The 143,962-nt window shown below is 43.1% G+C and overlaps 2 protein-coding genes across 3 annotated transcripts; one reads left to right on the top strand and one right to left on the bottom strand.

Annotated features, from left to right (window-relative positions):
• Positions 1-76,611: 76,611 nt before the first annotated feature.
• LOC121285886 (neuropeptide Y receptor type 5-like) lies at positions 76,612-89,695 on the bottom strand. The gene is made up of 2 exons (XM_041202847.1): positions 89,117-89,695; positions 76,612-80,143 (listed from the first exon to the last, which is right to left on the bottom strand). The coding sequence occupies exon 2, from the start codon at positions 79,504-79,506 to the stop codon at positions 78,163-78,165; it is 1,344 nt and encodes a 447-aa protein (XP_041058781.1). The 5' UTR covers positions 79,507-80,143; positions 89,117-89,695; the 3' UTR covers positions 76,612-78,162.
• A 392-nt stretch (positions 89,696-90,087) lies between these two features.
• Positions 90,088-143,364, top strand: npy1r (neuropeptide Y receptor Y1). Of its 2 annotated transcripts, none has more exons than XM_041191713.1 (3): positions 90,088-90,181; positions 109,390-110,284; positions 142,155-143,364. In XM_041191713.1, the coding sequence occupies exons 2-3, from the start codon at positions 109,586-109,588 to the stop codon at positions 142,569-142,571; spliced, it is 1,116 nt and encodes a 371-aa protein (XP_041047647.1). In that variant the 5' UTR covers positions 90,088-90,181; positions 109,390-109,585; the 3' UTR covers positions 142,572-143,364. The 2 variants fall into 2 exon arrangements, with proteins under 2 accessions (XP_041047647.1, XP_041047654.1); XM_041191720.1 differs by lacking the exon at positions 90,088-90,181 and adding an exon at positions 90,476-90,590.
• The last annotated feature ends 598 nt before the right edge of the window (positions 143,365-143,962 follow it).

Genomic DNA, 143,962 nt, shown 5'->3' with positions numbered 1-143,962 from the left:
GGCAGTGCATTCTGCTCTGTGGGGAGGGGCTGCTGTCTGTTGCATGTCACTCATTGGCTTCACAGTTCATAATTATGGGAGCAGGTGCTGGTGGGCTAATTAGCCTCACTTTTGACATATCACTGGTAATATAAGGATGTGTTTCAGCACTGTGCTATTGTTAATAGCTGTTTGTACCTTCACATGCTAATACCCAAATAAATTCCCTCAGCCTAACCCTAAACTGTAGATCACACACCCAACAGTAACACTGGGTTTGCTGCCTTGTCTACAGTCAGTAACTTAGGTGGGATGTCAGGGCTTTGGAAAGAGTGTAAAGGAAATATACTAGAAAGGTACCAGCAATAATCAAGATATTCCAGTGATGCGAATAGGAAAACGCCATTGTTCTCCTTAAAACAGAGAAAGTTAAAGGAAGATTTAATAGAGATATTCAAAATCATGAAGGCTTTCAAAAGAATAGATGAGAAAGAATATAATAGATAGAAACAATTTCCATCACCAGAAGGCTTTGCAACCAGAGTTCATAGAATTAACTAAGTGGTATCTCCATGCAGAGATGAGAAGTTATTTCACACCGTTAGCTGTTGTGACCTGGAACGCGCTGGTTGAAATAGTGGAAACAGATTTAATAGTAATTTTCAAAAGGATAAAGCTGAATAGTGTAGATGCTGAAAACCTGAAATAAAATAGAAAATATTTGAAACACTTAACAGGTACACCCAATGTTAAATTAATCCAAATCCAGATGGTGAAGTAGGAAACCACATGCAAATCTCTTTTATTTAATACTGGATGTATTTACAGACTGCAATATTAAATATGTCTGCCCACTCCCTCACCAACTCCCAGTGTCCCAACAGTCTTTTGTTTTTGTGCTCGTGGGAATTAATGTCATTCACCTGTGTATGACTAATGGGAAATAAAGCTGCAGGTTGGGGGGGGGGGGGGGGGGGGGGGCGGCGGTGGATTCAACTTCATGGAAAATTATGAAAAAACTGAAAAGAAAAAAGAGCCCAGGAGAGGCTATTAAAGTCTCCAGAACACAAAATAGGACAGAGTGTTTGGAAAGGGCTAGGAATCTAACTTCAAGCACATCAGATAAAGGAAAGACAATGAGAAGGGGATGGGAAATACAGGACTGAAGGTGTTGTATCTGAATGCACGCAGTACACGAAATAAGGTAAATGAGCTTGTGGCACAGATTGAAATTGGCAGGTATGATGGGTGGGCATCACGGAGACAAGGCTGCAAGGGGATCAGGACTGGGAGCTAAATATCCAAGGGTATATATCCTACCGAAAAGATAGGCAGGTTGGCACAGGGGGTGGGGTTGCTTTCTTAGTAAGAAATGAAATTGAATCGATAGCAAGAAATGACGTAGGGTCAGATGATGTAGAATCTGTGTGGGTAGAGTTGAGGAACCGCAAAGGTAAAAAAAAGACATAATGGGAATTATGTACAGGCCTCCAAACAGTGGTCAGGATGTGGGGCACAAGATACACCAGGAGATAGGAAAGGCATGGAAAGGCAAGGTTACAGTGATCATGGGGGATTTCAATATGCAGGTAGACTGGGAAAATCAGGTTGGTAGTGGATCCCAAGAAAAGGAATTTGTGGAATGTCTGCAAGATGGCATTTTGGAGCAGCTTGTGGTGGAGCCCACTAGGGAACAGGCAATTCTAGATTTAGTGATGTGTAATGAGGCAGATTTGATAAGGGAGCTTAAGGTGAAGGAACCCTTAGGAGGAAGTGACTATAATATGATGGAACTTACCCTGCAATTTGAAAGGAAAAAGCTGGAATCAGATGTAATGGTATTACAGTTGAATAAAGGCAACTACAGAGGCATAAGGGAGGAGCTGGCCAGAATTGACTGGGAGATGAGCCTAGCAGGAAAGACAGTGGAACAGCAATGGCAGGAGTTTTTGGGAGTAATTTGAGAGATACAGCAAAAATTCATCCCTAGGAAGAAGGAGCATACTAAAGGGAGGAAGAGGCAACCATGACTGACAAGGGAAGTCAGGGATAGCATAAAAGCTAAAGAGAAAGCATACAATGCGGCGCAAAGCAGTGGGAAACCAGGGGATTGGGAAGCCTACAAAGACTAACAGAGGACAACTAAAAAAGAAATAAGGAGGGAGAAGAGTAAATATGAGGGTAAACTAGCCAGTAATATAAAAGAAGATTGCAAGAGATTTTTCAGATATATAAAGGGTAAGAGAGAGGCAAAAGTGGACATTGGGCCGCTGGAAAATGATGCTGGAGAAGTAGTAGTGGGGAACAAAGAAATGGCAGAGGAACTGAATAGGTACTTTGCGTCAGTCTTCACAGTGGAAGACATGAGTAACATCCCCAAAGTTCAAGAGAGTCGGGGGTCAGAGGTGAGTATGGTGGCCATTACCAAGGAGAAGGTGCTAGGAAAACTGAAAGGTCTGAAGGTGGATAAATCACCTGGACCAGATGGATTACACCCCAGAGTTCTGAAGGGGATAGCTGAAGAGATAGTGGAGGTGTTAGTGGCGATCTTTCAGGAATCACTGGAGTCAGGGAGGGTCCCAGAGGACTGGAAAATTGCTAATGTAACCCCACTGTTTAAGAAGGGAGTGAGGCAAAAGACGGGAAATTACAGGCTGATTAGCCTGACCTTGGTCGTTGGTAAGATTTTAGAGTCCATTATTAAGGATGAGATTTCAGAATACTTGGAAGTGCATGGTAAAATAGGATAAAGTCAGCATGGTTCCATCAAGGGGAGGTCATGCCTGACAAATCTGTTAGATTTCTTTGAGGAGGTAACGAGTAGGTTAGACAAAGGAGAGCCAATGGATGTTATCTACTTGGACTTCCAGAAGGCCTTTGACAAGGTGCAGCACAGGAGGCTGCTCAGTAAGATAAGAGCCCATGGTGTTAGAGGCAAGGTACTAGCATGGATAAATATTGGCTGTCTGGCAGGAGGCAGAGAGTGGGGATAAGGGGGTCCTTCTCAGGATGGCGGCTGGTGACTAGTGGAGTTCCGCAGGGGTCAGTGTTGGGCCCACAACTTTTCACTTTATACATTAATGATCTAGATGAAGGAACTGAGGGCATCCTGGCTAAGTTTGCAGATGATACATAAGATAGGTGGAAGGAGAGGTAGTATTGAGGAGGCGGGGAGGCTGTAGAAGGATTTGGACAGGTTAGGAGAATGGGCAAAGAAGTGGCAGAAGGAATACAATGTGGGCAAGTGTGAGGTCATGCACTTTGGCAGGAAGAATAGAGGCATAGACTATTTTCTAAATGGGGAGAGAATTCAGAAATCTGGAGTGCAAAGGGACTTGGGAGTCCTAGTCCAGGATTCTCTTAAGGTTAACTTGCAGGTTGAGTCAGTAGTTAGAAAGGCAAATGCAATGTTGGCATCTATTTTGAGAGGACTAGAATATAAAAACAGGGATGTGCTGCTGAGGCTTTATAAGGCTCTGGTCAGACCACATTTAGAATATTGTGAACAATTTTGGGCCCTGTATCTCAGGAAGGATGTTCTGGCCCTGGAGAGGGTCCAGAGGAGGTTTCCGAGAACGATGCCAGGAATGAAAGCCTTAACATATGAGGAACGTTTGAGGACTCTGGATCTATACTCGATGGAGTTTAAAAGGATGAGGGGGGATCTGATTGAAACTTACAGAATACTGCAAGGCCTGGATAGAGTGGATGTGGGGAAGATGTTTCCATTAGTAGGAGAGACTAGGACCCGAGGGCACAGTCTCAGAGTAAAGGGAAGACCTTTTAGAACAGAGATGAGGAGAAACTTCTTTAGCCAGAGAGTAGTGAATCTATGAAATTCATTGCCACAGAAGGCTGTGGAGGCCAGGTCATTGAGTGTATTTAAGACCGAGATAGATAGGTTCTTGATTGGTAAGGGGATCAAAGGTTACGAGGAAAAGGCGGGAGAATGGGGTTGAGAAACTTATCAGCCATGATTGAATGGTGGAACAGACTCGATGGGCCGAATGGCCTAATTTCTGCTCTTATGTTTTATGGTCTTATAATCCTTAACCTTGATAATACAATTAACATACCATTAATTCCCAAATCTAGGTCATTGACAAATATCAAGAAAAGCAATGGTCATCGTACTGACTCCTGAAGAACCCCACTGTGTACCTTTCTGCAATCCAAAAAACAACCATTCACCACTATTCTGTCTTTCCTGACACATAGCCAACTTTGTATCCATGCTGCCACTGTTCCCTTTATTCCAAGGGTTTCAACTTTGTTGAAAAGCCTATCATGTGACATTTTATAAAAATGCTTTTTGGAAGTCCATGTACACCACATCAACCATATTACTCTCAACAAGCCTCTCTGTTACCTCATCAAAAAACTTAATCAAATTACATAAATACATTTTGATTTTGACAAATTCATGCTGGCTTTCCTTAATAATTCCACAACTGTCCAAGTGACTGTTAATTTTATCCCATATTACCATTTCTAGAAGCTTTCTCATGAAAGAAGTTAAACTGACTGGCCGGTAGCTGTATTTATCCTTATACCCTGTCGTTCATGATTCTGCCATTAACACCTCTAAATATATGTTTTGTTTCTTTGTCCCATTATGACATCTTTTGGCCTTGTACCAGATATCCTTTTGTCATTTAATCTCTCCTGCCTTCTACCCTATCACAGATCTTCCATTTTGCTCTTTTTCCCACTTGCCCCCATTTAATTTGCTTAAAACCTATTGCATCTCTAATTTTTCCCAATTCTGATGAAAGATTATTGACCTAAAACATTGGGTAGAATTTTTGGGCAAACAGGCCCCACTGGCTTGGCAGCGGGCGGACAGCCGACACCTGCCACCAAAACAGGGCCTTCCGCCATTTTGAGTAGGCGGGCCAATTAAGGCCCGCCCAGCAGCCTGCCCGACAGGAAGTGCTATGCGCTGCCTGTACAGGGAGTGGGGGGGGTGGGGGGAGGGGGGTGGTGGGGGCAGGGAATCCCCAGCTGTCAAAGTGTGCTCTTTCGCTCATGCGTGTGAAAGAGTGCACTGCTCCCTGAGACTAAGTGCTGTCTCAGGGAGATTACTGACAGTCCAAAAAAACTTTAAAAAAAGAAAAATTAAAAAAATTATTAACATGTCCCCCTCATGCGACAATGTCACACGAGATGGGACATGTTAATAAATATTACATAAAATGTATTAAACTTTTTAAAAACGGACATGAAACCTCATCCCACCAGTGGATGAAATTTCATGAGTAATCAGAAGCCCACTGGGGCTCCTGGCCTGCCCGCCAGCCTTAATGTTGGGCGGGCAGGTCTTTAATTATCTTAATTATTCTGTCAATGGCCTCAATTGGCCATTGATAGGTCAGCAGGTGGACAGCTGATTTCGCTGTCCTCCCACCTTCCTAAAAATTTAAAGGGACCAGGATGACGTTGGGGGTTCCTCCCGATGTCATCCCGCGTCATTTTCCCGTCGGTGAGCAGGCCCCACCCCCAAAATGCCAATGGGTAAATTCAGACCATTAACTCTGTTTCTCTCTCCACAGGTGTGGTCAGACCTGCTCAGTATTTCCAGCACCCACTGTTTCTATTTCCGATTTCCAGCATCTGCAGTATTTTACTTTTATTACAACAGGATATGATAGTCAAGGTTGTGGCTTTTCATATCTGTCCGTGACCCGATCCAGTCAGAAAGATTAATAATATTCTATTCTTGAATCAAGTGATAAAGTACCTTTATAAAGGATTTGGAAAAGGAATGTGAAGTTTTGTTCCTTTTCTTTTTTTTCCCAAACTTTCTGTTTTAATCATTAAGCACTCATCTATTATAATTATCCAAATGCCAATTAGTTTTCCCCCAGATTGTTGTTTTTAAAAGTTTCCCCACCACCAATATAGACACTGGGCAGAGTTTTCAGTCCTGAGTCAGGAGCACTGGGTCAGGAAAATGCCCAAATTCGCAAACCCGACTCAGGAAAGTGCCCTGAACATTTGGATTTTCATCCTGGGTTGGGAGTGAGGGAGGGGTGGTGGGGGTGGTGGTGTTAACAGGTGCTGAGCCCACCGCTCCAGAAAAGAGAGCAGAGGCAGCCAGAAGGGCTGCCAGGTGCCGAGGCAGACTGGTTAAAAGCCCAGCCTTGGTGCTCTTGGACTTGATCCCAGCTATAAAGAAAAACAATAAAACCAAAAACGGCCCTCTAGTCCTCACCACACACAAACCCTCATGGTCCACAGGCCCCCATACACCATCCATGCCAACTCATGCGACCCCACCCATCCCCATGGCCCCCCATATGCTCCATGCCACTATATGCCCCCAAGGCCTTTTATAACACCTATGGCAACTTAGTGCCAATTCATGCCAACCCTTGACATCAAACTCATCCTCATGGCCCTTTATAGCCCTGATACCAACTTTGTGCCAATGCATTCCTCCTCCAACCTACCACCCTCTGTTCTTACACCGTCCATGCTAACTCACCTAGTATGCATCATGGGTAGATCTCAGGACCCATTCTGAGATGAAATAAAATAAAGTTCTAAGAGTTGATTGCAGACTTTTTTTAAAAAGGCACTGTCATTGATAAAAATCCATTCAAAGCATGTAAATTCCTTTAAATACTTATTTCATTATGAAAACAAATATTTCATTCAAGTACCTAATCCTGTTTGAAAACATGCATTTGTCTTCATAGCCCCACATCAAAGACTTGGAGCTGTCAATCAAAATGTAACCTTACAGCAGCCCCCCCTCACCCCGCCCAACCATTGTGATAATAAAGGTTGTGGAATCAGTCATGCAATACTAATCCTATAATGATAACCTTCAACCTTATGTCTACAGATAGCTAGACAAAGTGTAAGTGATTTTGTTTTCAAAAACTTAAAGAAACTGGATATACAAATGCCTTGGCAGTTCCACTGAACCCATTTTTATGCACATTCATGTCGAAGGGCACCTGACACCTCTTAAAGGGCACTTTCTCTCTCCCAATGGGCTTCCTGGATCTCTGCAAAAAGGTACCCTCTCTCTTCAAATAACTTTGGCAGCTTTAAAATGACTGCTCAGATGTCTAAAAGTAAACAAGAAATGATTTTTAAAAAAAATTTCACGGGACATTGGTGCTCTTGGACTTGGTCCCAGCTATAAAGAAAAACAATAAAACCAAAAACGGCCCTCTAGTCCTCAGCACACACAACCCCTCATGGCCCACAGGCCCCCATACACCGTCCATGCCAACTCATGCGACCCCACCCATCCCCATGGCCCCCCATATGCTCCATGCCACTATATGCCCCCAAGGCTAGGCCAGCATTTTTATTGCCTATCCCCAATTGCACTTGAGATGGTGGTGGTGAGCCACCTTCTTGAACTATTGCAGTCCATGTGGTTTAGGTACACCCACAGTGCTGTTAGGGAGGGAGTTTCAGGATCTTGATTCAGCGACAGTGAATAATGGCAATATAGTTCCAAGTCAGGATGGTGTGTGGCATGGAGGGGATCTTGCAGATGATGGTGTTTCATGCATTTGCTGCCCTTGTCCTTCAAGGTGCTAGAGGTTGTGGGTTTTGAAGGTGCTGTTGAAGGAGCTTTGGTGAATTGCTGCAATGCATCTTGTAGATGGTGCACACTGCTGCAACTGTGTGTTGGTGGTGGTGAGAGTGAATGTTTGCGGATGTGGTGTCAATCAAGTGGGCTGCTTTGTCCTGGACAGAGCTAATAAGTGCCGAGTAATATTTGCACTACACAAGCGCCAGGCAATAACCATTGCCCCAGGACATTCAATGGTATTACCATCGCTGAATCCCCCAGTATCAACATTCCGGAGATCACATTGACCAGAAACTTGACTGGATGTAACATATAAATGACTGGCTACAAAAGCAGGTCAGAAGCAGGGAATTCTGCAGCAAGAAACCTACCTTTTCACTCACTGAGGACTGTCCACCATCTACAAAGCACAAGTGAGGAGTCTGATGGAATGCTTTCCACTTGCCTGGATGAGTACAGCTCCAACAATGCTCAAGAAACTTAACATCATCCAGGACAAAGCAGCCACTTGATCCACATCCATAACCTTACACATTCCCTCCACCAATGGTGCACTGTGGGAGCAATATGTATAATCTACAAGATTCACTGCAGCAACTTGTCAAGGCTCCTTTACCAGCGCCTTCCAGCCCAGTGACTCCTATCACCTAAAGTGACCAAGACCAATAGATGCAAAGGGAAAACCACCACCTGCAAGTTCCTATCTAAGTCATTCACCATCCTGACTTAGAACTGTATTGCTGTTTCTTCACTGTCGCTGAGTCAAAATTCTGGAACTCCTTCCCTAACAGCACTGTGGATGTACCTACACCACATGGACTGAAGCAGTTCAAGAAGGCAGCTCACTACCATCTTTTCAAGGACAATAAATGCTGGCCTAGTCAACGACACCCACATCCCAAGAATAAAAAAAACATACTTGTTTGATGAATATTGGCAGAACACTCCATGAAGCCTGAAAAGAAAATATCCTCGAAAAAGTAAATAGAAGAGAAACAATATTGCTTAACACCAACATATTATGCCATAGTGTAGTGAGATATTAATTCATACTTTAGACTTATCACCACTCTCTTCAAACTGCTAAGGTCTGAGTTTGAGTTGCCTCACTGTAGGGGCATTCTAAGATGAAGAATTGAATTGCGCATGCAACTTGCTGGAAGGTGAAATTAATTGTGATTAATTGTAATTAAGCCCCACCAATTATACTTTCCAGATTAGCTGGTGATAAGTCCAACTTGTATAATTAATGTTGATATTAATCAACTTGTGCCTCCTATTTTGGCTACAACAACTTAGTTGAAGGAATTAGTGATTTACTATCTAAAATCAACTGTCCTATTACAGTAAAGCTCTGAATAGTTAGTTGCCAAATTACATTTGTACACCGAGAGAGAGACTGCATTATTTAAAAGTGTAAGGTGCAAAACACTAATTCCATTAGACATTGCCCTTCTGAGAAAGAATGATTGATAGAACGGATTAAAGCTTCCTGGCTCTTCATGGGCTCTTATATCGATCACAGTAATTCCTCTCCATGCATGTCCATCAGTCACTATCCAATTTAATGCTATCTCTATCCATCTTATCCAGTCTAACTGAACTTAATCCTTTTTTATTTGGTCTGGATGTGACTGCCTTAAGTTATTAAACATAAAATATTTCTAAAAATCAAAAGTAAGTCATCCCTTCAGCTTGATTGTAACTCAAGGTGAGAGTTCAGCGTGGGGACAAGGAGGAGGCTTGATCTGACTCACCGATATGAGGCCTAAGTCATTATGCTTCCCTGACCTCATTACTATTGTCCAAATCCAATTCTTAGCCAAACTAGGTAGGCCACCAGGGGGAAGCGGGAATCACATTGCAGCTGCCACCATAATTATTCTAAGCCAACGTTCCCCAGGATAAAGTTAGTGAACTGGGCTTTGTTTACTTACTCGTTTTCTTGGGTGTTACACACATAGCATATCCTTCTTTAACCGCAGAAGTAAGGTGAGCACAATAAACAAAAGCAACTGGCATTTATGTAGCATCAAAACATCCCACGTCGATTCATTAGCAAAAAAGTTTGACACCGAGCCAATTGAGATATTAAGGCAGGTGCTCAAAAACTTGGAGCTAGGTTTTAAGGAGCATCTTAAAGCAGGAGAGGGAAGTAGAGAAAAATGGGGAAGATTTAAGGACTGAATTCCAGAGCTTGGTATCAAGGCAGCTGAGTAGCGCAATCACCTGTGGTACAGCAATTAAAATTTGGCATGCTCAAGACGCCAGAATTGGAGAAATGCAGAGATCTTAGAAAGTTTTTAAAAATTCTTTCACAGGATGTGGACACTACTGGCTAGGCCAACATTTATTGCTCATCCCTAATTGCCCTGGGGAAGGTGGCAGTGATTCGCCTTCTTTAACCACTACAGTCCATGTGGTGTAGGTACACACACACTGCTGTTAGGAAGGGAGTTCCAGGATTTTGACCCAGCAACAGTGAAGCAACAGCAATATATTTTCAAGTCAGGATGGTGTGTGACTTGTAGGGAAACTTGCAGGTGTTCCAATGCACCTGCTGCCTTTATCCTTCTGGGTGATGGAGACCGCTGGTTTGGAGGTGCTGGTAAAGAAGCCTTGGTGAGTTCCTCCGGTGCATCTTGTAGATTGTATACACTGCTGCCACTATGCATCAATGGTGGAGGGAGTGAATGTTTAAGATGGCGGAGGGGGTGCTGATAAAGAGGGCTGATTTTCCCTGGATGGTGTCAAGCTTCTTGAGTGTTGCTGAAGCCGCACTCATCCAGGCAATTGGGGAGTATTCCATCACATGCCTGACTTGTGCCTTGTAGATGGTGGACAGGCTTTGGGGAGTCAGGAGGTGAGTTACTTGCTGCAGAATTCCTAGCCGCTGACCTGTTTTTTTAGGACTAGTTGGACTAAAGGAGGTTACAGTGATAGGTAGGGGTGAAACTATGCACGGATTTGAAAAGAAGGATGAGATTTCTTTCAACAACAAGAAGTTGTTGTTGGATCAGGAGCCAATGTAGGTCAGCGAGCACAGGGATAATGGGTGAACAGGCCCTGTAATGAGTTAAGGTACAGGATATAGACTTCCAGAGTGAAATCAGGAAGCACTTTTCACACAAGGGCATTAGACACTTTTCCTCTAAAATCTGTAAATGCTGGGTCAGTTGATATTTTCAAAAATCGTATATTTCACCCATTCAGCCTGTGCCAGCTCTCTGAAAGAGCTATCCAATTAGTCACACAGACCAGCTGTTTCCCCATAACTTGCCAAATTTCTCCTTTTTAAGTATATATTCAAATGTTATCATTGTTTCTACATCTACCACCCTTACAGGCAATGCATTCCAGATCATAATCACTTGCTGAGTTAAAAAAAAAGTTCTCCCCATCTAACCACCAAAACACCATCTCGATTGTTTCACCAATGATCTTAAATCTGAATTTTCTAGTTATCCATACACCGTCTCCCAGTTTAATAATGTAAAAACATAAATAGCAGCGCAGTAGGGAGCTTGCTGTGCCATTCAGTAAAAGTGGGTGGGATTTTCTAGTCACACTCGCCACAGGACTGGAAATTACTACCCAAAGTCAATGAATCTTTTGCTGGTCCATCAAATTTCCCATCCTGCCCGCAATGATTCCCGTGGCAGACGGGACTGGAAAATCCTGTCTAGTATGGCTGATGTCCTTAGTCAAACCCACTTTCCTACCCTATCCTGATATCCTTTGGATTCCCTTTGAGCCCAAAAATATATTAATCTTAGCCTCGAAGATACTCAACAGTTGAACATCCACAGACCTCTGTGGTAGAGAATTCGAAATATTCACAAGCTGCTGGAAAAATTAATGGGATTGAAAGCCAATAAATCCCCAGGGCCTGACAACCCAGGGTACTAAAGGTGGCAGCCATGGAAATAGTGGATGTGTTGGTTGTCATCTTCCAAAATTCTCCAGATTCTGGAACAGTCCTGGCAGATTGAAGGGTGGAAAATGTAACCCCACTATTTAAAAGAGGAGGTAGGGAGAAAACAGGGAATTACAGATTGGTTAGCCTAACATCAGTAGCAGGGAAAATGCTAGAGTCAATTATAACAGACATGATAAAAGGACACTTAGAAAATAACAACAGGATTTGACAAAGAGAACATGGATTTATGAAAGGGAAATCACGTTTGACAAACTTATGTTTGGAGTTTTCTGAGGACGTAACTAGCAGAATAGATAAGGGAGAACCAGTGGATATGGTGTATTTGGATTTTCAGAAAGCTATTGATAAAGCCCTACATAAGTTAGTGTGCAAAATTAAAATATTGGCATGGATTGAGAATTGGTAACAGACGGGAAACAGAGGTCAGGAATAATTGGGTCTTTTTCGGAGTGGCAGGCGGTGACTAGTGGGGTACCACAGGTATCAATGTTTGGGCCCCAGCTATTCAGAATATATATCAATGATTTGGATGAGGGAATCAAATGTAATATTTTCGAGTTTGTTGACAACATAAAACTTGGTGGAAATGTGAGTGGTGAGGAGGATGTTAAGCGGTTTCAAGGCGATTTAGACAGGGTGAGTGAGTGGGCAAATACGTGGCAGATACAGTATAATGTAGATAAGTGTGAAGTTATCCACTTTGGTAGAAAAAACAGAATGGCAGAGTATTATTTAAATGTTGATAGGTTGGGAAATGTTGATGTACAAAGGGACCTGGGTGCAGCAAGCAGTTAAGAAGGCAAATGGTATGTTGGCCTTCATTGCGAGAGGACTCGAGTACAGGAGCAAATATGTCTTACTGCAGCAGTACAGGGCCTTGGTGAGACCATACCTGAAGTATTGTGTGCAGTGTTGGTCTCCTTACCTAAGAAAGGATATACTTGCCATAGAGGGAGTGCAATGAAGGTTCATCAGAATGATTCCTGGGATAGCAGGATTATTGTATGAGGAGAGATTGGATCAACAAGGCCTGTATTCACTGGAGGTTAGAAGAATGAGAGGGGATCTCATTGAAACATATAAAATTCTGACAGGGCTGGACAGATTGGATGTAGGGAGGATCTGGCTGGGGGGTCACAGTCTTAGGACATGGGGCAGACATTTAGAACCATAGAACACTACAGCACAGAAAACAGGCCATTCAGCCCTTCTAGTCTGTGCCAAAATATTATTCCACTAATCCCATTGATCTGCACCCAGTCCATAACCCTCCAGACCTCTCCCATCCATGTATCTATCCAATTTATTCTTAAAACTTAAGAGTGAGCCCACATTTACCACGTCAGATGGCAGCTCGTTTCACACTCTCACCACTCTCTGAGTGAAGAAGTTCCCCCTAATGCTCCCCCTAAACCTTTCCCCTTTCACCCTAAAGCCATGTCCTCTAGTGTTTATCTCTCCTAATCTAAGTGGAAAAAGCCTACTTGCATTTACTCTGTCCATACCCCTCATAATTTTGTAAACTTCTATCAAATCTCCCCTCATCCTTCTACGCTCCAAGGAGTAAAGTCCTAACCTGTTTAATCTTTCCCTGTAACTCAACTCCTTAGGACCCGGGCAGCATCCTAGTAAATCTTCTCTGCACTCTTTCAATCTTACTGATATCCTTCCTGTAGTTAGGCAACCAGAACTGCACACAATACTCCAAAGTTGGCCTCACCAATGTCTTATACAACCTCACCATAACATCCCAGCTCCTATACTCAATACTTTGATTTATATGCCTAGGTCTAAGAGAAAAATACTGCAACCTTGAGAAACAATACCATCTTGTCTGACCACAGTTGTAGGTGGAACCCTGAGACATTCCATTTTGTTCTTTCTCAGGCCAAATGTAATCAGGATTGTGATAAGTATTTGCGTAAGCACAACATTTGTTGTGCTGGGAATGAAAATTTACTGAAATATGGATTGGTCAGTTAACTTACGCAAATAAGCGGATAGGTTTGTGCAAAATTTACTGATTGGCTGTAAAAATACTTTTAACAGGTCTGCGTGTATTCTGCTACGAGACGGTACAGTAGCTCTCATTGTATTGTCTTCCTTGTTCACAAGTAATAAATGGGGTTTCTAAGTACTAAGTGATGCCTTGGTGTGATTAATTTCCGACAGCAGCACTCCACAAGTTACAACCTGTCATCCTGAAAATTACCTGTTTAATCTTCCTCTTCCCCCCATTAATCAACAGTCAATCCATGTGAACAGATTACTCCCAATCTCATGAGCGCTAATTTTGTGCAACAACCTTTTGTGTGGCACCTTATTGAAGGGCTTCTGAAAACCCAAATATACTACAACCCCCAGTTCCCTCATCTACCCTGCTCATTACACCCTCAAATAACTATAATAGATTTGTCAAATATGATGTCCCTTCCATAAAACCATGTTGACTCTGCCAAATTGTAGTGTGATTTTCCATATGCTCATTGAGACTGAGACTGATAGGTTTTTGTTAGGGCAGGGTATCAAGTGATATGGCTCAAAAGTGGGTAAATGTAATAGATCAACCACGAGTTAATTGAACAGAGGAACAGACCTGCTCATGTTTCAAAATGTTCTATATTCCTGCAGCAGCACAGGGACTGTGATCAAGACTTATGACATTTTCAGTGAAGACTAAGCTACTGCTTGCATTGCTCTTCTTTCCATCTTTCAGAATCTCCACCCTGCTAGGCTAAGGAATGTCCATATTGCTGCTGAAAATCTTGCTTATTTTCCACACAAAATAAATGAGCTGACCCAGTGATTTTAGATGGAGTCATTGTCTATCCGTACTGGTGGGCGGAAGCACCAGCTCGTAGCACTCCCACCATCAAAGCAAGAGACTAGGAGTTTCAGTGCCAAGAATTTATTACCGCAATAAATATCATATGATATGAATTAAAAATAGCCTTCTTTTACCTCCACAACATCGGGCTTGGTTAGCTCAGTTGGCTAGTGTGTGATGCAGAATGACGCCAATGGCAGGGATTCAATCCTCACACTGGCTGTGGTAGCTCATGAAGGCCTACTTCATGATCGCAGCATGGCGTCCCTTAAGCTATATATAAAACCAATCGCCTCTTTCTAATGGAGAGAGATGCCTATGATCCTTTGTGGACTATAGCTAATTATCTTGGTCGGCACTGGAGTGCTGCTTTGTGTGCATTAGAGTGCTTAAGTTGGCGCTTGGTGAGTGAGGGAGTTTTACTGGCTAATCTAATTTAAAGATTTGTTTCTATCTAAAGTCTATTGTCTTTAATTTAACAATTAGCTAAAAGTGGCTCTTTGAGTTGGGAGAAGTTGAGTTTTAGTCCAGCTTTAAATCGGAGGTTTACAGGTTCTGCTTGGTGCTGCAGATGGTTAATTAAGTGACTGGCTTAAACTGGTTTTCAGGACCTTGAATCAGGGAGCTTAAAAACAGGCCTTCTTCAGTGCTGCTTGTCTGCATTAGAGTGCTGCTTTGTGTGCATTAGAGTGCTTAAGTTGGAACTGGTGATTGAGGGAGTTCGGTGAAGAGGGAAGGAGGTAATCTTTTCATTTCCAACTTCCTTCAGCCTCTAGTAGCTGGCTCTTACTTTGCTACAGCAGAAGTCTATGAAGCAGTGGGAGTTTGAAGAGAGAAAGCCCATAAAGCAGCAAAGAGAGAGAGCAAGGAGTTTACAGATAAAATCTAAAAGTGATATCACAGGAGTCTTGAAAGTTGATTGCTTGGTAAGTATAGGCTTTCTGGACTTGGCACAGAAGAGATGATTGGTGAATGACAGGTCAGTTATGAAATTATATCATTCTGTAGTAAACATTTTATATAAAATTTAAGGTATGTCAGCACAGCTCAGCCATGTGGAATGTGCATCCTGCACAATGTGGGAAGTTGTGAAGGCACCACATGCCCTCGATGACTACATCTGCAGGAAGTGTCAGCAGCTGCAGAAACTTGCGTTCCGGGTTATGGAGCTCGAGCGATGGCTGGAATCACTGTGATGCATCCACAAGGCTAAGGATTTTGTGAATAGCACATCTAAAGAGGTGGTCACACCACAGCAAAGAAGTACACAGGCAGACAGGGAATGGGTGACTACCAAAGTATCTAACAGAAACAGGCAGATAACGCAGAAATTCCCCCCCAAGGCTTTCTAATCGCTTTTCCATTTTGGATGTTGGTGAGCAAGATGGTTCATCAGAGGGCTGTAGCAAGAGCCAAGTTTGTCGCACCACAGGTAGCTCAGCTGCACAGGAAGGGAGGTGAAAGAGTTACAATGGTAAGTGATTCCACAGTTAGGGGACCAAACAGGCATTTCTGCGGCCAGAGACGTGACCCCAGGATGGCATGTTGCCTCCCTGGTGCCAGGGTCAAGGTTGTCACAGAGTGGCTGCAGGACATTCTTTGGGTGGGCAGGGGAAGGATGAACAGCCAGAGGTCATGGCCCACATTGGGACCAATGACATAAGTAGGAAAAGAGATGAGGTCCTGGAAGCAGATTTTAGGGAGTTAGGAAGGTAATTAAAAAGCAGGGCTTCAAGAGCACTAATGTCAAGTTTATTCCCAGTGCCACGTGCTAGTGAGCATAAGAATAAGAAGATTGAGCAGTTCAACACGTGCCTGGAGAAATGAAGTAGGAGGGAGGGCTTCAGATTTCTGAGGCTTTGGGACTGGTTCTACGGCAAGTGGGCCCTATATAAGAAGAACCCAATACACCTTAACAGGACTGGGACTAGTGTCCTCGCAGCAATGTTTGCTAGTGCTGTTGGGGAGGGTTTAAACTAGATTGGCAGGGGGATGGGAATCTGAGGGGAAATTCAGAGTGCAGAGGAGAAAAACTGGCAGTGGGAAGTAGAGAAGTATCATCTGATAACAAGGATATATCAGAGAGTAGCATCAAGGTAGATAGAATACTTGGAGAGTTTGATAGAATTAGAGTAGGTAATAATAGATGGGATCAGAGTAAGGGTAAAAGTAAATAAAGCATAAATCAGGGCTAATGTGCATGTATATGAAAGCACGGAATGTGGTTAATAGGATTAGTGAACTACAGGCACAGGTTGACACATGGAAAGATGATATTAATGCTATAACAGAGACCTGGTTCAAAGAAGGGCAGGACTGGGTGTTAAATATTCCTGGGTACAAGATGTTTAGGAGAGACCGGAAATGAAGTAAAGTGTGTGGGTTGGGGGGAGGGGGAAGGTGTGGAGCGGCAATATTGATTAAAGCTGGCATTATAGTACTGGAGAGAGAGAATGTTTCAGAGGGTGCAAGGACGGAATCTCTCTGGCTAGAGGTAAGCAATGAAAAAGGTGCAATAACATTGATCGATGTAATATATAGTCCAACACATAGTGGAAAGGATGTAGAGAAACAAATTTGCAAAGAAATTACAGAGGGGTGCAAAAATTATAGAGGAATTATAATGGGGGATTTCAATTATCGAAATATAGGCTGGGATAGCAATAATGCAAAGGGACAAGAGGGACGAGAGTCCCTGGAATGTGTTCAAGATAATTTTTTGCAGCAATGTTTCTGGTCCATTGAGAAGACAGGCAAAGTTGGACCTGGTTCTGGGAAATGAGTTGGTCCAAGTGGATCAAATAACAGTGGGAGAGCATTTAGGGGAGAGTGACCATTGCATCATAAGGTTTAGGTTGGCCATGGAAAAGGACAAGGAACAATCCAGAGCTGGGAAAATTAAATGGTGGGAAGCCAGTTTCAAGGGGATGACAATGCATCTGAGTCAAATGTTGGCAGAAAAGATGGTGGCTGAACAATGGGCCACCTTCAAAGAAAAGGTATTGCAGGCAATGTCAATGTATATTCCCTTGAAGGGGAAAGGCAGGACAAATAAATCCAGAGTGCTCTGGGTGACAAGAGAGATAGAGGTGAAGATGAAAAGAAAGCAGTTCAGGTTAGACAGATGTCAGGTAGAAAATACATGGAGAATCAGGCTGAATATAGAAGGACCAGAAGGGAAATGAAAAACTAATAAGAAATGCAAGACGAGAACATGAAAAGAGGCTGGCAGCTAACTTAAAAGGGAATACTAAGGTCTTCTACAAGCGTGTAAATAATAAAAAGGTGGTAAAAGAAAGAGTAGGGCCGATTAGGGACAAAAACAGGGGACTTTCACATGGAGGCAGGAGAAATAGCAGAGGTATTAAACAAGTACTTTGCATCTGTCTTTACAAAGGAAGAAGATGCTACTGAGGCTGACATGAGAGAGGAGGTAACTGTACACTCAAATAATTAACAATTGAGAAGGAGGAACTGTTAGAAAAGCTATTTTTACTTAAAATAGATAAGGTACCAGGACCAGATAAGGTGCATCTAAGGGCACTGAGGGAAGTGAGAGTGGAAATTGCAGAGGCATTCATGATAATCTTCCAGTCTTCCTTAGATACAGGGGAGGTGCCAGAGGACTGGAGAATTGTGAATGTTACATTCTTGTTCAAAAATGGATGCAAGGATAATGCGGGCAACCAAAGACCACTCAGTTTGACTTCAGTGGTAGGGAAACTTCTGCAAACAAGTGTTTGGGACAAAATCAATAGTCCCTTAGACAATTGCAGGATAATTGAAGAAAGCCAGCATGGCTTCATTAAGGGAAAATCATGTTTAACTAACTTTTTGGAGTTATTTTGAGGAGGTAACAGAGAAGGTTGATAAGGGCAATGCTGTTGATGTGGTGTATATGGATTTTTAAAAGGCATTTGATATAGTGCCACACAACAGACTTGTGAGCAAAATTCTAGTTCATGGAATAATAGGGAAAGCAGGCACTTGGATAAGACATTAGCTGCTTGACAGGAAACAGAGAGTAGTAATAAATGGTTGTTTTTTTCAGATTGGAGGAAGGTTTGTAGTAGAGCTCCTCAGGGACCAGTGTTGGGACCCTTGCTCTTCCTGATACATATTAATGACTTAGACTGTGGTGTTCTGGGCATGATTTCAAAATTGCACATGATAGGAAGATTGGAAATGTTGTCAACTGTGATGAGGACAGTCTTGAACTTCAAAAGGACAAAGACATGTTGATGGTTTGGGCAGACAGGCGGCAGATGAAATTCAGTGCGGAGAAGTGTGAGGTGATTCATTTTGGCAGGAAGAATATGGAGAGACAGTTTAAATAAAAGGAGGCAGATGTGTCCCAGGGCTTTGTACTGGGCTTCAGCTTTTCACCATACATATCAATGACTTGGATAAAGAATAGAGAGTTGTCAAAGTTTGCAGGTCATACTAAGTTAGGAGACACAATAGTTGGAATTTGAATGGATGGGAGCAGAAAGTTAGAAAGAGATATTAGCAGATTAATTGAGTGGGCAAAACCATGGCAGACAGATTTGAATATGGAGAAGTGTGAGGTCAACTATTTTGGATAAATTATATATATATTATCTGCCAGTATAGAGCCCTGGGAAACATCGCGTCACATCCTGCCAACTAGAATGCATTGCCTTTATACCTACTCTGTCTAATCTCCCAAATGATTGCAGAAGTGTGCTATCGAATTATCCCCAGTCCTGTGCTTTTGTTCTGTTAATAACCTCTTCCATAGAATCATAGAAATTTACAACACAGAAGGAAGCCATTCAGTCCATTGTTATCTGTACTGGTCGAAAAAGAGCCACCCAGCCTAATCCCACTTTCGAGCTCTTCATCTATAACCTTAGCAGTTGCATCACTTCAAGTGCATGTCCAAGTACTTTTTTAAATACAATGAGGGTTTCTGCCTCTAGCATCCTTTTAGACAGTGAGTTCCAGAACCCCAACACCCTCAGGGTGATAAGATTTCTCCATAACTCGCCTCTAATCCTTCTATCAATTACTTTAAATCTATCCCCTTGACATTGATCTCTCCTGCTAAAGGAAGGAAGTCCTTCCTATCCATGAGGCATCCCTTCCCCATAATTTTATAAACTTCAGTTAAATATCCCCTCAGCTTCCTCTGTTCCAAAGAAAACAACCCCAGCTTATCCAAACTTCCCTTCTAGCCAAAATTCTTCATTTCTGACAACATACTCATAAATCTCCTTTGTACCTATCTTTTTCAGATCACATCCTCCTTGTAATGTGGTAACCAGAACTGTATGCAGCAATCTAGCTTGGCCCAACTAGTGTTTTACGCAGCTCTTGCATAAGTTCCTTGCTGCTATATACTATGCCTCGGATAATTAAAGAAGATATCCCCTATCCTTTTTTAAACATCTTACCTACCTGTCCTATTACCTTCAGGGATCTGTACACACAAACACCAAGGTCCCTCTGCTCTTCTACACTTCTCTGTATCCTAACATTTATTGTGTAAGCCCTTGCCTTGTTTGCCCTCCTCAAATGCATTACCTCACACTTCTCCAGATTGAATTACATTTACACTTTTATGGCTACCTGGCCAATCCCTTGATATCTTCCTGCAGTGTACAGCTTTCTTCCTCACTATCAGGTTGGCATGGTGGGGGGCGTTGGCGTTGGGGCTGGAGTAGGGGTGACGAGGTTGGGGGTGGGGTCAGGGGGAGGTTGGAAGTACAGGAGAGTTTGGGGGTGGGGTGGGGCATGGCTGGTGGGAGGTTGGGGGTGGGGGGTTTTAGGGGTCTTGTTGAGGGAGTTTGGGGATTGGTGGGGGAGGTTGGGGTGGTGAGGGGGTTGTGGCATTGGGTGGGGGAGGGTGTGGTGGGGATGTCACTTTTTAGGTTTAATTTCACAGAATTAAATACTGTACACTTCTTAAAATTCTGTTTGAATTTAAACCAGCATATAAATAGCAGTCTAAATTTTCATTATGCCCTAGACACAATTCTAATGACATTCTCTGTCAATGTACCAGAAGCTTGAGAATCTTGCGCCTCATCAAAATAAATGTTAGGAACTAAAAAACCAGAGTGATGCAAAACAGGGTCTTGACTCACTATCACCCATTTCACTACTCTTGCAAAGTCTGGGAATGAAATCCCTATTTGTCACTAAAAGGTTGCTCAAAGAAAGGTTTCACAAATCTCGACTCTTAGGTTCACACCACCCTGCAACATCCTGTTTAGAATCTAGCAGAGGGCTACATTGTGAGAATACAATTTTTCTGGGGGGGGAGGATTCCCGATCATCCATTGTATCTTTGGCAAAAAAGCCCATTGAAATTCCCGAGAAACAGCATAATGGGCTTTTACCTTAAAGGGCTTTTATAGAAACCTAACCCTGTGACTTAAGTGCTCCTTGAAATGATTTCTCTCGGGATTTTGCTGACACATTTTTTTGCTGTTGGAGTTTCTTATTTATCAATTACATTTTTTCAATTAATTTGTCTGTTTCTCTCATATCAAAAACAACAATTAGAATTTAAAATAACACTATTTGCATATTTATTTAGTACAAATGTAATGCAACATCATAGGGAACCTGTTATAAATTCAGTTTATAGGTTATAAATTCAGTGTACAACACAATTTGTATGACAGTTCTGGAGGAAGGGGAAACAATCCAGTTCTTGAGTTAAGGCCATACTGAATTTTTGTACCATGTATCATTCTTCTCAGAAAAATTTGGATGAACAGTTCAATCTACATTTTCCCAGAGCTGCTGGTAGATGTCTGATTGATAAATCCGGGGGATAATGTCATTAACGTAAAAGGGACAGGTACCATTTATGTTATATTATGGATTGGCGCCAAAGAAGTCAGAAAGGTAAGGTTGTATTGTTTTGTAAATGTAGTGATTTCTTTGAGCAACTTTCCTAACATCAGTTGATTGCCCTGTGATTAATTGCCCTTAGGGAATCAGCATTAGCCCTCCAAATTCACCTTTGCTACAGTTACTCTACCTACTGCATGCAGGTGTAATGAAAGAAAGACAAAACCTACACTCGTACAGAACATTTCACAATGTCTCAAATTTCTCTACAGTTAATTAAATACTTTTGAGATGTAGTCACTGGTATAATGTAGGCAATGTTATCAAATGGAAGAGCAGGCTTGAGGAGCCGAACGGCTTATCCTTGCTCCTAATACATATGCTTGTATGTCATTCTGAATGGGTGAGATGACCTAGGTTAGATGGCCTTTGTCATCCATAATTATCTTATGAACAGAGGCTGGAAAAATGGCTGAAGTTCAGTTTATTTTGTTGCTCATGGAAGTTTACTGTGAGCAGGCTTTGTGGGGTGAAATTGCCAGGACAGGAATGTGTGATAGTGTCATAGTGAATCAGTAACCTTTTTGACACTGCACACGATTCTCAGGAGTCTTTTCCATCGACTTCAATCTTGTCCTTTTGTCTACTTACCTATTATCCTACTCTATCTTGGTGCTTTTCTGAGTTTTTTGAGCAATGAAATATCAAAATAAAGTTGTGCTGCTTGGTAAATATTGAAACTATATTGTATTGAGAAACAGCAATCAGCAGAGTCTTCAGACTTGCTGATCAAGAAAATGGAGGCAATTGTGAACCATTCAGTCTTTGTCCTCTGACCTCTTTAAAGTTGTATCACACAGAGACACCTGAGGGCTCCAATACTTCTCACTGACCATGACTACCTATGTTTTCCAATCATTCCACTTTGTTGCAAAGCCATCATTTGATCTTTCTACCCTGTAAGATTACTGATAAAATAGAATCAATTACACCCTCATATGAAATAATTAGATTGAATAATATCATGTACCCTGGCAGGAGAAAATCTGCTAATTCTTCTACAGAATGGAAAAGATCTTGTGCAGTTTATCTGGATTGCAAGAATTGAATCTTTCCCCAAATATGAACTTGTTGTCACTGTGTTCATATGGTGTGATGTGCAGAACATATTAATGAGGGCTGAGGCAGTCACCAAAATCAATATTATCGTGTGCATAAATGGGATATTTTCCTGTCAAGTTTACAATATTTCAAGATGCTGTTAAAAGTAAAATTTGTACTGTCTGGTTTGCTTAATAGTCGCAGTGGGATCACCTATAGGATGCAAGCAAACTAACACTGCATTAATTTGTTTGCTGCTCTTAATATTAATGGCCTATGTCATATATAAATATTGGACAATATTTGTATTCAGATGCCAACAATGGGCATTATCATTTTACTAAGATCTTTCTGTGATTTTTTGGTGAATTGATTGGTGAACCTTGAAAGGGGAAAAAATATCATGCTTGATTGAGAAGGAGGGTTAAGGCGGTAGGGGTGCAGAGCGGGATAGGGGCCAGGAAACAGGAGAAGCACCAGGGTCCATGATTTCTCTCCTTGACCCAGCTGTGGCCAGAGGGGATTGGAAAATGAGCCTCTACTCTTCCCTCCCTGTTTCTCTTAGAGAGCCAGCGTACATCTCATGCAGGCCTGGTGATTTATCAACTTTGAAAGGTGATAAATCCCTTAATATTTCCTCTCTCACTATGTTTATCCCATCCAATATTTCACACTCTTCCTGTTTAGTTGCAAAGTCTGCATCGTACCACTCATTTTGTGAAGACAGGCACAAAATGTTCATTAAGAACCATACATATGCCTTCTGCCTCCAGAAAGGTTATCTTTTTGGTCTCTAATAGATCTTACTCTTTCCTTAGTTATCCTCCTGCCCTTAATAAAACATCTTTGGGTTTTTCTTGCTTTTATTTTCCAAATCTTTTTCATGCTAGCTCTTTGTTTACCTTGATTCCTTTTAAATTTTACTCCTGCACTTTCTATACTCCTCGAGACTTTCTGCAATATTGGCCTCTTGATATCTAATATTAACTTTCCTTCTTTTTACTTATTTTACACTGTGTGTTCAGTGATACCCAAGGGGCTGGCATTGGAAGTCCCACCCTTTTTCTTTGTAGGAACATATTTGTTCAAAACTCTCACGATCCTCCTCCTTGAATGCGGCCCACTGCTCTGATACTGATTGGCTTTCAAGTAGCTTTTTTTCCAGTTCACACTTGCTAAATTGTATCTCAGTTTAGTAAAATTAACCTCTCTCTTGTTTGGAACTTTAACTCTGAGACTACCTTTGTCCTTTTCCATGACAATGTTAAATCTAACTGAATTGTGATCAGCACTGTACCATCAAAATGCTCTCTCAAAGATACTTGTCTGGTAGCAATTCTTAAACTGCCAGACTGGAGAACAGCCCTTTCCTTTGTTGGGCTTGCCATATTAGCAAAAAAAAGTTCATGCTATTTAAGAATGTTATGTCCTCTAAATCATTTACACTGATTTTACCTCAGTTAATAGTTTTCTTCTTGATTCTCTTCCTGCGCCTAGAGAGACAGACGAAGCACATGCTTATGTGTGTTTCTATAGCTATTGTTTCCTGGAACAAGTTGCCAGCCTGTTACCAGAGTATAGATAGAGGCGCACCACTCCCTATCAAGCATGGTTGACCAGGAGACTCTCACCCTCTTACTTCCTGCCATAAGCATATTGGAAGGATTTACAGGTTGATAATCAACCTGCTCGGCTACGTTACGAATATACTTTCCATGGCCATTATGTCCTGAATTGGGACTCGAACCCAGAGCTCTGACTCAGAGACAGGGATGCTGCCCTCTGCGCTACAACAGCTCCCCCCACCCCCATTAATAATAGTTGAAATCCTCTGCAATTACTGCCCAGGAACATTGAGCTGTCATTGCTGCCCTTCTTTAAGCCATGTTTCAGCAATTATGATGTCATGCTTCCAAGTGACTACCCATGGAAGTCAACTCATCTGCCCTAGTCACTAGACTCCTTGCATTGAAGAATACATGATTAAGAACTGCCCACCATCATTGTTGTCTACTTTTTAAGTCTTTGTTTCCTCTACCTTTTGCCTATTAATTTTCTGCTTTCTGTTTTTAGCTTTGCTTCTCTCCCTTTGAATCTACGTTATGTTTCCCATCCCCCTACCATTTTGGTTTAAACCCTCCATAATTTACGAGCACACTCCGCCTCCATGATATGGATCACAGACTTGTTGAGATGCAAAGCTTCATGTCCCACCTCCCCCAGAACTTGTCAAATGCACCAGGAATCTAGAGTCCTTTCTCATGAACGAGCTCTCTAGCCATGCATTCAGTTGCACTATCCTTCTATTTCTGTACTTGCACTTGTTTATGGCACTAAGTGTAATCCTGAAATCCTTTGAGGACCTGATTTTTATTTTCTTTCCTAGTTCCATAAAATCTGCCCGCAGGACTTCATCTCTATTTCTATCTATATCATTGGTATTGATATGAATCACAACCTCTGGCTATTTGCCCTTTCCCCCCAAGGATATAAGTGGACGGTCACTTAATGACATCCTTTACCATGGCACCAAGGAGGCAACATACCATCCTGGATTCACTCTGAAGCCCCAGACTGTTGAACTTTCTATCGCTCTTATTTATCTGACCTTCCTCCTCTCCCGCTCTTTACATTGGAGGCAGCAATAGATCTGGCTCTGGCTGTACTCTCCATGCTAGCACTCCAATTTCCTGCAGAAGACAGTTATCAGTATTCATCAAGCTTTGTATAATGACATTTATTGGGAGATTGCGCTGATAGATTTTAACCCATCAGTTGTAACTGCCCGAGGCCAATGGAATTCAACAAACATTGTTATTCTGTCATGATCCAGAAATTTGTGCATATTTTAATCAGAGAAGTGCAAGTAATCATTTCGTTGAATCACATCCTTTGATTTTGAATGCAAAACCACAGAGATTAGGATAAGTGGTGATATATGGAAGCTGTAGCAGGAACTGCAGCATGAAACCAAGCAGAGATTGAATCATTATGGGAACTTGATGAGGCAGTGTGCAACGTGCAGAAAGGGCTGCCACAGGGACTGAACACTCAAACTGGTGACCTTATGTGAAGGACTAAGAACAGTGTCTTCAGTGAGGGAATTAATCAATGCTTTGTCCCAGCTAAAGAATAAAATCAATGATATTATCAAATTGACTAGTGCGGAGTATCCGGACCAGAAGATGTCGAAGACAATTACATGCGCATCAATAGAGACTGTCATGAATCAGATCAATAAAGGGTTAAGTGAGTTACAAAGCAATAGGATGCCTAGTTTTGTGAAAGAAAGCCATTCAATCAGTTGGCATCAGGACAGTCATATTCAGGACTGGTATAAAATAAGCACCAGTAAACCATGAAACCAATCCTGAAATACATGGAGGATGGTGGGATGTGTTGTGGTAATACTGTTTGTGATGGCCAAACTGTGGTTAGAGAAACCTAGATCTATGGAAGTTTTCAATGTTGAGGCTCTGAAAGTGATTGAGTCCAGTTACCAATCCAACATATTGAAGGAATATGTGAGTTATCCAAGAGCTCAGAAGAGGAGTAAAGGAAGTTTAGGAAGCCACAGGTATCTCTGGCTGACCAGAAAAGGTGGAGCCTGGCTATCCCACTGTGATGTGTTGCAAAACACATAACTAGCTTGTGGTTTCACCCTAGATGAAGACTTTCTCACTAAGATAAAAGCAAAATACTACTGTTTCCATGCTCCTGCTGCCCTTGTCTTCCTAGGTAGTAGAGGTCACAGGTTTGAAAGGTACTGACGAAGGAGTCTTGGTGAGTTGCTGCAGTACAACTTGTAGATGGTATACACTGCTATCACTGTGCACCACTGGAGGAGGGAGTAAATGTTTAGTTTGATAGAAGGAGCATGAATCAAGTGGGCAGCTTTGTCTTGAATGGTGTCAAGATTCTTGAGTGTCTGTGGAGTTGCTCTCATCCAGGCAAGTTGAATGTATTCCATCACACACTTGACTTGTGCCTTATAGATGGTGGACTAACTTTGGGAAATCAGGAGGTGAGTTACTTGCCGCAGAGCCCTATCCTTTTTCTTTGTGGGAACATATTTGTTTTAAACTATCACCATCTCTTCCTCAGATGCCTCCTGATTGACCTCACGTAGCTTTTTCCAGCACACTTTTGCTGAATCACATTTCAGCTTAGTAAAATTGGTTTTTCTCCAGTTTAAAATTTTTACTCCTGGTTATCTTTGTCCCTTTCCATGATGACACTAAATCTAATTGATTTGTGATCACTACCATCAAATGAATTCCCCAAAGATAGCCCTTCAGTGGCACAATGTCATTTCCTAAAACTAGAGCCAAACTGCTTCTCCTCTATTTGGGCTTGTTATGTACTGGCTAAAAATGTTGCATTGAGTGCATTTTGAGAGTGTTTCAGCCTCTATTCGCTTTACATTAATTTTCCAGTTAATATTATGGTAGTTTCAATCCCCTGTTATTATTGCCTTCAGCAATTTGCCTACATATTTACTATTCCATCTCTCTCTGATTCTACAGTCTAATTCTTCATTTCAACACACCTAGCTTCATCTGGTGATCCTTCGAGCATATCTTCTCCCTCCTCACAGCTGCAATTGTTTCTTTAACCAATATTGCAACCACCATTCCTTTTTATCACCCTCTCCATCCCTTCAGAAAACCCTGCATCCAGAAAGGTTGAGCTACCATTGCTACCCTTTCAGCCATGTTTCAGTAATGACTACCCTTCAGTGACTACCCTTAGAAGTCAGCTTGTCTGCCTTTTTCACTAGATTCCTTGCATTGAAGAATTTACCAAGAAGCACTGCCAAGCACCTTTGTTGTCTATTTCTAGTCTTTGTTTCCTCTGCCACCCTCACTCACTAATTTTCTGCCTTTGATTTCCAGCTTTGCTTCTCTTCCTTCTGAATATGTATTCAGGTTCCCATCCCCCTTCTAAACCAGTTTAAGCCCTCTCTAACAGCACAAGCACATCTTCCTAGTTGTGGCAATCTACTTGACCACCTTTGTTCTTGTATAATGTGAAGCAGAGGAGGACGAGATTGTGGAGATATGGCAACAGGTATGGCTTTCCATACTTGAGTAGCTCAGCTGATATTTTGTCTCTTCCAGGTGTTTTCCTTGGGAGTCAATGACCTTCTCAAACTCAAGCAATGAGGGTTCTGCACCAAGCTCATACATGACAGTTAGCTGTAGAAGATTGTCAAGCACAGGCAAAGAGACGTTTACCTCACGTAAGTATAATTTGGAGTAGCACTCTATCCATCAGGCTATTTGCTTGTTCCCCTCAGTGAGTACTTGCCCATCTGCGGATTTCAAAGAAGCAAATTTGGTGATGGTAGGTCCAAGTGTTCATTTGATACTGTCATGCATAGCAGAGAGGTTATCATTGTCACGGGTGGTTTGTGGCCAAGATCTTCCAGTCAATAACAACCTGAGTGCATTGCCACTGCCCATGAAGTTTTCTGCACCCCAACAGAACTGCCCATTTTCAGCTGGGACTTCCAAACCTGGCTGAATCATAAATGGGTCAACACAGCCTCTCCAAGGTAAGTCCAGCGAGCGCTGGAGAGTCGAGGGAAGGAGAAGATGCGCCCCTTCTTTACAGCACTAGCTGCTGTATTCAGATAAGTTTATAAAGGCCTCAGGTCTTTTAGTGAATGGGTATGGGCTAGTGAATGGATGAGTGAGCGGCTAAGTTGAGTGGGTGAGTGGGCTGTCGTGTCTTAGGGTGGTTGGGTTGGATGGGCAGTCAGGTCAGGTTGGGGTGGTCGGATAGGGTGAGTATATGGGCCAGGGGGTGGTCAGGTCGTGTGGCTAATTGGGTCAGGTCGGGGGGTACAGTCTGATCAGGTGGGTAGTGGAGTCTGGGTGTTTATTCAGGTTGGTTCGGGTTGCGGGGGGTGTTATCTCAGATTAGTGGGATGTGCAGTTGGGTCTGGGTGGTGTTGGGAAAGAGAGTTGGGTCAGGTCAGGGGGGAGTAATTGCAGCGGGGGGGGGGGGGTGTGAGGGGCAAGTCGGTTGTGGTGCTGAGTTCAATTACACAGGCTAATTGCTGAGTTAGACCAGGTATTAACCAGCATTATGTTTCCACGGTAAGTATCCAGGTAAGTCATGCACATCTGGTCCAAGTCGCCAAACCTGAGCTGAGTGTCAGGAGAGTCCTGGGCTGCTCAGTCAGCCCATTGGAAGTTTAAACTCCCCAGGCGATTACAGTGCATGTGCGAATGCCTGAATTTTCGTAGGGTCCTGACAACAACGCAGATTTAAATCCAGATTTTGCTGTTCTGGATATTGGAAGATTTAGACCTGCATTTTTTTCATATAGATTGATCCAATTCTTGTTTGCACAGTACCTTGCTGTCTTCTGCACAACTGCCTTGGGCTAGCATGAGAATGTCAAGTGCTTTAGGGTTAGTAGGCAGATTGTAAGCCAGGTGAGCTTCAAAGACAGGAGTCATTTCTGCATGATGGATCTCAAACCAATCTCTGTTCCTTTTTCTTCCTCTGCCAAATGTGATTACTGCAGCTTTGTGGATGATTGAGTGCAGAATCCTCTGTGCTTCATCAATGTTATCTGGTAAGCCCTCAGGTGGAAGGGATTTCCTGAAAGCTTCTGAGAACTTCGATATTTGTCTTCATCCCTTGTACATGGAATGCTGATGTGCACATGCCATTGTATTTAGACTTGTGTATTTTCTGTGATTGCACCTTCACCCTGCTACTGCCAAGCAAGTGATAAGTTTTGCAATCTGCACTGTGATAGGTGCTGATGTGAAGAACACTGGATTGAGGTATTCAAAAGGGAATTGGATTTATACTTGAAAAGGGGAGAATGTGCAAGGTTTTGGGGATAAGGCAGGGGAGTAGGATTAGGTGGAATGCTCTTTCAGAGAGCCAGTGCAGACTCAATGGGCTGAATGGCCCCCTTCTGCACTGTAAAGATGCTGTGATACCGTGGACAGATCTGGTGATTAACTGGTCAAATTGCTAGTTCCCAGATGATGACATTTCACCTTGCACCGATGTATGGCCTGGAAGAACGTGTTGGTAATGCAAAGTCCATGCTGTGCACAAAATTCTAGTAGCAGCTGTCCATTTTCATTCCTCTTGCCAACTCCATGATCATTGAGGCACGTTTGCTATGAAATTTTTCTCCATGTGGCAAATGTTCCAGAAGTGATTTTTTTTCAGCATTGGCATGCAAGGTTAGTGCATAAGATTAGATAATGGTGACAAAACCTCTAACACAAAAACAGAATTACCTGGAAAAACTCAGCAGGTCTGGCAACATCGACGGAGAAGAAAAGAGTTGACGTTTCGAGTCCTCATGACCCTTCGACAGAACTTGAGTTTGAGTCCAAGAAAGAGTTGAAATACGTTGAAAGAGTTGATGCTGCCAGACCTGCTGAGTTTTTCCAGGTAATTCTGTTTTTGTTTTGGATTTCCAGCATCCGCAGTTTTTTTGTTTTTATCTCTGTGACAAAACCTCTATCTGACGGGAGACAAAGAGATATGAAGTTCAGCTGTCGCAACAGGCATCTCAATTATCTGTGCCAATCTTTTGTTGAGAGTGAAGCTTACTCCATGTTCATAGTGGTCATCTGCACTTTTGCCATGCTAGTAGAAGATATAATTGGTCTCATGTATTGATCCAGCGCCGGCAAATCTAGGTTCTTGGTAAGCAGCACTATCAATGTTGAACATTTGTAGCTCATGGAGCAGGACAGGCCTCTATGGATTCCAGAGAAAATCGGCTGTCTTTCCAAGCTTTGCAGTCTCATATGATCCTTCCATGATAACATGTACAGCACCATTCAGTTCGACAACTCCACTTCTTTTAGTTTTGAGATCAAGAATGGAGTGAAATACCACTGTGTCTTAGCCCCCACTCTTTTTTGTACATTTTTCTCTATCCTCCTAAACCATACTTCCCAGCAAACATGAAAGGAGTGTATGTCCACACACAGTCAGACAGGAAACTGCTCAACAATCTATTAAGGCTGAAGCCAAGACAAAAATGCAGCATGCCCTGATCGGAGGATTCCTATATGCTGATGATGCTGCGTTAGTTGCCCAGACAGAAGGCTAGCTCTAAAGGCTCATGGATCATTTGTCCCATGCCTGTGTCATGTTCTCATTCATCACCGGTGTCAAGAAAATTGTAGGCTTGGGACAGGGTTTTGTGTCTCTGCCTGTGAACAGACTCAACAACACACCACTGGAAGCAGTCAGAAAATTTTGCTACTTTGGATCTACGGTGACAGACAACCTGTCTGTTAATGAAGGGCTCAACACACACATTGGAAAGGTAGCTAACAACTTTGGCCAACTAACAAGATGGGCATGGAAGAACAACAAACTGATTCACACAACCAAGATGCTTTTATCTACAAGGCCTGTAGCCTCAGTATATTATTGTACAACAACAAAGCCTGGGCAATTTACCCCATCAAGAAAAAAGGTTCAATAGTTTCCATCTCTGGTATCTATGAAACATCTTTGGCATCAGATGGAAAGAGCAAGTCACTAACGAGGCACTCCTTCTAGGGCAAATATGCCAAGCATGTTAATCCTAATCAAGCAAAGAAGGCTTTGCTGGCTTGGACATGTGCACAAGATGGAAGATGGCCACATTCCCAAGGGTATGCTATATGGGGAGTAACCCATGCCAAGAGACCAGCAGGTGCATAAAGCTCTGATTCAAGGATGCTGTCAAAAGAGATGTGAAAGGCCCTCAACATCAACCACAACAAGTAGGAAGCTGTAACTGACAATTGATGGAAATAGTGACACCAGCTGTGGGCAGGAATGCGCCACATGGGCAACATGTGGTTTCAGAAGCTCCAAAGCAGATGCCAGCCCTGCAAACCAGGGATCAGGAGAGATCACCCTGCACCACCATCAAGGGAAAACTTCATCTGTGGCACTTGTGACAGACTTTTCCTTTCCAGAATCAACTTGTTCAGCCATCGAAAGAAGTGCAATATATGACCTCATTGGAGTTCTGAGGCTGCATTCCCATCATCTCTCATAACTGGAAGGATGCCACCTTTGAGGTCTTACTTTTTATTTCTTAGCTCACTAAAATCTACCTGCAGGACCACATCCCTCTTTCCACATGTCATTGTAACAGTATAGATCAAACCTCTGGCTGTTCACCCTTTCCCCTCAGAGTACGCTGCAGCTGCTCAGTGACATCCTTGACTGTGGCACCAGGAACGCAACATCCTATCCTGGAAATAGGTCTGCAGCCAGTGAAAAACCTGTCTGTTCTCCTAAACTATTGAATTTCCTGTTGCATATCTGGCTTTCCTCTTCTCCTTCTGTATACCTTGGAGGCACTTGTGGTGCCAAGGAACTACCTCTAGCTGTACCCTCCATGCTAGCACTCCAATTTTCTGCAGAAGACTGTTATCAGATCGCATCAAGCTTTGTATATGATGCTTGTTAGGAGATTGCACTGTTAGTTACAGTTGATAGATTAAAATCTATGCCCGAGGCCTATGGAACCCAGTATATGAACATTGTTATTTTGTTATGATCCAGGAAATTGTGCATATTTTAATCAGAGAAGCGCAGGTAGTCATTTAGCTGACTCATGATCTCTGATTTTGAATGCAAAACCACAGAGATTAGGATAAGTGGTGAGATATGGAAGCTGTAGCAGGAACTGCAGCATGAAACCAAGCAGAGATTAAATCATTAAGGGAACTTAATGAGGTAGTGTGCAACGTGCAGAAAGGGCTGCCACAGGGACTGAACACTCAAACTGGTGACCTTATGTGAAGGACTAAGAACAGTGTCATCAGTGAGGGAATTAATCAATGCTTTGTCCCAACTAAAGAATAAAATCAATGATATTATCAATTTGACTATTGCAAAGTATCCGGATCAGAAGATGTCGAAGACAATTACATGCGCATCAATAGGGACTGTCATGAATCAGATCAAAAAAGGATTAAGTGATTTAGAAAGCAATAGTTTACCCAAATTTGGTATAAAAAAAGCTATTCAGTCAGTTGGCATGAGGACAGTCATATTCAGGATTGGTATAAAATAAGCACCAGTAAACCATGAAACCAATCCTGAAGTACATGGAGGATGGTGGGATGTGGAGTGGTAATACTGTTTGTGATGGCCAAACTGTGGTTAGAGGAACCTAGATCTATGGAAGTTTTCAATGTTGAGTCTCTGGAAGTGATTGACTCTGGTTACCAATCGAACATATTGAAGGAATATATGAGTTGTCCAAGAACTCAGAAGAGGAGTAAAGGAAGCTTGGAAAGTCACGGGTATCTCTGGCTGACCTAGAAAAGGTGGAGCCTGGCTATCCCAATGTGATGTGTTGCAAAACATATTGCCAGCTTGTGGTTACACTCTGGATGAAGAATTCCCTAATTGCCAATTTAACTAATCCAAATGATCGACTGGTGAGTCTAACCTAATCGAAACTAAAAAAAGGCAGAGACCTTTTTTATTCATTCTTGGAAAGTGAACATTGCTGGCTTGCCCAGCATTTATTGCCCATCGCTAATTGCCCTTGAGAAGGTGGTGGCGAGCTGCCCTCTTGAACCGCCGCAGACCATGTGGTGTAGGTATACGCACAGTGCTGTTAGGAAGGGAGTTCCAGGATTTTGACCCAGTGACGGTGAAGGAGTGGTGATATAGTCCCAAGCCAGGATGGTATGTGGCTTGGAGGGGACTTGCAGGTCATGGTGTTCCCATGCACCTACTACCCTTGTTTTTCTAGGCGGTAAAGGTTGCAGGTTTGAAAGGTGCTGTCGATGGAGCCTTGGTGAGTTGCTGCATTGCATTGTGCATATGGCATGCACTGCCACCACTGTACACCAGTAGTGAAGTAAATGAATGTTTAACCTGATCGATGGGGTGCTGATCAAGCAGGTTTCTTTGTCCTGAATGCTGTTGAATTCCTTGGTCGTTGTTGGAGCTGTGCTCATCCAGGCAAGTGGAGAGCATTCCATCACACTCCTGGCTTGTGCCTTAAAGGTGGACAGGCTTTGCAGATTCAAGAGGTGAGTTACTTGCCGTAGGTTCCCTGCTTTTTCTTTGTGGGAATGTATTTGTTCTAAACTCTCCTTTGCTAAATCACATTTCAGCTTTCTCCAGTTTAAAACTGTTATCTTTTTATTTTTATCTTTGTCCTTTTTCAATGCAATGTTAAATCTAACTGAATTGTGATCATTATCATCCAAATGCTTTTGCACAGATAGCTCTTCTAGCAGCTCTGTATCATTTTCTAAAACTAAGTCCAGAATCATCTCTTTGTTTGTTGGCTTGCTATGTATCAGCTATAAATATTCTCCTGAATGCTTTTTAAAGAATTTTGCAGCCTTTGTATTGTTTACACTAATTTGATCTTGTTAATAATAGGGTAGCTAAAATCCCCTATTACTGCCCTATTAGTTTGTATATCTCAGCAATTTGCTGACATATTTGTTCTTATAACTCCTTGTGCCTGTTGGGAGCCTTTAACCCCTTTTTTTCTCTCTTTTCAATCCATATGACATCACTTGTTTATTAATCCCTCCAGCATATCATCTCTCCTCACAGCGGCAATTGTTTCTTTAATCAATATTGTGATTTTTATCTTGCTCTTCACCTTATCTGAAGTCCCTGCATCCAGGAGCATAGATCCCTTCTTTAAGTCATCTTTCAGTAATAACTTACAAGTGGATACCCTTGGAAGTCTGTTCAACAGCCTCATTTGCTAGACTCTTTGCATTGAAGAACATATCATTAAGCACCACAAAACTTCTTTGTTATCTATTTCTATTCTTTGTTTCCCCTCTCATCCATACTTGCTAACTTTCTGCAGTCGATTTCCAGCTTTGGTTCATTTCCTTCTGAAACTACATTCAGGTTCCCAACCCCCTACCAAGCCCTACCACCTCTCTAACAGCACGAATGCACTTCCACACCAATGATATTGGTCCAAGTGACATTGTGGTAGATGGTGGCGTAACGGTCATTTCACTGGACTAGTAATCCAGAGGCTTAGAAAATTTCCCTAGGGAAATGGGTTCAAAATTGCACCATGGCAGTTGGTGGAATTTAAATTCCAATGAATAAAAAAAATCAGGAAAGTGAAAATTAGTGTCATTGATTACCATGAAGCTATCATCAATTGTTGTAAAACCTCATCTAGTTTGCAAATGTCCATACAGAAGGAAATCTGCCTTCCTTACCTGGTCTGGCCTACAAATGACTCCAGACCCACAGCAACATTGTTGACTCTTAACTGTCCTCTGAAATGGCCTAATAAGCCACTCAGTTCAAAGGCAATTAGGGATGGGCAACAAATGCAGAATTTGCCAGCAACGCTCATATCCCATGAAAATTTTTTTTAAAAGCACCCTTGAGGTGCAAGCCACTTGGCTTGAGATCCTACCTCCTTCAAAATTTGTCCAATGTCCCAAGAATCTAAAGCTCTCCCTCCTGCACTGTCTCTTCAGCTAATCATTCATCTGCATTGTCCTCCTGTTTCTGTGTTCACGAGCTTGTGGTACCAGGAGTAATCTGGGCTATACTACTTTTGAGGTTCTACTTTTTCATTTCCTTCCTATCCCTAAAATCTGCCAGCAGGATCTCAGTCCTCTTTCTATCTATGTCATTGGCATCTATATGGATCGCAATTGCTGGCTGTTGACCCTCCCCGACTCAGAATGCTGAGATGTGTTTTGCAACATATCACAGTGGAATAGCCAAGCTCCACCTTTTCTGGAACAACAAGAGATATCTGTAGATTTCCAGAATTCTTCTTCTCTCTCTAGAGTTCTTGGATAGCTCATATATTTCTTTCCATGTTCTGATCAGCAGTGAGGTTTAGACATCTACTCTTACCCCGCTCTTAACATTTAGGGCCTATTTTGCACAGGTCCTGTGCATTTTATAAAGACTTGGTACACATACAGCAATAAAATGACAGGACAGAGGAAAGTATGAATGTAAGAAAATCATAAATAGTGGGCAGTCGTATACAACAGACTCATCCCTATTATGCCAATGTTGTTAATCATGGGGCAGGGAATCCTATTGCTTATACTGATTTTCCTCATTTGTGTAGTTAGAAAAACCCTAAGGAAGGTATGGCTGAGTAAGAACATGATGGGAGTGATTGCTCTTATGAATGGGAATTGGTAACACTTGTAGAGTGGATCTTTGCACTGGAACTTTGAGGGATTTGACCTCCAGTACGCAGAGGATTCTTGTGTGTGCCCTCAGTCAGAAACTGAACTCCATTCATTGTTAACCCCTTTTCCAAAGCATATAAGAAAATTACCTTTCACTAAATACCTGGAAAACTAAGATCCTCTTCTAAGCAGCTCCCACAGCACAACACATTCCCCCATCGATTCAGATCAATAAGTGAGATCATGAAAATGTGGGCCATTACATACCTTGGGAGCCTCCTTTCGATGAAGGAAGACATAGATAACAAAATTCATCATTGCCTCCAAAGTGCCAGCTCATCCTTCAGCTGACTAAAGAAAAGAAGATTTGAGGACCAAGATCTGAAACCCAAGGCTAAGGCCGTGGTTTACCAGCCAGCAGTGATCCCTGCACTCCTATATGCTTCAGAGACCTAGACAACCCACAGCAGGCACCTCAGAGTAATAGAGAATTACCACGAATTGTATCTTTGCAAGATCCTCCAAATTGGGTGGAATTAAAGATGGTCTAACAGCAGCATCCTTTCCCAAGCCAACATGCCCAATATCGAGGCATTAATCACACAAAGGCAGCTCCGCTGGGCAGGACAAGTCATTTGTATGCCTGACACCAGACTCCCAAAGCAACTGCTCCACTCAGAACTAGGACACGGCAGGAGAGTGCCAGGAGGACAATTATCTTGAAGATACTTCCTCACACCCCGCTTCCTGTAAGAACTCCATTGCATTTTCCCAGTTTCTCTACCTCCGTCATATCTGTTCAGAAGATGCACACTTGTATGTTAGCACTTCCAATATGTCTTCCTTTTCCCTCAACCTAGGACTCCCCACCACTGTAGTTAACAGAACCCGCCACTGTCCGATCTATTTCAATGACTTTTGCACTTATCCCTTCCCCTTTCTCCCTGAACCATTGTAGGGTTTCCCTTGTCCCCACCTTCCACCTCACCAGGCTCCATATTCAATGGATCATCCTCCGCCATTTCCACCATCTCCAGCTTTCTGTCACCATCTGACGTATCTTTCCCTACCCTCCCCTTTTAGCATTTCCTCCTCAGTCACCCCTTAATACCCACTCCCTATCCTATAGCACCTTTCTATGTGAGTGCAAGAAATGCAATGCCTGCCCTGTACCTGCTCCCTTCTCACCATCCATGGTCCTAAGTACTCTTTCCAAGTGAAACAGCAATTTACTTGTACTTCTTTCAATTCAGTATACTGTAATTGCTTCTCATGATATGACATCCTGCACACTGCGGGTTCAAACACAGGCTGGGTGACTGCTTTGTGGAGCACCTCCATTCAATCTGCAAGCATGACCCTCAGCTTCCTGTCACAAGTTGATTTAATTCTCCACCTTGCTTTCACTCTGACCTATCTGCCCTTGGCCTGCTACAGTGTTCCAGTGAAGCTTAACACAAGATCATGGAACAGCACCTCATCTTTTGTCGCGACATTCTACAGCCTTCTGGACTCAACATTGAGTTTAACAGTATTAGGTCATAACCTCGACCTCTATCTTCTTTCATGTTTCTTGTTGGTTTGATTTTTCTAATTTCTTTCTTCATTCCTTCCCTGTTGCTCTTCCTACTCCCCTGCCCATTTTCACTTGCTCAAAGCTCATTACATTTCTATATTTCCTCAGTTCTGATGAAGGGCCATCATCAACCTGAAAAATTGTCCCCTCCCACCAGCTGTATCTTTCGGTCTCGATGAAGCCAATGGATATTTGAATGGCTCGCCGCATTTTTCAGCCCTTCTCTGTTTCTTTCACAGATGCTGCCTGACCTGCTAAGTATTTTTAGCATTTTCTGTTTGTTGTTCAAATTTTCAGCATTTGCAGTTTTTGCTTTTGACATCTTCAACGGTATTTCTGATCAAGAATTTGCCTGGACTGATGATGCTTTTGATGCCTGATAGATATCCTACTTGCCTAGATATCCTACTTGTAACTACCTGCTTGTTTGTAACCATGTATGGGTTTAATAAGTCTCGAACGTTTAATATGTCTCTTGAGTCCTAAGGCTAGAAATTGGTTAGCCCTGCTTTTTAGGTGCAGGGGTCATGGCTCATGACCTGCTTACACATGTTCAGATTGAGGTAGGCAACATGCAAACTTCATTTATCCACCTTATCTGAAAGATTATGGTATTGCCCGAAGTAGCTCTCCTCAAATGCCTTGTGTCATAGCGGGAGGAATCAGCAACATTGCTCACAGACCACATGCTCTTAAAGACAGCTAATATCTTAAAGGAAAGCTTCATTAAAATATTGCTGCAATATAAATTGTTGCAAAATGAATATCAAGGCAGACGGTGTGAAATAATGCTGCAAATGTGCAGGAAAAGAGACACCATGAGTCCATGGTGGGTTGGGGGGATGCTATTGGGAGCATAGAAGACCCTCAAAAGCACCCTCAGAAGGACTGTGGCTTGTGGCCATGAAAATCAACTTCATGACTCTATCTGTGAGGACCTGGCAGTGGTGCCAGGAGATCTTAACTGGATGGTCAATAACAATGAATGCATCTTCACAAGACATCTCCTACCCACAACAACAACCTCTCACACTGCTCAATGCCGCAGGCCCCTACCATGGATGCAATGGATCAAATAGCCTCTTCTTTGCTGTAAAATTCAAAATATTGTTGTTTAATTGGCAAGTTTGTGATCATAAGTAATCAAAGATGAATCCTTCTTATGTTTATATGAATGATACATCTACATCACCTTCCTTCAGATCAAAAGAAAAGCAAGCTATTGTATTCTAAGAGAAGGATGAAAAGGAACCTCTCTGAGCAATACAAGCACTTAGGTAAGTCAGGAAAACAGAAAAATTGCAACAAACACCAATAATGACAAATGTCACATTTTTGTTCAAAAAGGAGGGTTAGGTTAAGCTTGGCAACCACAGGCCAGTTTAATTTCAGTGGTGGGGGAGCTCTTAGAAGTGATAATTCAGGATAAAATTAATGGTCACTTGGGCAACTGTGGGTTTGTTAAGGAAAGCCAGCATGGATATATTAAGGGCAAATCATGTTTAACTAACTTGCTTGAGTTTTTTGACAAAGTAACAGAGAGGGTTGATGAGTGCAATGCTGTTGATGTGGTGTACATGAACTTCCAAAATGCATTTGATAAGGTGCCACACAATACACTTGTGAGTAAAATTAATGGGATAAGTGGGACGGTAGGAGCATGAATACATAATTGGCTGAGTAATAGGAAACAGAGTCGTGGTGAATAGTGGTTTTTCAGACTGGAGGAAGATTAATAGTGGAGCTTCCCAGGGGTCAGTGTTAGGACTCCTGTCTTTACTGATATGTATTAATGACCTATGCCTTGTTGTACAGAGCACAATTTCAAAATTTGTGGATGACATGAAACTTGGAAGTATTGTGAACAATGAGGAGGATAGTGTGGAACTTCAAAAGGGCGTTGAGAGGTTGGTGGAATGGGCAGACAAGTGGCAGATGAAATTTAATGCAGATAAGTGTGAAGTGGTCCATTTTGGATTAATTTAGAAAAAAAACACAGAGAAGCAATACAAAATAAAGGGTATAATTCTATAGGGGGTGCAGGCTCAGAGGGAACTGGGTGTATATGTGCAGTGGGCCAAGTTCATCATATGTCAGTAGGGAAGCACTTTTTCCCCTTGGAACAGAGTGAACTGGATGTATATATTCCCTCTGTTCTGAGGGGGAGAACCGTTAATAAAGCATATGGCATCCTAAGCTTTATCACCAGGGGCATAGTATACAAAAGCAGGGAACCTATGGTAAACTTGTATAAAACACTGCTTCGACCTCAGCTGGAGTATTGTGTCCAGTTCTGGTGTCAGACTTTCAGATGTGAAGGTATCATTCTGAGGACGCAGGCAAGATACAATATGGTTTCAAGAATGTGGAATTTCAATTACCTGGAAAGATTGGAGAAGTTGTGACTGTTCTCCTTGGAGAAGCAAAGTTTGAGAGGAGATTTGATGGAGGTATTCAAGATTATGAGGAGTCTGCACAGAGTAGATAGGGAGAAACTGTTCCCATTGGTGGAAAGTTTGAGACCTGGAGGGCACAGATATAAGGAAATTGGCAAAAGAAGCAATGGTGACATGAGGAAAAACATTTTCACACAGCGAGTGGTTAGGATCTGGAAAGCACTACCTGAAAGTGTGGTGGAGGCAGAGTCAACTGAGGCATTCAAAAGGGAATTGGATCATTATCTGAAAAGGAAAAATTTGCAGGACTGCAGGGAAGACAGAGTAGTGGCACTAGATGAATTGTTCCTTTAGTGGGTCAGCACAAACACAACAGGCTGAATGGCCTCCTATGCTGTAACCATTCTATGATTCAATGATTCAAATTTTTCTTAACAGCCCAAATCATTGAGACTCATTTCCTCCAAGCAATATGCTGCTTTTTTTTTTGGCTCATTCCATTTTGGGCCATTATTTACTGAAGATATATTTTTTTCTCTAGTAATTACAATGACCTTACCTTTTCAATGAGTTCATGTGAAACCACAAGAAAATAATTTTTAAGATACTCATTGGCATAAACAGATCCAGATAAACTTTAAGTACATCGTTAAAGCCTCATTATGTTGAAATGGAAAGGATAATTATTTCAGAAAACAGGCTTAAAATATTCTTTTCAAGCACCCACTGGGGAAAATTGCTGTAATGACTAAAGGCTGGGCAAATATTGACATGTACATAATGAGTCAACCTTGACTTTCATGTTTTAGACCTGTATCTCAGAAACTATTGACCAGCATTATGAGAATTTTGAAACAGATGTCTCGTCACATTGTACTGCCCGTCCATTTTAACTTAAATCAATATAAATGCTGGACTGGCCTTTGCAGAATTCATGTTTGATGGAGAGTCAATGGGATCAGTCAGCCTGTTCCCAGATGAATAGGATGAGTGGTTAATATATCTTGATTCTCCTAAATTGTTTCCAAATTGTATTCAGCAATATTATTTGCAGAAAAAAGCAATATTTTAAAATGACCTCTAAATAGTTTTAAACTGAATTACTTCTCTAATTTGTTGTACTATGGCAGCTTCACATCAGATATAAAACTACAATCCTTTGATGAATAGAGGGTCTGTAAGTATTGCTTGTTGCCATATAATCCAAAGGCTTTCAAAGGGAATGTTTATAATGTCACACTCAATTTTTTAAAACTTTTTATCCTTCTTCACGCATTTTATTTCAATAAACTAAACCTTACAAACAAACAAACTCCAAGTCATTGTAAAACGTTCAAATGTTATGAGCATGTGCAGTGCACAACATGTGAACTAGTCATCTTTGTGTCTGTTTTCTTTGCAACTGCTTCCCAGTATGTAGCAGGTTTTGGTGTCAAGATGGAATGAAAGTACAAAATTATTGGCAGCAAATAGCAGTGGGGACCATGCTGAACAAGATCAGTTGGCTACCTACCTGCACAAATGGTGGAGATTTTAATTGGATTGTGCTGAGCCTCACTGTCCCTGACATTGTGTGGCCACACTCAGTCAAATGGGCTGCTGCAGTATCCTAGTGTCCATCTGATTCAACTACCAAGTAGACCGGCTCTGGGCGAGTTTGTTATGCCTAGGCTGACTTAGACTGTGTATCACTATTACAGACAGCCAGAGTGAAGGGTTACTGTGTTACTGTCACTGTTACTTTTGAAATGGGATGATGCGGCTGCATCCATGGGATCCATTGGAAGGCCAAGAATATATGAAAAAGCTTGAGAACCATTCAGTTCAAATATTCAAAGAATGGACATTTTTTTAAAGCTGATAATATTTGTGAACTCAAAGGTAAAATTGAAAGGGCCTAGACTCGGAATGAGGGAGTTCTTGAGCATAAGAAAGCAACTTTGCTAATGGAGAGCACCCTGAAGCATATGGCAAGCTAACAAATTTCTTGCTCCCATCAAGGGAAAGGACGTGCCATTCAAGAGAATCATCACCAAGTTTGAGGAACATTTCAACCAAAAGCCACTGGAGTTAATGGAGAACTATAAATTTGGAATCAGAAGCCAGAAAAGTAGCGAAACAGTTGATGAGTATATTGTGGCACTGAAGAATTTATCGTTACATTGCAACTTTGGCACATTCTTAGACTATATACTATGAAACAGATTTGTATATGCAATGGTTAGTGAAAGAATCCAATCAAAGTTACTAAACACACAAAATCTTTATGCTTACAGTGCAAGATTGCTTTTACCATATGATATGGAGATGGCATCGAAGAATGCTCAGGAATTTTGTCCCATGCAAGTGACTCGTACAGCTTCCGCCAAGCCGAAAGTGAGGATTACTGATTAGAAGAATGCTGGTGATAGCAATTTAATTACTTGTTATCACTATGAAGGCAACCACATGACATAAGTAAGTTCATACAAAAATGTCAAATGTTTTAATTGCCAAAAGATAGGCCAAATGGTAACTGCCTGCCAAGCAAAGGCCAAAAGGAACTAGAACTCATTCCGAGGGTAATGAAAATCAGTGATGTCACAAGGATGGAGCTCATAATCTTGAAATGAATTCAGGTTGCTTCAGCGAACAACAGCTAAGGGCTGTACTATATTCATGCTACCAACAATCACTCAAATGACAGAGAATTTTGTACAAAGGTTTTGGGGAATCAACATGCAGATTGTTCCTTCATGAGTAGACATGTACAAGAACAAATTCTGTGCCGTATCTCTAACTGAGACCACAGTTTAATTGAAAACTGACTCAGGCAAGGTGTTAGAAACATGTGAACAAATGGAGTGCAATATCCAGTATAAGGGCAAGTTCCTCAAGTTCCCAATTGTTGTAATGAGATATGTCAACAAACCAGCATTAATGAGTAAGAATTGACTTTGCATGAAAAAGCTAGACTAGAAGTCTGTTTTTCAAGCTGAGATGAGCAAGAAGCTTGCTCAGCTATGGGATAGATACAGCAACATTTTTGAGGAAAGTTATGAAGGCATAATTGTTGTGGAAGTGCACATTTGAATCAAGCTTGTTCCAAGACTAGTGTGTTGCAAGGTTAGGCCGGTTCCTTATGCTCTCAAACTCCGATTGAAGAGGAACTAAAGAATCTAGAGAGAAACATTGTGCAAGTAAAAACTGATTGCAGTCATTTGAAGTAGTTCCTAGCCAGACAAAACCATGAGTCTATGCAGTAAGTACAAAGTTACAATTAACCTGTTGATGATGAGCAGTATCCATTACTGGCTTCACAAGATGTGTGTGCAGTGTTAGTGCGTTGTTATTTAGTGAAGATATTCGCAAAATTGGATTTGCCTCACACTTATACAACAGCTCAATGTGGATTGAGAGAGTCAATAGTATTTCACAACAAACACACACACATACCTGGAGCATACTCGTGCACAAAGCTGCCCTATTGTGCAATGTCTTCTCCAAAAATCTTGCAAGGAGTACCACATTGTTTGTGCATTTAGAAGGATGTGTTAATTATGACTGGTAAAGAGGAGGAAAATCTTCAAGCATTGGATGAAGTATTAAAAATGCTCAATGATCACAATGTGAGGTTGAAAAGAAGCAAGTGTGCTTTTGTATAATCCTAGGTAGTGTATCTTTGCCTGAAAATAAATGAAAAGGAGCTAGAGCCAGTGAAAGAGAGGATGGTGTCTATAGTCCACGACCCAAAGCCAAAAGATGTGTCTGAGCTTAGATATTTTTTAAGCATCGTCCAACACTACTTGCAATTTCTGCCTGAGCTTGCAACTGTCTTGGCTCCACAACATGAGTTGTTGAAAAAAGATGTGAAATGGGAATGATGTAAAGCACAACAAAATGCATGTAAGAGAAGCTTGACCAGAACCTTGACCAGATTTATTACAACATGAATCACCACCTGATGTGAGCATATGATGCTTCAAACTATGGAGTTGAGGCAGTGATCAGTCATGTCCATTTTCCAATCTTCACTATATACAGGGGAGGTACCGGAGGACTGGAGAAATGCAAATGTAGTTCTATTGTTTAAGAAGGGATCAAAGGAAATGCCAAATAATTATAGGCCAGTTAGTCTTATGGTGGTGAGCAAATTAGTAGAATTAATCCTAAGAGATAGGATTAACGGTCATGTGGAAAAGCATGGACTAGTCAGGGATGGTCAGCATGGATTTGTTGAAGGAAGGTCTTGCCTCACAAATTTGATTGAATTTTTTGAGGAAGTGACAAGAAGGGTTGATGAAGGTAGTACAGTGGATATTGTGTACATGGATTTTAGCAAGGCATTTGACAAGGTCCCACATGGCAGATTAGTCAGGAAAGTAAGAGCCCATGGGATTCAGAGTAATGTGGCAAACTAGATAAAAGGTTGGCTTTGTAACAGGAAACAAAGGGTAATGGTCGATGGATGCCCTTGTGAATGGAAAGTTGTCTCAAGTGGTGTTCCACAGGGCTCGATGTTGGGATCCTTGCTGTTTGTGTTATATATTAATGATTTGGATGTGAACGTGGGGGGCACGATTGAGAAATTTGCAGATGAAACAAAGATTGGCCGAGTAGTGGATAGTGTAGAGGATAGCCATAATCTCCAAAACGATATAGATGGGTTGGTGGAGTGTGCAGTAAAGTGGCAGATGGATTTTAACATACAGAAGTGTGAGGTCATGCATTTAGGAATGTTAAACAGTTACAGGGATTACACAATAAATGGGAGTATACTAAGAGGGGTAGATGAAGTGAGAGATCTTGGCGTATAAGTACACAGGTTCCTGAAGGCAGCAGTTCAAATGGACAAGGTTGTAAAGAAGGCATATGGAATGCTCTCCTTCACTGGCAGAGCTATAGAATATAATAGTAAGGATATAATGTTGGAATTGTATAAAACACTGGTGAGGCCACAACTGGAGTATTGTGTGCAGTTCTGGTCACCACATTACAGGAAGGACATAATAGCACTGGAGAGAGTGCAGAGGAGGTTTACAAGAATGTTGCCAGGGTTAGAAAAGTGTAGCTACGAGGAAAGATTGAATAGGTTGGGGTTATTTTCCCTGGAACAAAGGAGGCTGAGAAGTGACATTGAGGTGTACAAAATTATGAGGGGAATAGATAGAGTGGACAGGATAAAATTGTTTCCCTTAATGGAGAATTCTAGAACCAGGGGACATAGATTCAAGATAAGTGGCAGAAGGTGTTGGGGGACATGAGGAAGAACTTTTTTACGCAGAAGGTAGTGGGTGTCTGGAATTCGCTGCCCGAGTTGGTGGTAGAGGCAGAAACTCTAAAATCTTTTAAAAAGTACCTGGATCTGCCCCTAAAGTGCTGTAAGCTGCAGGGCTATGGGCCAGTTGCAAAAAGGTGGGATTAGAAAGGGCACCTGGGTGCCCTCAGGCTGGCATGGACAAGATGGACCGAATGGCCTCCTCCTGTGCTGTAACTTTTCTATGGTTCTATGTCATGGATAACTGATCACTGCACCAATTGAAGGGCAACTAGGGATGCACAATAAAATGCTGTCCGAGCCAGCGAAGCCCACATCACGTGAATGAATTTTTAAAAATGGATGATAGTTAAGAGAAGTTCATAGTATTCATATCGCATACCCTGAAAGAGTGAATGCAATTACATACAGGTCAAAAAGAAGTGCTTGGAATTATTTTCTGATCAAAAGATTTTACCAGCTTTTGTTATGTAGAATCTTCATGCTAATCAGAGATCATAAACCTTTAGTAGCTATTCTGGAACCGAAGTCTGCAAAACTGATGACATTAGTTTCAAATATACAGCAATGGCTGTACTTCTCTCACAGTATGACCACAATGTCAAATACTGCAGTTCGAAATAAAATGCTATCACTGATGCACTGTTGCATTTGTCGCATCAGGCCTCGGATGTTGGTTGTGAAGGTGCAACCTTCACGATAGGTGCAGCAGATGATGACTTTCTGATTATAACAATTGAAATTGCGAATGGAACCCAGAAGAAAAAGTCTGTTGGAAAAAGTCTATGACCTGATATTGAATGGTTGGACAGAATTTGACCAATGTATAGAAAAGGAGCTGAAACCATTCCACAATCATCATTGAGTTGCCATGTAAACAAGGATGCATCAAGTGGGGTCACAGAGTAGTGGTAATTCTCTGAGAGATAGGATTCTGGCAGACACTGGTCTAGACAGTGATCTAGAACCAATGGTATGAAAATGTACTTTCTGCCAAAACTGTAGAAATAAGCCACAAAAAAACTCTTTTGCAACCAAGGTCCTGATCAACTTCAAGTTGACTTTTGTGAAAAGGAAAATGACAATTTCTTAGTGCTCATCGATAAGCTACTCAAAGTGGATCAAAGTAAAGCACATGAATGAGCAATAGACAAGATATGGTCCATTTTTACTTACCATGGATTACCTAAGGAGCTTGTCTCAGATAATGGCCCTCAATTTTGTAGTACTCTATTGTAAAATTTCATGAAGCACAACAGTATCAAACATCGGCCTCCATATCATCCGGCACCAAATGGAGCAGCTGTTAGGATAGTTAAAGAAGGACTCAAAAACAGGTGCTGCACAGGTGTTCAAATTTCAAGGGTCATGAGGACTCGAAACGTCAACTCTTTTCTTCTCCGCCGATGCTGCCAGACCTGCTGAGTTTTTCCAGGTAATTCTGTTTTTGTTTCAAATTTCAGCGGCTGGCTAATTTTCTACTGAAATATACAACGTCACACTTAATAAAGAAAAGGTTAATGACACGTTTGAGTCGGGTTTACCGAATGTGACAATTAAAGTTGAAAGCAAACAGTTCAGTCAAAAGTGCTAGTCCTACAATACTCTGCCTGGACTTCACTCACCTCCTCTGTCTCCAAACTCGGACAACAGCTCGTTGATGCTTTGGGCTGATTCCACCCCAAGTCATCATTATTCCACCACAGGACCTCCAACTTTAACTCTGGACTCCTTCCCATGATCACCATCTATCTCCTATTGCCTATTTACTACCATTTCTTAGGTATCCTAATTCCTATGTAACTAGATCTATGTAACTTGCGCTCTCCCTATGTCCATTTGCATGTGTAATTTGACTGACGGTGCGGACCCAAGCCTATCAATTTACTTCCACTTCTCTCTTTATTTTAATTTTTCCCTTTACCCCTCCTAGGCTCTCTGCTATAGTCATGCCTCCTTTTACTTCTCGATCAGGTGCTTTGCCCTCCCAATTCTCTACTCCAACCCCTCAGCAATGCTTGACCTTCATGCTCTGTTGCCACAATTCCAGGCTTGACTCCCGGTTAGATAAGCCTACAGCCTTTTTGACATCCTCCAAAGGCACTCAGCACTGGTTTATGATGAGCAACAGTCCCAATTGCCCATCCTATTCTACATGCGAACATATGAACATATGAGTATGGAGCAGGAGTAAGCCACTTGGCCCCTCAAGCCTGCTCTGACAATTCAATACGATTGTGGCTGAACTGATTGTTACCTACCCCGATAACCTTTCACCTCCTTGTTAATCAATAATCTATCTAGCTCTGCCTTAAAATTATTCCAAGACATTGCTTCCACTGCATTTTGAGGAAGAGAGTTCCAAAAACTCACGGCCCTCTTTAAGGAAAAGTTTCTCTTTATCTCTGTCGTAAATGAACGACCCCTTATTTTTAAACTGTGACCCCTAGTTATGGATATTCCCACAAGAGGAAACATCCTCTCCACATCCACTCTGTCAAGACCCCTCAGGATTTTAAAGGTTTCGATCGAGTCACCTCTTGCTCTTCTAAGCTCCAGTGAATAGAACTCAGGCAACATCTGGAGTTTCAAATTCTCATCCTCATTTTCAAATCTCTCCATGGCCTTGCCTCTCTGTAATCTCCTCCAGCCCCACAACCCTCCAAAATATCTGCACTCCTTTAATTCTGGCCTCGTGTGCATTCGCAATTTTAATTACTCCACCATTGGCGGCCATGCCTTCAGGTGCCTGTGTCCGAAGCTCTGAAATACTTTCCCTAAGCCTCTCTGCCTCTCTACCTCACTTTCCTCTTTTAAGACATATCTTTCAGCCTACCTCTTTGACCAAGCTTTTGGTCATTTGACTTAATGGTCCGTAACTTCCAATGCTGTGGCAAGTGAGTGCATTGCCACTCTGCTCGAAAGTACTTAGCTGAAAATCCAGCCAATCCTATCTCACCTGATGCTCTGGCTCGGGCCAGGTGAGATCTGGGCAGTCTGCTTGATTGGCACACATTCATTCCCTCCACTACCGATGCACAGTGGCAGCAGTGTGTACCATCTACAAGATGCACTGCAGCAACTCACCAAGCCTCCTTAGACAGTACCTTCCAAACCCATGAACACTACTATCTAGGAAGACAAGGGCAGCAGACACATGGGAACACCACTGCCTGGCAGTTCCCCTCCAAGCCACTCCTCAAGGCCTAGCGTCGAGGGCTGTAGAGTTGATGATAAGTAAGCCCCTGCATTTTTACAGCACTAGCTGCCATAAACCAGGTAAGTTTAAAGGCCCAGCCAGATTTAAAGTATGTGTATAAGGTAAAGGGGTAGGATTTGGAGTGGAGGGTGGTCAGGTCAGGTCAGGTCTTGTGGGTGTGGGGGTGTCTGGTTGGGTCAGGTTATGTCCTCCCTTTGGGGTATGTCCAGTTGATTCTGGTGTGACATTTGTTGGGGTGGGAGTCTGGTAGCCTCAGGTCGGGTCAGATCAGGCCTTTGGTGGGGTGGGGGATTGGGGCAAGTCAGGTCCGGTCATGCCTTTGGGGGAGGGTTCGGTCAGGTTGGGTCATACAAACATACAAATTAGGAGCAGGAGTAGGTTACTCAGCCCTCGGAGCCTATGGCACCATTAAATATGATCATGCTGACCTGACTGTAATCTAAACTCCACATTCCGGCCTACCCCCAATAACCTTTGACCCCTTTTTTAAAATTCGTTCATGGGATGTGGGCTTCACTGGCTATTGAAGCCCACATCCCATGAAGGAAAATACCAGGAGTGGGCGGGCTGTCTTATGAGGAAAGGCTGGAGAGGTTAGGCTTGTATCCATTTGAATTTAGAAGAGTAAGAAGCGACTTAATTGAAACCTTTAAGATCTTGAGCGGTGTTGACAGGGTGGATGTGGAGATTATATTTCCTGTTGTGGGAGAACCTAGAAACAGGGGTCACTGTTTAAAAATAAGGGGTCGCTCATTTAAGAGGGAGACGAGGAGAAATTGTCTTACTCAAAAGGCGCTGAAAGGAGAGTCTTTGAATGTTTTTAAGGCAGAGCTAGATAGATTCTTGATTAACAAGGGGGTGAAAGGTTATCGAGGATAGGCAGGAATGTGGGGTTGAGGTTACATTCAGACCAGCCATGATTTTATTGAATGGCAAAGCAGGCTCGAGGGGCCAAGCTGCTCCTAATTTGTATAGTCATATGTTCATTTATTGCCAATCCCTAATTTCTCTTGGGAAGGTGGTGGTGAGCTGCCTTCTTGAACTGCTGCAGCCCATGTGGTGTAGATACACCCACAGTGCTGTTAGGAAGGGAGCTCCAGAACTTTGACCCAGTGATGGTGAAGGAACAGCAATATATTTCCAAGTAAGGGTGGTGAGTGGCTTGGAGGGGAACTTCCAGGCAGTGGTGTTCCCATGTGTCTACTACCCTTGTCCTTCTAGATACTAATGCTCCTGGGTTTTAAAGGTACTGGCTAAGGAGGCTTGGTGAGTCGCAGCAGTGCATCTTGTAGATGGTACACACTGCTGCCACTGTGCGTTGGCAGTGGAGGGAATGAATATTTTTGGAGGGGGTGCCAGTCAAGTGGGCTGCTTTGTCCTGGATGGTGTCAATCTTCTTGAGTGTTGTTGGAGCAGGATTTGGAGAGTCAGCAGGTGAGTTACTCACTGCAGGATTTCTAGCCACAGTATTTATATGGCTTGTCCAGTTCATGTTCTGATCAATGGTAACCCCCAGGATGTTGATATGGGGGATTCAATGATGGTAGTGCCATTGAATGTCAAGGGTGATGGTTAGATTCTCTCCTGTTGGTGATGGTCATTGTCCGGCACTTGTGTGGCACAAATGTTACTTGCCACTTGTCAACCCAAGCCTGGATATTGTCCGGGTCTTTCTTCATTTAGACATGATTGCCTCAGTATCTGAGGAGTTAAGATTGTTGCTGAACATTGTGCAGTCATCAGCGAAACATCCCCACTTCTGACCTTATGATGGAAGGAAGGTCATTGATGAAGCATCTGAAGATGCTTGGGCACCTACCCTGAGGAGCTCCTGCAGTGATATCCTAGAACTGAGATGATTGTCCTCAACAACCACAACCATCTTCCTTTGTGTTAGGTATGACTCCAACTGGCGGAGAGTTTTCCCCTTGATTCCCATTGACTCCAGTCTTGCTATGGCTCCTTGATGCTGCTTTGATGTTAAGGGCAGTCACTCTCATCTCACCTCTGGAGTTCAGCTCTTTTGTCCATGTTTGTAACGAGGCTGTAATGAGGTCAGGAGCTGAGTGAGCCTGGTGGAACCCAAACTGGGCATCAGTGAGCAGGTTATTGCTAAGCAAGTGCTGCTAGGTAGCACTGTTGATGATCTCTTCCATCACTTTACTGATGATTGAGAATAGACTGATGGGGTGATAATTGGTTGGGTTAGATGTGACCTGCTTTTTTGGGTACAGGACATACATGGGCAATTTTCCACATTGCCGGGTAGATGCCAGTGTTATAGCTGTACTGGAACAGCTTGGCTAGGGGTGCGGCAAGTTCTGGAGCACAAGTCTTCAGTACTATTACTGGAATATTGTCAAGTCCCATGGCCTCTGCGGTATCCAGTGCCTTCAGCCAATTCTTGATATTACATGGAGTGAATTGAAATGGCTGAAGACTTTTATCTGTGATGCTGGGGCCTCCAGGGGAGGCCAAGATAGATCCTCTACTTGATACTTCTGGCTAAAAATTGTAGCAAATGCTTAGCAAAAGTCTTATCTTTTGCACTGATGTGCTGAGCTCCCCCATCATTGACGATAAGGGTCTTTACAGAGCCTCCTCCTCCAGTGAGTTTTTTAATTATCCGCCAGCATTCACGATTGGATGTGGCAGGACTGCTTATCAAAAATCTATCTTCCTCTGCCTTAAAAATATTCAGATTCTGCTTCCACCCCCATTTGAGGAAGAGAGTTCCAAAGACTCACAACACTCTGAGGGAAAAAATTATCTTTGTCTCTGTCCTAAACGGGCGACCCCTTATTTTTAAACAATGACCCCTGTCAAGACCTCTCAGGATCTTTTGTGTTTCAATCAAGTTGCCTCTTATTCTTGTAAACTGTCGTGGTTACAAGCATAGCCTGTCCAACCTTTCCTCATAAGAAAACCTTCCCATTCCAGATATTAGCTTAGTAAACAAAAACAGAAAATGCTGGAAAATCTCAGCAGGACTAACAGCACCTGTGGAGAGAAAAACAGAGTTAACGTTTCGAGTCCGTATGACTCTTCAGAGTCTTACTAGTTTACTTACTAGTTTAGTAAACCTTCCCTGAACTGTTTCCAATGCATTTACATCCTTCCTTAAATAAGGCAACCAATACAGTATACAGTATTCCAGATGTGGTCTCACCAATGCCCTGTATAACTGAAGCATAACTTCCCTACTTTTGTATTCAATTCCCCTCACAATAAATGATAATATTCTATTAGCTTTCCTAATTACTTGCTGTCTTGCTGTACCTGCATACTAGCCTCCTGTGATTCATGCACAAGGACACCCAGATCCGTCGGCATCTCAGAGCTCTGTAGTCTCTCTCCATTTAGATAACATGGTTCTTCTTTATTTTTCCTGCCAAAATGGACAGTTTCACACTATCCCAGATTATACTCCATTTGCCTGATCTTTTCCAACTCACTTAATCTATCTATATCCCTTTGAAGCCTCTTTGTGTCCTCTTCACATTTTACTAGTCTACCTATCTTTGTGTCATCAGCAAATTTAGCAACTTTTGGAACCTTCATCCAAGTCATTTACATAAACTGTAAAAAGTTAAGGCCCCAGCACTGATCCCTGTCACACTTGTTACATCCTGCCAGCCAGAAAAAGACCCGTTTATAATAAAAACAGAAAATAGCAGGTCTGTCAACATCTGTGGAGCGAGAAACAGAGGCTGGGATTTTGCATGCCCGCCAGCATCGGACATGTTCAATGGTGTGAGCGGACAACATGGCACGATCAGTTTCATGAAGGCGTGAAACCAGTTTGTGACCATCTGTTCAGCATGCCAATGACGGGCCGTGTTTCCCACCATCGGACGTTGGGGACTTCATTGTAATACATCAGCATATCATTATAAGGCCAGCCTGCTGGACTCATCCCCCCCCTGCTGGATCATCCACCCACATCAGTGGGAAAACATGCCAATGTATTTCACAACAGCACATGAGTGACGTCCACCTGGCGGCCTGCACTTCACTTGGGACTTGAAGGTTTGTGTGCCTACATTGCTTCAGTCAGCACTCGCAGTCTTCAGCGCCGGGCTTCACAGACAGCACCACATCACTTTTAGGGGGGCTCATGGGCAGGGCTCTACCTACCAGTTCAGCCACATGTGGGTGGCTTTTCAATGGCTGCAGGGCTAGGGCTTGCTTGGCGAAGGGAGAGAAGTGGCCTCAGGCAAGGGAAGAGGCTGCAGATTGAGAGCTGTACTGGGGAAGGAGGTTAACCCAGAGTGTGTGTGGGGGCACATGCTGATCTATGCAAGTGGCCTCAAAGTGGTGAGGGCTGATGAGGCAGTCTGCAGAGGAGATGAGGCCAGATGGAGATGTGAAGGTATGTGTGTGAGAGTGGGTGGTGATGTCCCTTGAGCTGGCAGTGAGTGAGATGCCAGTGAATGTGTGATGGGCTTTAGTGTGTGAGCTTAGAGTGATGAGATGGTTGTCTTACCCTGGCTGCACAGGTAAGATCATTTATCCTCTACCTGCATTGGATGGCCAACATCTTCTGTACAGCATTGGCACAGATCACCATTGCCATTGCCTACCAAGCTGGGTGGTAATGTAACTGCCCCTCCTGCGGCCAGAGCAGGGGTAGAGGACCTCACAGCAGGCCTCCACGGCCTCTAAAAGCGTTCTAGGGTTACAGCCTTCTTGCCTTTTGGGGCCATGCCTTCTTTCCTGAGCTGGAAGCACTGAACGTGGCTGTACATTAAATGTGGTGCCTGGCGTGATGAAGCAGCGAGGTGATAGTGTGACAGGTGAATGAGAGCCCACCCACCATGGAAACGGCATGTTTCCCGAGAATGCATAAGTAATGCGGCGAGTTTTGGACGATACAGCATGAAAACCCGCCATCACAGCCGGCAGGTAAAATATCATTTCACCCGCCCGCGACCGCACTTAGTGCAAATCTGGAATGGTTTCGCCCAGAGTTAACATTTCAAGTCTATATGACTCTTTTTCAGAAAGCCCATTTATACCTACCCTCTGCTTTCTGTTAGCTAGTCAATCTTTTATCCATGCCAATATGTTATCCCCTACACCAGGAGCTTTGATTTTTTGCAATAATCTTTGATGTGGCACCTTATCAGATGCCTTCTGGAAATCTAAATACAGTACACCCACCAATTCCCCTTTATCCACAGCATATGTTAATTCTTCAAAGAACCCCAATAAATTCTTTGAACATGATTTCCCTTTCACAAAACCATGTTGACTCTGCCTGGTTACCCTGAATTTTTCCAAGTTCCCTGCCATAACATCTTTGATAATAGCTTCTAACATTTTCCCAATGACAGATCATATTGACCTGTAGTTTCCTGCTTTCCATCTCTCTCCTTTTTTGAATAAAGGAGTCACATTTGGGTCAAGTCAGGCCTTTGGGATTTTGGGGGGTGCGGTTGGGTCTGGCTAGATTGGGTCGGGCCAGGCCTTGGGGGCTGGGCTGGGTCAGGTCGAGCTTAGGAGGGGGAAAGTTGGGAGGTTGGGAAAAATCTTGTGGTGGATTCCCAGTGGGGGTGGGGGAGGGGGGGGCGGATGGGGGGTGGTTGTCCTTGGTTGGGGGTGTATGAGGACTCCAGTGGAGGAGGGAGACTCATGAGCATTGGGATGTCCGGTGGGGGGAATAGCCGGGGGAGTGTGAGGAGTCTCCTAGGGGATCGGGGGTATGAGGGGAGTCCTGTGGGGTGAGGGGCGAAATATTGGTGTGGGTCTGTACAATAGTTACCTAGAACCTAGAAGTGGTTCTAATTCTTCTAACTTTTCCTGGGTAACTATTGATGTAATGAAGTCAGAACCATCCGAAGTTTGCATTTTAAGTCATAATTTTCAGTGCAGGGCAATTTCCCATGGGGAGTTTAAACTTTCCAGGCAATTGCTGTGCAATCCTTACCTGAAGCTTGCAAGTTACAGATCTCCTTATGTGGCTCTGTGTCAAACTTTGTTTTATAATGCTCCTGTGAAGTGCATTGGAACAGTTTGTTATGTTAAAAGTCAAATATAAATATAAGTTGTTGTAGTTGTTGCACACCGAAACAAAAGAGTTCCCAGTTTCAGTCAAAATGAAATTATTTGTGTTTTGAGCCCCTTACAAGTACACAAGTGGGATGTGCAAAGTGTCAAAGGTTATCTGGGGTCGGCAGAACATGGAGTTGAGACCATGATCTTATTGAATAGCAGAGCAGGCTCGAGGGACCGAATGGCCTACTCCTGCTCCTAATGCGTATGCTCGCATGTTTACATGTAATAGAAGCTTGTTGAACTAAAAGATACTCGATTGAAATTGATGGAAAGGTGAGAAAATTTCATGTAGATCACATGATCTCAGTGAGGGATGAACCAAAATATGAGCACAAACCACTCAATCTCGTGCTTATACTGGAATGTGAACCTGTTCAGATTTCATTATCTGAAGTACCAATTTCTGAGAAAGGAACAGGATCTTATATGAGTATTGAGCCAAAGCCAAACAGTCTAAAACCTGACTCTACAGCAAAACCTGCAAGGAAATCAGGAAGGCTTCATAAATCAGTGTCGACTGATGAGGGCTACATGTTAAAAGGATTTATGCATTTTGGTCTAAGATGGATAGTAATCATAATGAGGAATAATAGCCAGGCTCATTTCTGAGATGCATTAGTAAGCTGTTTAGAAGTTAATAGGTGCAGTAGAGGGTATTTTAGTATTAGAAATATTTTAGATTCACTTTACTATCGAAAAGCAGGGGGCATGACAGAATCACAGGATCACAGAGTGCTTACGGGGCAGATGTAAGCCATTGGGCCCATTGTTTCTGCACCGGCTCTCCTAATGTGCATTCTGACTTAGTGTCATTGTCCTGCCTTTTCTCCTAACACTGCACATTGTTTCTATTAAAATAATAATCTTGAATGCCTCAATTGAATCTGCCTCCTCCACACTTCCAGGCAGTGCATTCCAGACCCAAACCACTTTAATTCTGTGCCCTCTTATTCTTGATTCTTTTACAAGCAGGAATAGTTTCTCCCTATCTACTCTGTCCAGCCCCCTCATAATCCTAAACACCTCCATCAAATCTCCTCTTAGTCTTCTACTCTCCAAGGGGAACAGTCCCAACATCTCCAGTCTATCTTCATATACCTTCACATATTAATTTCTATTCCATCTTCCTTTCCAAAGGCCTCATCATAGTGTTTCCACATCTCTAATAATTTACCTGCCATAAACCTCCCTTATCCATAATTTTTAGCAGGTACTCATGTTTTGGTTACACAAGCATGGCAGAGACAGGAAATCTGGCCAACAATAAAGTGTCCAAATGCAACAAGTTTTTAAAATATTACAAACGAGCTAGGTTGTATATTGGTTTTCACATTCAATATTGTAAAAATGTATATTCTCAAATTGACATTTAAGGAAAGATACAGTGATTTGACATGCTTCAGGTTCAAGGGAAACACAGAGTAACATCACAACCCACCATTCCAGGAACTGGAATGATCCTTTGACTTAGTGAAAGCATCCCTGTCTCTGCGTCAGAAGGTGCAAGGTGAAATCCTTCTCCAGACAGTCACAGCAAGTGGAGACTGAAGTTTGATGGAGAACTCTGAAATGACATTTGACAGGATAGATGTTTCATGGGTGTATGTAAACCACCCAATCCCCTTCCCAACCCGCCCCCTCTCCCCCTCCCCCCCACCACCACAACACCTCCATCATAGGCGTTATGGGTGTACATGAAACCTTCCTGTTGTATAGGACTAACCACGAAATTAGCTGATATAAAAGTAGTTGTGGTCTGTCAAACTGTTAATTGTGCTGTGAATCATTCAAGTACTTCAAGTTATTCTCCTGGGAAAGAGTGTGAAGATATGTAAACAACAACTCAAGAAGCTAAAACAAAAACAGAATTACCTGGAAAAACTCAGCAGGTCTGGCAACATCGGCGGAGAAGAAAAGAGTTGACGTTTCGATTCCTCATGACCCTTCAACAGAACTATTCTACCCTCTCCTGTAGTGCTGGGTGCACAGCTCTGTATGTTGTCAATGACATTATCATCTCTGCTAAGTGTGTTCTCACGGCCTTTCAAAAAAGAATCATCGTATTAATGTTTGTGCATGGCTGAAAAGCTGAACATCTGAAAGTCTTGGACAGCTCTTTGAAATGTGTTTTCAAACTGTGATTGGCTCTGTTGTTGATCTATATATAAGCAAGGAAATGTTACCATCACTCATGAATGCTTTTCCTTAATGCCAAAGACATCTGTAATTTTGACAGAGTCTGTTGACGTTTCAATGATTAAAATCCTACTACAATTTGACGTTCCTGTGATTTATATCAAGTCATTCCATTCCTCCAGAGCTCCAGTCTGTCACAGACAAGAATAAATGTATTTGAGTTTATTAAAATTATTTGATTGAGAAGCAATCCATCATTTTTGAGCTAATCTAAGTATTTCAGCTAATTTGTTTACAAATTCCAGTAAAAAGAATCACTTCTTATCATAACTCTTTTTAACTTGCCAATAATTATTTAATATGAATTCTATTAAAATATGATTTGGTGTTCAGTTATGGCATTTTGCATAACCTTTTAAGTGGAGTTATAACATAAGTTAAATGTAATCCATTTAATATTTTTTAACATTAGCTCATATTGCATTAGGGGAGCCAATGGTAATACAATTGACGTAGTTTGGGATGTCAATATGATAGATACTGCACCAAGGGTCAGTTTTGTAGGCATCATTAATGCTTCTGATTGTTTCATGACTAGGACTATCAATCAATCACTGTTAATTTTTTATGCAAAAGTGTAACCCCAGTTGTTTTGAAGTTATTTTAATATTCTTTCCCTCCTGTCGTGTGAGCTATGCACTACCATCAACTTAGTGGGCAGGCAGGTGATCAGTCTTCAGGCATCAGCCAATATCATTCTGCCAGTGACTGAGAGATGTGTGAGAGCATGGTGACATTCTTTTTCATTTTCCCTCATTCTCCATGGGGAATTACTTGCTCTTGGCTTGTCACTTCCATAACAGCATAATTGACATTCAGAACTTAGTAGCTTGAGGAGAGGAGTGAAGCTCAGCATGCCATGGTAGGTTACAATAGTGCACCTCACCACCTAATCTGGCAACATGCCATCTGCCAAAGAAGACTTTAAAAAAACTCAGACCATAGAATTTGCACAATAGCATTTGCAGGATAGTTTAAAGTCCTAAGTGCAGTTAACTGTTAACTTGTTATGGTGCTGTGAATATCCTTCAGTGGCGAATGGTGGGACTTGGGTTACATTCCTCTGATATGAAAAGTGGAGAATTCCCAGGCTCCATATTGCTGTCAAAGAGGAGTATCAATTTACTTGAGGGAGATTTTATAAAGTAAATAGGGAAAAACTGTTCTACTGGCAGCAGGGCCATTAACTGGAGAACACAGATTTAAGATAATTGGCAAAAGAACCACAGGGGAAATGAGGAAAATTATTTTTTTATGCAGCAAATTATTATGATCTAGAAGGTACTATCTTAAAGGAAAATAAAGAAGACTTGCACCTATAAAGGAGTTTTCACAACGTCAGGACATTTCAAAATGCTTCACGGCCAATTAAGTACTCTTGAAGTATAGTCACTATTGTCATGCAGGAACCATGGCAGTCAAGATGTGCACAGCAAGAACCCACAAACAGCAAAGTGAGAATCACCAGATAGTCTTTTTTGTGATGTTGATTGAGGGATAAATATTGATTAGGACACTGAGATAGCTCTCCTGTTCTTCAAAATATTACCATGGGATTTTTTACATCCAGCTTAGACAGCATGTCATCCTTTTTCAACGTTCAGTCTGCAAGACAACATCTCCAACAATGTAGCCCTCCCTCAGTATTGCACTGGAGTGTCAGCCTAGGTATTTTGTGCTCAAGTCTCTGGTGTAGGACTTGAAGCCACAACCCTCTAAGTCAGGGGCAAGCACATGATCAACCGAGCCATGGTCAAGGTGACCAACCTTCCTGGATTTTACAGGACCATCCTGTACTGTATTGGAGATGCTTGTCCCGTTTCCCGGGTTGTTTACGGCTGGGACGCTCTTTGTCCTGTATTTCCGATGCACGATTTTCGGCATGCTCAGTACACACTTCTGCTTCCACAGGTTTGTTGGAACCGCCTCCTCACACCTGACCCCCCCACCACCCACCCCATGCCATTCTCAGAGGTTTACCAGCATCCCCCAGCCCCATCCCACCCCAGGTCATATGGTTCACCTTGCCAAAGTGTCCCTTAATGTTTTTGCCAAGAGTTTATCACCCTGGCCATGGCTAACACCAAGCAAAAACAGATTTAATAGTGACTTTCAAAAGGGAGTTGTACATATGTAGTGGATTGAAGGTATAACATTTCCTACTGCCTATTAGGGGTCATGTGATTGTTCTGATGAATGAGCCCTAAGTGCAGGTAATCCAGGGGGGCGGACTTTCTAGTCATGCGCCTGGTTCAAGCATGTAGCTTTAAAAAGAGTTCTGTAATAAAGTTATTTGTTTCGAGTAGAAATCCATCCAGTACATCAAGTCATTACAATATACTTTTAGAGGAAAGTTTACAGGGCTATAGGAAAAGAGTAGGAGAGTGGGGCATATTGATTGCTCCTTCAAATATGACCCTATGGTTATTTCATAGTTCAGACAGTTACCATTCTTCGCTGAGTATTCACTTGTAAGTGTTGACAAAAACCAGCACAAGATTTAAATGTCCTGCCCTGTCCTGAGGACACACTTCTCCCAGACCACTGTAGCGAACACTGTCTATTTACTGATCATCAGTATAATCATGGTTATCCCAGCATCTAAGTACAACACACTCAGCTATGGTAGAAATACAGAAGTTTCATATGAATTCAGAAATAGTCGAACATTGTATTTATGAACGATTATTTTTGAATGATACTCAGCAATACTACAGATTTGAGCAAGATAGATGCAGTAGTTGTATCATTTAAATATGTGGATAAAACCATTTTAACTGAACTTAAAATTATTAATTGTAAAATTAATTACAATTAATTTTTTGATCACTTCATAGCCTCATTACAGAAATAGAAAAACTGCAGTGTTCATTGAATGAGTCATTCATTGTGACAAAGGGCACCAGTTTAAAAACAATGACTAAAGCAGATTGACCAAATGCAAAAAAACAAAAAACTGCAAATGTTTGCTGTCAAAGACTGAAACAGAAATGTTGGAGGCATTCAGCAAGTCAAGCAGCAGCCAATATGCACACAGCAAGCTCCCACCAACACCATTATGATAACGGCCAGATAATCTGTTCTCATGATGTTGATTGAGGAGTAAATATTGTCCGTGACACTGGGATAATTCCCCTGCTCTTTGAAATAATGCCATAGGATTTTTTACATCAGCCTTAGAGAGTAGGCAGGCCCCAGCTTATGATCTCATCTGAAGGACAGCAACTCCAACAATTCCCGCAGCATTGACATTGGAGTATCAGCCTAGATTTTTTGCAAAGTCTCCCTAGAATGGGACTTGAACCCACAACATTCTGATCTGGAGTCAAGAGTATGACAACTGAGTCATGGCTGACAGAGAAACCTATGGAAAGAAAAGACAAGTTGATGTTTAAAGTGCAGACCATACATCAAAACAGAAAATAAGAAGTGTATTGTTAAAATCAGAGAGATTGAGGGGAAAATATACGATAAGCATCCTAGGGGTTACCATTGACCAGAAACTGAACTAGACCAGCTCTATAAATACTGTGGCTATAAGAGCAGAGGCTGGGAATCCTGTGGCAAGTAACTCACTTCCTGACTCCCCAAAGCCTGTCCACCATCTACAAGACACAAGTCAGGAGTGTGATGGAATAATTTTCACCTGCCTGAATGAGTGCAGTTCCAACAACACTCAAAAAGCTTGACACCATCCAGGGCAAAGCAACCCGTTTGATTGGCTCCCCATCCACAAACATGCACTCTCTCCACCACTGATGCACAGTAGCAGTAGCGTGCACCATCTACAAGATGCACAGCAGGAACTCATCAATGCTTCTTCGACAGTACCTCCCAAACCCACAACCTCCACCTAGAAGGACAAGGGCAGCAGATACATGGAAACACCACCACCTGCAAGTTCCCCTCCAAGTCGCTCACCATTCTGATTTGAACTATATTGCCGTTCCTTCACTGTCACTGGGTCAAAATCCTAGAACTCTCTCCCAAACAGCTTTGTGGGTGTACTTACACCACATGGATGGTAGTGGTACAAGAAGGCGGCTCACCATCACTTTCTCAAGGACAACGAAGGGTGGGTATTAAATATGCTGGCCTAGCCAGCGACACCCATGTCCTGTGAAAGAATTTAAAAAACACACTTGCATTGACCAGAGCTTTTGTATCAAGTTAATGTGAAGTTGTTAGATTTAGAACATTGTGTTAAATTAAAAACAAAAATACCTGGAAAAACCCAGCAGGTCTGGCAGCATCTGCAGAGAGGAACACGGTTAACATTTCAAGTCCGTGTGACTCTTCAACAGAACGAAGTAAAAATAAGTAAAAATATTTTCTGTTTTTACTTAGTTCTGTTAAAGAGTCATACAGACTTGAAACATTAACTGTGTTCCTCTCCACAGATGCTGCCAGACCTGCTGGGTTTTTCCTGGTATTTTTGTTTTTGTTTTGGATTTCCAGTATCCACAGTTTTTTGCTTTTATCATTGTGTTAAATTAGTTTATCTTTAAAAAGATATGCTTAGGAATTGGGAAGAATGATTTCAGGATCTTATAGTTGAGGTTTTCCAGTTCAATGAATCTGGCACTCATTGAAAACACTTATTGGCAATTTTAGCACTTCTGTCTGAGGTTTTCTGAGCATTACAAAGAGTGCTGTACCTTCCTCCACTGATGCTGCCTGACCTGCTGAGTGTTTCCAGCATTTTCTGTTTTTAATTTCTGACTTTTCCAACATGGGTCCCAGTGTGCACCACAATTGCAGAATCAGAAAATTGCAAGGTAGTTCCAGAAGATGACGGCCATTTCTTCATCCAGAAAAATCCCAATGCCTCTTTCTTAGCATTCAGTTGTTTCTTAAATGATTTGATGGGGTTCATTCCACTGCACTTTCTGGAATGCTATTCCATTTGTGTCAATAATTTCCTGACACCAGTCCTAAATTTACCTTTCATTCATTCAAGGTAACAAGTTATTGTTCTCCTTTGGCAATTTAACTTAAAGTAATATTCCAGATTTGACTTTCTTAATCTCTCAACTATTATATATTGTTCTGTAAGATCACCTCTAGGTGCCTCCTACCTAGGTTTCGAAAATCAAGGCCAGTTAAGTTGGCCACATTGCAGCCATTTTATGGCTGCCCCATATGGGAGGACAGGAAGAACGTGTACAATTCCAATCAGGAGTGGGTCATTAACCATATTGCGACAGGAGGTTCCACTGGTGCAGAGAGATCATGCTAACTGAATTTAAAGGGAAGAATAATTTATGTCAATTATAGTATTGCTTTTTTTGCAGGATCCACTGTAGATTTTTGATCTCCCCAGTGCTTCACTCGCCACCGACTGAAATCACGTAACATATTGTGACATTAACTGGAAGGTAAATTCTCATACTTACCTGACTGTGGAGCCAGAAGGAACCTCACATTAAGAGAATTTAGGTGCACCTGAATTTCTACTCTGAAATTTCTCCATGCCTTCCTCATAGGAAGATGGTTGTGGTTTTGGAGGTCAATCATCTCAGTTGTGGAACATTGCTTTGGAGTTCCTCAGGAAAGTGTCCTAGGCCCAACCATCTTCAGCTGCTTCATCAATGACCTTCCCTCCATCATAAGGTCAGAAGTTGGGATGTTCACTGATGATTGCACAATATTCAGCACCATTTGCGACTCCTCAGATGCTGAAGCAGTCCATGTCCAAATGCAGCAAGACCTGGACAATATCCAGGCTTGGGCTGACAAGTGGCAAGTAACATTCTTGCCACACAAATCCCAGGCATGACCATCTCCAACAAGAAATAACCTAACCATCTCTCCTTGACATTCAATGGCATTACCATTGCTGAAACCCCACTATCAACATTCATTGAGCAGAAGCTGAACTGGACCAAATATATAAGTACTCTGGCTACAAAAGCAGGTCAGAGACAGGGAATTCTGTGGAGAGGAACTCACCTCCTGACTCCCCAAATCCTGTCCACCATCTACGAGGCATAAGTCAGGAGTGTGACGGAATACTCTCCACTTGCCTGGATGAGTGCAGCTCCAACAACACTCAAGAAGCTTGAAACCATCCAGGACAAAGCAGCCCGCTTGATTGGCACCCTATCCATCACCTTAAATATTCACTCCCCTACCACTACACACAGTGGCAACAATGTGTACCATCGGCAAGTGTTATAAAAATGTCTAATTACATGAATCATATGTTTTAGCAATAAAATTTTTAGTTTGGTTTTGAAGTTTTAAACATAAGATGACAGATTTGGGAGATTGGTAAACAGACTTAAAGTGATTGAAATTGAAGGGCGGCCTGTGGTTATTCAACAAGGTCAGAATCAGAAGTGTGAAAACACTGAGCAATGGGTAACCCCTTTCTGAGTCTTGGTAGAGGCAAGGTGTATACAGTGGGCTTCATAAGAGGTATAAATTATTCAGGTGGGTCCCAGATCAAAAAAGGTTTCAAAACAAAGGGGAAACAAGAGAAGATTTTAAAGTACTCATATACTTTTTAGAAGATGATTAGTTTAAATCATTCAACTGCCCTCAAGTGGGACCGTTATCCTGCATTGGCAAAAATTGCAGGAAATGGGAATGGAGGCAGGAATGCCAGAATTGGGTCCCGCCCATCATTTTTAAAGCCCTTCAGCCTCTGTTCAAATTCAGACGGAGGCAAGAAAATCCAGGCCAAGGTGTGGTGTAGCTGATCAGACAGAGAACTACACAGCTTAGTTACAACTTTTGGCTTGGACTTGATTGTTTTAGCTTTCTAGTTCAATGTTTTGTTAGATTTATTCATTGCTGCTGTGCATTGGATGAGTATGCTGAACATCAAGTCTACTAAAATTACCATCCAAAATCTCTTTTGTATATATTAAAAATGTTACTTATTTTATTGGTGTTACGATCCCAGCTGAGGTTACCCCTGGACAAGCCTGAGCCCAGAGTGGAACCCAGCTTGATAGATCCTAACTTTTATTTGTTTGTTTAGATACATGGAGAGTAGCTACTGAACAGAGTCATGGGGTCAGCTGTTGGACTTTTAAAAAAGAATAAAACATTTATTCAACAAGAAAAGATGAACTATATTACAATACGCCTTCACCCACAACTATACCTTTACAGATAAAGACAGATTTGTAAGGATAACACAAGTTACAAAAGCTATCTTATACTCTAATGTAATAGGCACCCTGTGGTCAGACACACCACACTCTGATCTCAAGTGACAGATGCCACCTCAACCAGATGCTATGGATCTCTCCTCAACTTCCCCCAAACGCTTGTCACACTGTGAACTAGTCAGTCTCACTGAATTCCGTCCTTCACATGGGGGTTTCCAATCTTCACTCTCCAAGACTTTGCCTTGGAATCTTCTCCCAAACCGACACTTTCTCCCAGACCCCTTCCGCAAGGGTTCATCTCCAGGGTTTCAAACTCTGATGTTCCTCTTCCCTGGGTCACCACATGCGTTCAAGCTGACTTCCACACACTCTGTCTCTTTGATTCAGCTGTCAACAGTACACCACTGTTTCACATGCCCATAGCAAAGAGTTACAGACCTTCAGTTGTCTCTTTGGGTCTTCTTGCTTCTTGCAAGCTTTTCTCACTTTAAATCTGCTTTCTGTAGCTTTTGTCTCTTTAAATCTGAAGCTTGGAGCCTTTTTTTCTGCCTCTCACTCTTCACATAACAGGACCTTTTCCCAGGTTCCTGTCTTTCCTTTAACTAGGAGGCCATCTTTGGACTTTCTCCTCTTCCACTCTCCTGGATTTATGGAGTTTTCCTTAACTTGGGACTTGCTATCTGTCCCCTTTTATGCTGCTTCTGCTTCACAGCTGTCTTCAAACCAACTGAACTCAAACAGCTTCCAAAACAAACTGTTGTTTCTCATCGTATGTGTGTGTGTGTATCTGTGGGACAGACCTGCCTCTCTGGGCCCCTGTTGCTAGGCAATAGTTCAATCCTCCTACCCTTGTATGTTTACTTTCTCTTCAGGGGTTGTAAAACTCCTCATTAGAAATGCAAGCGCCTTTCTAAAACAAAAACAAAAACAGAATTACCTGGAAAAACTCAGCAGGTCTGGCAGCATCGGCGGAGAAGAAAAGAGTTGACGTTTCGAGTCCTCATGACCCTTCAACAGAACTTGAGTTCGAGTCCAAGAAAGAGTTGAAACGCCTTTCTAAATTCCATTTGACTTTTCTTAACACAGATACAGAAATACAAATCAAATTTAAACTTTAAAGCTAAAACTCATTCCTAACACCCACAAGTGTCAACATAACTTACTTAAACTGTCCCTATTTCGTAACATTGGCAAGAAGAAGATTGAAAGGAAACATGATCGAAGTATTTAAAATGATTTAATATGAATCGAAAATTAACAAACCTGTACTGAGATGAGAGATTAGAAGAGCATTTTTTCCACACCAGTAGTGGAAAACATATTAAATTGTTTCTTAGGGTAAACTCATTTTCCATTGAGGAATCACACTCAAAGGAAGCACAAGTTGGACAATCAACACTGCATTGCTATAATTCTATCTCCAATCTACTGTCCCTTTTAACACAGCTTCATGTTGGGAACAAAAACAGAATTACCTGGAAAAACTCAGCAGGTCTGGCAGCATCGGCGGAGAAGAAAAGAGTTGATATTTCAAGTCCTCATGACCCTTCGACAGAACTTGAGTTCGAGTCCAAGAAAGAGTTGAAATATAAGCTGGTTTAAGGTGTTTGGGGGGGGGGGGGGGTGTGTGTGTGGTGGGGGGTGGAGAGAGAGAGAGAGAGAGAGAAGTAGAGGGGGGTGGTGTGGTTGTAGGCAAAAGCAGTGATAGTCAAACACCAGGAGGGAAATGGAAAGAGCAAGGCAAAAGAGAGGTACGGAAATCTTGTCGCAGAGAAGAACAGAACTTCTTCAAGGAGGTAGGCATTTCTTGAAGAGCAGTGGCAGTCAATTAAACACAGAAATAAAAACAAAAAAACTGCGGATGCTGGAAATCCAAAACAAAAACAGAATTACCTGGAAAAACTCAGCAGGTCTGGCAGCATCGGCGGAGAAGAAAAGAGTTGACGTTTCGAGTCCTCATGAACATGGGATTGGTGAATTTACTCTTTTGACTATTTGATGTTTTGATTAACTCATTTGAGAAGAAAAATCTCAGTGAATATTTATTTACAAATGACATTGAGGGGGATAAAGCCCCCAAAAAATTAAATGGCATGTGATGCTTTATCTGCTGACAAAACCATGGGTGGAATCGTCCCAGATCTGCACAAAGTGTGGTAGTGGGCAGGAGAAAGGACGTTTTACCTGCTGGCCGCAATTGTGGCTTTTTGCGTCATATCATCCCATTTCCAACACATTAATAATGCATTCACGTGGAACACTCCGGCTGACTGGCGGGCGGGCTGCAATTTGCCTGCCACACCTTGACCTCAGCACTTCCTCGCTACGGACGTCATATTTAACGTGCACCAGAGAAACATACCTGCTTCATGTCTACAGACCAGGACTGCTCAATTGACAGCTGGCCCCGAACCAAAGAAGATGGCAGCTCCTAAATTTAGTGACGCCTCTGCGGGGCACCTGCTGGATGCAGTGTGTAATGGTGTCTTTCAGCTTCATTTATAGGCTTTGCAGGTCCTCCCCCTGCATCCCCTCACCATACAGCAGTTCAGCTGTATGCATCCGGACAATGAGTGATGGTAGGGGGAGAGGTGTGTGTGGCAGGGCCTTTCAGAGCCTCGTGCAGGCATTCTCCCACACATGCGGAGCTTTCCCCCTTCACACTCATCTTAAAGTCTCAAGCATTTTCAGTGCTGCCTGCTGTGGTTCTCCTTTGGTTCTCCACCTGAGCTGACCTGCATCTCCACCCACCCATTGATACAGCACCTGTACTCGTCCACCACGATGTTCTGTTCACTTTCAATTTCGACAGCCATGGTAATTGTTATGATAATTGTTATGTTACTTCTCAGCTCCCCCATCCTTTCCCCTCCCTGGTCACCCATGTCCTTTTCCTGTCACTGTTGACCCCCCCCCACCCCCAGCATCACATTCCACTTCCTTACCAACACCTACCAACATTTTCTTTCCAGGATATTCAGGTGAATGTGCATGTTCCATACCTTCCTGAGAATCCCACCCCCATCCACATTGACCTCCCCGACCTCCTCCTTCCCATCCCCAGGGTCTGTGTCTGCCTCCAAGTCACCACCAACCACCTGAGCCGTTGCTTCTATTGCTACCATCACACCCTCACCCCCCACCCTTCTGGTTCACTCTCTCCTCTCTCATATTCACCAATCCTCTTACCACTCCCACCCTCAATCCAACCCCCCAGGAGGGAATTATTGACTCCAGAGAGCCCTCCCTTGCACTTTCACCTTGACATCACCTTTACTTTACAACCTCCTCCCCCTGTACTCCCTCTCCCCCTCCCAACCTCATCCCCTGACACCTTTGTTTCCGCCTCCAACCTCACCCCACTCTGGTACACCTTCCTTTCCCACTCACAGCTGGACCTTCCTCTCCTCTGCTCGACAATCATCTGTAGCAGTCCATGGCCAAGACCACGTCCCGAAGCAGACCCCAGACATCAACGGAAAGCTCCCACCTTCCGTGAACTGCTTCACAGCAGAGCCATGCCTATGAGAATTCATTTGCATTGCATGTTTTCCTCCAGGGTCCGATAGCTATCAGACTGCAGCATCTTCTGCTCCTCTGATATCCGCGATGTTTCGGTAATTCCCGACTTCTGCACGTCACTCATATCCAGACATAGAACACGGCGTGTTTTCCTGGCCACCTGGGTGGTAAATTTGACATGGGGGGATTATTCCAGTAAGCAGGCAAGTTGATGAGATGGAAATATATTGACATTAGGTTTCCAACGTTGGATGGCAGGAAAAGAGGCCCACAACTGATGGGCAGAGCAGCAATGGCTAACTGATTTCACAACGATGTGAAACTGATTTTTGGCCTTCCCGCCATACTGTTCCCCACTCCCCCTCATTCCGCCATGATGCCTGCCACCAACGGGGTTGGAAATTTTCGGCCCATGTAAATATTATCAAGACTGAATTACAGTAAAATATAGCCAACTAACTGCCTGTCATATTCTGAATGGATTTTCTTATCAAGGTTGGCTCCTATTGTCAAAGGTTTGAGATCTTATCTGTTGTTGCAATTGGGTGTGTCAAAACATCATGACTGGATGTGTCCTTGTTGTCTCCCAGCTTGCTTACTGAACTCCCAAGCATTTCTTCTCTCCGTGTGCATAGTCCCACTTAGCTCACCAGTCTTATTATTTTCATAATTTTTCTTCTCTACTGAAAAATAAATAGGTGTGGGGGGTGGTGTGGGGATGGGGGAGGGGGGTGGCGGGGTAGTGGGTTTGATGAAATCTGTGGAGTCAGAACAATATTGAGTGGAATCTTACGGAGGTGATGTGGGCCTTGGTTGCCAGCTAGAGAGCTGGCAAGAAACTTGCGTTGCCTCTTTTTGGGAAAGTATGTTGCGTCTTATGCGATTCAGGCACTTGACAGGCCAGCAGTGGGCCTTCCCCTAAGATCAAAGTGCTCAGGGGTGGAAGTCCCTCCCCGCTGAGAGCTGCTGGTGAATCAGAGGCCAGCTTTTCTGTACTCAGCAGCAGGATGAGGCCCTTAAGTGGACTGTTATGGGATGGAGGCAGGAAGGTAGCAGGCTCCCCACCACCTAACTCACCACGGGGTAGGGCATTCCGTCCATCATCTCTCTGCTGTCTGACTCACGGGCTGGAATTTTCTGTTCCAGTTGGCATTGGGCATCATGGCCAAAAATCAGTTTCATGCCATCATGAAATCAGTTTGCAATTGTCCGTTCCGCCGGTCAATGATGGGCCATGGATGTCAGGAATGTCATTTTAATACATCTGCATATCATTTTAAGTCCTGCTCACTGGAATCATACTCCCACACTGGATCATTTGGGCACATCAGCATGATTGTGCACTGATGTGTTTCCCAACAGCATATATAAGGCTTGCACCTGGTGAGCTAAACTTTGAGGGGAACTCGGGGGTGATTGCACACTAACGTTGCATAGGACTAGTGAGGGCTGCCCAATGGACTTCAAGGTTGAGGCCCGTGCATTCAGGTGAGGGCACAGGCATCTGACAGTGTAATGCCAGTGCAAGGGCTGCACTGCCGATGGGCATTTTGGAGGAGCAAGGCAGCATGGTGAGAGGCAAGGTGGGGGTTGCAAGGGCTACACTGCACCTGAGACGAGTTTTGGGAGGCAAGTCAGCCCAGCCTGATGGTAGTGTTCAAGAACATGCAGGGGTGGGGTGGATGGAGGGAAGCGGCCACGCATTAGGGAAACCTTATGTAAAGTGACCATTGCTCAGCAACTGAGACAGTTCAGATGCAGCCACATTGACATGCTTGGAGTTGGACTTATCGTGCCCACTCAAGCAACGCAAGGCATGAAAGTGCCAACTAGTGCCCTAGAGCTTTTCACCTCTCAGGCAAAGACTGTAAATTAATGAGCATTTTATTGGACTGTAGAACAATTGGTTGACTGGGCACATTGTACAATCTCCTTGGTAAAGTTGGCCATGGAGCAGTCAGTGGTGGAGGTGCTCACAGCCCCTTGCAATGTCAGCATTCAGGTTTGGACCAGCCTCCCCCATGGTTAAAGCTAACAGTGTCACCTTGCAGTGTGGGTTAGGAGAATGCCAACTGCGGCTGAGTTGAGAGCACAGCATGCAGTCCCAATGGGCAAAGCTGCTGCCATTTGGTCAGATGGAGTGGGGTGGAGGTGGATGGGGTTGCTGGCAGCCATGCAGTGCACTAATCCTTGGCCATCCAAGTGGTGGCCAGCACTCTTTGGGATGCGTTAAAGGGCATTCAGACTTAAGCAATGGAGGTTCTTAGCACACCCATGCTAACCCACGTGTCTCTCTCTTTCATCCTGCAGGAGGAGTACATCAAGAATATTAAGCCTAGCTGTATGCCTTGTGGTGTATAGAGAGTGCAGGTAATGGAGAAGAAAACAACTGAGATGCCTGGCTGGGCAGAGGGAGGAGCAGCACCCTCAGGAAGAAAGAGCGGCTGGGGCTCCAGCACACATCGCTGAAGAGCCGCAACAAGCCATCACTGGTCAGCGCCCAGCTAGACCCAGAGTCTCTAGATTGTGCTCGTCATTCCTGCAGATGACCGAGAACCAGTGTCGCTAAAGACTGCGCATGTCTAGGGAACTGGTCAGTCACATGTGACACCTGCTGCAGGATTTGGCACTGCGGGGACATGGAGGGCATCGACTACCAGTGCCCGTGACAGTGACTGTGGCACTCAATTTTTATGCCAGTGTGCTCCACAGGTAACCCCTGTGGGATATCACAAGCCTCCACACACAAATGCATCCAGGCAGACACGGTCACCATCTTCGCAAAGGCACACAACTTTGTGCATTTCGCCTGGGACCAGAAGAGCCAGGATACAAGAGCACTGGGATTTGCCCAGATCTCAGGTTTTCCACATGTGCAGGGTGCCATCAATTGCACTCACGTGGCACTCAGATCTCCATGGCAACAAGCAGTTACCTACGTAAACTGCAAGGGATTCCATTTGCTGAATGTGCAGCTGGTGCGCGACCACCACAAATGCATCCTGCAGGCCTGCGCACGGTTTCCAGGGAGTGTCCATGACTCCTACATTCTCTGTCGGTCTCAGATCCCTGGCATCTTCCAGGGATCACAGAAGCTGCAGGGATGGCTCCTCGGGGACAAGGGCTACCCGCAGAGGACGTGGCTGCTGACACCCTTGTGGCGGCCTCAGACTACAGCAGAGTGAAGGTATAACGATGGTCATTCTGCAACTCGCACTTCGGTGGAGCAGACCACCGGGATGCTGAAAATGAGGTTCCGGTGCCTGGACCGGTCTGGTGGAGCCCTGCAGTATAGCCCACAGAGGGTGTCACACATCATCATCACCTGCTGTGCCCTTTATAACCTGGTGCTGCAACGGGGAGAGGAGCTGGCTGAGGAGGAGATGGAGGAGCTGGAGATCTCCTCCGATGAGGAGGACATCGACAAGGATAAGGGTGAGGAGGTGCTCGAAAGCGATCATGACGACAATTAGTCCATAACATTGTCTAGACCTTATAGGCCCTTATAGCTGCTAGATTCATGGAGGATATGATGACATGCAGTGAGGAGATACCATAGATCCTCACATTGCCTCGTGAACGTTTGACCCCTGTCTGGCTGATGGCAGCGCTCATACCCTTGGTGATAAAGTTGCTGTCATAGAAACGCAGCAGATGCGCATTGTCCCTGCATTCCAGGAGGATGATGATGACACGCAGTGGGGACACTCCATAGAACCTCGATCGCTAATGTGAATGCCTGACTCCTGTCTGTCTGATGGCAGCTCACTTGCGCTCTGTGAACAGGGTCATATCATGGAAATGCAGAGGGGAAAATTTAACTTCTCCTAATCCTATGGCAACCTTCATGAGCTGACTCATTCAGGGCCAGACACAGATATAGAACTCCTCACCTGACACAGATGCTGATGAGATGGAGGTCAGCTGCATCTCGAAGGTGCTGAGAGTACACAGAGAGAATGACAGAACTCTGTGCCACTGTCCCTGGACATTCTGGCAGCAGTGATAAGCCCCATCAAGGTACAGGCAGTGTGACAGTGAAGGTACAGCATCAGTGTGCTGGGAAGGTTGCACAAAGCACAGGGAAGAGGCCCTGGACTGAGACATCTGCTTTTATCTTGTGCAGAAACCAAATCTGAGTGACACAAACACTGCTCATCAAAACAAGGAGCCACAGGCAGGGAGACATTCTTGGGAGTTTATTGACAATAGTGAACAGTGTGTACAAGTGATTAACACCCGTGCTCAGGCTGTGCAAATACATCTTCTTAATCTTCCTAACCCTGCCCTGACATCTACAGTGGAGGTGGAGGCAGCTGGCTGAATGCTATGTCCTGTCTGTGATGAAGTTCACAAGTTGGGGTGTGTTCTCTGGAGGGCTGAGACCTGGAGGGCCTGGGCCTGCTTTTGGGGTCATGCTTTGTGGCAGTGGCTTCCTCCTCAAACTGTGGAGCTGGAGCTGCTGAGGTCACAGGAAGAGGGGATTTGGATGGGCCAGACACTTCCGGAGTCATCTGGGTGAATGGCCCCAGGGTGTGCACCTGCTGATCCTCCTCCCTATGGGTGCCCAAGGGCCTCTGGCTGACTCTTTTAGGAGAAGGGGTAGCTGGAGTGAGATCGGGCTGCCCCACACCCCTCTCGCATTGACACTGTTGGAGACCAACTATGGTGTCTCCTCACTCCACTGCTTGCATTACTCACGATATGGCTGTCCATTCAAAAAGTATATAATGTATTAAAATTCAGAAACAGAACAGTCACCAATTTTCAATTTCTTCACATAATACCATGATAAAGAAATGCGCAGCTTAAAGATTTACATTATATCACTCTTCATTCAATGACAGAAATAATGTGCACAGTTCCAAAAGAATTCAATATTCAAATGTGAGGGCATTGTTTCTGCAAGCTTATGTCCTCTTGATATTTCATTCACTTCAGTGACAAACATGATTCTTACTTGTGAGTTGTTCACTTTGAAATTGTTTGCCTTTTCTTCTGCTTAGTAGGACACACTGGAGAATAACACGTAGGAACATGTTTAGCAGAACAGACTGGAAAACAAGTAATGTCTGAAATGTCTCAGTGATATGTCAACAAGAATGCATATTACTCACACATTTCCCACGTTATTTGTTCTTATAATTTCCCAAACAGAAAGCAGCCAGAAATTGCACTGCTCTCTTCAGTGTATCATTAAACATTATGGGCAGAATTTTCTGCCTGTCGGACGGGTGGAGCTGGAGTGGCCGCAGGCAGACGCGGACCCGATCGGCGCCCGCAATCGGGTCCATGCCACCATTTTATGTAGTCGGATCAATTAAGGGCCGCCCAGCTTATTTCCCGGCTCCTGTGAATAGCAGGAGTGTGTGGGCTGCGGCGGGAGTCCACAGGCCGCTGGGTCCAATGGCGATCTGGCAGTCTGTTTAAAGGAAGACCTGGCAGCCTGCTGTAGGCTGCTCACAGTGACCACTTCCAGGTCACACTGCAGGGGGTTGGCTGAGCAGGGCAGACTGGAGGGAAGGGCAGAGGAGCAGGGCAGGCTGCAGGGTCTGCCACAGGAGCAGGCCGGGCTGCAGGGGGCCAATGCGCCCCTTGTTTTTTTGATGACTGCCCTGCTGTTCTCCTGGAGGAGGTGGCAGCACAGCGGGAGGTGTTGGTCCCCCAGGATGGGAGAAGGAGGCCCCCCCCCCCCCCCCCCCCCCCCCCAACCACCACATGACCAAACGTGCCTGGGAGGAGGTGGCAGAGATGCTGAGCTCCCGCCATGTGGTGCAGCACACCTGGATCCAGTGTCACAAGCGCTTCAATGACTTGTTGCACTCTGGCAGGGTGAATACTATGTAGGCATTGGGCATTTAACCCAGCAGGTAGCCTTAGCCTTTGAGGGCCCACCCCTCCCTCCAAGTCTTACTGTCGTAATTGAATCATGTTGGGCATTTCTCGTACGTTGGGTGGGCGAGCAGATAGTGCCCATGCTTAGATCAGCCTGAGGGGTTCATGAGGAGATGAGTTCTCCCCCACACTATTTGTTACTGTTAGTCGCACATGACTAGTCTGGGGGCAACCTGCAGGAGGTGCAGCTAGGCACATACTCAGAACTCCAACACATGTCCTACTCACGGTAATGAGATTGTGGAAGGGGAGCCTCAAGGTGTTGTGGCCAAAAACCAACTGCTGCCCTCTACGCTGCATGTGGTTGCGCCTCCTTGCTATGGGAGCTGAGAATGTGTGTTTCCCAAAGTGATGGATGCAGAATGTGTCCAAGGTAGCCATTGGGGGGTGTTGGAAGCAGGCATACTATATTTGTGTGACTGATCAGCAGTAGTGGGGAGAGGAGGCACTGGAGGCCTGATATGGGCCATTGTGGTTGGGGTGCGGCAGGCGCATGCAGAGTCCATGTGCAAATTGCCACAATGAATGGTCTTCTCTCTTTCTCAGGAGAAGAATGCTCACAATGCGTCTGAGCGTTCGAGGACTGGAGGCAGCCAGCCTCACCTCCTCATCTTAAACCGCCTCCACAGGAGGTCCTGGAGCTTGAGAGGTGCCATGCACCCAGGTCAACTGGTGTCAGTGAAGCTGGGGTGGAACAGCCAGACATTTGAGGCCAACAGTGAGATCCGCAATGTCCTCCCAACATCCATGATGATTGTTAAATTTGTTATTGTTGCAACATTGCTTGGTCACAGAGCAATAGAGTCAGAGGTGTGCAGCACAGAAAAAGGCCCTTTGGCCCTTTGAGGATGCGCGAGTCAAACATGCACCTAAGTCTCCTAATCCCATTTCTCAGCACTATCCCCATGGCCTTGTATGCCATAGCATTGCAACTGCACATCCAAATACTTATTACATGTTAGGAGGGTTTCTGCGTCCAACATACTTTCACTCTCTGTGCAAAAATTGTTCATCACATCATCTGTCAACCTCCTGCCCCTTACCTTAAATCTATGTCACCTGGTTACTCATCCCCTCTGCTAAGGGGAAAAGTTCCTTTCTATGACCCTCATAAGTTTAAAAACCTCAATAATGTCACCCCTCAGGGAGTGCCGATGGTGCCAGCAGTCGGAGGACTCCAGAGGACCAGGCACATGCTCAGTCGGTGCCTGATGATGTGCCTCTGGAGTCACGCAGCAGCTGCAGGAAATGCAGCCGGGTGTGTGAGAGCATCTGGGAGTGTTACATGAGGCTCTGCTTCGTTTGGTGTCTGTGATGGAGGAGTCCACGTGGAGCATCATTGATACAATGAGCCTCATAGCAGAGCGTCATGCTTCCTCCGTGGAGAGAGTGGTGACTCTCGTGGAGAGAGGCCTCCAAGAGAACAATCAGGTTCTCCTGGGGTTACACTCGGACCTGCAAGCCCTCACAGCACCAGTGGCCACAGCTGGTCAGTGCCAATGTGGGAGATGGTGTGGGCTTCAAGCTTCCCAGCTCATTGCCCATCCATCGATGGTGAGCAGGGAGGTGCGGGGCAACCTCATGTTAGTGCTGCAGCTGCCTGTCGTATCTGTGGGCTCCTCTCAGGGCGCTCCAGATGCGGGCACCAGCTCCTCCGCCCCTCTCCCAGTGACCGCTTCATCGGGTGAGGCTTCGATGACTGGGGAAATGCCAGCAGTGGAACTGGCAGCTCCCTCACAGGCTCCACAGGCCAGAGGACGGCTACCAAGGTCATCGAGGCCAACAGGACAGCAGAGTCAGCAGGCTGTCTCAGATGCCACGCCGACCGATGGGGCAGCACCAAGACGCAGCACCCGGAAACGTAAACATAAGGCGCCTTAGGCACACCACAGGTTTATCACTGGTGCTTTTGTGTTGACCCAAGATTAGGTTTTTTTTTTCTGCTTGCTTAACATTTTGTTTTGAATTTGTGAGAACTTCTGATGATTAAAATAAAAATCAGATGTGTTACCGTGGCTGAGGGTGGCTCCTTTGTTCTACATTTGTATGTTCAAGATAAATGTCATGAGCATTTGTTTTGGACATTCAAGTTTATGTCCAAAGCCCTTAGTTCCGGATGAGGACCTGGCAGATTTAGCACTTAGGTGTCGAGTATGGAAGCGTCAGGCAAGGCTGGTCCTGCTCATCCATTTGTGTTGTACTAGCTAAAGATTCATTGAATTAAAGCCTCCCAGGTGTCCCTGCCTCCTTGGTGTAGGCCGGGTCAGTGTTTAGCCCCTTATCATTCCCCTGAGCTTCCTCATCCTCAGAATCAGTGCTGGATTCATCATGTGCAGCCACATCCACTGTGTCAATGTCTTCATTATCCACTGCATCCCCCCCTTTCCAGCGCAAGATTGTGGGGAATGTAGCACGCAGCCAGTATCACCGAGACACAATCTGACGGGTACTGGAGTGTGCCCCCTGAGCGGTCCAGGCATCGGAAGCACATCTTGAGAAGACCAATGGCTCTCTCCACCACAGCCCTGGTGGAGGTGTGGCTCCTATTGTACCGCTGCTCAGCTTCTGTTTTTGGATGGCGGAGAGGCGTCATGAGCCACCTTCTGAGGGGATAGCTCTTGTCACCCAGCAGCCATCCATCCAGCCGAGCTGGAGCACTGAAGAACGCTGGCACCTGGGAGTGTTTGTGGATGTAGGCGTCATGGGAGCTGCCTGGGTTCCTTGCACAGACTTGTAGAATCAGCATCCTGTGGTTACACACTATCTGCACGTTCATGGAGTGGAAGCCCTTCCTGTTGACAAAGGCACCCGGCTCACCTGCTGGCACCTTGATGGCCACATATGTGCAGTTTATTGCACCCTGGGCGCGGGAGAAGCCAGCAATGGCCGCGAAGCCTCTGACTCGCTGTGCCTGGCTTGCCTGGTCCCAACAGAAGTGAATGAAGGTCAATGTCCATCTGAACAGAGCGTCTGTGACCTGCCTGACACAAGTGTGGACAGCTGAATGGGAGACAGCGCAAAGATCACCCACCGAGCCCTGGAAGGAGCCAGATGCATAGAAGTGGAGGGCAACTGTGACCTTCAGAGCCGCTGGCATGGGGTGTCCTCCCACACAGTTAGGGAGATCTAAGGCCCAATCATCTGACAGATGTAGCTGACTGTCTCCATTGACACTTGGAGCCTCCTTCGGCACCGCACCTCAGTCAAATTGAGGTAGCTGCTTCATCGCCTGTAAACCCTGGCAACAGGATAGTGGAGTTTTCTGTGGCCCCTTCCACCTTGGACCACCTCTTGGCCTGCGCCCCTTGTGCCTGCACCTGGCCTCCCAAAGATGGCTCCCCTGGAGGCTGATTGTCCACTCCTGGCCTCCTCCTTATTCGATCCCTCCCTTCCTCCTCAGAGGAGCTGCCTCCAGTGGACATGTCAGAACCCATACCCAAGCTAAGGGGAGGCCTCCGGAAAGCTGCAGGCCCGATAAAATTACTGACTGCAGAGTGCTGAGCTGAAGGTTAAAAGTGCATAGAAAGCTGCTGGAATTCGTTCTGAACTGTTGTAGATCACATAGGCAAGTTTAAATAACTTTCTCCAATAAACACTTCACAGACCAGATTCACGACCTCACTGAGCCCTCTTATCCCACTCATGAATGAGGTTCATAAAAAAGTCTCTTACCCGCCTGCCTGTTGCACCCGTGTGCCGAGCTGAAGATCGCACGGGCGCCTGAAAATCGCTGTCGATTGATGAATTATGGGCCTTAACTAGCCCGTTAATTAATGACGGGCGTGAGTCGAATTTCATTATGCGCCCACCCAGCAAAATATCATGAAGGCACACGGTGACATCGGGACGCCTGCCTGATATCACCGCGCGTCATTTTACACGCTGATGTGTGGGGCCCACCTCCTGCTCGTCAAACAGAAAATTCTGCCCTATATCAAAGAAGGTGGCAATTCATCAAAGTTATGAAAGCTGGAGAAGTTAAGTCATGAATTCCATATTTATTAAACAAATACATGCAGGTGTCAGTTGCAGCTGTGATGCCCACAGAAATACAAAAGGATATAATATTCTGAATGTATCATTCTGTTCTTATTTTGTTTAATATTTTCAAATTTTAGTAATTATATATTTATTGTAGCCTGCTCCAGTTCAATACATTATTACATTATTTTGCTCTATATATTATTTCACAGTCAGAACTAAGCCACATGACAGTTTTGAATGTGAAATTTACAATCTTAACACTCCTATGGATGAGTTGCTGAGGTGTTACATGCCATTGTGACTGGTTTTAATAAAAATATCTCTTCTGAATGGCTGCTTAAAACTGGCAGTCCAGAAAGCTAACTCCAGTTGTTCAAAAAAAGCAGTTACACAGTTATTCAAAATGAAATTCAACTGAAACTATTTTTCTCCTTCACAGGCATTTGACAGAAGAGAGATGAAGTCATCACTGATTGTGTAAGATCGGTGGGATAAAAACATCAACAACAAATCATTTCTCATTTCTTATTCTCATTGAACTGTGTAAAAAGCAAAGAGCAAGCTATCATTTTTATCAGAATTCTATCACTTACAACTGAGGTGATGATACATTTCAATGTAATTTCTACCAACACTGTGGATCTTTATACAAACATAAACAAAATTTCTTCCTGAATGGATTTTGATACAGTACTCATTTTAAAAGTTAATATTAAATGAGTACATTACAAGTAATACACAGAACATTTCAACAGCATATAAAACATTATTTAGATGGTGTATACAAGATATTTTTCAAGTCATTAATTCTTGTGGGAGCTTTAATTTGCAAAATATCAATTTAAGAACATGGTTGAGGCCATTGTATCTGATGGTAAACTAAGGACAAGGGATATAGATGGTAAACTAAGGACAAGGGACATATATTAATTACTGTCTGAATGTGTGGCTTCTCTTCAGGTTAAGATAATGTATCAAGGCTTGGGATGTAGAATCTAAGCTGACTGTCTGCATTGGTGATTCCTCTTTGGTTCAGACAGCGTGAAATCAAAATATGCTTTTAGAAAAAGATTTGTGGTAACATTAGAGATTTAAATAAAATTGGGACACTGATCTATTTTGTACAGCCCACAAAGCACAAGAATATATCATGCAAAAGATGTTTACGTTTATGCCAATAAATATCCATGAGATTGAAGCAGTGAATAAAAATTCCCCTTTCCTATATCAATGTATTTTCAGAACATAGTTAGGACTAGCATTTTTTTCAATTGTTATTTCCTGTTTACCATCACTATACTGTGGAGACGAAACCTTTACTTCATTTTCTATTGAGGTTTCAGTAAGCAAGAAGTAAGGTAGTGAACTTCTTTAAGAACACCTTCAGAATAGAACATCAAGGAATGAATTAGAGTGACTCAGGAGCCGATATTGATCACAATGGCACATAGAATTTAGTGACCTGATGTAAGCTGTACTATTGATTGATAAACTTGTTCAGTTATTTTGTCTGCTGCCAAAGTCTGATATTACCCTCCAAAGGTATTATTCTACCCAAAAGCATTTGACCAAGGATTGCAAACTGGATTTAATACCATTGTTCAAGAATCCATACAGTACAGGATTCAGGCAACAGGATAGCAAACCCAGCAGGTGACAGATGCAATATACCAGCTTGAAGTGCCTGTTAGAAATCAGATTTGCGTTGAAGTCAGTTAAAAGGTGAAAAATGTGCAGAGGCATCCAGCTGACAGTAAAAGCAACAATTACTAAGGTCAGTTTATAAAAAACAATGCGTGATCGTTTCCTCAACCTGGTGATGGATTTTGGTGTCACTGAAACATTATGTGAATTGGCATGCTCTTCAGGTTCCATTGCTTTCAGTTCAAAACATACAGGTACACCTGGTAGAAAGGAAGTGGGTACAGGCTGCGTATTCTCTGAACCATGGATTACCAAGAGATCATGATGAGTCTGGCCATTCTTGTGGACATTGGCCATGGCAGGCATGACGCTGGCACACTTCTTGCTGTATCTCTTCTTGTATTTTCTCAGAAAGGAATGGTTCCAGCCCTGTTGTGCTTGAAACTGCTTGTTAGCAGGCTGGTGTATAGTTAAATTAATCATTTCATTCTCCTCGGATCTCCTTTGTCTGCTGGGCACAGTGGCACTTACCTTTCTGCAAACACTAGCATGGCTGATTGTTAGGCAAATTATGGGCAAAATATATTGGAAGATTAACAAGGACAATGTGTAAGCAATTCTGTAAGAGTCAGATGGCCATGACTCAATGCATAAGTATTTATCTTTTAAGGAGTCTAAGTGAACAGTTTCACTTAGGTCTATGATTTTATGAAAGATAGGTAATGGTGAGCAAATAGTAAATCCAATAATCCACACTGTTCCCATGACCAAATATCCCGTATTTATGGTAAAATGATTGGATAATGGATTGTTTATCATATGATACCTAACCATGGCAATTGACATTAGCATGAGTATAGAAACCATGACGGACACACACTGAACAAACGGTACTATATAACACATGATCTCCCCAAAGATCCATTGGTCTAGAAGAACATAAGTCAGTGTAAACGGTGAACAAAACAATAGAATTAAAATGTCAGATAAGGCTAAATTCCCAATCAGAAAGTTAATCATTGATTTCTGTTTTAGGTTTTTACACAGTGCAATTACAACAAAAAAGTTGCCAAGAAGCCCTAGAACAGTAATAAATGTATAGATTCCAACCAGTAAATATCTTATATCATGGATACTTCCATTATAGTCATCCCAAGAAGGGAGACCTAGTCCATATATGGTAGTGTTGTTGCCATTATCCAAAGTAACAGTGATATTATTTGTATTTTTATCTTTAAGATTCATTTTGGGCTGCTGAATTTATAAATATTCAGAACTAGTGTTTATAAAAAATACATGTGGTCCATAATTAGGAAGAATCAGTTAAAACGTGAGATATGAAGGAAGTAAATGCATCATGGGAGAAAATGGAAAGCATGCAAGGTTTGGATTGTCATTGGTCCAGTAACATGCTGTCATTGGCCAACAACACCTAAAGTATTGAATAACATCCAAAGCGTATGGTGTAAGATTCCCATATAACATTATGCAATCACAATCTGTATCAGCAGTAAACATGCATAGTGGGCAGGCTAAGTGAAATACTTCAAGTGCCTGATGAATATCAACATATCACAAGTTATAAGTAACACAATTCAATTACATCACATTTGCCAAAACCTAGGAATTTAATTTTAAAATGTTAAAAAGCTCATTCAAAAAGTTAAACAACGTGTTTGAAGTTGTAATTTTTGCACTGGTGCTTATGTCTTCTTATTTTTGCAGTGCTTTATGATCTCCCGAGTAGACATGCGAAATGAAACGACATTTTGCCCCATACTAGCGAGTCTGCTGAAGTGGCAAGAAATGTTGCTTGCTGCTATCAATCTGTAAGTCTTCAGGCACAATATCCTATGAACCATTCCAGCCTTTTATAGCATTCCTAATACAGAATATAAGAAAAGAAATCAGAGGAATGTAACAAGCCAATTAAGAAATTATCATCATAAAAACTACATGGCTATAAGATATATATATTTATATCCTTAAAGTATCCTGCTTAATCAGAACATCCCAACAACAAATAGTGTGCTGAGAAAAGTAAGAGAACCAAGCTGAAAAAAACATCCAATTCTACAGAAAACCCACCCCAAGCCTTGATCCAAAAACTACCATTCTAGTCTATTGTAGGGTGATGCTTGATAAATTTAACTCTGTATGCTAAACTAGGGAATCCATCCTATTTTAATATTTGTTTTAGTTGAATCACATTTTTATAGAAAGGCAAAAGTCCATTGCATAGCCACAGCTAACTATGTTTAATAATTTTGGAACAAATAGTCTTATTTTTGAAAGCTTCACAGATGCAGCACCAAATTTTTGCATTACTTCATGGCATTGTTTGCAAAAGAGAGCAGGGAATTGTCACAGTGTTAATATTACTCCCTCAAACAACATAATCAAGAATAGATTAATTGATCATGAACCATATTTCAGTGTTATAAGACCTTGCTGTGTGCAAAATGGATGCTACATTTGCCTGCATAATCACTCAATGTGCCATAAAGTAATTCATCTTATATGAAGCTTGTTCAGACATTTCAAAGTAATTTAATGAGTGTTATATAAAGTTCAACCTTTCTTTAACATTACTTCCTATGGACTTTATATAACAGAATGGGACATCACTTCTGAATGTTCAGAACTTCTTTCTGCTGCTGGTGAAACCTCTCATTGATGCTGCAAGGCATATTCACCAGCTACAAAGAGCAAAATGTGATTATAGTAGCATTAAAGCTTAATTTTTAATTCCTTGTTGCATAGCTATGTCAGCACCACTTTTACATTACATTAACTAAAGTTACAGTACATATTGTTGAGTGAATTGCTCAGTGTTTATTATGTTTTATGTAATTAACACAATGTAATTTGCACATTTTGTATATTAATAATTTAGCTCAAAATTTTTTTGCATCGGTTGAATCCAATGAACAAACATCATCTGGATAAATTTAACTTACTGACTGAGCAAATTCCCTTATGAATGGTGAGAAACATGTAATCTGAGTATTTTAACAAGTCACGCAACAACAAAACCATATTCCCCTGGTGGATTTTTGAAATATGTATGAATCTGTTTTGTTACTATTATATTTTTTATTATTACTCCTTATCAGTTATTTCATTCCAGCCATGCTCGATTGATTAGCAGTTGGGAAATAAAATTTGAGAGAAACTGCAATAAATATTATCTTTTCCTTCCATTGCAATCTAAAGTTGCAGAGCCTATTAAAATGAATCAAGCCGTACAAGCAAATAACTGTGAATGCTGGAAATCTGAAATAAAAACAGAAGATGCTGGAAAAACTCAGCAGGTCTGGCAGCATCTGTGGAGAGAGAAACAGAATTAAAGTTTTGAGTCCAATATGACTCTCCTTCGGAAACTCAGGTGGCCCCTGCTGCTCAGTGATATCTCTGGAATAGCTCTGGTTAAAAGGAGACCCAAATGACAAGACCGGTAGCAAATGTAAGAAGTTTCTTTGATTTACCAGATATAAATGCTTGTTTCATTTTTTGAATGAAAAAAATGTAAATATTGGAGAGGGGAGAAGGGATTCTGAACACGAGACAGAATTTTGTCCTTGGCAGGCAGGCAGACTTGGTGGAGCTGGGTGGGGGAGGTCAGGGAGCCAACCGCTGCCCACAATTAGCACTGCAACACAATTACATGCTGGTGGGCCAACTAAGGCCCGTCCAGAGTGAATTGCAAGCAGCAGCGCTGAGCACTGAGCGCTGCCTGTGCCTGGGAGGGGGGGGCAGTTGGGGAGTGTGAGCTTGCCAATCGCAAACTTCGCGCATGAGTGAGTGAGCGCTTCATAATCTCCCTGAGGGAGATCTATGCCTCAGGGAGATGAAGAGATATTTAAAAGAATTTAAAAGAATAAAAATGTAACGAAACATGTCCCTGCTCATAGGATCACATGAGCAGGGACATGTTATTAATGAAAAATTAAAGTTTTTATTTTATTTTTATTTGCTTTTGGAAACCTTATCCTGCTCCTGGATGAGGTTTCCAAAAAAATACAAAGACCGCTTGGCCTTTTCGCCTGCCCGCCAACCATAAGGTTGGATGAGGGAGTGAACATTTTAATTTAATTGATAATTTAGGGGCATTAACAGGCTTTTTAATTGGCGGCGGGCGCACTGCCAGCTCCAGTGTGTGCCCACTGACCGAACTATCGCGTGACTGCACGTTGACGCTGGCACACTTGACCGACGTCATCGCGCGCCATTTCACGCTTAAGCAGGTCGGGTGTGCACCTGCCCACCAAGCGAAAATTTCTGCCCCTGGGGTTCCTACCAAAGTCAATGGAGCTTAGAATGGCTCGCCACATTTCAGCCATGACATTCTCCCCAGACTTGCTTCATTTTATCGATTTATCAAAAAAGGTTCTGCTTTGGCTTAACTGTAAAATACTATGTGTAGAACAGAAAGAAGTAGGATCAACAGTAGTCTGGATTCAGAAGGGAGTGGTTATGGTGAGAGCTGAGCTGAATAAAATTGTGATACTGAAGGTTTTTTAAACTAGGTAACAAGCTAATAACCCTCCTCTGAATTTTTCTTAGACCCTTTACAATCACTGAACTGTGATGGGACCAAAACTGGATGCAGTATTCTAAATTAAACCTAACTGAGGCCTTGTACAAAAACAATACATACATTTTGTTTCATATTGCACCATCATTACAATACATCCTAACACATTACTTGCTTTTGCTGTTATTTTCACATGTTGTTTCCCTCTGCTCTCTCTATGCCATTCAATGTTTGTGACTAAATTGTGGTCAGTGGTTTCTGCCCTTTTATGGTGCACTAGCACATGTACAAAGCTAGGGTTAGCTCTGCCTCTGAATTTCCTATTACAAAAAAACTGACCTTCACACTCCACTTTCACACAACAAAATTGGTGGGATCAGTAAGTTGATTGTGTAGGGGGTTTCAAACTCAAAGCTACATTTCAGATTCTGGTCCAGCGGTGAGGGCTGTGTAAATTACTAAACTTTCATATGAATTAAGAAAAAATAGAATTCTATTGTTGCATAATTTATGATTTAAAACATAGTCATATATTTTGCAGCAGAGAAGAAGACTTTTGGGCCCATCATGCCTCTGCGAGCTTTTGAACGTACTATCCATATAGTGCCCCTCCACTGCCCTTTCTCGATCCCTCTGCTATTGAATCTGCTTACATGATCCCTACAGGCCCCCAATTCCAGATCTTAACAACCTTCTGCATAAAAAACATTCTCCTCATCACCCATTTGGTTTTTTGTCAATTATCTCAAATCTGTGCCACTCGGTTGCTGACCCTGTTGCCTATGGAAATAACTTCTCTTCAATTTACTCAGCAACTTTGCTTCATTATGCCCTTTTTCTGGAAAATGGATCATACCTGTTTCTAATGGCTGACTAAAAATCAAATCTGGAATTTTTGATTAATATTTGGAATTGTTTTTGTGCAGATTGCATTTTAGTGATGCCAAAATAATGCAAATCATCTCACAATATACTATACCTAAATAAAACTGCTTAACTTTACTGGGAGCCCTAGATTTACATGGGGCCTCTGATAGGTGCCTCATATTTAGCTGGAGCCCCTGGGTCTGGGTATTGTAATCTGATTGTTAAACCGTCCCTTCTACTGCTCCCAGCTTGATATCCTATGATATAAAACTCAGAAGAACTATAATTTATGAAACTGGGGTATAGGATAAATTATAGATAAAGTATGCCCTTGAAATCAATGTTTAGTAGCTATTACCACTTATAAGGTATACAATGTTTTCACTTTTTAAATTCATTTTACAGGATGTGGGCTTCGCTGGGTAAGCCAGCATTTATTACCCATTCTTAATTGCCCTTGAGAAGGTGATGGTGAGCTGTCTTCTTGAACCGCTGCAGTCCACAGTGCTGTTAGGGAGGATCTTGACCCAGCAACAGTGAAGGAAAGGCAATGTGTTTCCAAGTCAGGATGGTGCGTGGCTTGGAGTAGAACTTCCAGGTGGTGGTGTTCCCGGGTACCTGCTGCCCTTGTCCTTCTAGGTGATAGCGGTTGTGGGTTTGGAATGTGCTGTCTAAGGTGACTTGATGAGTCCCTGCAGTGCATCTTATAGATGGTACACATTGCTGCCACTGTGCATAGGTGGTGAAAGGAGTGAATGTTTGTGGAAGGAATGCCAATCAAGCGGGCTGCGAGTCAAGCTTCTTGAGTGTTGTTGGAGCTGCACTCATCCAGGCAAGTAGAGAGTATTCCATCACACTCCTGACTTGTGCCTTGTAGATGGTGGACAGGCTTTGGGGTGTCAGGAGGTGAGTTACACGCTGCAAGATTCCTAGCCTCTGACCTGCTCTTGTAGCCACAATATTTATATGGCTAGTCCAGTTCAGTCAATGGTAACCTCCAGGATGTTGATAGTGATCAAATGAGTCTGGTCCACTATTTGTGTGGCAAACAGCTGGCTCTATCAATGTGGATTGCTCAATGTGTTTCATTCTTGATGTTTAGATTCAAAATGCAAGCCAAATGATGTGATATATTTGATAAAAGCAATTGATATAAGTGATAGCTTGATTGACTAGTTTATAGAAAATTAAAGTGAAAATGTATGGCCAGCACATATTATATAGCAATAAATTTTATTTGTGTAATACACATATACTGAACTTAAACATAGTCATTTTTCCTCATTGTGAAACATGTCTAATATCATAATTCACTTACCATGCAGCTGAATGAAATATTAATTTTTAGTGAAAACGTGAGCACTTTTTTTCATTCATGGAACATTGGGGCTCATATTTCACTATTATAATCCTATTTCTCAGGCAGATAATTAATATGTACAAGTTATCTTTGGGAGTCATGGAAAATACTGAATATCAATGTTCACAAAGCAAAAAAGGATCTTGACAAACTCAATCAGTGGGTGGAGAAATGGAATTTGAAATTTAATAGAAAGGAACCTAAGGTTATGAGATTTGACAGAGAGAAAATTAATTTGGAATATGTGCTAAATGTATTTGAAGTGTCAGAGCAGGAACGAGATATTGTGGTGTTAGCCTCTGTAACATTGTCCATCTCTGCCCCTGCATCAGCTAATCCACTGCTGAAGCTCTCATCCATGCCTATGCTACTCCTAGACACAACCACATATTCCAACCACAGTCCTGAAATGAGATTACTCTGCTGAACTCATGACTTTTTCTCCAGCCAGCACATGTCAAAATATTCCTTTGAACTGGTATTGAAATCACATCAGCAAAATAGGATTTGATACAAACAAGAATCATTCTTTTACGATACAGCAACAGAAACTGGTGCCTTTTGTTACGAAGCACTGATTTGTCTGTAGATCAACTGATTTCTTCTAATTGTACTTATTGTAAGCTTATTTCCTCTTAGAGCACTCAAAGTACCAACTTAGGTATTAATTTTACTCTGTTTAACCGTGCAGGTTAATTTTGCACTTTCTGTACTGATGGAAGCATTACAATAAATAAACAAAAACAGAAAATGCTGGAAAAACTCAGCAGATCTAACGGCATCTGTGGAGAGAAAAACAGAGTTAACATTTTGAGCCCGTATGACTCTTCTTCGGAGCTTCAGAGCTATTGAATAAACATCTAGAATAATGCAGCTAAATCACTGTTCAGCATATATTAGTTAGTTTAAATTTGTCATGATTGGCTGATTTCCTGTGTTCTATGTGCGTGTTCTGATTGGCTCAGGTAAAGTGTCATAAACCCAATCTGCCATGAGGAGCTGCAGCGATCTCTGACCTTAATGGCAATATTAATATATAATGCTATTATAAATATCCATTGTTGATTTTTAATAGTAATAGCTAGCAATTTAGACTAAAAAATTCTATCATGCAATGTTAACAGCAGATTGCAATAAATTTCAGTAGTTCTGAGTACAAAATCACTCACGATGCCAGTTCACATTTTAACTAGAATATTGTTATCACCCTTAAATTTTGCCTTAAGTGCAGATATTCTGTATTAGTGAATATTACTGTTGGACACATGACTTCAATACCACATGAGGGTGTCTCTGGCGTATGCAGGACAGCCTGAAGTTTTCTACATTCATCTTGCCACTTTATACAAATTTCTCAGGGTTTTCTTTTGCCTACATGTTGGTTTCTGTCTGTTTTGTGTTACCTTACACATCTACTCATTTAGTCATTTGGTATTACAGATCTTGAGCATTGCTGAAAAAAGACATTTTTTTTGTTGAAACATTTTGTCTTGCACTCATCAGGACAATTCGTAAGAAAATGCCAATGTCAGGGGAAACAACATATTTATATTGTATGAGAAGAGTGTGCTGATTAGTTGGTAAGTAGACTCTGATTGGTTGACACATTGCCATGGAGAATGCACCAGTTGATGTGACTAACAATTAACTGCCAAACATTGTTTGAAATTTAAACCCAGCAGCTTGACTCTCATTGGTCAAGACATGGTCCTGGGGAATGAACCAGCGAATGGCTGTCATTTATTTTGTTTAGCTGAAACAGGCGCAATGTGTGTACATTTTCTTTCTATCTGCAAAGAACAGGCCCTGTGTATTAATATATACTGGAAGCTACAGCTTGGTATCAAATATTTTTGATAAAGTTCCTATGTAGGTTTGGAACATTTTACTAAGTTAAAGATACTATGTAAACACAAGTTGTTGTTATTAAATCAACAATTATGATGAGGTTGCATCCATTTTCCTATTTGTTTATCAATTTTTCCCTTTAATTCCTCCTGATGGTAAAAACATTAACTCCTTTTGGGAGCATGATCCCATGGTCTGTAGACTTTCCAGTGGGACTTCACCCAACTGGCTATTCTTCATTTATGAGCCTTGACAGTGAGTGATGCCAGTCAGGCTATTCTACCACAGGTGGATGTCATAGCAGAGCCAGACCTCATCCTTATTTGAAGTTAAAATAATTATGCTTCCAGGTGTCACTCCATAACAATCAAGAGAAGGGACCTTTCCTCCCTAACTCATGACTTCAAAATCAACTGTACAATTGCTACTGCTGCCCATCTGAGATTAGCTAATCTGGGGTCATACTTGTAAACTCCCTGTTGTGTGTAACTAAGCTATTCACTGGATAAACATTCGAAGCCAGTTGGCAAGCCCAGTGACAAAAAGGGAATTATGAGCACTAGTGGCAACTTGCCACATAATATGCTACAGTCAATAATTTGGAATGTGTTTGGGAACTTTCAAATAAAACTTTGATCAATATTTAAACTATTATTTATTTCAGGAATTGCTCTCTTACATTCATTTTCCTCCTGGTCAATTCTCTCTCACTCCCTCTCTTTATCTATATCTCTTTCTGTCCCTCTCACATTGTTTTCACTGTCAGTTGCTGCAAAAGACTTCCCTCCACTCTTTCTGTTTTTCTCTTTTGTTCTGCAGCATGTTTGCCATAATAACATTTAATGGCTAAAAGACTGAACATGGTAACCAAATATAAACACTGGATGTTGACTAAGGACCTAGATCAAAATTGTAAAATTATTTTATGTGACAAACACAATTTAGAATGGGATCACTCCGTCATTCAACTATTAGTCGGGCACTAATGACAAAATAAGTCTTCGGTGCACTTTGAAATCTGTCTGCCTATTTAATCAGTTCTTGTAAAAAGAATAGCAGTGCATGGTTTAAAGATGAAAGAACCAGGTGATTTCATCAATCATTTTGCTCAATTTTTATTCTTGTTTCCCTTGTCCTTATTTATCCGCTTATATTATTCCCAGCTTGAAAGTATGCATAGGCAATCAATGCCAGTGTATCTTGAGAGATGCTCTTCAGGATGTGAATGAGAATAGCTTCAGGCGATTCTTATCAATTTTCTGTCCTTCCTCCCAGTACAGCACAGGAGCTGTTCATTTAAACAGGATATATTCTCCCTGTCAGCTGAGCTGACGTTGGGGACTCAAGTGTGAGGAATCATGGGATCCAGACACTTCCTAAAGGGAATACTGTCAGAATATTTACAAGGGAATGAAAGTAAATCTATCGTCAGTATTTAAATAACTCATCTGGTCACCTTCAGCTATAACAGAGATGCGGTTAAGAAGAATATACTATCCTTTAATTTGGTTCTTTATTTATGTCTTGTATATTGATCTGTATTATGCAATGTTTTGTCACTGTGTTAACCTCTCGTACTGGACACATTAGTTATCGTGCACTTATTTCTGATGGCAGAATCTCAATCGTGTTGTTGGACAAATAAATATAAAATGAGAAAACTTTTTATTAAGATGCAGAACTTGGTCAAAGATAGAAACTATGCATTTGTTTAAACATTCAGACTTGCGGTCAAACAAGGCAGGTGGGTCGATTATATAAGGTATTTTTTCCCCACGAACTGATCATTTTCATCTGTCCCTCCGTGTGAAAAGCAGATGAGTGAACTCACGCATTCGCCACTCCAGAAATGCAGTATTTTGCAATTTTCTTTCGCGCTTTTCTGATAAGTAACCACGAAAAACATTGGGCTCGTGCATGAATTCTTTATTGTTAGTCTCCTGTGCCCCAGGAATAGCCTAAACATTTGCTTAAATGTTAGCGGAAAATAAGGTCTAATTATCCGAACAGAAACTATACTCTGTCGTGCAATTTACTAATAGTTGCTGCTGTCTTTACATGGAGCAGAGATACACGCAAAACCGGTTCGCAATAAAGATCCAAACAGTAGTACCTTCCTAAATGAATGAAGTCAAAGCAGGAACTGAATGCACAACTATGCAGCATTGAATGACACCACTTCTGTACCCAAACATGCCAAGTTTAAAGATCGTATGGAAACACCAACATAAGAGATTGAATACCTGGCCAGCCGAATGATCAACTGCTTCGTGTGTTCATCGACATTTCCTTGTTCCTGGTCTAAGCACCTTGATTAAATCGAGGGACTTGCACATTTACTGGAGTTTCTTCACTTGGCTGAGCTTCGAGCTGTGGAAATGGCCATTTCGATCGCTGCTGCTCGTTGGCGGATGTGCTTATTGTCAGCTTGAGCTGCTGACACAGGGAGGCTGTTTTCAGGTTTTCTTTCGCTGTCCTCTTGTTTTAATTCATCTCAGCTCCTCTCATCTCCCTCCCCTCGCCTTCTATTGGGATTCCCACCTACGTCCTGTTTTGTAATTTCTTTTCTCTCCAGAAGCTGTGCAGTCGTCCCCTCTACTTTTGAACGTTCCCTTTATTGTCTTACCGACTCTCGATTACGCCAGTTAGGTAGGAATAGGCTGGACATGGATCGCACTTGAGAGATTTATCTTTATTATCGTTGATTTCAGAACTGCAGAAGAAGCTTCTTCATCATCCGCTCTTCAGGATAATCCTGACCGTTTCACTTCATTGAACGAGACATTGATGTATGGGATGGTGATATATAGAGACACATGCACAGTAAGAAAGTGTAACAGAATTATAAAAGTGTCACCGAATTCGATCACAGCATCTTTGGAGCCCCCCACCCACCTTTGACAACAGTCTCGGATCTCACTCAGCGGAGTGCACAGGATGATAGCAACAGCATCTCCTGCAGGCGGCAGCAACAGGCCACAGGACTTAACAGTCTCGGCTGGCAGCGGTAAGTAAACGCTGGGCAAGTCAAGGGCTGGTCTGGTACTTGGGGGAATTCTTTTGTACTCGGGAGTTGTGTGCCTTTTCTCAGTTTAACTGGGTTTCTTTGTTATTTTTTAAGTATAGACCACCCCTCAAGCTGTCTGTAGAGCCCCCGCCCCGTGGCTGACACTGAACTCCCCGTGTGATTTGACAGGAGCTGATCTCAAAGATCCGCCTCCGCTGTAAGAAATAAGGGAGCACTTGCACTGATGAATAATTCACGAAAGAACAGGGTGCAATGGCACCTTCAGCACTCTGTGTCTTAGGTAGGCTCGGGTTTAAAGTGTTGTTTGGCTATTACAAGAATCGCAGCTAGATTTGGGAAATGGGTCTTATGTAAGTATTGATCCACCATAGAATATCAGAAGCAACGGCTCGCTTTCTGACAGAGGGAAAACTCGGTCAGAAATGGTCACTGATCCTCCTTTCAATCTTGGTGCTGTCAGCCGAGTAGTGTGAGAGCGGTGGTCTGGCAAGAGACTAACTTACTCTCTGACATTTCGTTTTGTGACTAGTCCTGAATCGAGAGAAAATGCGATTCAACCGATACGAGTGAAGCTTTCAATTCTAGAAGACATCTCACGAACTTTCAGAGAGAACAGTTACTTTTTTGCCTTTCAAGAGGAATAGGTCTTTAAAATAAAATAGTCGGCTAACCTCTGCAGGCATATCCTTGTAAGCCCCCTTTTTAAAGTTGTTTTGCATTTCATTTTGGTATGTTTCTTGATATGTGAAATAATACAATTGGTTTGCTGAAATAGATGTTTAATTGATATCATGTTTTAATGTTGTTTCTAATTGTCGCAACTTTTATGCATTTTGTGGGGTTTCATGATTTTTGCGCCATTGCAGGAACCTTAGTGTCAAGGAGATTCGATCTTCCCTCTAAAATGTAGCCAGCCTCCAGCGCTCATCTCATGACTTTTCAGGAGCATTCGTGTGCTACACACAACTATTGATGCAGAGCTGTTTGTGTTTGGTGTCTGTTAGTTTTTTATATGCTAGTTCCTTCATCCATCTCTTTATTGTTATAGTTTTCTAATCAAACGACCATCAGTATTTCAGGTAAAAAAGGGAGACGGCTGAGGAAGATATAAATGAGAGTTTAAGCAAAGATGAGAGCGCAGAGATTAAGCTGCCAGAAAGGGAACTTAATAAACCAGGGAGAGTGAAAAAGATGAACCAAGCACAAAGGAAGAGAGCTGAGCCACAGGGATGAACCGCCGTCAACGAGAAAGAGATTAGGAGAGCTGTGTCAAAGAGAGATGGGGATCGAGCCCTGAGAGCGAGAGAGGTTGATGAGCCAGAGGGGAAGAAATCGGAATCAAACAGATAAGGTGTGCGTGTACATTGTGTTGGAGAGGTAGATTATTGGTCAACCGAAAGAAGATCAGACATGCCTGCAGCCCGAGAGGGGGTGGCTGATGGGCAGAGGAAATTTAATAATGTTTGACTTTTGTCAGTCTTCCTGCCATAATGAGCCAATAATACTGCAGCTACATAAGGACTCGGTCAATGAGCGTGTTAATGACAGCCTTCCAATTGTACATTTATTATTAATGAGCTGGACTTCTATGCTGCTTCAGTTCTAGGCACTCATCAGCAGATCTTGAGAATTAATTAGCAAAGATCAAAACAAAATTCAACCAAACCAATAAAACAGAAAATTGAGATGTGAATGAGCAAGACACTGCCCAACTAATTAAAGGGATTGTGATCGCCAGGCTTAAAACACTTAGTTTGGCACCTTTATGTGTATATATTTTCCTTGTTAATGAAAAAACTGCTAAACTTCCCCTTGCAAACTCCCAATTATATCAGATCTAATTTAAATAAATGTAACATAAAATAATATTAAAAGCATCCTGAAGGATGAACTTGGAACATAATTCTTGGTAAATTTATTTTAATATTTAATGAAGATCCTGATGCTGAGATGCTCCCTTCCAAGTACTGTTGACTCTTTACTGTCATTGTGCAGCTCACGCATCTTTTCCTCCCCTGTTCTTTCCTTTCTCGAGGTTTCTCTTATTGTGAGCAGATGCAGGCTATTTTTTTTACTTAAATGTTTCCTTTATTTTTGGTCGTCACCCTCTTTTCAATTTCAGAATCACTGCTTGATCCATCCCAACCCCCAATTCCTCATTCTCCTATTAGAAAATGTCCTTTTCTACTGATTTTTTAAAAATATTGAGGGTTAAATTCTTAAACCACTGTCGACTGTTACCCACCTCTTCATACACAAGTCTTCAGTAATATGTTTAATGTGTGGACACATGCATAATTGTGCAACTAAATTCTGTTTTTGTTAGTCCTCAGGGAAGAATTCCAAAATTGGAATTTAGCCTGATAAACCCCAAAACATCAGTGTAGATGTATCTTTAGTTGTCACTATTGTACACTGTTAGCTGAGGGAAGTTGATGTTGGGGGAAAAGATTGGTGCATATAAACAATATTATAAAGATATTTGTAAGTGTTTATTAAGTACTTAAATGATACATATTAAAAGTCAAGCTCAAGCGCATAGATTCATGTGCTAAAATAACTTCAGGAATTCAGATGGGGAGATTAGCCCCTTTGAATTTTCTGTTCATTAAAATTAATAAATGGGAAATACAATCAAAACTGTGTTGCTGACTAAATTCAACTAAATCTGAGATTTTATGATTAGGAGTATTTTAAGGTTTTTTTTAACTCATTTTTTAAAAATGTGGCAGCTAAGTTCAACAGGTTCTTCTTTTTAAAATCTGAAGTCAGGAAAAAGATCCTCAAAGAAGAATTGCCCAAGTATTGTAATTTTCTCATTTAAAAAGACTCTAAAGTTTTGAGTAATAAACATGTTAAAATAAATAGGTAATTCACGTTCTTAAAAAAGAGGTTACAACAATTGAAAACTTTGAGTTAAAAACAAACTATTTGATATTAGCACTTGCTATTTCAACTGAAGGACACTATTCAACAAAGTGAAAGGAGAAAAAGCTCTCTCATTTTAATGTGTATCTCATAATAGTGAGAACAAGAAATTAGCCATGCACTGTGTTTACATCAGCCATTACACCTTTATAAGGAATTTCTGATGGCATTATAATACCCCTAACAGTAACTTGTGCGCACTGATAAAATGACTAGCTGATACTGTGGCCCTTATATGCCCTGGCACTATAAAAATATAAGTTTACAAAAGATTAAGATTAGCAAGACTTAAATGACTTTAAGCTTTTCTCTAAAGTTAATGTTTACAAAAATACACAGCTCTGAACTGCCTGCTAACTTCTAGCAGATACAGTATTATGAGTGTCCTTACATTTGCAAAAAAAGATGATTATTGCTAGAAGACAGTGAAAAGAATTTTAATAATTTATCTCTTTCTGTGTCTGTGGGAATGCATGAAATTTTCTGAGTAGTTATATGATTCCCTTTTATTATTTTTTAGTGTTAAGTTTTGCTAGATTACAGTTTAATATGAGGATCGCTAGCCTATAGGTTTATTAATTTAGAATTGTTCCTCATCTGTTAGAATTAGGGAAATGAAAATCCTGGGTTTGGAAACCACTTTTGAAAACTGCTAAAAACTTAAAAGCAATCAGAGTTTAATCTAAAATGCTATTTTTTTTTAAAAGAAAAGATAATATGAAAATATGGTATTAAGTAGTAAAGTTCCTTCAGGGCTCGTCAATGAGATAGAAAGGTAACTGATGGGATTGCCTACTATATGATAGGAACATGAAAATTGGAACACCAAATGGGAGTTCTTCCAAAACAATTGTTTTAGTTGAATTTGAATTGGACACAATTAACCAAAAGATATCAAACTGGTACATTCTAATGACAGCCAAGAAAGTGTCATTGGGAATAGTAAATTGATCACTTTCTCTGGGAGGTCTTTGTGTCCTTCCCAATGAACAATAAGGAACTGCATATGATAGCCTGGCTTCTACCAGACTTTGGACTGTGCAGGGGAAAAGGAACAAATGTCTCCAGACATACCTGATCTTTATACAACGTCACCTGAAAGCACACGAGTGGCTTTTGTTGGATGGCACATGTGGTACAATGTTGTGTTACAGGAGTATGTGGAAATGTGATTTATTACGTGTGAAATAATTAGCATGCAGAATGTATGATGAAGGTGTACCGAAGCATGGGTATCAGACATGCTCAATTACTTGACAACAGCACAATGTGAAATGGTTAATGTGGCTGAAGAGAGTGTGATAACTTTTTAGATGTGGCTAAAGGGCTGGCATGGGAAAAGGGACATTTTTGGGACAGGGAGGAGCTGTACTGATGGGATAGGACCTGTATCCTGCAGAAAGGTAAATGGGGAGATGACAAAAGTTTTAAACTAGTAAGTAGGATTTGTGGGTGTTGGGGAGGAAGGATCTACAAGAAATGTAAGCAGCCTGACTGTAAGCAAAACAGGACAGGAGAGCATAGGAAAGAATAAAGTAAGGGAGGACACTGATGGCAAGGGAATACATAGAGGTAGAGAATGTAAGTCTAAAGTCATAGAGTCATAGACGTCTACAACACAGAAAAAGGCCCTTTGGCTCATCGAGTCTGCGCCAGTCAAAGAATTACCTAACTAGACTAAACCCATTTTCCAGCACTAGGCCCATAGCCCAGTATGCCATGGCATCGCAAGTGTACATCCAGATACTTCTTAAATGTTAAGAGGGTTTCTGCCTCTACACCAGATTCGCACCACTCCCAGGTGAAAAAATTCTTCCTCACATCTCCTCTAAACCTCCTGCCCCTTACCTTAAATCTATGCCCTCTGGTTATTGATCCCTCCATCAAGGGGAAAAGTTCCTTCCTGTCTACCCTATCTATGTCCCTCATAATTTTATACACCTCAATTATGTCCCTCCTCAATCTCCTCTGCTCCAGTCTATCCAATCTCTCCTCATAACTAAAACTCTCCAGCCCAGGCAACATCCTGCTAAATCTCCTCTCCACTCTCTCTAGTGCAATCACATCCTTCCTATAATATGGATTCCAGAACTGCACGCAGTACTCTAGCTGTGGCCTAACCAGTTTTTTATACAGTTCCAGCATAACCTCCCTGCTCTTTTATTCTATGCCTCGGCTAATATAGGCAAGTCATCTGCGAACTTACTGATCAACCCTTCTACATTCAAGCCTAAATCCTTTATATATATGCCACAAACAGCAAGGGACCCAACACCGATCCCTGTGGAACCCCACTGGACAAAGGCATCCAGTCACAAAAACACCCCTCAACCATCATCCTCTGTTTCTTGCCACTCAGCCAATTCTGGATCCAATTTGCCAAATTGCTTTGGATCCCATGGGCTCTTACCTTCGTTATCAGTCTCCTATGCGGAACCTTATCAAAAGCCTTGCTGAAGTCCAAGTAGACTACATCAAATGCATTGCCCTCATCTACACACCTGGCCACCACTTTGAAAAATTCAATCAAATTGGTCAGACATGACCTCCCCTTAACAAAACTATGCTGACTGTCCTTTATTAATCTCTGCCTCTCCAAGTGTAGATTAATTCTGTCCCTCAGAATTGCTTCCAATAGTTTCCCCATCACTGAGGTTAGACTGACTGGCCTGTAATTCCCTGGTTTATCCCCTCCTCCTTCCTTGAATAACGGTACCACATTGGCTGTCCTCCAGTCCTCTGGCACCTCTCCTGTGGCCAGAGAGGTATTGAAAATTATTGCCAGCACTCCTGCTATCTCCTCCCTTGCCTCACTCAACAGCCCGGGATACATTTAATCCGGGCCTGGAGATTTATCTACTTTTAAGCCTGCCAGACCATTTAGAAGCTCCTCCCTTTCTATGCTAATTTCTTTAATTTTATCATAGTCCTTCTGCCTGATTTCCATACCCATGTTGTCCCTCTCACTTATGAACACTGACACAAAGTATTCATTTAGAACCCTACCTGCATCTTCCGGCTCCACACACAAATGACCATTATGGTCCTTAATGGGCCCTACTCTTTCCCTAGTTATCCTCTTACTCTTAATGTACTTGTAAAATAACTTTGGATTTTCCTTTATTTTACCTGCCAATATTTTTTCATGCCCCCTTTTTGCTCTCCTAATTTCCCTTTTGAGTTCCCCCCTTCACATTCTATACTCCTCTAGGGCTTCCACTGTTTTGGGCCCTTGGTATCTGCCATAAGCCTCCCTTTTTCTCTTTATCTATTCCTGTATATCCCTCAACATCCAGGGTTCCCTGGATTTGTTGGTCCCACCCTTTGTCTTTACTGGAATATGTTGGCCCTGTACTCTCCCTATTTCCTTCCTGAATGAGTCTCACTGCTCTGACACAAATTTCCCTAAAAGTAGCTGCTCCCAGTCCATTCTGGGCAAATCATAACTGATCTTTTTAAAATCGGCCTTCCCCCAATTAAGAACTCTGGTCTCTGGCCCATCCTTGTCCTTATATATAACAACCTTGAACCTAACGGAGTTATGATCACTATCTGCAAAATGCTCCCCCACTGACACCTAAAAAGATGCTTAAACAGAAAGTGAGAAGAAACCCCATTAAAATGAGTTAAAATGTCTGTATAGCAATACAGATAGCATAATATAACGGAGCAGCTGGAGGCAATCTTTCACTGGGAGGAAGCAGACATACTAGAAATTACTGGGACATGGCTATAGAAAAATCTGGACAGGGAATTAAAAATTGCATCATATAACACATTTAGAAAAGATGGAGGGAGGTGGAGTAGCTACATTTATTCAGGATAACATAATGGCAGTAGAAAAAAGGGATGCAACTATCAGCAAGACAAAAATAGAATTCATATGGATAGATAAAAGATAATGAAGGACAATCACACTAATTGGTGTAGTGTACAAACTACCGAATAGGGGAAGGGAGGTGGAAAAAGCAGTAAGCAGACAAATTAGGAAATTGAGTAAAAAACACAGAATAATAATCATGGCATATTTGAACTACCCAGATAATAATTGGTCAGAAGAGGTGGGTAGATAAGATAAGATAAGATAAGATAATATAAGAGAACCAAGCTCCTACAATGTGTACAGGACTCCTTTCTAATCCAATATGTAAAAAGCCCAACAAAGGGAGATTCACTATTGGATCTTGCAATGAGGAATAATCCAGAGTAAATAAGAGAAGTAGGAGCAGGGGAACATTGAGGTAATAGTGAACACAATATGATAGGCTTTAAGGTGATGATCAGGAAGGACATAAATATGACGATAATCAAGTTAATAGACTGTAAGTTGATCTTGATAGGCTGAGGCTAGAACCTGAGAAAATAAAATGGGCAACTATATTGGTAAACAACAATGGGAAACATGTAAAGCTGCATTCAACAGAGCACAGGGAAACTACAACAAAAACAAAAATACGAAAATACCTGGAAAAACTCAGCAGGTCTGACAGCATCTGCGGAGAGGAACATAGTTAAAGTTTTGAGTCCGAATGACCTTTCAACAGAACTAAGTAAAAATAGAGGAGAGGTGAAATATAAGCTGGTTTAAGGGGGGTGGGACAAGTAGAGCTGGATAGAGGGCCAGTGATAGGTGGAGATAACCAAAAGATGTCACAGACAAAAGGACAAAGAGATGTTGAAGGTGGTGATATTATCTAAGGAATGGGCTAATTAAGGGTAGAAAGCAGGGCAAGCAAGGTACAGATAGCCCTAGTGGGGGTGGGGTGGCATGAACGAATCAAAAAAGGCTAAAAGGTAGAGATAAAACAATGGATGGAAATACATTTAAAAATAATGGAAATAGGTGGGAAAAGAAAAATCCAGGAACCTTTTAAATGAGTTGAGGGTTTCTGCCTCAACCACCAATCAGGGCAATGAATTCCAGGCACCTAATATCTCTGATAAAAACAAAAAAACTGCGGATGCTGGAAATCCAAAACAAAAACAGAATTACCTGGAAAAACTCAGCAGGTCTGGCAGCATCGGCGGAGAAGAAAAGAGTTGACGTTTCGAATCCTCATGACCCTTCGACAGAACCTACTATCTCTGGTTGAAAAAGCTTTTCCTAATATCCCTTCTAATCCTTCTACCAATCTGTGCCCCCTGGTAAATTACCTTTCCACTAGGGGAAACAAATCTTTCCTGTCTACTCCATCACGGCCCCTCATAATTTTGTGCACCTCAATCAAGTCACCTCTCAGCCTCCTCTGTTCCAAGGAAAACAAGCTTAGCCTATCTAATCTTTCCTCATAGCTGCAATTTTCCAGCCCTGGCAACATCCTTGTAAATCTCTTCTGTACTTTCTTCAGAGCAATTATGTCTTTCCTGTAATGTGACCAGAACTGTACACAAAACTCCAGTTTTGGCCTACCCAGCACTTTATACAGTTCCAATATTACATCCCTGCTTTTGTATTCTATACCACGTGCAATAAAGGAAAACATTCCATTTGTCTTTTTTACCACCTTATCCACCTGTCTTGCCACATTCAGGGACCTGTGGACATGCACTCCAAGGCCTCTCACTTCAGTCCCTCTTGATATCCTCCTGATAATTGACTATTTTCTTGCTTTGTTTGCCCTCCCAAGCTGCATAACCTCACATATCTTCAGATTGAATTTAGATGATGAATGTCTAAGATGGTCCATTTAGTTTTGGTATGCAGGCAACTGAGGTTAAAGACAGTCAGAAGAAATGGCAATATAGTTCTAAGTGAAGATGATGTATGACTTGGAGGGAAATTTGCATGTGATGGCATCCTCATGTATTTACTGGTCTTGTCCTTCTAGGTGGCAGAAGGGCCATGGGTTTGGAAGCTGCTGTCAAAGCTGCTGCAGTGAACCTTGTATATGGTACACACTGCTGCCACTGTACATTGGTGATGTAGGGAATGAATGTTTATAAAAACAAAAAAACTGCGGATGCTGGAAATCCAAAACAAAAACAGAATTACCTGGAAAAACTCAGCAGGTCTGGCAGCATCGGCGGAGAAGAAAAGAGTTGACGTTTCGAGTCCTCATGACCCTTCGACAGAACTAGTTCTGTCGAAGGGTCATGAGGACTCGAAACGTCAACTCTTTTCTTCTCCGCCGATGCTGCCAGACCTGCTGAGTTTTTCCAATGAATGTTTATGATGGTAGATAGGATTTTGATGGGGTGGAGGCGTTGCTTTCTCCTGGATGGTATCAAGCTTCTTGGGTGTTGTTGGAGCTGCACTCATCCAGGCAAGTGGAGAGTATTCCATCACACTCCTGACTTGTGTCTTGTAGATGGTGGACAGGCTTTGGGGAGTCAGGAGGTGAGTTACTCACTGCAGAATTTCAAGCTTCTGACTTGATCTTGTAGGCATAATACTTATATGGTTGGTCCAGTATTGTAGGGTGGCCGTTTTGTACTATTAATGATAGTGTTGATTTGCAAACACTTCGGTGGAAACATTAAGTTTATTCAGAAAATACTCAGCAGCAACTACACATGTGATTTCAACTCCAACTCTATCTCCACACTGTTGAGGTAGCCCATGCTACTCTCCTATTGGTTACTACAGATCATGTGACCTTTCTTAACACGTATTATCCCTAAAGGTACACTACACACTAAATAAAACCATAATTACCACATTCCTCCTCTTTTAACTCGGCTACACATATATTTACAAGTACAAATTTTTCAAAACAACATACTATTTACACTGGGTAAGGAATTTCCAATTTCAGTCTTTCGGGTGGTTTCCTGGTATGTGTGGAACTTCGCAGCTCCACAACTTCAGATTCTTTTCCAGGAACCTTCTTTTTCGGAGTTGTCTGAACATCAGGTGCTTCGGTGGGCACTTGCAGTTCTGTATCCTCAACTCTTACAGGAACATCAGACATGTCAGTCCTGGGTTGAGTAAGCTCAACAGGAAACGCAGTCCCGGTCATGATCACTGGTGGAACCATATCTTGTTGATTTGTCTCTCTCTTCCTTAAATGGGCCACATGTTTACAGATGATCCAGTTTTCCACCACGACGTTGTAAGATAGAGGTCCAGTCACCGCACTTATTTCACCCGGTAACCAGTTTGATCCTTCCCCAAAGTTTTTCACGTTTACCGTCTCTCCCATGGTAAATTTCCTCTCGCCACTATGCCAGGCATGTCTAGTTTTTTGGTTTCCGTGACACCTTTCCACCTTCCCCTCTAAATCCAACATTATTAACTCAATCTCATCCTGAGATGGTGTTTCAACAGTAACTCCTCAGGTATGGCACCTGCTGTCATGTGAGGGATAGTCCTGTAATGAAAAAGAAAGCATGCTAGCTTGGTAGCCAAGGAATCTCCAGTTACGTTCTTTATCCCTGTCTTGAACGTTTGAACTACCCTTTTGGCCAGTCCATTTGAGGAAGGGTGGTACAGTGCAGTTTTTACATGAGTGATACTGTTGAGGCTGATAAACTGTTGAAACTCAGCACTCATAAATGCTGTGCCATTATTGAAAATGATTACTTCTGGTAGTCCATTAATGATAAAACTCTGCCGTAGTTTCTCAATTTTAGTGGCCGACTTTGGTGATTTCACCTTATACATGTCCAACCATTTTGAATGGGCATCGACAATGAGCAGAAACATTATTCCCAGGAAAGGTCCAAATTAGTCAATGTGTAACTACACCCAGAGTCTACCTGACCACTCTCATGGGTGTAATGGAGCTGTCGCTGGCAACTTTTGCAGTTGCTGACATTGCATACAGTGCTTCACTAAACTCTCTATTTCGCCATCTGTCCAAGGCCACCATAGATAGTTGTGTGCTATGGTCCTCATTCAGGAAATTCCTGGATGGGCACTGTGTAGTCCAATTAAAAGTGGCTCCCTTCCCCTTGGAGGAACTATCACTCATGCTCCCCACAATAAGATGCCATCCTGGCTGGTTATTTCATGTCTTCTGTTGAAGTACGGTTTCATTTCATCAGATATGGGCTCCTGAGACCAGCCATGTTCTCACACTTGTTCTCACACTTGAGATAGGACTGGGTCTCAACTTGTCCAGCCTCTGATCTGTTGAGCACATACCAGCGAGGAATCTAAGAAATTTAACAGTAAAACAAGTTCTTGTGGAACTGGGATGTGCTTATCATTTTCTTGTAAAGGCAAATGACTAAGAGCCTTGGCGTTTGCGATTTGATTGCAGATGTGCGGAAGTGTATTTGCATGCTACCAAAATTAAGGCCTTATTAGTATTTCTGTATCTTCGTTTTACGCATTTTCTTCTTTCTAATACAGACTTTAACTTCAAATTTCTTTTTGACTTCATTATAAGCCAGACTTCTCTCAGATGCAAGCTCAACTTGTCTGAGCTCAGTGGCTGAGTCTCCCAAAATTTCATAATCTATCTGCTTCTTGGAAAATTCTGCGGCTTTTGCTTCCAAAGCCTCTTTGGCTTCATTTAGCTGATTCTTCAGCTCTTCCATCTATTTTTGGTTTTGGCTTAAGACAGCCTGCATTCCTTCAGGTTGTTGAGTCCTTACACACCCCTTTTTCAGAACAGGAACACTTCCAGCCTCCTTTTGGAATCTCAGTGGCCAATCAAGGTTGATTTCCCTCAGCCAACTTCACCCTAGAAGGCTTGGTCCTCTGTCTCTCAATACTAACACTGGTAGCTTTGCTGATTGACGTCTATAATGGACGGTTACTCTGCTTATGTCTTTTATTTGAATGTCTTCACTTGTGTACTTTTTTAGCTTGGCCGCTGTTCATTCCAAGCTTAACTGATGTTCACCATAATTCAAATACCTGAAGGCATGATCCCAAATTACAGTAGTGGAAGCTCCTGTGTCCACTTCCATTTTAATAGGTTTGCCATTTACTTTCACTGTGACAAATATTGGTTCTGTCTTTCCAACTTTCAGATTAAACAATGAGTAAATGTCAGAAATTGTTGTTTCAGGTTCTTCTACATTGTAGATTTCATTGGGCTTCTTCTTTTGTTTACAAGCCTGCTTGAATCTTTCCTTGCGCTGCCTCATTATGGGCAAAATTTTTCATACGACGGGTGGGAGCGGGGGCAGGCACAGAGCCGATAGCCACCCGCAATCGGCTCCGCACCGCCATTTTACATGGGTGGGCCAATTAAGGCCTGCCCAGCCTAAGACATGACCGGTAGCGTTCAGCGCTACATATGCGCGAAAGAGGCATGGAGCAGCTGCAACTGCGGAACATTGCAACTCAGCACAATGACGTCAGGACACATGCCCAATGTCATTGTGCTCCTTTTTATGTGTTGGCTGAAAAATTCTTCCCTGTATGTCTATATCTGTGACAATACTTGCATTCGATTTTTTTAAACTACCAATCGCTGAAAGACTGCCTGTTTCCACCTCTATTAAAATTATTCTTCGATTTTGCTGCTAAGTTATTTTTCTTTATTCCTGGGCTAGCAAGGGCTGTTTCCCACTTCTCGGCACAGTCTTGCTTTCTTGTACCACTTTCGGCTGAGGCTTCCTGCCCGATGCGGAGGACGATGCTATTTTGTGCATCCTGCATTGCTTGTGAATCTCTTACTGTGCTTTCCATGGCCAGCACTATCTCTAGCACCTTCTTGAAATCCAGATTCACTTTGGACAATAACCTTTTCTGACAGTGTCCTCCTTCATACCAACCACTAAATGATCTCTTCAGCATGTCAGTCAGAGTCATATCAAACTCACAATGTTCCATCAGCTGCTTCGAATTTGCCACATAGCATGCAATTGTCTCGCCTGGGACTCTATTTTGGGAATTTAACCTGAACCTCTGCATCGTGACCGAGGGCTTAGATTGAAAATAACCCTTCACGAAGTCCACCAATTAACTGAAATTTTTCAAATCTGGGACTTTAGGTGCCATCAAACTTCAAATCAAACCATAGGTTTTTCTCCCACTAGTATTCAAGAGGATCACTTGCCTCTTCTCTTCCCCTGTAATCTCGTTCACTTGAAAAAAGATTGCGAGGTATTCCACATATTGAGACCAATCATCTGTGGCTGGCTCAAAAGGATCAATTCTCCCAAATTGTGGCATTTTGAGAAAAGATGACTTCTTCAATTCTAACGGATCTTGCTACTTACAATCACTGGGCAAGGTACAGTGCTGATTTCTTTTTTAACTTGAATTCTTCTGATCTGCCCTATTTTAGCCTCATCGCCAGTTTGTTGTAGGGTGGCCAAGTTGTACTATTAAAGATAGAGTTGACCTTGCGATGCTGCTTGGGTGGAAACATTAAGTTTATTTACAATGTACTCAGCAGCAACTACATGTATGTTTTCAACTCCAACTCTATCTCTACACTGGCTACTGAAGCAGCCTGTACTACTCTCCTGTTCATTACTACAGATCATGTGATCTTCCTTAACAAATGTTATTCTTAAAGGTACATTACACACTAAATAAAACCATAATTACTACATCCAGTTAAATTTCTGGTCAGTGGTAACCCCCCAGGATGTTGATAGTGGGGGATTCAGTGATGGCAATGCCATTGAATATCAAGGTAAGGTAGTTAGATTCTCTCCTGTTGCAGATGGTCATTGCCTGGCAATTCTGTGGCACAACTGTTATTTGCCAATTATCAGCCGAAGCCTTATTGTTGATCAGGTCTTGCTGTATATGGACATAGACTGCTTCAGTGTTTGAGGAGATGCGAATGGTGCTGAACATTGTGCAATCATCAGCGAATATCCCCACTTCTGACCTTATGACGAAGGAACGGCTCTTGATGAAGTAGCTGAAGACATTTGGGCCTAGGACACTACCCTGAGGAACTCCAGCAGTGGTGCCCCATAACTGAGATGATTGACCTCCAACAACTACAAGCTTTTTGCTACTGCAACCAGTGGAGAGTTTTCCCCCTGATCCCCCTTGACTCCAGCTTTGCTAGAGCTCCTTGATGCCACACTTGGTCAAATGCTCCCTTGGTATCAAGAGCAGTCACTTTCACCTCACCTCTAGAGTTCAGGTCTTTTGTCCGTGTTTGAACCAAGGCTGGAATGAAGTCAAGAGCTGGGTGGTCCTAGCAGAACCAAAACTGAGCATCAGTGAGCAGGTATCGCTGTGTAAGTGTTGCTTGATAGCACTGTCAATGACTCCTTCCATCTTTTGCTGATGATCGTGAATAGACTAATGGGGCGGTGATTGGCTGAGTTGGAATTGCCCTGCTTTTTCCACATTGTTGGATATATGTTGGTGTTGTAGCTATACTGGAACAGCTTGGCTTGGGGCGCAGCAAGTTCTGGAGCATAAGTCTTCAGTACTATTGCCAAAACATTGTCAGGACCCATTGCCTTTGCAGTATCTTGCAAGATAAGTGCATTTACATTTTCTAAAATGGGAATGTATTGAATAAAGTAAAACTCAAAGAGGATAAAATCCCTAGTCTGGATGGATTGCATCCACATATTTTAAAAGAATCTAGGGAAGAGATAACAGAGGCATTACTCATCTTTAATAAATAATTAGAAAAAGGTGTGGGGCCAGTGGACGGACAGACAGCTAATGTAATTCCTATTTTAAGAAGCTGGCTAGAACATGTCCAGGAATTATAAATCAGCTAACGTCAGTGGTTGGAAAAATAATGGAATCCTACTAAAGGAGAGAATGGAAGAACATCTGGAAATAAGAAATGCAACAATGAATAGTTAACATGGATTTCAAAATAATGAAAAGGTAATATGGAAAATTTTACTTGACCAACCTTATTGAATTTTTTTGAGGAGGTAATATAGAGTGTAACAGATAATGATAATGCAGTAGATATAATTTATCTGGATTTTCAAAAGGCATCCGATAAGTTGTCGCACAATAGACTAATGAATAAGGATACAGAATGTGAGATCAGATGGATTAGTAGCTGACTTCCAGACAGAAAGCAAAGAGTCAGAATGAAGGATAGTTATTCAGAGTGGTAGAAGGTGGGAAGTGATCTTCCACATGGATCAGTGCTGGGACCAGTGCTTTTCACAATTTACATTACCGATCTGGATTTTGGAATCAAACAATTATTAACTTTTTGAATGTCACCAAATTGGGTTCAGCATTATGGAGGTTGATCAATACTGAAGAGGGCTACAAATAACTTACAGGAGGACATTAGTAAACCGGCAGAATGGACAAATAATGGGCAAGTGAAATTCAACACACTAAGTGTGAGACAGTACATTTTGGTTCTAAGAACATGGAGTGCCCTTTATAACTTGGAAGGTGCAAGTCTACGTGGGGTATAGGAACAAAGGGATCTCAGAGTACAAATACACCAATCAGGAAAAGTTGCACCAGAGGTTAGCAAGGTTGTAAAAAAAAACAAGCTCTATGTTTTATTTTTAGAGGGATAAAATATAAAAGTAAGGAAGTGATGCTAAACCTGTATTGACCTTTGGTGCAGTTCTGATCATCAAAGGGTATAGAGGAACTGGAGAGGGCACAGAGAACAAATGCATGGACATACGTATCAAAGGATTGACAGGCTGGCTATCTTTTCTCTTGAAAAAAGCGAACTGATGAGTGACCTAGTAGAAGTCTTTAAAAGTATGAAAGGTTAGATTGCGTAGATACAGAGAGAATGTTTCATCTTCTGGGGAAGAACATAACCAGAGGCCATCAATGTAAGATAGTCACCAAGAAATCCAATAAGGATTTCAGAAGAAAATTCTTCACTCGAAGAGTGGTAAGAATATGGAATTTGCTACCACAGGCACTGGTTGAAACAAATAGTATAGATGCATTTAAGGGGAAACTAGGCAAGCATATGAGGGAATTTTTGGTTATGATAGTAGGTTTAGATGAGAAAAGATGGGAGGAAGTCTGAGTGGAGTATAAATACTGACATGGACTGGTTGGGCTGAATGGCCTGTTTCTATGCTGTATAGCCTAGGTAATCCTATGTAATAGCAGTTACCAATATGGAGTGAGATTTGAACCATTAAAGAGACAGTCCAAAGGAACTTCAAATTTATTACAGCTTCTTCCAAAATTGTAAGAAGGAGTTGTAAAAGATATGTACAACTTGCAGGAATAATTCATAGCAACTAACTGATAATCTTTATTCATCCTATCTGATTTAGCCATTGTACATTTTGTAAATTAATGCATATACACGAATTATGATAAAATCATGTTGAAATATACAATTTTAATAACAAGACAGTTATACAAAGTTACATGGAACTAGGGAAGAAAGCAAAGACATTGTGGAGAGTAATATTTATTTGCTTTGTGAGACTGAAAGGTTATAATGGGCATAATTTTACAGATTCTACCAGTAGGTTTGCCAGTGGCGGGGGGAGCCATAAAATTCCCTGAGTGGACTGCCCACTGCCCTCCTGCCCGCCCCAACCTGCCTGAAATTTTATGTTGGGCTGGGTGAGGCCTAGGGTCCTCACCCCAATTCAGGCCCTTAAGTGACCAATTATTCCCACCTTGCCTCAATTTTGAGACTGGTGGGAGGAATTCTGGGGCAGGGGGAAGCCCGGCAGGTTACCCTGCTTGGGCCTCAGGCTGGAGAAAGATGGATCTCCATCTTACCACAGCAGCACCCTCCACACCCCCCATCAATGTTTGAATCCCACAGGTGCAACTTCCACCACACCCCCACACCAGCTTCTCCATCAAGACCTCCAACGGCCACCATCTGAAATCCTGCCGAATGTTGCAGCACTTTGCAAATGTCCAACTCAACCCATGAAAGAAAGCAGGAAACAGTAGAGTACAGAGGTGGATTCCGACTTTTAATGCTGTATTTAGGATATTGAAATATATTTGCTCCAAAGGCTACCATATCAAGCATACTGAAAATAAAACATTAGCCAGCTTGGCTTACATAACTCACTCTTGTTTTGATTTGTACATGATGCCTAATTTTGCTTGATAGTTTTGTTTCACTAATATATAGCACCAACAATAAGGACTTTCACTTAGCTTCAACACAGAAAAAGGTCACAAGGCACTTCATAAAGGCATCATTTAGCAAAGCTGGACACAGTGAAGGAGAATAAAATACTGGATGGGGTGACCAAAAGCTTGGCAAAAGAGATGGGTTTTAAGCAGTGTCATTAAGAAGGAGAGGGAGGTGGTTGTGGAGAGGAGCGGGTTGGTGGGTGGTGAAAAGAAGTTTAGGAATGGCATTTCTGAGTGTGGCTTCTGGATAGCTGAAGCAATGGCAAATTGTGGGGTGAAGGGAGGGGGATACAGGAGAGGCAGGGTTTAGAGGAACAGAAAATTCAAGGGGAATGGTAGGATAAAGAGGTTACAGAGGCGTAAGACTATGAAAGGATTTAAACACAAGAATGAGAATTTTAAATTGAAGTGGGTTTGAGTGGGACTGTTGTGGGACAGGTTAGAGGCATCAGAGATTTGCAAGTGTTGGGGTTTGTGGAATGAGCAGTAGGATAGGAGGACAATAGGACAACATTGGAATAGATAGTCTAGATGTGACAACACTATGGATTTTAGCAAAGGATGGGCTGAGATGGGTATGGAGGAAGGTGAAGTTGTTAAAGTGGAAGTAGGCAGTCTTTTTGATGGAAAGGATATGGTGCTAGAGGCCAGAATTTTGACCTGGATGGGCAGGCGGGCCCCACTGGCTCAGCGGTGGGCAGACAGCCGAACTCCGCCGCCAAAACAGGGCCGGCCGCCATTTTATGTGGACGGGCCAATTAAGGCCCACCCAGCAGCCTGCCCGACGGGAAGTGCTGTGTGCTTCCTGTGCGGGGGGTGAGGGGTTACCCATCTGTCAAAGTACGCTTTTTCGCACATGCGCGCAAAAGAGCACACTGCTCCCTGAGACCAAGTGCTGTCTCAGGGAGAGGGCTGTATGTTTAAAAAACTTTTAAAATAGAGAAAGAAAAACATTATTAACATGTCCCCCTCATGTGACATTGTCACACGAGATGGGACATATTAATAAATATAAGTGAAACTTTAATAAACTTTTTAAAAACTGAGATGAAACCTCATCCCGCCAGTGGATGAGGTTTTATCTTTTTTCAGAAGCCCGCTGGGGCTCCTGGCCTGCCTGCCAGCCTTAAGGTTGGACGGGCAGGTCTTTCAATGAGCTTAATGATCCTGTCAATGACCTCAAATGGACTGGCATGACGTCGGGGGTTCCTCCCAATGTCATCCCGGGTCATTTTCCCATTGGCGAGCGAGCCCCGCCCCCAAATCACCGACAGGAAAATTATGGCCAGAAGTTCAGCTTGGTGTCGAAGAGCACCCAAGGATGAAAACAATCTGATTCAACCTTAGATGATGGTCAGGAAGGGGAATAGAATTGGGGCAAAGGTGGAAACTTTGTGGTGGGGCTGAAGATAATGGCTCATCCAGGATGCACAATTTGACAGCACAATTTGAGGTTCCAAACGAGGTGGTGAAGACGCAGAGCTGGATGTTACCAGTGTACGCACAGAAGCTAACCTCATGTCTTTGAATAATATCGCTAAAGTACAGCATGTAGATGTTCTGGAGATATTCTTGCTATGATTGGGTAGGCAGGAGTGAAACAAAAAGGGAAGCTACATGGGAGAAGCAGTGAAGGAGGATGGTATGTGCAGTTCTGTGCAGTTCAGGTCGCCATATTATAGGAAGGATGTGATTGCACTGGAGGGGGTGCAGAGGAGATTCACCAGGATGTTGTCTAGGATGAAACATTTAAGTTATGAAGAGAGGTTAGATAGACCTGGGTTGTTTCGTTGGAGCAGAGAAGACTGAGGGGCGACCTGATCAAGGTGTACAAGATTATGAGGGGCATAGACAGGGTGGATAGGGAGCAGCTGTTCCCCTTAGTTGAAGGGTCAGTCACAAGGGGACATAAGTTCAAAGTGAGGGGCAGGAGGTTTAGGGGGGATGTGAGAAAAAACTTTTTTACCCAGAGGATGGTGACGGTCTGGAATGCACTGCCTGGGAGGGTGGTGGAGGCGGGTTGCCTCACATCATTTAAAAAGTACCTGGATGAGCATTTGGCATGTCATAACATTCAAGGCTATGGACCAAGTGCTGGCAAATGGGATTAGGTAGGTAGGTCAGATGTTTCTCACATGTCGGTGCAGACTCGATGGGCCAAACGGCCCCTTCTGCACTCTGTGATTCTGTATGATTGACCATGGCAAAGTCTGTTGAGAGATAACCTTCTAAATCATTCAAATCAACAGATGTTTAAATCAATCCCACAGATGCAAACAATGCCCTTTTAGGGCACATATTCACAAGTAATTTTTTTTGTCCACATTTTCCCATAACACCAGCTTACAAAGAACTGTTACCGATTAGCATCTAAATCCCAGTAGCAGCTGTATGAAAGATTGGTTATTTGATTAAAACTGCAGACCTAAAAATGCGCTGGGTAGGTTTCCGTCCCAACTATTTGGTTGCATTAGATTTTGGTAAGCAATTAAATGACCCATTGACTTGATTTTCTCAGCATGCTCCCAGGTGGTTAGATTGTAGTAGTTTTTTATGCATTATATTTTATTTGTGTATTTTTTATTCATGGTAATTGTGGTAACACTTCTTTTCAATTACAGGAAGACTCGTACATAAAAGGAAAACATGGAGCAGTGATTAATATTGAAACTACTGATCAGATGTAATGTGAAATGTGAAACCAACACTCTTCAGAAGTCTATTTAATCAAAAACATTTTATCCTGCAAAGGGGAGAAAACAAATTATTGTTGATTCCGCAACACCTTGCACTGAGAGAACACTGCTTGGATACAGAATGGATGGGATAGCTTTCATTTATGCTGGAAATCTTTCCAATCCCTATAACTCTTCTGGGGGAAATTTTACCTGGGGCCATTATGATCAATGTTACTCTCCGAATGCCATGATTTTTGTGCTGGCACTGATTTACAGTGCCATCATCATCCTCGGAGTATCTGGCAATCTGCTACTGATCACTATTGTTATGAAACAGAAAGAAATGCATAATGTTACCAACATACTGATTGTCAACCTATCAGTCTCTGATCTGCTCATCAGTGTGATGTGCTTGCCCTTCACATTTGTCTACACTTTTATGGACCATTGGATCTTTGGTGAGGCCATGTGCAAGCTAAACTCCATGATCCAGTGTATCTCCATCACGGTCTCCATCTTCTCTTTGGTGCTGATTGCAGTTGAGCGCCACCAGTTGATAATCAACCCCCGAGGCTGGAGACCAAATAACAAACATGCCTACCTTAGCATTGCCATCATGTGGGCACTAGCACTGCTTACATCTCTACCTTTCCCCCTTTTTCATGTTCTGACCAATGAGCAGTTCCAGTACGACCCTAAATACTCAAAGGAATTTGCTGGAAAGTACTTGTGTATTGACCAGTGGCCATCCGAAAACCAAAGGCTGGCTTATACTACGTGTCTCCTGGTAATGCAATACTTTGCCCCCCTCTGCTTTATATTCATCTGCTACTTTAAAGTAAGTGGGAAGTACTATTTAGATTTTATGATAATCTGGTTAATTTGCATGTGATGAAAGCTAGTTCGGTTTTGAATCCTGTGTGATTGCATTTCAAACCCTTGGCTCAATTGATGTATTCCAATATTGTACAACCCGATGCCGTTTTAAATTAATGATCAAATTTTAAAAGAGCATCATTAATTTTTGAAGAGAGCAGCAGGTAGTTATTATGTGTGCTGTCAGAACACAGTAAACCGTTATGAAGAGTTGGCAGTATCCAATCAAGAATTTTAAGTAGGTTGAGCTTGATAGTTTTTTTTTTCCAACTGAAGATTGCATTGTTTAACTATTATTAAAGTAATTATAGTGGACATGCAAACCTGACACTATTGGATACTGGTAATTGCACAGTTTGTATACATGTCACAATTTCATGCTAATTTCCCTTCGTTGGCTTCACATGATTTTCAAAAACCATCAAAATACTGAAAATAAGAATTTTATATGAGAGACATATAGGTGACAATAACATTGTAGCACTTAGTTCCTAATCTGAGTTGGAATTTCAATCCTGGCTGGTATTTCAGTGCCCTTAGATGTAACTGAGTCATTTGCAAGAGTGAAAGGAAACTGCCTGTGAAGATTTGTTCCTTCACTTGCCAATTATATCTTCTGATTAACCTACTGAAAATGCTGGACAATGAGTTTAGGACTATTTGCTGGCATGGAGGAAAAGTGTCAGAACTGGCTGAATGGTCTGAATGGCTTATTTTTATGTTATAATTTCTGTGTACTTTTATTTTTGTTTGTCTCAACAAGTCAACCAGTATCAGTGGAGAGACCAGGCAGGTTAAAGTTTGGGTGTGGCTTTCCAAGAACTGTTAACTTGTCTTTTGAGCCCATGGATACTGTTTGGCACGCAGAGTGTTTCCAACATTTTCTGTTTTTATTTTGAACTTTCCAACAATGCAGTTTTTTTTAACTTTCCATAAGCCTTCTGGTGGGCTGACCAAGGAGGAAGGTATACTCTGATATAATGGGCTCGACCGTCTTATCTTCCTACCCAAGTAGCTGGTGCCAACATGTAAGGACCTTATAGGCAGTGGGGGCAGGTGGTGGTGGGGATAGAAAAAGATAGTTGTAACTTATGTAGATTTTAAAAATGAAACTGCTTTTAAATTCTCCCAGAAAAAAATGGTCAAAATCTATAAAGCAGACTTTGTTTATGGATGGCTGTCTTAGCTAATCATTGTGCTAAATAGCCATTTTGTGTTTTCTTCAAAAGTACTTTAAATAGACAAATCCTGTATTATAAGATTTGCTGATATACCATAACCACTTGCATATCATATATTGAAAATTTTGCTCAATCATAAACCTCGCCTTGATAAACAATTTTACACATTAGCAAATGAAAGAAATTCTCCCCTCATTTGTCACAAATTTCTCTGATATAACAGTTTTGCTGCAAAGTATTTTTATACAGCTCCCACAAAAATCTTGGAGAGAGAAGGGATTGTCACTTTCATAAGATCATAAGAAATAGAAGCAGGAATAGGCCATTCAGCCCATCAAATCTGCTCTACCAACCAATAAGATCATGGCTGATCTGATTGTAGCCTTAACTCCATTTTCCTCCTGTTCCCCATAATCCCTGACTCCCTTGTCAATCAAAAACTTGTCGAACTCAGCCTTGAGCATACTCTATGACCTAGCCTTCACTGCTCTCTGTGGAAGAGAATTCCAAAGACAAATGACTCCCTGAGAGAAGAAATTCCTCCTCATCTGAACCTTAAATGGGACACCCCTTATTTTTAAGCTGTGTCCTCTAGTTCAAGATTTCCCCATGAGGGGAAATGTCCTCTCAGCATCAACCCTGTCAAACACCCTCAGAATCTTATATATCTTCAATAAGATCACCTCTCATCCTTCTAAACTCCAATAAGTACAGGACAACCTACAGAACCTTATCTCATAAGAAAACCCTATCATCTGAAGAATCAGTCTAGTGAACCTTCTCTGAACTGTTTCCAATGCAAGTATATCCTTTGTTAAAAAGGAGACCAAATCTATATGCAATGCTCTAGGAGCAGTCTCAACATGTTCTGTATAGTTGCAGCAAGGATTTCAGACTTATATTTCTTGTTAGTACTCTCCCATATTCAGATTTCTCCCTCTATTTTTTTCAGTCATCCTTTGTTTTCTCAAAAATAGTCAGTGATGAAATATTGGGTTTCAACATTGTATTAGATCTACAGAGAGCTTGAGATCAATTTTCATCTGTTGGAAATCATATCAGACTGGAAATTGTGGAGTAATGTTGTCATGTGCTTGTATCAAATTCTTTTTTCTGTTCCCTTACTAAATGTGTTAATTTATTTAAAATAAACAAGTTGATACTTCTTGTAAAAGTGCAGCAGCAGGAATTTGATACATAACTAAACATTTATAGTGAAAAAATTGTTCATGGCAATTCCCAGCTACAGCACATTTTTCATAAAGAAGCCACTCTACATAGTAAAGATTAGGTTTTCCTGATTTTTGCTCCTAGCATGGATCTCTGCACACTAAGGCCGGGATTTTTTGTAAAATCAGCAAAGTCCAATATCAGGTGAGAATATCGGCGTTTGACCCGCCGACAGCAACAGTGGCTTTTTCCACCATACCGTGTGCCCTTTGTTGAAAAAATTGGGAGGCAGAGATTTCACATCAAATTGCTGGCGGGTGGCCTCTGATTTGCCTACCCCACCATCACCTCAGAAAGCTAGCACTCTCTAAGGGATCAAAAGATGATGGAAAGTTATGGCTTCCAAAGGGAGGAAACCTGTTGCCCTAAAATTTAGTGACACCTCCCTCGAGCAGCTACTGGATTCAATGCAGTCCCACATGAAACCATCTACCGCTGCACGGGGCGAAGGACCTCATCCAAGGTGACAAATCCAGCATGGGGAGGCAGTGGCAGCAGTGATCAGCACCAACGCTCGAATAAGAGGACAGCCACCCAGTGCCGCAAAAGGATGAATGAAACAGATGGACTCTTAATTGCCTCTGAAATGGCCTAGCAAGCCACTCAGTCGTAACAAACCACTACAAAGTCACAAAAAAAATGAAACCAGACGGACCAACCAGCATCGATCTAGGCACCGGAAACAACAACAGCAATCTCAGCACTCTCAACCCTTCAAAGTCCTCCTTACTAACATCTGGGGGCTAGTGCTAAAATTGGGAGAGCTGTCTCACAGCCTAGTCAAGCAACAGCCTGACATTGTCATCCTCACGGAATCATACCTTACAGATAATCTCCCAGACTCCACCATCATCATCCCTGGGTATGTCCTGTCCCATCGGCAGGACAGACACAGCAGAGGTGGCGGCACAGCGGTATACAGTCAGGAGGGAGTTGCCCTGGGAGTCCGCAACATCAACTCCTGACCCCATGAAGTCTCATGGCATCAGGTCAAACATGGGCAAGGAAACCACCTGCTGATAACCACGTACCACCCTCCCTCAGCTGATGAATCAGTGCTCCTCCATGCTGAACACCACTTGGAGGAAGCATGAGAGTGACAAGGGCGCAGAATGTACTCTGGGTGGGGGACTTCAAAGTCCATCGCCAAGCATGGCTTGGGAGCACCACTAGAGACTGTAGCTGCTAGACTGGGTTTGCAGCAGTTGGTGAGGGAACCAACAGCAGGGAAAAACATACTTCACCTCTTCCTCACCAACCTGCCTACCGCAGATGCATCTGTCCATGGAAGTATCAGTAGGAGTGACCACTGCACAGTCATTGTAGAGATGAAGTCCCATCTTCACATTAAGCATACCCACCATCGTGTTGTGTGGCACTACCACCGCACTAAGAAATTTCAAACAGATCTAGCAACTCAAGACTGGTCATCTGTGAGGCACTGTGAGCCATCAGCAGCAGCAGAATTGTACACAAGCACAATCTGTAACATCATGGCCCAGCATATCCCCCACTCTATCAGTACCCTCAAGCCAGGGGATCAACCATTGTTCAATTGGTGCAGGAGAGCTTGCTAGAAGCAGCACCAGGCATACCTAAAAATGAAGTGTCAACCTGATGATCATATAACACAGGACTACTTGCGTGCCAAACAGCTTAAGCAGCAGTTGATAGGCAGAGCTAAGCGATTCCCCAACCAACGGGTCAGATCTAAGCTCTGCAGTTCTGCCACACCCAGTCATGAATGTTGGTGGACAATTAAGCAACTCACTGGAGGAGGAGGTTCCACAAATATCCCCATCCTGAATGATGGAGGAGCCCTGAACATCAGTGCAAAAGATAAGGCTGAAGCATTCGCAACAATCTTCAGTCAGATGTGCCAAATGGATGATCCACCTCAGCCTCTTCTGGAGATCCCCAGCATCACAGGTGCCAGTCTTCAGCCAATTCGATTCACTGCACATGATACCAAGAAATGGCTGAAGGCACTGGATACTACAAAGGCCCTGACAATATTCTGGCAATGGTACTGAAGACTTGTGCTCCAGAACTTGCCACACCCCTAGCCAAGCTGTTCCAATACAGTTACAATGCTGGCATCTACCCAACTATGTGGAAAGTTGCCTGTACAAAAAAACTGGACACATCTAACCCGGCCAATTACCGCCTGTCAGTCTATCCTCAATCATCAATAAAGTAATGGAAGGGATCATCAACAATGCTAGCAAATGGCACTTTCTTAGCATTAACCTGCTCACTGATGCCCAGTTTGGGTTCCACCAGGGCCACTGAGCTCCTGACCTCATTACAGCCGCGGTTCAAACATGGACAAAAGAGCTGAACTCCCGAGGTGGGATGAGAGTGACTGCCTTTGACATCAAGGCCGCATTTGACTGAGTCTGGCATCAAGGAGCCCTAACAAAACTGCAGTCAATGGGATTCAGGAAGAAAATTCTCCACTGGTTAGAGTCATATTTAGTACAAAGGAAAATGGTTGTAGTTGTTGGAGGGCAGTCATCTCAGCTCCAGGACATCACTGCAGGAGTTCCTCAGGATGGTGTCCTAGGCCGAACCATCTTCGGCTGCTTCATCAATGACCTTCCTTCCATCATAAGGACAGAAGTGGGGATGTTTGCTGATGATTGCACAATGTTCAGCACCATTTGTGACTCCTCAGATACTGAAGCAGTCCATGACCAAATGCAGCAAGACCTGGACAACATCCAGGCTTGGACTGACAAGTGGCAAGTAACATTCATGTCACATAAGTGTTAGGCAATTACCATCTCCAACAAGAGAGAATCTAACTATCGCCCCTTGATGTTCAATGGCATTACCATCACTGAATCCCCCACTATCAACATCCTGGAGGTTACCATTGACCAGAAACTGAACTGGTCTAGCCATATAAATACTGCGGCTACAAGGGCACATCAGAGGCCAGGAATCATGTGATGAGTAACTCACCTCCTGACTCCCCAAAACCTGTCCATCATCTACAAGGCACAAGTCAGGAGTGTGATGGAATACTCCCCACTTGCCTGGATGAGTGCAACTCCCACAACACTCAAGAAGCTTGACACTGCCCAGGACAAAGCAGCCCACTTGATTGGCACCCCATCCACAAATATTCACTCCCTCCACCACTGGTGAACATTGGCAGCAGTGTGTACCAAATACAAGATGCACTGCAGGAATTCACCAAGACTCCTTAGACAGCACCTTCCAAACCCACAACCACCACCATCTAGAAGAACAAGGGCAGCAGATAGATGGGAACACCACCACCTGGAAGTTCCCCTCCAAATCACCCACCATCCTGACTTGGAAATATATCACCGTTCCTTCACTGTTGCTGGGTCAAAATCCTGGAACCCCCTTCCTAACGGCACTCTGGGTGTACCTACACCACATGGACTGCAGCAGTTCAAGAAGGTAACTCACCACCACCTTCTCAAGAACAACTAGGGGTGGGCAATCGATGCTGGCCCAGCCAGTGAAGCCCGCATCCCATGAATGATTAAATAAAAAAATCTCCTCCATTCTTCCAGGCTAGGTCACCCTTCTTACAACACTTAACTCACACACTCACAAACCCATCACACATATGCAGCGATCTCTCTCACTGCCAACTCAAATGGTATCACCAATCACCCTCTCACACAGACTGTCACTTCTTCTCTCCATCGTGTCCTTATTCCATCCATTGCACCACTCACCACCCACACATACCAGGCATCCTTCTCATCTGGCCTAACAGGTGTCCTGCTTACACTGTTTCCATCTGTCTTCTTGAAGGCTAAGCTGGCTCATAGCAAAGGAGAGAGGTCCTAGACTGGGGGTGGAATGCCTCAAGTGAAGGCCCTGACCAACTTTGAAAATAGAGCTATCCAGCTGGCTGGTGCAGATCTGGACTGTTCCTGTGCTGACGGTGAAGTCAACAGTGCTCATCCAGGTGAGGATCCTGCACTACAACATCTATCAGACAGCCATACTGTGAGTGATGTCTCCTGTTTTGCAGTCCCCAGCCATGCACTAATGATCTCTCCTTTCTTTCACAGGCATATCTGGGAAACATTGAGGGCATAAACGAGCTGGCCCACAATGCAAGCCCCAAAGACCAAGTGGAGGAATCGTCCACCTTCAGATTGAGCTGATAGCGCCAGCATGCCAATGTGTCTAGGTCAACACTGGTAGGGTGGCAGCCACTGTGGAGACCTTGGTTCAGGGCATCAGTCCTGCAGTGCTGCAGGAGCTGCACTCCATCACTGAGAAGGGGAATCTACTGAAACCCCAACTGAAGTCCCATGACAGCACTCACCCACACCTTCCACCAGCACAGACACACACACCTTGGTGGGACCTGGTTCTGGAGTAACCTTGGGGTCACAGGGTAAGCACAGCACACTGTCTGATCCACAGCAGGCCAAGGCAGGGACTTCCCAGGGTGCCAGCAGCTAGTGGACAGCTGGGGGCCCAGTCAGATGACGAGCCTCTGGATTTGACTCTACCTCAGTTGCTGGAGCTGCAAAGACAAACTCAGGAACATCAGGAAGGGATGCACTACTCAGAATGCAAGTCACGATGGAGGAGTCATCCACCTTCAGACTGAGGCGATAGCGCTAGCATGCCAATGCACTGAGGTCAACTCTGATATGGTGGAGGCCACCGTGGAGACGTTGGTCCAGGACATCGGTCCTGCACTGCTGCAGTTGCTGGACTACATCTCCAAGACTCTTACTGGAATCAATCAGTGTCAATGCGAGAGCGGGAGGGTGAGGCACCTTGAGCTCACTCCAGCTGCCCCTTCCTCTCAAGCAGTCAGCCAGAGGCCCTTAGGCAGCCATAAGGAGGAGGATCAGCAGGTGTACATACCGGGGCCATCCACCCAGATGATCCAGGAGTGTCTGGCCCATCCGAATCCCCTCTTCCTGTGACCCCAGCAGCCCCAGTTCCACAGGCCAAGGAGGGCACTGCCACATGGCAGGACCCCGAAAGCAGGCCGGGGCCCTCCAGGACTCAGCCCACCAGAGGACACCCATCAAGACCATCACAGACAACAGGGCATAGCAGTCAGCAGGCCAATTCCACCGCCACTGTGCATGTCAGGGGAGCATCAAGACGTAGTGATAGGGTTAGGAAAGTCAAGAAGTTGCAGTTGCACAACATGGGCACGAGTGTTAATCACTTGTACATAACGTTCACCTACGTAAATACACTCACTCTTGCCTCCTTGTCTATGGCCCCTTATGATGAGGTGTGTTCGTGTCATTCAGAAGTGAAACCTTGGTCCCTGCACAAAAAGTAATCATGAGTCATGTCAGGGCCCCTCCTCTGTGCAGTGCATAACCCTCTGACCACAGTGATTGTCCTGACCCAAGGTCACAGCCCATATCCGTGGTGTCTGCACTTTGATGTTCATTGTATGTACTGCACAAATATCATGCCCTAATGTTGTTGGGTCATGTGATGTTATGTGTGCTCTTGGCACCTTTGATGCCCACCCCCCACACTTCTCACCTGCATTCTAGACAGCTGAAGATGTAATGTTGAAGGGGATAGGTGGTTGTGCATGCAAAAGGATCAAGCACATTTGAAGTCCATGTTCCTGCTGCATTCCAGCAAGGTATGCATGAGATGAGACACTGCATAGAGCATGAGTGCGATGACTCTGCCAGATTGGTGCCAGAAGCCCCCAGTTGCTATCCTGTGCTCTCAGGAGAGTCCTCATTGTACCTTACCATCCTCCTCATGGAATCTTGTGGCAATGAGGGCCTCACAAGCACACTTGCCTCCTCTGACAAGAGCAACGGCCTCATTGCCTGCATTCTGAGCTTCCAGGGCCTTATCACCCTTCTCTTCTCCCACTTCCTCCTCATCGGAGGAGAGGTGCAGCTTGCCCATCTCCACATCATCCAGAACCTCCCCGCTTTGTATCGCCAGGTTTTGTAGCGCGCAATAAGCCACAATGATGCATCACATCCTATGGGAATGTACTGTTGTGCTCCACCAGATCTGCCGAGCAGCAGAACCTCATTTTCAGGATCCCAAAGTTCTGCTCCACCAAAATCCGGGTTGTGGCATGAGCCTTGTTGTACCTTCTCACAGCTGGACTCTCAGGCCGCCACCAGGTCGTCATCTGCCAAGTGCTCTGTGGCAGCCATGTCCCTGAGGAGCCAGTCCTGCAGCCTCTGTGGACTCTGGAAGATGTCAGGGTTCTGAGACCTACTGAGGATGCATGAGTCATGGACGACCCTTGGGTGTTATGTGTAGACCTGCATGATCTATTTGTTATGGTTGCAGACCAACTGAACATACTGCACTGCTTGTTGCCACGGAGATCTTAGAGCCATGTGAGATCAGTCGTTGGCACCCTGCACCTGTGGGAAATTGCAAATCTCAGCCAATCCCAGCGCCCTTGCTTTCTGGCTCGCCAGATCGCGGTCAAAATTGACCAAGTTGTGTGCCTTCACGAAGTTGGGGTCCGTGACTTCCTGGACATATTTGTGAGTGGAGATTTGAGAGATCCTGCTCAGGTGACCAGTGGAGCCATGGAAGGAGCCTCTGCCATTGAAATTGAGCACAGCAGTCACTTTCAATGCCACTGGCAGTGGATGCCCTCTGAGTCCTTGAGGCACCAAATCCTGCAGAAGGTGGCATATGTGAGTAACCAGTTCCCTTAATAATCGCAGTCTTTGGCGACACTGGTTCTTGCTCACCAGCAGGTAGGACAAGCGGCGTCTATATACCCTGGGTATAACAAGGTGCCTATGAATGACGGCTTTCTGTAGATCTTCCTCTACATGTGAAGGAGGCCCTGCTGCCCTTTGAGTTTGAGGGTTGTGCTCCTCCCTGTGCCAATCCTGGTGCCTCTGTCGCATTCTTGTCCTTTTTCTATCCTGCCTACAATCCATGAAGCAGACAATAAGATTATTAGGCTCCGTGTTCCTGATGGTCTCTTCACTGCAGTATCAAATGTCATATGTCTCCTAAGGATCTCTCTGTTGGTTAAGACTCCAGTTCCAGCTGTGTATCAAAGCCCCTTCACGCATGCCGCGAGTCCTGGCCACCACTCGGATGGTCAGTACTTAGTTCGCTTGATACCTGACCAAAACCCCGCCACATGACTGAGTGGTGACAGCTTCATCTACTCGACTGCATTCTGCGCTCTCAGGTGAGGTGCAGGTATTATCCTAACCTGCACTCCAAGGCTGTGCGTTTGGTCGAACCATGATGGTTACTGCTCAAAGCCTGAATAACTACAAAGCAAAGGTTTCTGAGCACCTTCCTCAGTGGCTGTTCCATACCCACCACCTTGCAAGGGGTCCTCTAACTTACCCAGTCACTCAATTGTTGTGCAGTCCCATAAAACTCAGAATATTTTGCAGCCTGTGCTTGAAGTGTTAAAAGTTCGGGAGCAATCAGTGGCACTATCAGGAATTTGTGTTGCTTGAGTGGACATAATTGTTTCAGAAACCAGACTCCAAGCATGTCAATGGAGCTGATGCTGAACGGTCTCAGCTCAATCTTGAAATGCTTTTCCAAGTGCCTGGCCAATTTCTTCCCCCCGCCCCACACCAGCAGATGCTTGCTTACTTCCTTCAGTCTGTGCTGCCTTGCACCCACCCCACCCCAGCCCCGCTTCCCATCTCGCACTGGGGCCCTTGCCCCTAGGCTCCCTTCGGTGCTGTATTGCTCACCCCTCCAGCCCCATCACAGTGGATCCTGGAAGGGGGAATGACTCAAGCATGGCCACATTGGTAAGATGCAAATTTATTAAAATTAAGTTCCTGACATTCAACGACAGAAAACGCAACCTGCCATTGAAGGGGGAAGGGGACAATCGCGTTGTGGGTTTACATCACCAGGAAATGCAACTTGGGCCTTCTCGCGAGATTTACTAATCACGCTGTCGAACACACCCGCTCCGAACGGGCCTAAGAGTTTCAAACGAAACAAGCCTTGCACAATTTATTGGCCCCTGTGCCTAAGTTCCTGATGTTTGCTCTCAGCATGCAAAGTTCTGCAACAGGAACATGAAGCGACGTGAATTCTAACTTCATTGTTGCCCTCTAGAACATTTTCAAGGCATCAAAGATACCCAGTGTCAGTTAAAAGGGCACATTATTTTTTAGAAAATAACTGTACTAAAGCTTTAACTAGCAATCCTTAAGATTTTTTCTTCTCTTTTCATGGGATGTGGGTGTCACTTGCAAGGCCAGAATTTGTTGCCCACCCCTAATTTCCCTTGAACTGAGTGGCTTGCTAGGCCATTTCAAAGGGCTATTAGGAGTCAATCACATTGCTGGGGTCTGGAGTCACATGTAGACCAGACCAGGTTCAGGAGAGTTCCTTCCCGAAAGGACAATGAACCAGGTGGGTTTTTAAGACAATTGATGATAGTGTCATGGTCACCATTACTGAGACTAGCTTTCAATTCCATATTTTATTAATTGAAATTAAATTCTACCACCTGCCATGTTGGGATTGAATCCATGTCCTCAGGATTACTCGTCCACTAACATTACCACATGGTCACCATCTCCCCCAAATCAATTCATAACATAAGTTTTGAAGATAAAAACAAAAAACTGCAGATGCTGGAAATCCAAAACAAAAACAAAAACAGAATTACCTGGAAAAAGTCAGCAGGTCTGGCAGCATCGGCGGAGAAAAAACGAGTTGATGTTTCGAGTCCTCATGACCCTTCAACAGAACTGAGTGAATATTAGGAGAGGGGTGAAATATAAGCTGGTTTAAGGTGGGCGGGGGTGGGGGGGTGGTGTGATTGTAGGGACAAGCAAGCAGTGATAGGATCAGATAATCAAAAGATGTCATAGACAAAGGAACAAAGAGGTGTTGAAGGTGGTGATATTATCTAAAAGAATGTGCTAATTAAGAATGGAGGGCAGGGCATTCAAGGTACAGCTCTAGTGGCGGTGAGGTGGAAAGACTAGCAGGGCATACAAGATTTAAAAATAATGGAAATAGGTGGGAAAAAAAATCTAAATAAATTATTGGAAAAAACAAAGGGGGTGGGGATGGAGGAGGGAGTTCAAGATCTAAAGTTGTTGATTTCAATATTCAGTCCGGAAGGCTGTAAAGTGCCTAGTCGGAAGATGAGGTGCTGTTCCTCCAGTTTGCATTGGGCTTCACTAGAACAATGCAGCAAGCCAAGGACAGATATGTGAGCAAGAGAGCAGGGTGGAGTGTTAAAATGGCAAGCGACAGGGAGGTTTGGGTCTTTCTTGCGGACAGGCTGCAGGTGTTCTGCAAAGCGGTCGCCCAGTTTACGTTTGGTCTCTCCAATGTAGAGGAGACCACATTGGGAGCAATGAATGCAGTAGACTAAGTTGGGGGAAATGCAAGTGAAATGCTGCTTCACTTGAAAGGAGTATTTGGGCCCTTGGACGGTGAGGAGAGAGGAAGTGAAAGGGGCAGGTGTTGCATCTTTTGCGTGGGCATGGGGAGGTGCCATAGGTGGGGGTTGAGGAGTAGGGGGTGATGGAGGAGTGGACCAGGGTGTCCCGGAGGGAACAATCCCTACAGAATGCCGCCGGTGGGGGGGGGGGGGGGGGGGGGGTTTGGAGGGGTGGGGGGGGGGGGGGTGAAGGGAAGATGTGTTTGGTGGTGGCATCATGCTGGAGTTGGCGGAAATGGCGGGGGATGATCTTTTGAATGCGGAAGCTGGTGGGGTGATAAGTGAGGACAAGGGAGATCCTATCATGTTTCTGGGAGGGAGGAGATGGCGTGAGGGCGGATGCGCGGGAGATGGGCCGGACACGGTTGAGGGCCCTCTCAACGACCGTAGGTGGAAAACCTCGGTTAAGGAAGAAGGAGGACATGTCAGAGGAACTGTTTTTGAAGGTAGCATCATTAGAACAGATGCTGTTGAAGGGTCATAAGGACTTGAAACGTCAACTCTTTTCTTCTCCACCGGTGCTGCCAGACCTGCTGAGTTTTTAAAGGTAATTCTGTTTTTGTTTTTGATAAGTTTTGAAGATGTTGAGATGTTGAAAGGTCTGGGAGGAATTTTACCTCAAGAATTATGGTATATTTTTTTGGTCACTAAATCCTGGAAATTTATAACACAGAGAATATTATTTTACCCATTGTGCCAACAAAAGCGCTCGTTCCTCAAGACGAGCCATCCACTCTAATCAGTCTCCTTATCCTTTCCCCATTTTCTTTAATAATATAATCCGACATATAATTTAATCTTGTAGTAAATCTGAACCATTGCAGTGAATGATCAAGAAAAGTTCATTTGATTTGAGTTGGTTTATACACTGTAACGGGCATTTGTTGTGACTTGGGGCTTGAATATCTAACACAACTGATTACAATCTCTGCCAAATTTCTTGACTTGGAGTGGCACCAATAAGAAAAACAGAACAAAAAACCTTTGACTTTCATGGCAAAATGGAAACTCTCTACTCCTGGTATTTGCAATGTACAAACACCTGCAGTGCCAAGCTTTTGTCAAAGTGACAAATTTGGTATGGTTTGACTTTACAAAATACTATTTTCTTATTTTCATTTTGAAAATTGAAATGCTACTCATTTATTGAATGCTGCACAGTGCTTAGATTATTTTGCTCAGCTTTGATTAACTGACGGGTATATAATTAGAACCATGCTGTCACAGAATACTGTGAGAAAATAAACTTCAGAAACAGAAGTAAACAATTTTCTTCAATGAAAGTAGTAGTTGCTTAAAAGTAATTTGCCCCTTGAGGGATCAGTTGGAACTCAGAGCTTCACCTCAACAGTTACTGTAATCTTTATTTTTTCACTTTCCAGAATCAATTTAGATCATTTCAGTGTGGAGAGTAATTCAGTTGGTAATCCAAATGAATCCTGGGCAAATCTCATGAATGAATGAGATTTTAAAAATCATCAGTAGAGAAATTCAATTCTCCCCAGTTTCTATTGTAACATCGTGGCATGATGCACCCATTGGCGTTGATTTGAGCCCAGATTGAAATTGAGCCTTGGTTCTCATCTGCATGAAAGCGATGAAATGTGGACACCAATGGTGCCTCAGGAATTTAGTTCAATATGAAGAGGTCAGGCAGCGAAATAGGCTGGGGTGCTTGTGTCAGCAAAGGCCTGCAGTACCTTTAGTGAGCCAGAAGAACTCCTACAGCTCCTCGCTCTGCAGAAATTAAACAATATAAGAAAATTGTCTCCCTTTTTGTAGGCAGCTTCCAGTGTTCCTTTTTTACGGACTCCGGTTTAGATCACTAAAGACCAAGCTGACATGTAGTCGGGCAGCAACTTGGAAGGTATTCTGCAGATCGCTCTTACATTCTCCTTTTAAAATACCACGCGTGTACTCACACACACAAAAAACATTAATAGTACCCGCATTCAAGCAAACACACAATGAAAACGTTTAGAGGGGACTTTGCTGAATGCCAGGAGCAATTGAGTGGAGCGTACATTGCACAAGCTATAGTTAGCTGATGATCAATTTTAGCTGGAGTTCTACAACTGACATTTGAACACTGATTTGCAAATGCAGTTCCTGATGCCGATTACAGCTTTCTGCCCTGCATCTCTGCAGGTTGCTGGTTTCCAATTTGGAAGCTGCCACTTTTCCAGGGAAGATCAGGTGCAAGATATTGCCACCTGAAATTCATTCCTCTAACCTCAATTTTTCACCCAAAAGCTGGTGGTTGCTGCTGTATATCTGGATTTTCAAAAGATATTTGTCTAATCATAGACCCATTAGCTAAATGAATATCGATGGGATTAAAGAGGTATCGACACAAAATGTGCTATGAGATAGAAAGCAGAGTGTAGCACTGAATGTTTTTTTTTAAACTGGAGGAAAATATGCAGTGGTATCCTCAGGGGGGTGGGGGAGTGTTGGGGGGGGTGGTGTGGTGTATTAGGCCCCCTACTCTTTTCCATATATAATACTGACCTGGCCTTGGGTTATAAAGAGCATAATTTCAAAATTTATAGATGACACAAAATTTTGCGATGTGAAAAGGATAGGAGCAGACCTCAGGAGGAGACAGAATTACCTGGAAAAACTCAGCAGGTCTGGCAGCATCGGTGGAGAAGAAAAGAGTTGACGTTTCTAGTCCTCATGACCCTTCGACAGAACTTGAGTTCGAGTACAAGAAAGAGTTGAAATATAAGCTGGTTTAAGGTGTGTGTGGGGGGGGGGGGGCGGCGGAGAGAGAGATAGAGAGAGAAGTGGAGGGGGTTGGTGTGGTTGTAGGGACAAACAAGCAGTGATAGAAGCAGATCATCAAAAGATGTCAACAACAATAGAACAAAAGAACACATAGGTGTTAAAGTTGGTGATATTATCTAAACGAATGTGCTAATTAAGAATGGATGGTAGGGCACTCAAGGTATAGCTCTAGTGGGGGTGGGGAGAGCATAAAAGATTTTAAAATATTTAAAAATAATGGAAATAGGTGGGAAAAGAAAAATCTATATAATTTTTTGGAAAAAAAAAGGAAGGGGGAAACAGAAAGGGGGTGGGGATGGGGGAGGGAGCTCAAGATCTAAAGTTGTTGATTTCAATATTCAGTCCGGAAGGCTGTAAAGTGCCTAGTCGGAAGATGAGGTGTCGTTCCTCCAGTTTGCGTTGGGCTTCACTGGAACAATGCAGCAAGCCAAGGACAGATATGTGGGCAAGAGAGCAGGGTGGAGTGTTAAAATGGCAAGCGACAGGGAGGTTTGGGTCATTCTTGCGGACAGACCTCAGGTGTTCTGCAAAGCGGTCGCCCAGTTTACGTTTGGTCTCTCCAATGTAGAGGAGACCACATTGGGAGCAACGAATGCAGTAGACTAAGTTGGGGGAAATGCAAGTGAAATGCTGCTTCACTTGAAAGGAGTGTTTGGGCCCTTGGACGGTGAGGAGAGAGGAAGTGAAGGGGCAGGTGTTGCATCTTTTGCGTGGGCATGGGGTGGTGCCATAGGAGGGGGTTGAGGAGTAGGGGGTGATGGAGGAGTGGACCAGGGTGTCCCGGAGGGAGCGATCCCTACAGAATGCCGATGGGGGGGTGAAGGGAAGATGTGTTTGGTGGTGGCATCATGCTGGAGTTGGCGGAAATGGCGGAGGATGATCCTTTGAATGCGGAGGCTGGTGGGGTGATAAGTAAGGACAAGGGGGACCCTATCATGTTTCTGGGAGGGAGGAGAAGGCGTGAGGGCAGATGCGCGGGAGATGGGCCGGACACGAATGAGGGGCCTGTCAACGACCGTGGGTGGAAAACCTCAGTTAAGGAAGAAGGAGGACATGTCAGAGGAACTGTTTTTGAAGGTAGCATCATCGGAACAGATGCGACGGAGGCGAAGGAACTGAGAGAATGGGATGGAGTCCTTACAGGAAGCGGGGTGTGAGGAGCTGTAGTCCAGGTAGCTGTGGGAGTCGGTAGGTTTGTAATGGATATTGGTGGACAGTCTATCACCAGAGATTGAGACAGAGAGGTCAAGGAAGGGAAGGGAAGTGTCAGAGATGGAACTGTCGGCGCGACATTAATCGTCTCAATTCCTCTGCTCCTCTCATCCATTCTAACCTGTCTCTCTCTGATCTTACTGCACTCCATTCTTTCAGGTCCAACCCTGACATTGTCATCAAACCCGCTGACAAGGGTGGTGATGTTGTTGTCTGGCGCACTGACCTCTACCTCGCGGAGGCTGAGCGTCAACTCGCAGACACTTCCTCCTACCTCTCCCTGGACCATGACCCCACCACTGAACATCAAGCCATTGTTTCCAGGACTGTCATTGACCTCATCTCCTCTGGGGATCTTCCTCCCACAGCTTCCAACCTGATAGTCGCCCAACCTCGGATGGCCCGCTTCTATCTCCTACCTAAAATCCACAAACAGAACTGCCCCAGTAGACCGATCGTCTCAGCTTGCTCCTGCCCCACAGAACTCATTTCTCGTTATCTTGACTCCCTTCTCTCTCCCCTTGTCCAGTCCCTTCCCACCTACATCCGTGATTCCTCTGACACCTTACGTCACTTCAACAATTTCCAATTCCCTGACCCCAACTGCTTCCTCTTCATCATGGACGTCCAATCTCTCTACACCTCCATCCCCCACCAGGATGGTCTGAGGGCCTTTAGCTTCTTCCTCGAACAGAGGCCCGAACAATCCCCATCCACCACTACTCTCCTCCGTCTGGCTGAACTTGTTCTCACGCTGAACAATTTCTCCTTCAACTCCTCTCACTTCCTCCAAATAAAAGGTGTGGCTATGGACACGTCAAATATTAACCAGTTTTCAATCATGCATTTCATTAGTGTTCCCATGCATTTTATAAGCAATTGATATGGTAATTTTTCACTTTATTTTCACCTCCTCATTGTTATTCAACTCAACCACAAAGCTTTTTTTGAAGAGTGACAATTCAGAGTTAATTACATCTTTCTTTGCCATTGTTTATTAAAATGCATTTAAATTAGAAACATAGCACAATTCAAAGTATAATCAGTGACAATATCACATCCTTGATGATAGGGGAGCATGTTGTCTCCCAATTTTCTCTGTATAAGTATTATGAATTCAGAAAGAACGAGATAACCACTCATTCATGGCAAAAAAAATGTTATATGAACTATTTCTTCCTGGCTGCAATCAAGTTCTGCTCTGTCTATCTTAATGTGTTTGAAAATGAAATCTAATACAGAGCCTGAACTTTGAATTTTCAGTCTTATTTTAGTATGGGATTCAACAATTCAGATATTTGCTTTACAATCATTAATATTATTTCAGATTGTTTAGAGATGACAAAACTCTCCAAGGAACTTGTAGCAGTAATTAAGTAATGTTGTGTGAACAAGATGTTTTGAGTAAAGTGAACAAGAAAAACTTTGATTTTTTTGCAATATTTCCAAAATATGCTTTTATGATCCAACGTTAAAATACATCTTTTCTAAGACTCAGTGTAAAAGCTGCATCTTTAAGTGCACTTAAATTTGTGACAGTGACTTATACGGGGTGTTTGGAGGGTAGAACAAAACAATTGCAAATTGGCTGTTTGATATTAGAATGCTGCCAAATCACTGCCTTTGACAATTAGTTAGTGTTCTCAAGTCTGGCTGCATTGAAGGGGGCGGAGAAGAACAAGCATGAGAAAAGCAAGAGAACAGACAGGAAACAGAGAGAAATAGAAGTCATGAAAGGGGAGAGCAAGATGGACTTGGCTGAAGCACAGTCCTGAAACTAGTTTCAAGTTCAATCCACTCAGGTGTTGTGACTGTCTCCAGAGTTCTTATAGCAAGTGTATGTGGGTTTTGATTAGTGACCACCTCCACTGTCTCTGACTGCTTATGCTGATATCAGTTGTTTGCAATAGACAAATGTTGCAAAATGGTAGAAGAGAGAGAAAGTGATAAATTAGATATAGAAAATACAGGCATGGGAAAGAAGGAATGAGATAAGAATCACTGCTCTCTGTTAACAAATTTATAAATGTGCTTGTGAAGATTTCTTCTGATTTTGATTTCTAGTGATAGCCTAAACACACACTAAAAGGACATGTTTAAGGTTTCGTTTGAAACTTTGAAGTGGTACACTTGATGAATACAATTATAATGTTACTATTTATAGAGGTCAGGGGAATTCTAATCCCACAAAGAACATAGGGAGAAGAGTAAAAGATAAATAATAAATAATTGAGCAAACAGATAAAGGAGTGGGGAGAGTTTCAAGTACTTGTGCAGAATCGCCTGCTCCTGTTGGCATCGGGCATCATGCGTGAGTGGACAACATGGCAGGAAGGCCAGAAATTGGTTGTACACCTTCGTGAAACATGTTTGCAACCATTTGCTCCACCCATCAATGGCAGGCCGTGTTGCCTGCCGCCGGGCGTCAGAAACCTCATTGTAATACAAATGCATATCATTATAAACTCAGCTCATCCCACAACTCTGGACCATCCAAGCACATCAGGGTGATTACATGCCGACATGTTTCACAAGAGCATATATAAGGCATGCATTTGGCAAGCTGCACTTCAAGGGGAACTCGGAGGTGAGTACTCAGTAACATTGTGCAGCACTCGCGAGGGTCACCTGTTGGAACTCAAGGTTGAGGCACCGTGCATTCAGGCGAGAGCACAGGGTAGTCGCTTTTTCCCGGCTGGCTGACAGTATGGTGCAGGGGCAAGGGCTGCCTTGCGGCTGGGGCATGTTGGGATGGGAGGAGGGCAAGGGCAGCACTCCAATTGTGGCCAGTTGGCAGAGGTGGTATGGGCAACACTCTGGTTGATGGTAGTGCACAAGTTCGTGGGTGGGTGTCAGGGCGGTGGGGGGGAGGGAAGTGGCCATGTATCAGGGAAACCTTGTATAAAGTGATCATTCTTCTGCAGCTGAGGCAGTTCAGACACAGCCACATTGACGTGTGGAGTTGGGCCTCTAGCTTCTCTGTCCACTCAAGCAACGCAAAGGCTGAAAGTGCCACCAAATGCTCCAGAGTTTTTCACCCCTCGGGCATAGACTGCAAACTAATGAGCGTTTAAGTGGATTGCAGAGCAGTTGGATGACTGCACACATTGTACAATCTCCTTGCTAAAGCTGGCCATGGAACAGTCACTGGTGGAGGCCCACACAGCCCCTTGCAATATCATCATTAAGGTTTGAACCAGTCTCCCCCATAGTTCAAGTTAACAGTGCAGCCTTGCATTGTGGGTTAGGAGAATGTCTGCGTCTGAGCTGAGAGCACAGCATGCAGTCCAATGGGCAAAGCTGCTGCCAATCATTCAGGTGGAGTGGGGTGGAGATGGGTGAGGATTCAGACAGCCATGCAGCGCACTAAACAATGGACATCAAGTGGTTGCCAGCACTCTGCAGGATTCATTAAGGGGCCTTCAGACTTAACCAAGAGAAGTTCTCAGTATACCCAAGCTAACCCATCTATCTCTTTCATCCTGCAGGAGGAATACATCAGGAACATGGAGCCTGGTGGACCTAGCTGTATGCCTCATGACGTACAGGAAATGGAGATGAAGGAGAAGAGAGCGATGGAGGTGAATGGCTGGACAGAGGGAGGAGCAGCACCCTCAGGAAGAAGGGGCGGCTGAGGCTCCTGCACAGGTTGTGAAGAGCCTAGCTAGACTCAGGGTCTATAAACGCCGCCTTTCATTCCTGCAGGTGATGGAGAACCGTTGTCGCCAAAGATTATGCATGTCCAGGGAACTGGTCGCTCACATCATCCAGTTACTGCAGGATTTGGTATCACAGGGACATGGAGAGCATCCAGTGCCTGTGGCCATGAAAGTGACTGTGGTGCTCAATTTTTATGCCAGTGGCTCCTTTCAGGGCTGCACAGGTGACCTCTGTGGGATTTCACAAGCCTCCACCCACAAATGCATCCATGAGGTCACAGACACCACCTTTGTGAAGGCACACAGTTTTATGCATTTCGCCCATGACAAGGAAAGACAATAGTGCTGGGATTTGCCCAGATCTCAGGTTTCCCCACAGGCTCAGGGTGCCACCAATTGCACTCACATGGCACTCAGATCTCTGTTGCAACAAGTGGTCAATTATGTCAACAGCAAGGGCTTCCATTTGCTGAATGTTCAGCTGGTGTGTGGCCACCACAAATGCATCCTGCAGGTCTGCACACGGTTTCCAGGGAGTGTCCATGATTCCTACATTCTCAGTAGGTCTCAGATCCCTGACATCTTTCAGGGTCCAGGACTACCTGCACTGGATGTGGCAAATGTGAACTGTGCGGCGGCCTCAGGCTGCAGCAGAGAGAAGGTACAACGAGGCTCAAGCTGCAACTCACACCTTGCTGGAGCAAACCAGGATGTTGAAAATGAGGTTCCGGTGTCTGGACCGGTCTGGTAGTGCTCTGTAATACAGTCCACAGAGGGTGTCACGCATTGTAGTCACCTGCTTCACCTTTCACAACCTGGCACTGCAACAGGGACAGGAGCTGGCTGTGGAGGAGATGGAAGAGCTGGACATCTTCTCCGATGAGGAGGACGTCAATGGGGATGAGGGTGAGGAGGCCCTCGAAGGCAACAATGATGGGGATGAGGCCATCGCACTAGCCAAACGAGGCAGGCGCACTCGGGAGACCCTCATAGCTGCTAGATTTGTGCAGAATGATGATGAAATGCAGTAAGAAGACAGTATAGATCTTCACATTGCGTCTGGGAACATTTGACTCCAGTCTGGCTGAGGGCAGCAATAAGGCTCCTGTCATGGAGATGCAGGAGAGACCCTAGTAGTTGCTAGATTCAAAGAGGATAATGGTAACATGTAGTGAGAACACCCCATAGATCTTCACATAACCTCTGTGAATGTCTGACTTCTGTCTGGTTGAGGGCAGCTTGCTTGCGCTCTGTGATCAGAGTCATAACATGGAGACACAGCCATAAAACTTCAAAAGCATCTGATCCTTTGTCAGCCTTCAGCACCTGAGACCTTCAGGATCACAGTGTCACTGGTCACAGATGCTGAAGAGATGGGGACCAGCCCCACCTTAAAGGTGCTGAGAGCATATGGAGGGAATGACGGAACTTGTTGACACCTGCCCACAACATTCTGGCAGCAATGATCAGCACAGCCAAGGTTCACGCATAAGTAAAGTGTCCAGGGAGTGTGAGGCCGGACCATCATTTTGGTCTGAAGGCTACATAGAGCACAGGGAAAAGGCCCTGGACTGAGACACCTGTCTTTATCTTGTGCAGGAACCAATATTTCACATATGAGTGACATGAGCACTGCTCGCCATAACCAGCAGCCATAGGCAAGGAGACATTTTTGGGAGCTTATTTACAATAGTGAACATTATGTATAAGTGATTAACACCCATGCCCAGGCTGTGTAATTACATCTCCTTAACCTTCCTAACCCAGCTGCTACATCTTGGTGCTCACCAACATCCACAGTGGAGGTGGAGGCAGCCTGCTGACTGCTTCTGTGATGACCTTGATGGGCGTCCTCTAGGGGGCCGAGACCTGGAGGGCCTTGGCCAGCATTCGGGGTCCTGCTGTGTGTCAGTGGCACCCTCCTCGGCCTGTGGAGCTGGAGGTGCTGTGGGCACAGGGAGAAGTGATTAGGATGTGCTGGAGTCACCTGAGTGGATGGCCCTGGGACGTGCGCCTACTGATCCTCCTCCCTATGGGTGCCCAAGGGCTCCTGGCTGACTCCTTGAGGAAAAAGGGGAAGCTGGAGTGAAATTGAGCTGCCTGGCATCCCTCTCGCGTTGACACTGTTGGAGGCCAACTATTGCGTCAGCGATGAAGCTCAGCCCGTGCAGCAGTGCAGGAGTGATATCCTAGATCAAGGTCTCCATGGCGGCCACCGTCCTACCAATGTTGACCTCAGTGCGTTGGCATGCCAGTGCTTTCATCTCTGCCTGAAGGCGGACAGACTCCTCCATTGTGCCTTGCAATCTGAGGAGTACAGCGGACATCCCTTTCTGTTGTCCCTGAGCTTGCCTTTGTAGCTCCAGCAACTGTGACATGACCGAGTCCAGATCCTCACCTTCTGACTCAGACTCATCAGATTTATGGAATCTAGAAGTCCTCCGGGTGCCGGGGACCTGTTAAGTCCCTGCCACCGCCTGCTGTGGATCAGAAAATGCAATGTGCTCACCAGACTGTGATCCCAAGGCTAGCCTAGAGCTAGGTCCCACTGAGTCATGTGTCTCTGCACTGGTGGAGAGTGTGGGTGAGCGCTGTGATGGGTTTTGAATCGGGGTTGCAGCAGATTCTTCTTCTGAGGTGTCTTTGGGGCTTGAATCAAGGACCTGGGTCATGGAATCCCTCAGCTGTTTCCTAGATGTGCCTGCAAAAAAGATAATTAGTGCATGGCAATTGCCTGTGAAAGAGGACACATCACTCACGGCATAGCTGTTTGATGGATGTTGCACTGCTGGATGTTCACTTGGTAGGGCACCGCTGACCTCACCATCAGCACAGGACTGGTCCAGATCTTCTCCAATCAGCTATATGACTTTATTTTCAAAACCTGTTAGAACCTTGATGTCGGGCACTCCTGCACAAGTTTGCAACCTCTTCCTCTCGTTGTGTGCCAGCTTGTCCTGCATGAGTAGAAATGGAGAGAGTGTAAGCAGGATGCCTACCAGGCTAGATGACAATTATGCCTGGCATGTGTAGGTAGTGAGTGGTGATGAAGACAATGACGATGTTTGTGTGAGAATGAATGGTGATATCCCTTGAACTGGCAGTGAGTGAGGGCCCTGTGGATATGTGATGGGTTTGTGAGTATGTGAGTTGGAGTGATGAGCAAAGTGGTTTACCGTGGCGGAACAGAAGGGATCATCCATCCTTTTTTGGCACTGGGTGGCAGTCCTCTTTTGCAGGGCATTGGCACTGACCACTGCTGTCACCACCTCCCAAGCCGAATTGGTGATTTTGCTGCCCTTTCTGCGGCCAGAGTGGTGGTAGACAACATCACGGCGGGCCTCCACTGTGTCCAAAAGGCGTTCCTGGGATGTGTCACTGATTTGGGGGCTGCAGTCTTCTTGCCTTTCAGGGCCACATCTTTTGTGCAGTAGCCCTGGGCTGGGAGCACTGAGAGCTGTGCACATGGCTGCACTTTAAATATGGCACCTGGTGTAATGAAGCAACAAGGTGATGGCATGGTGGGCTAATGACAGCCCGCTTGCTATCGAAACAGCGTGTTTCCCGGGAATGCATGATTAATAAGGCGGGATAGGGAAAATAAGGTGTGAGAAGCCGCCATTGTGGCTGATGGGTAAAACGTTCCTTTTCCTGCTTGCTACCACACTTGTGCAAATCTGGGATGATTCCATCCCTTGTACCATTTTAACTATGGCTGTTGATTTCAATTGATTATCCTCTATGCTTCATAATACAATACAAGGGTAGCAGTATACAGGAATGTAGTCTGACTGGCTGAGTTGTCAGGCATGGCTTACATATGTGGTATTATATTTAGTGTGACAGACTATAAACTGTGTGGAATGGCTTTACTCAGTCCCAGGTTTTCTTTTGCTGATGGTATCCATGATCTGTGTCATTGTTAGATGTTGTTGCTCACATTGAAATTACACACAGACAAAAGGTTGAAATTCACCTCCTTTATTTAGCCCACTTCGCTTAAAATAATGCCAACACCTCAGCTAAAATTAGAGATGCATTTTATGGAAGTGAAGTTAAGCGTTTGATGGTTAACATTCTATAGTGTAATTTAATTGCCTGAAAGAGTGCAAATGTGAATATTGTAAGTTTTTATCTTTCTTTTTTACTACTAATCATCTCCTCTCCTGAAGGTCTCCTGCAGATCTTGACTCCTTGATGGGTATGGCTCCAGTAGCACCAGGTCATTCTTCATGTGTGAATGGACAATGCCCCCCCTCACGCTATTCAGGCACAAGGCCATCACAGCTTAGCCTGATCCGAAGACTTCTAACTAAGGGTTGCTGGATAGTAATGAGAAGTCGGGTGCCGTGCCATAAGGCAGGGGGATGCAATGGCATAGTGGTATTGTCGCTGGACTAGTAATCCAGAGAGCCAGGGTAATACTCTGGGGACCCGGGTTACCATGGCAGATGGTGGAATTTGAATTCAATAAAAATATGGAATTAAAAGTATAATGATGACCATGAAACCATTGTCGATTGTTGTTAAAAACCCATCTGGTTCACTAATGTCCTTTAGGGAAGGAAATCTGTCGTCCTTACCTGGTCTGGTTTACATGTGACTCAAGACACACAGCAATGTGCTTCACTCTTAGCTGCCCTCTGAAATGGTCTAGCAAGCCACTCATTTGTAAAAATCGCTACAAAGTCACAAAAAATGCAATGAAACCAGGTGGACCGCCTGGCATCGACCTAGACACCAGAAACAACAATGGCAATCACAGCCCTGTCGACCCTGCAAAGCCCTCCTTACTAACATATGGGAGCTAGTGCCAGAATTGGGTGAGCTGTCTCACAGATTAGTCAAGCAGCAGCCTAACATGGTCATCTTCACGGAATCATACCTTACAGATAATGTCCCAGAGACCGCCATCTCCATCCTTGGGTATGTCATGTCCCACCAGCAGGACAGGCCCAGCAGAGGTGGCGGCACAGCGGTATACAGTAGGGAGGGAGTTGCCCTGGGAGTCCTCAACATCAACTCCTCACCCCATGAATTCTCATGGCATCAGGTCAAACATGGGCAAGGAAACCTCATGTTGATTACCACGTACTGCCCTCCCTCAGCTGATGAATCAGTGCTCCTCCTTGTTGAACATCACTTGGAGGAAGCACTGAGAGTGGCAAGAGCGCAGAATGTACTCTTCAATGTCCATCACCTAGAGTGGATCGGTAGCACCGCTACTGACCGAGCTGGCCAAGTACTAAATGACATAGCTGCTAGACTGGGATCTGCGGTAGGTGGTGAGGGAACCAACAAGAGGGAAAAACAAATTTGACCTCATCCTCACCAGCCTGCCACAGATTCACCTGCCCATGACAATATCAGTAGGAGTGACCACCACAGTCATCGTGGAGACCAAGTCCCGCATTCACATTGAGGATAATCTCCATTGTGTTGTGTGGCACTACCACCATGCTAAATGGGATAGATTTCGAGCAGATCTAGCAACGCAAGACAGGGCATCCATGAAATGCTGTGGGCCATCAGCAGCAGAAGAATTGTACTCGAATATAATCTGTAACCTCATGGCCTGGCATATCCCCCACGCTACCATTACCATCAAGCCAGGGGATCAACACTGGTTCAATGAAGAGTGCAGGAGGGCATGCCAGGAGCAATAACAGCATACCTAAAAATGAGCTGCCAACCTGGTGAAATTATAACACAGAACTACTTGCGTACCAAACAGCATAAGCAGCAAGTGACAGGCAGGGCTAAGCGATCCAACAACGAACGGATCAGATCTAAGCTCTGCAGTCCTGCTACATCTGGTCGTAGACAGTCATGGTGAACGATTAAACAACTCACTGGAGGAGGAGACTCCACAAATATCCTCAATGATGGAGGAGCCCAGCACATCAGTGCAAAAGGTAAGGCTGAAGCATTTGCAACAATCTTCAGCCAGAAGTGCCTAGTGAAATGATCCATCTCGGCCTCCTCCGGAGGTCCCCAGCATCACAGTTGCCAGCCTCAAGCCAATTTGATTCACTCCACATGATATCAAGAAATGGCTGAAGGCACTAGCTGAAGGCAAGGCTATGGGCCCTGACAATATGCCGGGAATAGTACTGAAGACTTGTGTACCAAAATTTGCCATGCCTTAGCCAATCTAGTACAGCTACAACACTGGCATCTCCCCGACTATGTGGAAAATTACCCAGGTATGTCCTGTACACAAAAAACAGGACAAATCCAACCCGGCCAATTACCACCCATCAGTCTACTCTCCGTCATCAATAAAGTAATGGAAGGGGTCATCAACCGTGCTATCAAGTGGCACTTGATTAGCAATAACCTGCTTACTGATGCCCAGTTTGGGTTCCGTCAGGGCCACTCAGCTCCTGACCTCAATACAGCCTTGGTTCAAACATGGACAAAAGAGCTGAACTCCCGAGGTGAGGTGAGGGTGACTGTCCTTGACACCAAGACAGCATTTGACCAAGTCTGGCATCAAGGAGCCTTAGCAAAACTGGAGTCAATGGGAATTAGGGGGAAAATGTACCACTGGTTGGAGTCATACCTAGCACAAAGGAAGATGGTTGTGGTTGTTGGAGGTGAGTCATCTCAGTTCCAGGATATCACTGCAGGAGTTCCTCAGGGTAGTGTCCTCTGCCCTACTATCTTCAGCTGCTTCATCAATCACCTTCCTTCCATCATAAGGTTAGAAGTGGGGATGTTCACTGATGATTGCACAATGTTCAGCACCATTTGTGACTCCTCAGATACTGAAGCAGCCCATGACCAAATGCAGAAAGACCTGGACAATATCCAGGCTTGGATTGACAAGTGGCAAGTAACATTCAAGTAACCACACAAGTATCAGGCAATAACCATCTCCAACAAGAGAGAATCTAACCATCGTTCCTTGATGTTCAATGGCATTACCATCACTGAATCCGCTACTATTAACATCCTGGGGGTTACCATTGACCAGAAGCTGAACTGGACCAGCCATTTAAATACTATGGCTACAAAAGCAGGTCAGAGGCTAGGAATCACGCAGTGAGTAACCCATGCTCCTGACTCCCCAAAGCCTGTCCACCATCTATAATGCACAAGTCAGGAATGATGGAATACTCTCCACTTGCCTGAATGAGTGCAGCTCCCACAACACTGAAGAAGCTGGACACTGTCCAGGGCAAGGCGCCCGCTTGATTGGCACCCCATCCACAAATATTCACTCCCTCCACCACCAATGCACAATAGCAGCAGTGTGTACCACCTACAAGATGCACTGCAGGAATTCATCAAGGCTCCTTAGACAGCACCTTCCAAACCCACAACCACTACCACTTAGAAGGACAAGGGCAGTCGATAGATGGGAAAACCACCACCTGGAAGCTCCCCTCCAAGTCACTCACCGTCCTGACTTGGAAATATATTGCTGTTCCTTCACTGTCGCTGGGTCAAAATCCTGGAACTCCCTTCCTAACAGCACTGTGGGTGTATCTACACCACATGGACTGCAGCAGTTCAAGAAAACAGCTCACCACCACCTTCTCAAGAGCAATTAGGGATGGGCACTAAATGCTGGCCTGGCCAATGAAGCCCACATCCAATGAATGGATAAAAAAAAACAGAAGACAATTGTGGCACTCCTGCTGCCCCCTAGCAGAGATCAGTCAACTCAGTGTCAGGAAGATATAATAATTTTCATAATGTTATTGGAATTTATTGTAAAGCAGAGTAATAGTTGGGGTGTATGTGGTATGTGTGTGTGTGTGTGTGTGTGTGTGTGTGTGTGTGTGACATAATTGAATTAAAGGCGGCTGGTCTTAAGGCTTTGATGTAACAGAAGATAAGCTAGATAAAAACAAAAAACTGCGGATGCTGGAAATCCAAAACAAAAACAGAATTACCTGGAAAAACTCAGCAGGTCTGGCAGCATCGGCGGAGAAGAAAAGAGTTGACGTTTCGAATTCTCATGACCCTTCAGCAATTCTGCTGAAGGGTCATGAGGACTCGAAATGTCAACTCTTTTCTTCTTTGCCGATGCTGCCAGACCTGCTGAGTTTTTCCGGAAGATAAGCTAGGTTTGATATGTTAAGTAGGTAAATATGGGTGAAGTTTTAGAATGTGAGGTGTGAAGGGAACATTTGCATTTTTAAATAAATCAGACTAGCTTGAATTCAAAAGAGGGGGTGAAATGTTCCACTTGGCCAGGAGAAGTTAAGAAACCGTGTGTTTATTTTTCAAAAGATTACTGGTAAAATTGGTACTTTGATGGATTTTTATTATTAGAGAGGTAAAAGTTCAAAGACATAGTGAAACAATATGAATTTGCATTCAGAGGGGTAACTATGTATAAAAGAGAGGAGGCTGTGTGTAAAGGCGGGCATTCTAAGAGCTAACAAGTGTAAAAAGCCTCCAGCATCTATGCCTCAGGTTGCTGTCTACAAGGAACGGAAGCTGAGAAAACTCTCTTTGAATTTGACTGTTAAGGGTATTGTGTGTTTCTTTGCCTGGGTCTTTAAAAACCTATGTATCTCACTCTTTCCTTAAAGGAGGTGTAACTGAGGTTTAGATTAATTGGAGGATTTAGAAGTTAGCATAGTAGTGATTTCTATGTATGTGCTTAAAATCATTCCTTTGTGAGAAACCCATAAGAGTTAACGGCCTTTTTACTGAATTCAAAGCCCGCATCTTGAAATAAGTATAAATTGCAAAAATAGTTGTGACAGCTGTTTCAAGTTTCCCCTTGGGATTTGCACAGTTTGGCATCTACCATCCTCCTGTCATAACAAAAATAGGAGGCTCTTTGCGGGATATATTTGAGATTCCTTTGTTGGTTTGGAGTTGGTGAACCTTAAGATTATATGTACGGGATGTGCTTTGAATTCAGGAGTTGGCGTAAGGGATTTTAAGTGGTGAGACTGCAATATGGCTTTGGCTGTTGCTAAGTCTTGTCTGGGAGTTGAAGTTATAAATTTGGCTGGTCTACAAAAGATAAATAAAGTTAAGTTAATGGAATTGGTAGATAAGTTAAATTGGGATTACCCGCAGGGACAAGGAAAGCAGGCATAATTGAAGGTACAGCACAGCATTTAAAGTTGGAAGTGTTACTTGACACTAATGAGACTTTAGTTCAAAATGAAGAAGCTTGAACTTGAACAGCCAAAGGAAATTTTAAAAAACTAGAGCTAAAGGAAAAGAAAAAGAGCAGAAAAAGAAAAAGAAAGGGCACTTCAAAGTGAACTGGAAGAAAGGCAGGAGAGAGAAAGAAAACATGAAAGGGAATTAGAAATGGCAGAGTTAGAAAAGGAGGAAAGAGAAAAAGAGAGAGAGAAGGAATTCCAGCTTAGAATGCTGACAGTTAAAAAGGAAACACCAGGAGGTGAGGAAGGACTCATTTCCAGATCAGAACCCAATAGGGAGATATTTAAGTTTATACAAGGTCTTCCAAAGTTTGAGGAAAGAGATGTTGAAGCATTCTTTATTTCATTTGAGAAGATATTTTAAACAGGTGAAATGGCCATAGGAAAACTGGACATCGTTGTTACAATCCAGGTTAGTGGATAGAGCACATGAGGTTTATGCTTCACTGTCAGCAGAAATGTCAATGAACTATGATGTGGTAAAAAAAAGTTATTTTGGGTGCATATGAGTTGGTTCCCGAGTCATACAGGCAGAAATTTAGGAATATGAGAAAACAGACTGGGCAAACTTATATTGAATTTGAAAGCGTAAAACAAAGTAATTTTGACTGGTGGATGAATGCATTAAAGATAGAGACAACATATGCAATGCACCTCTTAGAGAGGCAATTCTTTTGAAAGAAATTTAAAGATTCAATTCCTTCAGTAATAGGAACTCATGGAAGAACAGAGGATTGAAATGGTACGACATGCAGCAGAGCTAGCTGATGATTATGAGTTAGTTAATAGAGCTAAACATTTTTTTTTATCACCCTTTTAAATCAGAGAAGAATAGAAAGTGGGATAGTGAAAGGAAGATGGGTAGTCAGAGAAGAGAAGGAGTTGGTGGAAATTCACAGGAAGTTTTTTTCTCAAAATTAAAAGGAAGGTGCTGAGGGAAGAGGTGACACTTGAAAATTTAGGTGTTTTCATTATAATAAAGTTGTACATTCGAAGTCAGCATGTTGGAATTTGCAGGGAAAATCTGTTGGAATTATTGAGGTACAGAAAAGTTCTGGAAGTAAAAGTACTGTGGGTTTTGAGATTCAGGCACAGAAAAAAAACCAATGGTTTGTGTACAGGTAAAACAGGAAGAATCAGTGATAGGTAAAGAAGTGGGAATGTGTTCACAAGTTACCCAAGAGAATTCTGAAGAGCAGGTTGCAAAAAATGTTTAAAGATTTTGTGTATGAAGGGAAAGTCTTTCCACGTGTAAAGGATGGAGTGGGTAAAGATGTTAAAATATTAAGGAACACAGGAGCTAGTCAATCCTTAATATTGTGCGATAGTGATATTAGTTATTTAGAGAGAGTACTGCAGGAACAGGTGATAATAAGTGCAGTTCATGGAGATGCTAAACCTATTCCATTGTGGGAGTTAAATTTAAAGAGTAAGTGGAAAACAGGTGAGGTGATTGTTGGAGTAGTGGAATAATTGCCTATTGTCAGGGCTCTATTTATTTTGGCTAATGATATAGCTGATCACAGATGTGGGTGATGGCTAGGGTAGTTGAACAGTTTGTAGAAGTGTTTTCAACAGAAGTGTTGTAGAAAGAGCATCCTGGATTGTTTTCAGGTTGTGTGATAACAAGACCATAAGAACAGGAAGTTCAGAGGCAAAGAGAAGGTGCGGAAATCCAATTAGTTGACACTTTGTTTGATAAGGTTGCTGGGGGGCAAGTGCTAGTTCAGTTACCTGTACTGGGTGATTCATTAAAAGCAAGATTTAGTGGGCCTTAGAGGGTTGAAAAGAATTTGTGTAAAGTAAATTATTTAATAAATGCTCCAGATAGAAGAGAGAAGCAGAGGGTGTGTCATGTAAATATGCCAAAAAGTACTTTGACAGGGAGAGGGCCAAAAGGAGGCATTAGTGGTGGTAGATAATGAGAAAGAGGTAGAAATGCAGGATTCTGAAATTGAAAAATCCAAAGACATAGTGGGCAGAATTTTGCCCTTGGTGGGCATGCGGGCCCCAGCAGCTCGGTGGCGGATGGACAGCCGACCCCCACCACCGAAACGGAGCCCACTGCCATTTTGAGTGGGCGGGCCAAGTAAGGCCTGCCCGACAGGAAGCGCTATGTGCTTACTGTACGGGGGGGTGGGGGGGAGGGAATCCCCAGCTGTCAAAGTGCACTCTTTCGCTCATGCGTGTGAAAGAGCTCACTGCTCCCTGAGACTAAGTGCTGTCTCAGGGAGATCACTGACAGTCCAAAAAACTTCAAAAACTGAAAAATTAAGAATTTATTAACATGTCCCCCTCATGTGACAATGTCACATGAGATGGGACATGTTAAGAAATATCACATAAAATGTATTGAAGTTTTTAAAAATGGACATGAAACCTCATCCCGCCAGTGGATGAGGTTTCATGAATAATCAGGAGCCCACTGGGGCTCCTGGCCTTCCCACTAGCCTTAAGGTTGGATGGGCAGGTCTTTAATTATCTTAATTACTCTGCCAATAACCTCAATTAGTTTAATTTTTTTAATCATTGTTGGAAATCTCATCCTGCCAGTGGATGAAGTTTTGCAAAAAAATGCCTAATCGCCTGCCCACCAACTGTAAAGTTGGACTCTCATCCGACGTTATCAAGTGCTATTTCACACTCGGGCATGTCATACTGAGCTGAAAATCCTGGCCTATGTATCTCACTGTTGCCTTATTGAAGGTGTAACTGGAGATTAGATTAATTAGGGGATCTAGAAGTTATCATTGTAGTAATTTGTAGATCCATGTATATGCTTAAATCATTTCTTCTATTAATAAAGTTTTAGTTTAGTTTTGTAAGAAACCTATAAGGCTTGGTGGCCTTTTTACTGAATTCAAAGCCCACATCTTGAAAATAAGTACAAATTGCAAAAATAGTTGTAGCAGCTGCTTCAAGTCTCCCTTTGGGATTTGGGCAGTTGGCATCTACCATCCACCTGCCATAACATCAGCAAAGGCTGGGGATTGACCTTGGTATGAGCTGGTCTGCATGTCTTAACTTATTGTTGATTAACCAGCTGAGCTATGGGGGAGCTATGTGATGACTATAAGTTTAGCACAAAGTAATAGCTGATTTCTAGGAAAGAATATTGCCTACAATTGTAATACAATTGAGCTCAAGTTTGAATGTCTAAACATAACCTGAAAAATAATCTTTTTTTTTTCTTCAAAAGATATATGTACGCCTAAGGAGGAGAAACAACATGATGGAGAAGATGAGAGAAAATAAATACAGGGCAGATGAAAACAGAAGAATCACTATTATGCTAATCTCAATTGTGGTAGCATTTGCAGTCTGCTGGCTGCCCCTCAACATCTTCAATGCTGTTTTTGATTGGAATTATGAGGCCATTAATAATTGCCATCACAACCTGGTTTTCTCCATATGTCATCTGGCAGCCATGTTGTCCACCTGTACAAACCCCATCTTTTACGGATTCCTCAATAAAAATTTTCAGAGGGACTTGCGTTCAATTCTCCACTACTGCAAATGTAGCCCCAGAGAAGAGGACTATGAAGCTATTGCCATGTCAACCATGCAGACGGAGATTTCCAAGAGCTCTCTGAAACAAACAACACAGATTGCTTGAGATGAATTGATTTCAGAATCTTGCTCCAGCAGAATAAACAGCAATTGGTTCACCTGGCCTAAGCAACCAAATATCATTAAGGATCATTCCATTATACACTGGCAAAAAGTTTCACACACAAATTATAAGTTTAAAGACTATTAGATTTTAGCAGAATTTTTAAATAGGAGATTACTTCTAACTTGATTTTGGTCTATATTCCATTGGGAGTAAAACTGTCCTTTCCCTGAAGAAGACATTACAAAAAGTAGCTAGAATGCAGAAACTTCACTATATGCAACTTCTAACTCTTTATTTGTTCTTGGTATAAGGGAGACTTGGACAAGGCCCCATTATATTGCCTATCTCTAGTTGCCCTCCAATAACTTTAGTTAAATGATATCTATGTTGCATGTGTTTTATTTTCAAAGTGTTTGAAAGCATAAAAGAACTTTGTCCACAATGATGTTTGTTTCAACCAAATTATGAGAGGAAGAATGAAGTAGAAGCTTTTAGTTTTTCCGCTAGACGGGTAGGAAACCAAAGGAGAAGCTAATTCATTCCGTTCCCATGTGCCTCCAGCAGCAGAGAACTGGAGGGGTTGTATTTCTTTTGAGCAGACAATAGTCCATGATGGAAATCTAAAGGAGGAGAACGTTTTTTGAAAAAGCACTTCATTTTGCAACATGCTTTTCCTTTTGCAAGTTTGCTATTATAATGGACAAAGAAAAAATTGCAGTTTGTTCCAATAAGTTTTACAATTTTGTGTGATAACCATAGTCTCTTTAACAGTAAATTGTATAATTATATTGTCAGTATTGTTATGTTGGTGTAAATGTGATGCATGACAATGTTTGGAAAGAAATACTGTATCAGTCAATATTTTTCAAAAAGAACTAGTTAATAAGGGATAAATATACCACTGCCAGAACAAACCAGACTTAGAAACACTTACACTGAAGCCAAATTAAAAAAAAAGACTCACTAATGTCTGACAGTGAAATGGTGCCAAAGCATGATGCACCAAAATGAAGTTTATTTTGTTAAATTTATGTATGATTACAAGACTCATGGGTGGGTTGTTCTACAATATTATCTTATTGGAAAGTCTGTACATATTTGATGTTGATATATTGATGGATGAAACTGTACAGGAATCAATGTTTTTTGATTGTATTACTAGAATTCTAGGAAACAGTTAAAAATACAGAGGGCGAAATCTATTGAAGGTCCTGGGAGTGAGAAATGAGGTGGCCAGGGACAGGTAATTGTGTAGGAAGTGAGATGGCAGCTGCCCAATGGTGGGACGAAAATTGGGTAGGAAGTTGGCTGATTAAAGGTGGATTATGGTTCCTGATGACAAACAGAGGGAACCTTTATCTAATGTGTTAGCATGTCATGCGTACTCATTA

The sequence above is a fragment of the Carcharodon carcharias genome, chromosome 1 (genome assembly GCF_017639515.1).
Source record: "Carcharodon carcharias isolate sCarCar2 chromosome 1, sCarCar2.pri, whole genome shotgun sequence".
In the NCBI taxonomy this organism is placed as follows: Eukaryota; Metazoa; Chordata; class Chondrichthyes; order Lamniformes; family Lamnidae; genus Carcharodon; species Carcharodon carcharias.
The sequence above is the reverse complement of the archived record's forward strand: the minus strand, read 5'-3'. Positions and strand labels throughout refer to the sequence as shown.

Bases quoted from the DNA above. Each gene is read 5' to 3' on its own strand.
- LOC121285886 (XM_041202847.1), bottom strand. From the start codon at position 79,506: ATGAATCTTAAAGATAAAAATACAAATAATATCACTGTTACTTTGGAT.
- npy1r (XM_041191713.1), top strand. From the start codon at position 109,586: ATGGATGGGATAGCTTTCATTTATGCTGGAAATCTTTCCAATCCCTAT. The intron at 110,285-142,154 runs GTAAGTGGGAAG...TTTCTTCAAAAG, and splicing joins TATTCATCTGCTACTTTAAA to ATATATGTACGCCTAAGGAG.